Genomic DNA, 119,656 nt, shown 5'->3' with positions numbered 1-119,656 from the left:
CGCACAGAATATTCAATTTGTTTTAACAGTTGGAAGTTTTAGGGCTTTATGTTGAAATCATTTTCTAAAAGCGTGATAAAAGGTAGCGACACGATACAGCGCTTCTTACTTCCTTCTCAACACCAGACATACTTATACCTCGTACTATGATAAGTTGAAAAGTTTCAGCCCTATCTGCAAAATTCATAATCCAAAACTGTCCAAATCATAAAATATTGATCATAAATTTATTATGTGCAACTTGTAAAACTTCAACATGGCTTTTCAGGGCCACTGTCTTCGAGCTTCAGTGCTTTACACATCCTGAAAAAGAAATCCAAGAGGTTCACTCTAAAACACAGATCTGCTGCTGTAAGGAATCTTCGTAAGATCGAACTGAGGCAGTTCCAGCTGGTGGGCTATCTTCAGTATCTCCAGCATTCGATCGCTTTTTGTTTTACAAACAAGACACAGCAGCTGTCACTTTTCCTCTCGCAATTTCTAGTCAAGACTTTGACCAGTTCTTTGCTATAATGTTGATGTTGTGGCTTCCAATGTGCTGTCGGTTATATCGTGGTTGTTTCACAGCACATGAGGATCATTCATAGAATCGTAACGGTATCGGAACTATAACTAGTTCATACTTTTTCTTCAGAATACTCTCGAGTGTAAGAAATAAAACTTATTTACGGTTAAGATGTAGTTTCAATAACATAACAAATAATTACTGAATTTAGACGGCAAACGAAACGGTAAAGAACGCGTGGCTATCCCACTTCTGATCTTAAAGGACAGATCAGAAGGGGTAGACAAACATTAAAAACACATAATTCAAAGACATACAACCGTGCAAGTTTTATTGCTTACAAACGTTACTTTTATAAATGATTTAACGATATCAAAACGAAGTTATTAAAAATACAGCATTGAAGATAATTTGGAAATCATGTCAATTCTGAAGGTCTGTCATCGCAGTCGACGTCTTAACTTCTTCTTCTTGCCAGCCTGCTCGGTGCAGGATGGGCGCAAGGAGGATTGACATCTAAAATATTATATTCCTTTCAAACCTCTATCTACCTAAAAAATCGTCAGTAGAAAGACCATGAAAAAAGGGGTACCTACTGTGGTACCCTAAGATGGAGACTGGCTTGGATTATACCGCAGGTTTTCATTCTTTCTTCAAGAAATATATCACCCAAAGTTCAAATCGTGTTCCTAATTGTATAGGTCTGTAACTACTTGACTACTTCTGCCACTGGCCATTATTCATAAGTTTAAGCTACTTCGGTCGGCTGCGGCTGTTGTCGAAAAAGAGCAACTAGCTGTGCAGGAATTCATTTTCGCACACAAGGGTATGCGTAGACACAGATACACTATTTGTAATTTATCCAATGGGACTTCAAGGCTCCGGCCATTCTTTTGAAATAGCTTTATAAGTTTATAAAGCTATTTTGACCTGCCACGGGAATCAAACCTGAGACCACTTTCATAGAATTCGCAACTGATACACCCCCCTGGACGGATAAACCCCCCCAAAAAAAAAAGTGTTACACACTTTTTTGGGGGGGGGGGGGTTTATCCTCATGGACTTCCTCCGCCTGGGGAGAGGCGGGAGAGGCGGAGGGGTGTGCCGGACTCTTACCGGCTGAAACCCCCCTGGGTCAGTGGGTCGTCTTAGGGGCGGAGTGTGTCCTCCTTACAGGTGGGCGCGGGGCGCGGGAATCCAGATTCTTCCGCAGCCCCACACTAGTGCTGGCCCTCGCACGGGCTCTCTTGCACGGGGTAGTGAGGTGTTCGACTACCCCTTGACGACTTGTAACACTAGACCAACTTAATTCGGGTAGATTCCCAAAGTTCATTTCGAGGAAGAAGTCCCGCGGAAAATTGTGGAACTACTTATATATTTTTGTACGTATTTACTGAGCTATCGCATAGACACTATATAGCGCTGCGTCTTCGGTACTTCTTTCGTGAAATGGACTTTATCACAATGTCTCAGCAGCCCCGGTACACGGAAATCGAATAGATAAGTACCATACAATTACTCTCGTACCTATCCAAAAGGTTTGCGTCTGGTGGGTTCGGATATTAGGTACGGTGGGTTTTTGGAACACAAAATCCATAGATTAGTTGAAAAGGTTTAGTGCAATTGCAGCATCATTACATCATGATATTTATTTTACACCTACGTGTACTTAGATAGTCTAATAAACAAAAAAGTCAACACTGTTATGATAAACCGACAAAATTATCAGTCATCTTTAGCGGGGTACACGACGCGATACATGATTCGTGTATTCAGGCTTAAAGGCGTTATCGAGGGTCTTTTTAAATCGGTTGGGTTATAAGGGTAATAACATCGAGTCCAAGGCTAGCCGCTTTAGTATTATTTTCTCTGTTAACAGCGAATCACGGTGTGAGATAGGTAAGTGATAATAACAAATAAATAATGTTTCAATAAGTCTTCAAAAATTAGGAGTTTTATTATTGAATAATTAAGATTTAAATGTAGATTCCATATTGTTTAGCGATTAGATTTTCATTTATTAAAATGAAAATATCTATGCACTACTCCATAAACAATGTAGAGGGATATTGAAAGCCGGTTTCAGACTCCACCTGGGAGTGAGTTTGTGGAAAATCCACGTTTCAGTGTTAAATCTATTTAGCGTTATGTTTAAATTATTTATTTGTCAATTTTAAAAAGTTTTTAAACTGTTTACTACAAAACCTCATGTAGGACCTACATGGCTTTCACTGGGACATAGTTGGGTACCTAGTTAATTATAGCAGGAGCTTTGGCCATTTCAAAATAAAAATATTTATAACAATGGGTTCCCCGCAAGACACCTGAAATGGACTGTGCTAGTCAAACATTTATAATTTGTTAAGGAATGATGTTAAGGAATTTTAAAAAAATCACCATTGGTGTAATGGTGATTTTTGAACTGCTTTGTAAGTAATAAATAATAAGAATTTGGTCATGAAATCAACCATAATGACTTGCTCTGAATGTATCACTTATCAGCCTGCACTCAGCTAAAAATAAAGTGATAATTTAACCAACAGTAACAAAGATAAAAGTGCTATGTCATGCTTCTCTCTGTGGGTTTAATTAAAACTACGTTGTTTTTCCTTTCGCAGAACAATCCAGAATGTCCTTAGACTTGTATTACGCCCCTGGGTCGGCACCGTGCCGAGTGGTCCTGCTCGTAGCAGCAGCCCTCGACGTCCACTTTAATCCCCATATCTTAAACTTAAGAAATGGCGAACACCTCACACCAGAATTTTTGAAGGTAAGAGCTTTATTGAAACAAAAGGGGATGACAAAAGATGTACATGCCAGATGACAGGGGTCTGATCAAAAATGAAGTTGATACTGAAATACTTTGTTTTATCTATGTAATAAATAGGTCTACTATTTTATCACTATCATAAGCATAGAAATAAAATAAGAAAAATATGTATTCAAAATTATCATGATTTGATATTGCTTTGAAGGGTAGTAACTGTATAGGTACGCATGTCTGGAATCGCCATCGTACTTCGAACAAGCTTGGTGACACTAACGTCAACGCTCGTAAAATGCGACGTTAAGATGACGACGTGATTGTGGGTACTTCTTGGCAACAAACACGAAGTTAACACTACGCAGACGTGGCGTTAAAGTCGCGTTAAGGGGACGTTAGTGCTGGTCACGCAACGTAATTGGCAGTATTAGTTGAAAATAAAACAAGTTCTTACTATATTTCTTGACTTTCAGCTGAATCCCCAACACACAGTGCCCACACTAGTCGACGGCGACTTCTCTCTATGGGAGTCAAGAGCCATCGGCAAATACTTGGTGAACAAATATGGTGGAGAGAACAACGACTTGTATCCTAGTGATCCTAAAGCCAGGGCGATCGTCGACCAGAGACTAGACTTCGACTTGGGAACGCTTTACCCAAGATTTGGAAACTACATCGTAAGTAGCTAAAGACATCCATGTACATGCAAGTTTGCCCTCGACGAAGAATCGTAAAGGAAAAAACATTTTAAAGTAAAGTCAGTAAAGAAAGAGTGATATTGAAATTAGTAAAAAGACAGAAACTTAACAAAAAAAAACACCTTTTTCCCTAAAAACTAGGTCACTAATATTTCGAAAAAAAAGTTTTTGGGAAACTGCTCAGTCATGGACTGCTATCTTTGTTTTGTCTCCAGTATCCTCAAATCTTCGGTGGAGCGAAAGCCGATGAGGCTCTACTGAAGAAGCTGGAAGAAGCTCTGCAGTTCCTCAACACATTCCTCGAAGGTCAGAAGTACGCTGCGGGTGACAAACTGACCTTGGCAGACCTCAGTCTCGTGGCGACTGTGTCCACTATAGACGCAGTTGACATTAGCTTGAAGGAATATCCCAATGTTGAAAAGTAAGTTGGTAATGTTGTACAGAAAACAAAATAAGCATACAACGCGTCCTATGTATGTAACAAGACTTTGAGCCTTATACATAGGTCCAGTTATCCACGTTAGATAGATCACTTGTAATAGCAACAGGTATCTAACAACAGCTCAACCTACAAATGCTCTCGGTTTTAACTAATTCATATTTTCAAACAGGTGGTTCGAGCTGGTGAAAGCGACTGCCCCAGGATACCAGGAAGCAAATGAAGCTGGCCTTAAAGCATTCAGAGCTATGGTAGCGCAGTTAAAAGCTAAAACTGAATTGTAAGTGTAGCAGCATACCTAATGCAATATTGTATTTAGAGGTACAGAAGAGAGCATTTACTCGCAGTATAATACTCGCATTTTTGTAAGAAATTGTGGTAAAAATAAAAATATTTATATTTGAAACAAGTACTTTTGTTGGTCCCTTATAATCCTTATTATTTTTAACTTAATCATAATTAAAAGCGGTGTAACGTGATAAATGAACATGTCTTACTGTGAATCAGTAGACTAGTACCTTGCAGTAGACTCCCTCATTCGTTTGTACAAAACTTCCAAACACACACTTTAAAATGATTATATAGTTTTCTGACGAAAATCACAGTTGTTTGTTTGGACGCTATAGGTAATCCTAGGATTCTTATGAATGTCCGATTTGAAAAAATATTCAGTGTCAGACAGCACATTTGTCATGGAAGGCTACTGTTCTTACTTTACTTTAACTTAAAGACCAGTAGGTAAGTATTTAACTAACGTCCTATATACAGGTGATCGTACAATGTTCCACGTTATATTATAGGTAGGTACTTTAGCAAGTCGTGTTCAGGCGCCGAGCAGTCTCGTCACATCTTGCGTTATGAGCATAACATATGTGCCTTAACAATGAGCAAACTTTGACTTAAAAGTCTGAAATTCACCCAACTAGCTCTAGGAACCGAGATAAATTTTTGTGGGCCCATCGCAGTCAAATACGTCGTAGAAAGGGGTACTGTTTTTGGGAGTAGTTTCCCAGGATACTGATATTATACCGCAGGTTTTCATTCTATTTTATATCACCCAAAGTTCAATTCGTGAGTTCTTAAGTATGGGTTGACTGCTGCCACTGGCCATTTATCATATCATAAAGTGTTTTTAAATAAATACTTAACTTTCAGCTGCTGCGGCCGTGATAATGATGTACGATTGCAATATGATTGTAGAGAAAACTACCGTATAGACCATATGACAGACCAATCGCAAACGATTGGTCTTATATTAGTAGCAGATTGCCAGCTAAGGTTTAAACTTTAAACTGCTATTGCTATAGGTACCATTTTTATTTAATTTTGACATTATTAGCAGAATCGGGCCCCTGATACGAATATCGAACCTGAAACCACGTGCATAGAATTCGCGACTTGTTAGAATTGGTAGACCAACTTAACTCGGGTAGTCACATTAATCCTATCACAATGTATCAGCTGTACCCTGTTCACGGAAATGGAATAGGTACCCAATTACTCTCGCACTTATCCAAAAAGTGTGAGTCTGGTGCTTGGAACACAAAACCCATAGATTAGGTAAAAAGGTAGGTGCAATTGCAGCATAATGATGATGTAATGACATCATAATATTTTAAACCTACGTGTACCTAGATATAATAAACAAAAAAGTCAACACTATTATGATAAACCGACAAAATTATCTTTAGCAGGGGCCCGATTCTCCTAATTTTACTTAAGCGACATACGATTCACGTTCGACTCAATTCGACTGAGATCCGATCCCGACTCGATTACGATTGAAGCGTATGTGGCATTCCGCTATTTTTTCTTTGGAATAAACGTTTTTATCCTTTTCTGTCATTCTATAATGAATCATTTTGTCTGCAAATGATTTACGATTGCAAAATGATTGTACAGCAAACAGGCCCGCCGCTAGCTGTTTGTTCGCCCGCGTGCAAAACCGATTATGCCGCCCTACGACTACATATTATACTGGGTTTTGTCAAAAAATATATAAGGGGTGGGGTCCAGGGGGACCGGACCCCCCCCGCCCATTCATATCCATTTTACTTGTCCAACAGAAAAAAATATGTACATGCACCGCTCTGATTGCAAAAAACGCACTTCCTTTTGGATACATAAATATTGCAATAGGTACATAACATATTACACATAACTTTTTATTTACTTGAAATGCTCTAAGTCTTAGAGTAACCTAAGAAGTCCTGGGTTAGCCCATAAGCAGACTAAGCAATTGCTTAGGGCATCAATACAGTGCAATAATTACCCAAGTGGCCCCTATGTATTGAAAGATTGTGATTAATGGGTAGGTACCAACATAATGTATATCAAAGTGCTTAGAACAGATTATGGGTAACTTAAACTAACGAAATTAAATATCTATAGCAATGTTTAATTTCAGTAAAATATGTTATTAATGGTTTTTGGTGGGTTTCCCGTTGAAAAAGTCGACGCATGAGACACATTTCATATGTAAGGAAGCGCGAGCGAAGCGAGCGCGAAATTTTTTTAGTCTAAGGACACAAAACAAATAAAAACCACTGTAAATTAACAAAGCAAAGTCAAAAAGTAAGATATGCACAGAAATGAAGTGCTAATGTACATGAAGCCGCGAGCGAAGCGAGCGCGATTTTTTCCTTAGAGTTTTCATGAAGTAAACATATCATAAAAAGCCAAAGTGAACAAAAAGCTATAACGGACGTGCGCGAAAAATGATTTTTCGGAATAGAATGCCTCAACAATTAAACAAAGATAAATTGCGATCAGTGCCGGTTTTAACTCTACCAGCGCCCTGGGCGAGATTTCTACGGCGCCCTTCAACTGCAATTCAAACCCATACGAAAAACAGAGGTGTGTGTAGTTACCGATTGCGCGAGCGAAGCGAGCGCGAATATTTTTTTTTTATAGTTAACAAGTCGAAGCAAAAATTACGGAACGGAGCAGGTATATGCGTTTAGGGTGAGAGATGTGCGTTTGTGTGTTTGTGTGTGCGTTTGTGCAAAGTAATGTTCCCACATATCTTCTAAACTAATGATCTGATTTTAATGCGGTTTTCAATAAAGGGTTTGTGTTCGATGTGTTCATGTTCTTAGACAGGTGTCATGGCTGTAACTCACTAGGGGGCGCCACAATATTAGTCCAAACAGCAAAGTAATGTTCCCACCTACCTTCTAAGTTAATGATCCGATTTTGATGCGGTTTTCAATAACGGCTTTGTGTTCGATGAGTTCATGTTCTTAGATAGGTGTCATGGCTATTACTCACTAGGGGGCGCCACAATATTAGTGCCAAACAATGTTGCAATATAATCAAAACGTCCGATTACAATTCTGTTTTCATCAGCAATGTGTACGTGCTTAATGCATGTTCCCAAATAATAAAAATTACGCCTGTAATTCACTAGAGGGCGCTAAAATATCGGTGCAAAATAATATTGCAATAACATGTTATATAGACTATAATTCGTATATGCTCTCTAAAAAGTCTGAAATAAAATTAACAAAATTAAAAATTTTGAAAAAACCCCCGACGGTAAAAATCTTATTGAAAAATAATAAAATAACTCAAAACCCCCGACTTAACCCAATTATATTGGAATAACCGTCGGGGGCTGCCTTTTCTGTATGAAATTTCAACAATTAATTGAGTGTATTTTATGTCATCGTTAAACATCTACAATTCTTCAATAATTGTATTCACGACACTAGAAATTCTTTAGCTGGTTTAATGGCAGCCCCCGACGGATATTCCTATATAATTGGGTTAAGTCGGGGGTTTTGAGTTATTTTATTATTTTTCAATAAGATTTTTACCGTCGGGGGTTTTTTCAAAATTTTTAATTTTTCTTACTTACTGATCCTACAGTTGGCTAACTAGCTTTCTTGATCTTAGTGCACGCATGTGTTTTGTTCAGTTTTTTATTTACAATAGTAGCCAACTTTGCGCAAGCAAAAAGCTTTTCGATAATATCTGTGCCAACAAAATGAGTAAGGAGTCACATGGCATTGGAACTGCAATTGAGTGATAAGCATTCTTGGGTTTTGTCTCCCAAAAATAAAATTGCACTTCATAAAAATATAATCGTCTCATAAGTAGTGTTTTTCTTATGCAAGCCATTATCCCTATTAAGCTCTTGAGGATTCGACCTAACTGGCTTGGCCATTTTGAGAATGTACTAAGTGCCTAAAAATAAAAATATTCGATATCTAACATTCCCATATTCCATACTACTTTCAAGATGGATCCTTTATAATGTTTCTCCATAGTTGGTAAATGCGTGTATAGTGGATATACATGTCAAGTCAACGTCCGTCAGTTTGGGGCGACGCGACACCGGTCATAGTCTATATTTAGACCAGTCCGCCTCAATAACAATGTCAACTATTTTGGGGTCATTTCACTCGATACGGCAGTAAGGTCAAATGATAAACTTTATTATGATTGTCTCTGGATAATGGAATATTATTTGACTGTATTTGTGTTAAAACAGCTTCCGCTTCTGTTTCTCTCGTTTCCTGAGAGAACTACATCCCAAATCTGGATGAAAAATAGCCTATATGTTATTTTGATGTATAAGTTATTACTGCCAAGTTTCATCAAAAACTGTTCCGTCGTTTTTGCGCATGAATAAGAAACAAACACATTCACAAACTTTTGCTTTTATAATATTAGTGTGTTGTGATGAAATGTTCCAATTACTGACAAAAACACAAATGTTCTTTTGTTCCTGTCTGTGGCACAAACACTTGTAAACTCTGTATTAGGAATTTTAGGAAACCTCAATAGGAATGGAATCTTTTATAGATGGTGTAATTAATCGTTATCAGAATTGTTCATACCTATTTATTGTTGCCAAATAATATAATCTTCACCTAAATGATAAACGTAGAGATCAAAGAAATGATAATATGATAAACAAAACTTATTTTAAATTACTAGAGCTATACTCAAGTGACAGAAATAACTACACAAATTAATCTGATGGTATCTATGTTTGAATGTTTTTAAATTAACAAAGACGTAAATCACTGTTCCATGCAACTGGATAAGCCTTTGATATACGGGCTGTTTAACACTTAAATGATTTTTCCAATCGGACCTGTTTCTGAAATAAGTGTGGTCTGACATGTCTGACTGAGGTTGACGACATGTCAGCATTATCTATCTATAGTATAGATCTAAATTTCTTCAAATTGGGGGAGTTTGTTCCACCACTTCTTCTTCTCAGCAAAAACACATGGGAAGTGGTGAAGGGCAAGCGTTTTGGGGACTGTCTTTTGTAGATTTGACGTTCAAAAAGTGCTGATTTTCAGCCTACTTTGAATAAATGACTTTTGATTTTGACTTATCCAAATGCTTGTTTTCCTTGCAGAAATCTACAGGATCGTATCTCAGAAGCAGATGCGCGACCCGCCGGAGGGCGACGTGATCCGGCCCGACGCCGAGCCCACCGACGTGCGGCCCTCGCACACCGACAACGTGCGCAAGCAGTGCTGCCAGTAGGCCGTACACACCGAGCGTAAGTTTACATAATTGAATTTTTGATCATGTTGAGAACATTCAAACTTCATCAAATCATCATAGCCAGTTAGAAGGCTTTTTAGGGCAAGTAGCCTTCGGCACACTCATGGAACGCTAAAACAGTTCTACCGTCATCTCCCGAGCCTTTATCCAACTGTGTTGGGGTCGGCTTCCAGTCTAACCGGATTCAGCTGAGTGCCAGTGATTTACAAGAAGCGACTGCCTATCTGACCTCTTCAACCCAGTTACCCGGGCAACCCGATACCCCTTGGTTAGACTGGTGTCAGACTTACTTACTTCTGACTACCCGTAATGACTGCCGAGGATGTTCGATGGCAGCTAGCAAAGATGTTCGCCAAAACAGTTCAATTGCTAGAAGCTATTAATCTATCAACAATTAAAATCTGGTTTATTTGATGTGTCAGCTTATTTTTATAAGTGGTAACTAAACACAAAAATCTTTTATCTTTTCAGAAAGTCCAGTTTACGTCGGAGCCGGAAAGAGAGATGCGGCTGGAGATATAAATGCAATCATTACGAATCATTCCCAGACAATGGTGTTTACCAACATAATAACTAGGTTGCCAGACCCAAAATATACTGTCTAACACTAAAGATGAAATCTTATAACCACGAAGTTTGCCATAAGTTGTCTATGGCACGATATGTATTTGTTATCTGGCAACACTAACACAAAAACGGTTAAGAGTGGCTCATGTAGATAGCTTTGTGTAATTATTGATATTTAGTGTCCGAACGAATAAAGTAAAAAATATATAATAATTATCGTAACGTGAAGAGACGATTCAATATAACACAACTTAGTAAAGGAACTATGCTTCGGTTATAGAAAGCACCCGAGTTTATTAATTTTGGCGCTAGACACACTATACCTGTGTAATTTATACCTGAATTTATCTTTTTTTATTTAGGGGTAAACCATATTTTCGTTAGTAGATAATTCATGTTATATGCTATTATTTATTTAGTCAAATAAATAATGAAGAAAAGTTACTAAAAGCCGTTATAATTTATATATTTTTTCCATAGTATTAGGCTTAAATTCCTTATAAAATGAGCAATAATCGGGCTGGTAAACGGAATTCGCGTAAAGTTCACTGTTTAATAGCACACAAATCATAGCTTCATAATTAAAGTATGTCTAATTGTTTTGTAATACACTATAGCTGGTAGTTTTTACTAAGTAACGAGATAGCTTTTTTAAAAGGGATACCTTTTTTCTTTTACGAATACGTGCCTTCTATGGAAACGGCGTGACATGTACATTTTATTGAAGCTTTTATTGTTTATTTTTGCGTCATGTTGAAGTTAATGTTTCGGACGAGGCCGGACGGTCTCCGGCGCTAGTCTGTAAGCTCGCTTGATGTTCGTCTCGTTGGGATATATATTGTTAACTGCCCTCTATTCGCTACGAGAACACGGCATGTGTTCGGGCCCCGTGCCATCACTATTGACGGTCGGCGAATGTCCTAACATCGGCACTAAGGCCTCTGGCCGGTTTATTTCTCAAGAGAGGATGCGGTCTTTGTTGTATCTAAGAAATATGTTATTGTATTATGGTCTTCAATATGCATGATTATTTTTTTAGTGCCTACCTGTAATTACTTTATTAAAGACAAAGATAATAAAATATAATGTAAATTTCTTGGTGTTTCTTTTTTATCTAAATTTTTTATGTATTATATTATTATATTCCTTTCAAACCTCTATCTACCTAAAAAATCGTCAGTAGAAAGACCACGAAAAAAGGGGTACCTACTGTGGTACCCTAAGATGGAGACTGGCTTGGATTATACCGCAGGTTTTCATTCTTTCTTCAAGAAATATATCACCCAAAGTTCAAATCGTGTTCCTAATTGTATAGGTCTGTAACTACTTGACTACTTCTGCCACTGGCCATTATTCATAAGTTTAAGCTACTTCGGTCGGCTGCGGCTGTTGTCGAAAAAGAGCAACTAGCTGTGCAGGAATTCATTTTCGCACACAAGGGTATGCGTAGACACAGATACACTATTTGTAATTTATCCAATGGGACTTCAAGGCTCCGGCCATTCTTTTGAAATAGCTTTATAAGTTTATAAAGCTATTTTGACCTGCCACGGGAATCAAACCTGAGACCACGTGCATAGAATTCGCAACTGATACACCCCCCCGGACGGATAAACCCCCCCAAAAAAAAAAAGTGTTACACACTTTTTTTTGGGGGGTTTATCCTCATGGACTTCCTCCGCCTGGGGAGAGGCGGGAGAGGCGGAGGGGTGTGCCGGACTCTTACCGGCTGAAACCCCCCTGGGTCAGTGGGTCGTCTTAGGGGCGGAGTGTGTCCTCCTTACAGGTGGGCGCGGGGCGCGGGAATCCAGATTCTTCCGCAGCCCCACACTAGTGCTGGCCCTCGCACGGGCCTCGTCTCTTGCACGGGGTAGTGAGGTGTTCGACTACCCCTTGACGACTTGTAACACTAGACCAACTTAATTCGGGTAGATTCCCAAAGTTCATTTTGAGGAAGAAGTCCCGCGGAAAATTGTGGAACTACTTATATATTTTTGTACGTATTTACTGAGCTATCGCATAGACCACTAGCGCTGCGTCTTCGGTACTTCTTTCGTGAAATGGACTTTATCACAATGTCTCAGCAGCCCCGGTACACGGAAATCGAATAGATAAGTACCATACATTTACTCTCGTACCTATCCAAAAGGTTTGCGTCTGGTGGGTTCGGATATTAGGTACGGTGGGTTTTTGGAACACAAAATCCATAGATTAGTTGAAAAGGTTTAGTGCAATTGCAGCATCATTACATCATGATATTTATTTTACACCTACGTGTACTTAGATAGTCTAATAAACAAAAAAGTCAACACTGTTATGATAAACCGACAAAATTATCAGTCATCTTTAGCGGGGTACACGACGCGATACATGATTCGTGTATTCAGGCTTAAAGGCGTTATCGAGGGTCTTTTTAAATCGGTTGGGTTATAAGGGTAATAACATCGAGTCCAAGGCTAGCCGCTTTAGTATTATTTTCTCTGTTAACAGCGAATCACGGTGTGAGATAGGTAAGTGATAATAACATTATAATGTTTCAATAAAAGTCTTCAAAAAATATTGAATAATTTAGATTTAAATGTAGATTCCATATTGTTTAGCGATAAGATTTTCATTTATTAAAATAAAAATATCTATGTACCTACCTCCATAAACAATGTAGAGAGATACTGAAAGCCGGTTTCAGACTCCACGGGAGTGAGTTTGTGGAAAATCCACCTATCAGTGTTAAATCTATTTAGCGTTATGTTTAAATTATTTATTTGTCAATTTTAAAAAGGTTTTAAAGTGTTTTCTCCAAAACATCGATCATGTACCTACATGATCGATATTTTTATTGGCTTTCACTGGGACATAGTTGGGTAGTTAATTATAGCAGGAGCTTTGGCCATTTCAAAATAAAAATATTTATAACAATGGGTTCCCCGCAAGACACCTGAAATGGAAACATAGGTGTTAACACTGTGCTAGTCAAGCATTTATAATTTGTTAACTAATATTGTTAAGGAATTTAAAAAAATCACCAACACAACAACTGCTCTGTAAATAATTAGAATTTGCTCATGACATCAATCAGAATGACTTGCTCTGAATGTGTCACTTATCAGCCTGCACTCAGCTAAAAATAAAGTGATAATTTAACCAACAGTAACGAAGATAAAAGTGCTATGTCATGCTTCTCTCTGCGGGTTTAATTAAAACTACGTTGTTTTTCCTTTCGCAGAACAATCCAGAATGTCCTTAGACTTGTATTACGCTCCTGGGTCGGCACCGTGCCGAGTGGTCCTGCTCGTAGCAGCAGCCCTCGACGTCCACTTTAATCCCCATATCTTAAACTTAAGAAATGGCGAACACCTCACACCAGAATTTTTGAAGGTATAGTTCGGCCATTCAGAGAATGCGTTCCTGACACGTCGCGATTGAACTGACGACGTAACTTTGCAATGGCGTTGCAGTTACGATATATAAAAATATTTTTGCTGGTTGTTTACCGTTTTAACAATTGAGGAGCATTAAAACAACATTATTATATCAATAATCAATGAATGTAGTTACGTCGTCAGTTCAATCGCGACGTGTCAGGAACGCATTCTCTGAATGGCCGAACTATAAGAGCTTTATTGAAACAAAAGGGGATGACAAAAGATGTACATGCCAGATGACAGGGGTCTGATCAAAAATGAAGTTGATACTGAAATACTTTGTTTTATCTATGTAATAAATAGGTCTACTATTTTATCACTATCATAAGCATAGAAATAAAATAAGAAAAATATGTATTCAAAATTATCATGATTTGATATTGCTTTGAAGGGTAGTAACTGTATAGGTACGCATGTCTGGAATCGCCATCGTACTTCGAACAAGCTTGGTGACACTAACGTCAACGCTCGTAAAATGCGACGTTAAGATGACGACGTGATTGTGGGTACTTCTTGGCAACAAACACGAAGTTAACACTACGCAGACGTGGCGTTAAAGTCGCGTTAAGGGGACGTTAGTGCTGGTCACGCAACGTAATTGGCAGTATTAGTTGAAAATAAAACAAGTTCTTACTATATTTCTTGACTTTCAGCTGAATCCCCAACACACAGTGCCCACACTAGTCGACGGCGACTTCTCTCTATGGGAGTCAAGAGCCATCGGCAAATACTTGGTGAACAAATATGGTGGAGAGAACAACGACTTGTATCCTAGTGATCCTAAAGCCAGGGCGATCGTCGACCAGAGACTAGACTTCGACTTGGGAACGCTTTACCCAAGATTTGGAAACTACATCGTAAGTAGCTAAAGACATCCATGTACATGCAAGTTTGCCCTCGACGAAGAATCGTAAAGGAAAAAACATTTTAAAGTAAAGTCAGTAAAGAAAGAGTGATATTGAAATTAGTAAAAAGATAGAAAGTTAACAAAAAAAAACACCTTTTTCCCTAAAAACTAGGTCACTAATATTTCGAAAAAAAGTTTTTGGGAAACTGCTCAGTCATGGACTGCTATCTTTGTTTTGTCTCCAGTATCCTCAAATCTTCGGTGGAGCGAAAGCCGATGAAGCTCTACTGAAGAAGCTGGAAGAAGCTCTGCAGTTCCTCAACACATTCCTCGAAGGTCAGAAGTACGCTGCGGGTGACAAACTGACCTTGGCAGACCTCAGTCTCGTGGCGACTGTGTCCACTATAGACGCAGTTGACATTAGCTTGAAGGAATATCCCAATGTTGAAAAGTAAGTTGGTAATGTTGTACAGAAAACAAAATAAGCATACAACGCGTCCTATGTATGTAACAGGACTTTGAGCCTTATACATAGGTCCAGTTATCCACGTTAGATAGATCACTTGTAATAGCAACAGGTATCTAACAACAGCTCAACCTACAAATACTCGCGGTTTTAACTAATTCATATTTTCAAACAGGTGGTTCGAGCTGGTGAAAGCGACTGCCCCAGGATACCAGGAAGCAAATGAAGCTGGCCTTAAAGCATTCAGAGCTATGGTAGCGCAGTTAAAAGCTAAAACTGAATTGTAAGGGTAGCCTGTGTAGCAGCATAATACAATCTTGTATTTAGAGGTATGAAAGTAAAACAGGAGCCGCATTTACTAGCAGTAGTCAGTTATAAAACTCGATTTTTTGTATGAAACTGTAGTAGAATAAAAATACATATTTATACCTACTTAAAGCAAATAATTTTATTTGTAGTTACCTTATATCCTTATCCTTAAATTTTTAAACTAAATCATAATGTAAAGCAGTGTAACATGATAAATGAACATGTCATACCAGCTGTGAATCAGGAAGGGAGTGCCCTAGCTAGCGCATCTATATCTAAGCCCTAGCATATCTAGGGTCTAGATATTTCGTTCTCCGTGGGCTGCCGCATCCGTTTTTACAAAAAATAGAATCGACTTCCAAAAACACTAAAAAGCCAAAAACTAATTTTAGGTGTTTCGGACTAGAAGTCGGTGTCTAATGGATGTACCCAAGTTTATTTCGCCACCGACTTGTAGGCCGAATGCCGATGCACATAAAATAAGCTGGTTTTTAAATTGGCTTTTTAGTGTTTTTGGAAGTTGGTTCTATTTTTTTGTAAAAAGTTTTTTATTATTGGCTTTTCAGTGATATGCATAGTTGTCACTATTAGCATTAGTGCAAAGGTCTCGTCAATACGAATAACATGAGCCCAAACACGAGGTAGTTTATATATTCAGTTGTCGAGTTCGCTCGACTTTCTCTGGTCTCCACCATCAGGTCAGCTCCAAACCTTCACTGCTGATTAGTGCTATCAAGCATACACATGAGTGTCAAGCACCCTGTCTGTCTACAACTTTCGAAACTTGCCCTCAATTTCTGAGGGTTTCGATCATCAGATCCTGATCTGATGACTATGGGACCGCCTCGAAAGTATGTGTTATACGGATAGTGTTATCAAACAAAAAAAGAATCATCAAAATCGATTAATAATATCGTTATCGTAAATCGATTAATAATCGCAAACAAACATACCTAAAACAAAGAAATACGGTCGAATTGAGAACCTTTTTGAAGTCTGTTCTTCCTTCTACTTCCAAAAGACGTTTAAAACTTTAAAATGTTTAGTTTCCTTACACCAATCACAGTTGGACTGAATATGCTGAAGAGTTTGTATATTTGGCGCGAACCACTGGTCCTGGGGCGTTTTGAATGGTTTTGAAAAAATCTTTCAGTGTCAGACAGCACATTTCTCATGGAAGGCTATGGCTTTATCCGGGTGCGCAGACTGGTTTCCACGTGACATGTGTACTTACTGGTATATAATAGACACAGTCATCCAGTCGAGTTCAACTTGCATGCTTTCAAGTTTTGGTAATTTTAAAGGCTTCAAGCAGTTTGCCATATTTATGGTAGAACCTGTTATCGAAATTAAACAATCTGTTTTTATATTAACTTTTATTCGTGCCTTATAACCTATTCTTAAATAAATCAGAATGTAAAACGGTGTAACTTGAGAAAACAATTTGTGAAAGTGACAGCATTTTATACTGTGTATCATGAAACGACTCCATTCGATTATCCAAAAGAAAATTGAAAAAATCCGATCATAGATAGACGAACCAGAGAGTAGGAAAAGCCAGTATAAAAATATTTCTTTAAATCTGGTTAAACGAAGTCTCAATAATAACTTGGTTGACGTAAAGAGTGATGTTTATTGAGCTTCGTTGGTTTATTGTCATCTGTATAAACGAATGGAGCTGGTTTGAGGATGCTTGAGTTACTTCTTCATCATACTGTTGACGAGCCCCTTGAAGGCGTCCAAACCCTTCTCGTTAGCCTCTTGGTAGCCGGGCGCCGATGTCTTCACTGTTTCATACCATCTGCAAAAGAATAGTAGGTAATGTTAGTAACATTCCGGCTAGGTTAAAAATTGTTAAAGGTCTTTTTATGGTATGTTGGCGTACAGATCAATCTGGCAAGTAATTATTTATTTCCAAATGAATGGTTAGTTTAGTTAAACCTAACTTCATATAAGTACAAGCCCTTTTTCACTTTGTTCCACGTTACGCCACGTAGGTTATAAGTAGGTAGGTACTTCAGCAAGTCGTGGTCAGGCGCCGAGCAGTCTCGTCACGGCATCTTGCGTTATGTGTGTGTGCCTTAACAATGAGGAAACCTTGACATAAAAGTCACGACAGAAATTCACCCAGCTAACTCTGGCAACTGAGATAAATTTTTGTGCCTACTCGCAGAAGTCTCCCACAATATACCTACAATACAATAGTTACGCTAATTAGAGGATTTAGAGGTAGAATGATAATGATGACAGAGTTCGACAGTTACATTAATGTTTTCCTCAATATCCTGCTGACGCACTTCCATAAAAGGCATGGGATTTACCCAACACCTAACTAACATCATTTTTGATTTTGCCTTTGTAAATTTTTAGATTGTTGATGTAGTTGTATAAATAGGAGTTTGCATATATGTAGGTATGTATCTTAATGTAATACAACCAAATAAAGGTTAATTAGTAACTTAAGTGTATTACCTCTTAACATTAGGGTACTTCTTGAAGTCAATATCCGAGGCTTCGAAGCTTGACACACTGGCGATAAGGCTTAGGTCAGCGAGTGTCAGGTTGGGGCCGGCGCAGAACTTCTGCCCTTCCAGGAATGTGTTGAGGAGCTGAAGAGCATCTTCGATCTTGGCTAGCTTGTCCTTGTCAGCGGGCGCACCACCGAATACTTGTGGGTACTGGAAATAGAGGATAGTTAGGACATGACGAGGTGTACTTAGCTTGAATAAGATGTCAATCTCCGTATTGTTTGATATTCAGTCGGGTAAGTGCAACTACTCATTGTAATTCAAACATCGGTTTGTCACAGACAACTAACAGCATGATGACTTTATTGCTGTGCCCATCAGGGTCCATAATTGTGACAATCATTTTATATTCTCCGCCTAATGTACATTATGGAATGCAATATACATACGATATGATATGACGTAAGACGCTATAGTGCATTTTTTACAAAATCTTAAAAACATAGGTATATAAGTCTTGGCATCTCCACAGATAAATACTCAAACAGTAAGCATTATAAAGACCCACATTTTTGCATATAAGGGAAAAATAAGCAAAGTAGAAATACTCACGAAGTAATCAGCAAATCTCTGGTACAGAGTGCCAATATCGAAATACAGGCGCTGGTCTACTAGGGCCCTCGCTTTAGGCTCCTCGGGGTACAGGCCGCTGCCCTTGGCATATTTGTTCACCAAGTATGTGATGATAGCTCGGGACTCCCAGATTGAGAACCCGTCGTCAACTAGTGTGGGGACTGTGTGTTGGGGGTTTAGCTGAGGAGAGAACAATTAGTTAGGGATGTTACTCATTTTTGATACTCATTTAAGTTAAAGGCGAATCAAATTTTAGATTGACCAATCTTGTATACAGAATATCTCTCGGGTTTATTCATGTCCATACTAACGAATTATTTAAATAAATTATACCTCCACTCCCACGATTTTGTAAAAACTCGAATTCATATTTTTGATTTGATACCTAAAATTCTAGACATCGCCGCTTTTTATGTTTCTCTAATCTCTCAAAATTCCAACATAATGATCTTAAAATTAACTTCGTCTTTTAGGTTTTGCCTAGTCTTTTTTTCAGAAAACAGGTTTTTACCAAATTTATAACGTCCGAAACCGAGCTTACCTGTTCCAAAGTCATTTGAAACAATCTTTGTACCACGTAATAACACGTTCGGAAACCGGTTTATGTTTCCATTAACTGAGGAAGGTAGCCAACGATCCGCGAGTTATTTAATATACCTGCTTTATAATATAACTGATGGAATGTCTTATAGAAGGGACATGCATGTAGGTACTAATTAATCTTCCAAGGTTATGCTAAGCCTACTTATGATTGTGGAATCAGCCATGAAGTTGAATAGGTCTATAATTATATAGGTACTTGAAAGAGTCTCCGTTTTTTCCGTAGTCAAGAGGGTGTGGTGTGCACTATTAAAAAAAGTTTATTTCCCATGTGAAATCATTCAGCTGCTAGGACTAGATACCTGCCTATTAGCTAATGCGATAGACCTATATCTACACCAAAATACAGAGCGAAAAACATTTGCAAAGTACCTAACAAAATTAAATTGTTGTATCTTACTTCATTATAACAACGATAAAATCTAAGATATCTTCATTAGATACACAGACACCCTGCCTGTCTATGCAATGACTGATAATACTCAAAACAAATATTGACTCAAAACTTACTAACAACACCGTGCATTGGAAACGCTCATTGTCCTCAAAAAGATTCAATGAACCTAAATTCCTACTGCAAAATTACATCACTGTCTATGCGACCTTCAAATGAGTACCTTTAAGGTATTATAAACCTAAGGCTTTAAGTTATAGAGTTGAATATACGTTGTTAGTGGAGATTTAGATTTGTACCGCGATAGGAAACGCTGGCCGCCTGCCATGGGTTCCTAGCATTCTGTTCTAGATTAGGAAATATTCAATGAGTGTTTGAAATCGAGTACGTAGTTAGTGGGAGCATTTAACTCTGTGGGTAAGATTCTCTCAGCCATTTAGGTACTAGGCTAAGTTCATCAGAAGTATCAAAAATATCGTCATTAGCAACAAATGTATGAAAAAGTATCCTTTTGGACTTGTAAGCAGTTTAGCTTTAAATGTGTTTTAGATTGAGTATCTACCTAATTGTCAATTAACTTGTCTGTGTAGCAACAGAAACAGGAAATATTCTTTGTTATTCAAAGCTTTTGCCTTTGCCAATTAAGAATTTGCTTACCTACATTAGTTTTCCTCAATCCTGACCACATACTATGTTATAAATACATTTTAGTACCTAAATAAACAATAGGTAGTAATTAACGTTCCTGGTCAGGTTAAGGATTATGGATGTGTTTTTTTAAATCAAAATCCTGATAATTTTGTTACTACTTAAACGCAATCTTCCTTTCTATAGGTTCGTCCGTGGTGATAATAATGATGGGGAGCTCATCAAAAACTCTTCCTTCTGTATGTGGAGCAAAATAATATTTAAGGCATTTCTGGACTACTTAAATTGATGTTCCTACTGAAAATTTTTGTGTGTTATATCCACAACAATTTCGGGATACCACAGCGCAGCCAAACTATGCGCTAATGATATTCTAGCCAGCATCAGACACCAGTTGTCTGGCATAATGCTGAACTGGACCTATTTGGCAACATCCACTGTTTATGAACTTCTCATTCCCTATTCCTTTTTGCCTTGTGTTTTTCTTTGTTGAAGATTGTAAAGTACTCACCTTAATGTACTCTGGCTTGAGGTGTTCCCCATGGTGCAGGTCTACGAGCTTAAGGTTTAGGTTCAGGTTGAGGGCCTTGGCTGTAAGGAGCACGGCGCGGCAAGGGGCGGAGCCCGGCACGTAGTACAGATCGATGGGCATATCGCTGCAAAGAACAAAAACTGTATATAAAAACATTATCCTTCGGTAGGAGGGTAAAAAACAGCTGCTGAGAGTATGAGATCCGGTACTGTGTTTGATAAATAGAACTTATGATCTGATCGTTAATAAAATAATATTCAACGTAGGTGAGTAGATATGATTTATAATTTTCAAATTCCGATTGTTGAATTTGAGCAGGGTCAATCGTCCTATTTCACGGAGCCAACGTAAGTATTAATTAGTCAGGTAAGAACTTCATTTAGGTTGAAGATTTAATTGTGTGTTTAGTGAATCCAAATCAACAAGTGCAATTAAAATGCTATAAAAGCAGGCAAATTGAAGATAATAATTTATTAACATTGTAAATAATACTGCATTTATCTCGAGTGGTTAAATGTGTTGTAAGCCGATAATGGTTTAAGTTAAAACAATTTTATTATTTAACACAATATATCGAACGATATAGCTTAAGTATGATGCATACCTCCCGTAACTAAGATAACAGGTACATAATATTTATTTATGGATTTGCCACATTGCCCGATGATTCCACAAAAAAAAAACGTAATGATGACTATAAAAACGTACCTATGTTTACGTAATAAAGATGACTGTAATAGTGACTCGATATAAATCGTAATAATGACTCGGTAAAACGGAGGTTCCATCGTACGTAACCGACATATTGTGTCCATGACCGTGGGTCTAGAACATGGTAAGATTTCTGGTTTTATCCGGTACTCCATAATTATGCCATGTCTTGCAAATCCCAGCGAAGTTGTCTCATACGTTTAGTCGGTTCATAGTCCTAACTCTCTGAATATTCAAAAGTATTCTAAGTACTGTTACAATTTATAATAACAGGTAAAATAAAAGGAAAATGCCGCGATGGAAGGCGCAGGAAATCATGGTTGCGGAACATCTAAATATACAACCAGCGTTGGAAACCTACATATTATTTAGTTGCACAAGACAAGGTCTACCTACCTAAATTAGCCGAGTTTCCTGCTAACATCCAGTCGGAAGTGGAAAAGTAATTATCAAGAAAACATGTAGAAGATAAAGACCAGAGAATGAAGCCCAGAGAAGACCAGAGACCAGACCTAGGAGCTAGCTGATCGTTTAATAACAAATACGGAATACAATAAGCCGTTTGAAAACCTTAATATCCTTGGGAAAAACCCACGTTTATTTGTACATAACGATAATTATTATGTCATACTCTAAGAGTGATAAATCTGTATTCATATTAGGTTAACACATGCACGATAATAATGTATTTACTGTAAGTATTAGAGGAATCTAAAAAGCTGCAAATAAATAAGGACGACAATTTCAACAGAAGCAAAGTTAAGCTATAACGGTGACTGAATATAGAGAAAATAATTTGTGGTAATTGGACTTTGAATCTGGACTTTGCAGTCTGAAATCGCTAATCCTTCAGCAAGGGTGGTCATTAACGCTCATACCTTCTCTGATTGAGAAAAGGACCGTACTCCGCAGTGGGACGATAAAATGGCTGACGATGTTGATGATTTAGATTCACCGCCGAACAGAAAAGCGATGCCCAACGGTTGAATGTTAAGAAAGTATAGCAGAACCATAGGAAAAGGTAACTAAAGCCTTAAAAATGAAGGTAAACGGTGAATGGTAAGCCAAGGAGGGCGGAAACTAATCGAACAATTCTCTAACTGTATAGAATGTTGTGACAAAAGGTAAGGTCAGGTTAATTGAACGGGTATGACGGTTGGACAGCATAAAAACCTTTGAGGTCACACGGACAATTAGTGAAATGACTAAGTCAAATATTTTGTAGGGTTTTTTCTACGCTTCCTTCTTTTCTTGTAGCACATGAGTCAACAACGAAATAAGTGCGGTTCTAAATATTTCTTTGGCCTACTTTTTTTAACTTGAAATGAAAATTCTAATTCGTGTGTGAAAGAACAGATTTTGATGCAACTTTTTGTATTTTGTTTAGTACGTTCCCTCAGGATGCGGCTGAAACTGCGGTCAGAAGCTAGTAAGTTTAAGTAAGTAGCTAGGTATTTTGATTTTACCCCGATGCGTGGACTGCTATCCCGGACATGTTTGTTTTTTCAATTGAATTGAAATTACTCTATGATAATAATAGTTTACGCAGTTATAAATTGTTTGACAAGAACTAGTTTCAAAGTCAAAGTTGATTGAAATTGAATGCCGAATGTTACTCTATGGTATGAACAGCCTTTTGTTACCCAAAAAGGTTTTCATACGGCCATGATATAATAAACCGTCATAAAGTTATTTCGTTACTCACAGTAGATTGAACCCATTATGAAAAATTAATAACTGAAACTATAATTGTTACGTGTCACAATTTACAATTAACACGAAAGCTATTGTGTAAGGCAATTTATGGAAATTAAATATTTTTATGCAGATATATTTCGACCTGGCAAAAGAAATTAACTTTTCACATACATTTTACTCGTATGATTAGCTACTTACTTCATAATAAGACCATGAAGTTTACTACACCACGATACGACATTCTCCAAGGACACAAATGATGATGAAAATATGATCTCTGGAATTTACTCTGAGCTGAAATTCACCAAAATTTGTTGAAGCGTTTTTCTATAAAAGCGAAGCGTCCAAAGTTCCGATTTGTCATCAAAATGAATAGGTATACTCATGTGATATCATTTTCCTTCCTTTTCAGCGATGAATCGATTGTCAACAAAAGATAACGATTTTTGATGACAAACATGAATATGCAATTTTCTAATCAGAAAAACTTTACTGTTTCCACCCACGCTTACCTACTTTGGTTGACATTGGACTCGACTTCCCTTCTTGCGTGACTCGATATGCAGTGAGAGCTGAACTAAACTTTCACATAGGTAGAATCAATTAATATTATGTTCTAATTACAGAACTTGTCCTTGTAAATAGTTAAATTGACCTCATCATTACCTATATCGCGGTAAACGGTCAGGTGTTTTTGACCTAGTTCGAGCATTTCCCTAAGGAAGCGAGTGGAACTTTTATAACTAATATATATACATAAGAGGAAACATATTTTCTCTTGTGTATATTTGCTTGGACCCTAAAGCCGTCGAAATTCCTGAAACGATTTCAAAAATTCGTCACTGTTGGAAGGCTACGCTCTTCCGGAGTGACATAGGTAGTTTATATTTTATCTGGGATCAGGCAGTAGTTCCTATGGAACGCGAGTATAACAGCGGGAAAACAGTTAGTCAGCAATAAAATAAGGTATCTTCATGATAAGGCACTGTTTATGATTACAAAGTTAATCCACCAAGATTTAAATACAAGACAACAGTTGATTAAATAAACATTAGTAAATAAACGGATCTAATCAACGATGACTATGTAATACCATTAATCGTTTGTAGGTACCTATTGCATCATTAGATAAAGGCATCATGTAGATATTTGTACAGTCAATATAGCAAGAAAAAACCAGTCTGTAAACACTTCGACAGGTTTTTGTATGTACATTATGTGAAGTAATAAATATTAACTTTTTTGCGGACGTTATCTAACAAGTGTAGGAAAATATTTGCTCAAATAAAATGCTAAGTACTTAAATAAGGTGTTTTAGCTATCTTTTCTATCATAAGCTGTGGTAACAAAGGCTCATTTTAAGTCACTGCAGAATGTTTTCTTTCTCAAGTCAGATAAAATAACCACATATTACATTTTAACGTGGGAAGTGATTCAGTTAACCGTTTCTTGACGGTCGTATCGACCAATTGAACTAGTTTTTTATGTAAAGCCTTTCACTGATACACTTTTGTTTCAAGCAATGACCAATTTCACATTTGCGTGTAGGAAGGCCTACACGAAACAAGCTTAATACAATAATTACGAAATTAAATTTCGTAGCTCTGTGGAAATTAGAAATGGTATTGCGTGGCAGGTGGCTAAATGAATTTCATTACACGCTTTTTTTATAGAACAAGTTCAACCCGTTTATGTTTTGCTCTAGGAACTATCAGAGTTTTTAATTTTCTACAAAAAAGCAAACTTCATAAGAAACTACGAAAGATTTTTAAAGAAAGATAACGAATTAATGAATCATTCTAGAAGTCAGTTGTAGAAAAAATAAACACAACTAAGACAAATAACGTAACGTAAGTCCCGGCTTCTAAAACGATATGTTTATAAGCGCTGACAAAAAAATAATATTTCTACTTTTAATTTTCTAGAAGTTTACTGATATTTCCAGAAACATCTTATTCATTTCATAAACTTATACATATTTAACGAAATTAACTCTTCAATCACTGTTAAGAATATAATTGCTTTAATCATTCTAACAATCATCACGACTAGTTGATTGCTACACGAAACCAAATCTGGCAAAGTATAGAAAAAAACCGTTTTTTGGGTAAATCCTTCACAGCACGTACAAAAAAGACAAAAAAAAACTTACGTTTTTTAACTGTTTAAATTTGGAACACAACGCGATGCGTGTAGTCACTGCCGGCTGGGGGGAGCGATTAACTGCGAGAGTAGGGAGGTCAAGTGTTTTATAGTTGCGTCGAATGCATGACGCATGTCGAGGACAAAACAGCCTGATCTCCCCCCAACCAATGGGCAGCCGTAAACTTCTTACTAAAGTTGTGTTATCATTGTCCTACGTAGTCTAGAACGCCCGAAGTTTCCTGAAAACACGAAAGGTAATGTCACGCTTAGTTGTATTCCTTCGATATGTGTCACGATCATTTAAGACCCCCCTGTTGATGTCTTGCCTTCATCAGCCCGAATTGTTATTCCGAGTCAGTAACCTGTTTCAGCTTTCTTGGAATACAAAAAAATCCTTTTGTTTTGTTGGATTATGGCAAATTTTTTGAGCTAAACTTGAGTGGGACTTGCCAGGATTCTACTGATTAAGAGAACGTTGAAAACAACCTAAACAATATTAATAGCTGAACTTTCAAAAAGTCTTTTTAATAATTTGGATCTGATAGCCATGCAAAAGAAAAAGAAAGGGATGGTGAAGTATTCATGAGCTTTTGAGGGGGGTGAGGGAGAATTCCGAATCTAAAAGGGTCACCCCTCAATTAAAGTAATTAATTAAGCAGTCAAGTTGTTGACCTGTGGTCTATTTTGGATTAATTGGCCCTAAAGGAAAACAAATATGGTGACTTACCTTTTACACATACAACACAAAACATAGACCAATATTAAAACTAAATGATAAGAACTTGCAAAACTCAATCCCGATGAAGGACTATTCAAGGAACTATATCATAAATAAAATAATTATTATTGAGAAAGAAGGTCATCTGATGCACTTTGTGGCATGGGAATAATGGTATCCAAATCCGAAAGTAGCAAAATTGTCTCATATAACTTTTTCAGCAATATGATTGAACGATGACTGCTAAGAATACGAATGTGATATAAGCTCGGAAACAACAACACTATTATTTCCTATCCTATATTTAATTTTACATGGCTACCTAGGTTTTCAATAAGCAGCTAGATAAACTTTGGTTGCCTAGGAACTTGAAAACCAGTCGTGTACCTAATCAATTTCTATATAGGTATACCCAGCAAGGTTTACCTAATCGAATCACAGCCCTGGCTAACAATCAGTTCCTATACCCAATAAATTCCAAAAAAATTGTGTAATGTTTATTTTTACTGTCTATTCACGCGTTTAGTGACAGGTAGGTACACCACGTCGATTTTCGCGATAGCCGGCACACGGTGTCCAAAACTAATATGTCATTGTTTTGTTGGTGTTTTATTAAATATTGTGTAATAATGCGTGATTTATCATATTTTAATTTTATGTGTTGTCATTCTATTTTACCCAGTAACAAGCTTTAGGATCCATCGATTCCGCGAGTGATAAATACTGCAATGAAGTCATACGTTCGGTAGTATATTTCCTTATAGTTCGGCCATTCAGAGAATGCGTTCCTGACACGTCGCGATTGAACTGACGACGTAATAACATTCATTGATTATTGATATAATAATGTTGTTTTAATGCTCCTCAATTGTTAAAACGGTAAACAACCAGCAAAAATATTTTTATCGTAACTGCAACGCCATTGCAAAGTTACGTCGTCAGTTCAATCGCGACGTGTCAGGAACGCATTCTCTGAATGGCCGAACTATAGATAAGACGTTTGAAGAAAATAGCGGTTCAAAAAAAAAATTATATCTTCTGGAAAAAAGTGTGAACTTTTTGTATTTTTTATACATACCGGAATAAAGTTTAATTAACATAGAGCTCATTAATTAAGAAAATCATCAAAACATTGAAAACAAAAAACTAATTACGTACGTAGGTATACAAGCACAAATAAATAAGTCAAGTGAAAAATATTTTTTCTTTCACGTGATTTCTTGTGTATCATGATACTTAATCAAAAAAGCTGAAACAAATTAAAAAAAATCTACCGAAACGCGGATCTTCCATGGAGGATAATTTTGCATATACATATTTGCCACCTTCTCCAAAGTAAAAGTTGAATAGTAATTTTTTTGTTTTTCTCTAATTAAGTCTCGAAGGTGTTTTAAAATCGGATCAATGATTTGTTATTTCTGGCTTTTATATGTACGAATAATTTATAGCTAATGCGGAATATTTTAAAATTATTTATCTCAATCTCAACCATCTCATAAATTGTAAGAAAAAATAAACCACTTTTTCATAAAACGTGCTGGAATCTAGTTGCAAGGACAACCTTCCCGTTAGGCCAATGCCTTCAGGATCTCAGGTGTCGAGTGACCTCAGCTGCAAGGATGAAAATGCCTGTCCGGCTGGTGGCGAATGCGGCGACCGTAACGGGAACAATACCTCTACGGGAATTCAAAATAAGGCCGTTTAAAAAAGGTGTCAAGTGTTTATTTTAATTGTATCTTTACAAATATTTTAATGTGAAAGTACCTTCGTCTGTTTGTACGTAACCCTTTTTATTAAATAAATTAACAACTTACATTGAAATTTTGTATGGAGCTAGATTACCCGCAATTAAGCTTGGTCACTTATGAATTCTGATGCCTAACTTTGGTCTTGGGCTATAATAGTAATAGAAAATTCATAAATCAATTGGACTACAAATAGGAAGAAATTAACACAGCCAGCAGCGGTAAAAGTTTACCTACCTACCTATTATTTTATTTATAGGAAAAGGAATCGAATTCACAGGCCCTTATGTTATTAATGACACATCTGTTTTTTCACATGCGATAGGTACCTACGATATAGGTACAGCACAAATAGTATGGAGGATGGAAAAATTGGAACAATGAATATCATTTACTCAGATCATTTACATTAGAATGATGACTCGAGCAGTCTCTGTTGACTTTGACCATTAATATTGGGAAAATCCACGTTGGTAATGCTACAGCTGTTAACGAAAGTTAATGGGAAACATAGAAGGATTAGTCAGTCATAGTAACCTTGCTCTTTATGACGTAGAGCCTCTTATTCAGAGTTTTGGAATATAAAGATTTCTATGATTTTAGATTAGACTCTTTATAATTACTCATTAAATTATCATTCATTACGTATATAAGTCTAGAGAGCTTGATTAAGGGTTTCTTTTATAGTTCAATTTATAATTTGTTTTACTTCCTCAAGGTAAAACTGCCGAATCAATAGATATATTTCGATAAATAGGACTTAAGAGAGATAGTTTCTGGCACAGTTTACTATGTGTTGGTTTCGGGATGTCTTTTAGTTTATTTTTATGGTGTACTGTTGTATATTCGAAGGAATTTTTATGTGGGATCAGTTTATGTGGCAGCGACATACCTATTCGTATTTCGCTGTAAGTAGGATATCGGATTTCTAGTCCGAACATGTACCTATTCACTCACTAGATGTTTCATCTACCTATATCAAAACGTATAAGTAGGAAAGATTGTATCTCTATGTTTGTTTGTTTCGCATTCTCTGCCATGAACATGGGCTATGTTTTAGTTACCGGCACGGATATTGAGCTCTCGGCGGAAGAGTGGGGATCGCTTTGCGCACTGTACACATAAGGCAATAAACCAATAAATCGCTTCTGCGCAGGTGAAGGTCAGGGCTCAGTATCCGTGCCGATAACTATACGTGAAGAAATTTCCCTGGGACGCGGGTGAAACCGCGTGGGACAAGTACCGATTTGTAAAATAGTTTACCTTTCTACCACCGTTTCTTTTTGAAAAACGCGCTGCTGCGAAAGTTGAAGGAAGTTGCCAACGTTGTAAAAAGACGAGGCTAAAAAAACCAGCTGGCAAGTATTTTCAGCTGTCAGTTGTCATAAACGATGTCAATGTCTCTACAGTGTCAGGTGTCGGTTGTCACTTTGTCACAAAAGTCACAAAACTACATTAGTGTCAAATAAGTTGAATGATTTGGGTTCTAACTTTCATAGTTTCTATAAAAAAATAACATTTCAGTTGTTGATAATGTAAAAAATTTTACGTTATATTGTGGTTTATGTGTGCTGCTACATCTTTTCCGGTTCACAATGGCAGACAGCAGTGATTCCGAGGAGTTCTACGATGCTGAAGAGTTCACACCCATTAAAGGTTCAAAGTAAGTGGTGAAAAACTGTAACAATTACTATGATTTACTATAGTTTGATCTTATAAGAGCCTTTAACTATACGCTAGATGGAGCAGAAATTATAAAAGTATATGGTATAGGTGTGTTTACAAAAAGGCGGCGGTGGTTGTCTATTTTGAAATATGATTGTATGATTCGAACAGATGTTTCAATATTCTATTGATATGCGTCCTTGGCGGTCGCGACTGCTAAAGCAAGCAAAAAACCGTCATCCATCGGTGCGAGACTCGGTCGTTAGACTAGAGCAATAAGTTAATAGACCACATCATGATTAGCCAATAAGTTGATGGTTTACATATTAATTATGATTTTGTTCCACTTGTGGATGCATTGACAATGTTTTCACATACATATTTATGTTAGCAGACTGAACAAGTGTGTATGTTGTTAGAATATAATCAAAACATTCATTCTTTTTATTGCATTGTTAGATAATATATTTTTAAATTGGATCAAATTCTCAGAGTTTATAGTGGTGTGTATCTTTGTCACTGCAGCTGGTATTAAGAATATTACTGAAGGGCAAATAGTAAAGCTACAGACATAATATAACCAGTGCTTTAAGTGGATGAACATTGCTTTCAGAAGATCTTCACTATGTAAGAATATCAGTGTGTCGGAGAGTGGGGATGCCCCTGACAAGGACAAGCCGTCGGTGGCTAAGACTGAGTCGGCACCCTCTGTGTCCACAGCAGGAACTTCCAGTACACAAGCCACAGAAGCTGCAGCCGTAGAGGATGACAGAACTACCGTGAAAAGTGTGAGTAATATTTTTTTATACTGTTGAGTGCTATGTATAATTTTATATTTAGATTCTTGAAGCTTAAAATAATTCAGGCGTTCATATTAAGGTTACACTTTAAATCTGGAAATACTGAATTTGATGAAAGTAAGCAAAATCCTGTTTGAAAATTGAAAGTTACCTTTGTCTGGATTAATGGAGTTTCCTCAACATAATGACAAAATCTTGAGACTTTGGGAAATGATATAGAAGATATAAATAAAATATAAGATGTAAGTAGGTCTTCGTATTTTATAGGTGGTCCAAGGTAGAAGAAGGTTCCAAGAGTTGAGACGCTGCATGCAAACAGAAGAGGAAGATGAAGGAGTCATCGATGCCACTGGATCCGTTGACCAGCAGACATTCACTTCTGAACACCCATTCAAGTAAGTAAGGAAATATTCAGATACATTCTAATAGCTTTTTACAGCTTTTTTATATATATTAAAAGTGAAACCCGCTTTCCGTTGTCACGACTTAACATGAAAACGGCTTGACCGATTTGGCTGAAAATTAGAGGGGAGGTAACTTAGACCCGGGAGAAGGTTTTAGGGTTTTCGTTTTTGTCACCATGAGGCTACGGGATGCGGCTTATAACATAGGTAGTATTACTAAACCATCAGGTCTCAAGTAATAATACATTTGCAGGATAATCGCTCACGACACAATGAGTCTGCAGAGTATGACGTCACTCGGCAGGATCGGCAGGATACTCAGCGGCGCCTCGGAGTCTCACTGTAAGTCATTTATCGAGCTAGTAGGGATTAAATACGCACCCAGTGCTTTATATTTGTTTGTTTGTTGAACAGCGAATATCCGTGATACCGCGGCGGTACCATCGGTGTCGTCGAGGGAGCCCTCCACTATATCCGATGAACAACTCGCGGCCGATGCCAGAACTCAGAACGGTGAGTAGAATGTTATATAAAAGAGATACACACATTCAATGAATATCGATATAATATTTTTACGATTTAATATATTTTTTAAATCTGTTTCTTTACTAATTGAACTGACTTTTATCCAGTGCTAGCGATGGCTGAGCCGGACGTGATCGCCAGCACGAAAGCGAATAGTTTGAAGCACAGTCGCGGGGGCGGCGCCATCGTCGCCGTCAGCGGGTCCTGCGCCCCGCCCGCCGGGCCCCAAGCGCCGCCGCGACGACGCAAGCGCAGTACGTACCGACACATACAGCCTGCAGCACAGCCGCCGGGCCCCAAGCGCCGCCGCGACGACGCAAGCGCAGTACGTACCGACACATACAGCCTGCAGCACAGCCGCCGGGCCCCAAGCGCCGCCGCGACGACGCAAGCGCAGTACGTACCGACACATACAGCCTGCAGCACAGCCGCCGGGCCCCAAGCGCCGCCGCGACGACGCAAGCGCAGTACGTACCGACACATACAGCCTGCAGCACAGCCGCCGGGCCCCAAGCGCCGCCGCGACGACGCAAGCGCAGTACGTACCGACACATACAGCCTGCAGCACAGCCGCCGGGCCCCAAGCGCCGCCGCGACGACGCAAGCGCAGTACGTACCGACACATACAGCCTGCAGCACAGCCGCCGGGCCCCAAGCGCCGCCGCGACGACGCAAGCGCAGTACGTACCGACACATACAGCCTGCAGCACAGCCGCCGGGCCCCAAGCGCCGCCGCGACGACGCAAGCGCAGTACGTACCGACACATACAGCCTGCAGCACAGCCGCCGGGCCCCAAGCGCCGCCGCGACGACGCAAGCGCAGTACGTACCGACACATACAGCCTGCAGCACAGCCGCCGGGCCCCAAGCGCCGCCGCGACGACGCAAGCGCAGTACGTACCGACACATACAGCCTGCAGCACAGCCGCCGGGCCCCAAGCGCCGCCGCGACGACGCAAGCGCAGTACGTACCGACACATACAGCCTGCAGCACAGCCGCCGGGCCCCAAGCGCCGCCGCGACGACGCAAGCGCAGTACGTACCGACACATACAGCCTGCAGCACAGCCGCCGGGCCCCAAGCGCCGCCGCGACGACGCAAGCGCAGTACGTACCGACACATACAGCCTGCAGCACAGCCGCCTAGTAGCGGCATAAGGGAGGGGCGGATACCTCGTCTCGGGGATGCCATCTCGGTCGGCACATATCTACACGACGAGGATGTCTCCGGTTTCTCAATGTTAAACCTAGAAAAAAGCACCATTAATGATTTCTATTCGATTTTTAAGTACTTTAATTTACAACTATAGTCCGTGATTATATTTTGTCGTTCTTTTTGGGGGCGCTCAATAGGCAGTCCGCCCTGAGTGCCACCCGATGCTACCCCGCTACTGCGGGATTATTCGGTCTTCGTACACAAAAGGCTTAGGTATATAATCTGACACTATCACGCTGCACCCACATAGATATCCCCCCATCTGATGATTTCCCCCCAAAAAAAAGGTAAATAAGTTCTTTCAATACAATTTTCCTGGTTTTAATTTAGTTATATGATGTGAACAGACAAGCTGCACGGTTCGCAGTCGCTGTCGACGACGGACGGCGACAACCTCAGCGTGTGCACGACGGACACGGACGAGTATCGATACATCGCGCGGCGACCAGACAAACCGCAGCTCGATTCTTTGATCGTTGAGGTGAGAAATTATCACGTAGTTATTTTATAATATAATCCCTACATTCTCTACTATCCCTACTAATATTATAAATGCGAAAGTAACTCTGTCTGTCTGTCTGTTACGCTTTCACGTATAAACCACTGAACTGATTTTAATAAAATTTGGTACAGAGATAGAGTCGACCTTGAGAAAGACGTCTACGTCGACGTCGTCTTTCTACACATAGGATAGTTTACTGTTATGAAATGATCTAGTTGATGGTATATGGGTTATTATTTAAATATAATAAATAAAATGTATAGTCTGAAATACACTAAAAAAAAACGCTAAAATTATTACAACTACATACAGCTGCCAATTTCAATGACACTACTATCCTATGAAGATGGTAAAATTACCTTAGATTCGCATGTTTAAATATGTAGGAATTTTGCTAAAATGATCTAACCTGAATTATAAAGCTGATGAGCTTGTTTATTCGATTTTTTCTAAAATCCCTTCTATATGTTGGGTAAAACTTTACTTTATTTATATGTTTAGCCGCCACCGCCAAGTGCAGTAAACCAGTCTATGGCACTACCGAGCCCGGCGAGCACCATAGAGTCTTTGACCAGAGAGTTTCAAGACTCGCTCGAACTGTCACATTCTAAATACGGTATGTTTAACATGATGTTACAGTTTTTAATTAACTATTTATAAATTAGTTAATTTTAGCTGCATATAATGATGGCCCATATCTATGGTCCCTTCTAGAATATCTTTTTGTTTTTTTTAGCGACATTAAAAATCATCAAATGACCCCTCCCGCTGTGGGTTAGCAGGAGGGAGTGTCAGACTCTTACTGACTAAAAACCGTCGTGTTCCGTCGTGGGCCTTTTATGTGCCAGGGCCGCGGTATCTCTTTCGAACAACCCGCAGCCCCGGCAGGCCTTGGCCCTGCTGGGCCCCGCTGGGGTCTGTCGTCTAAGCAGACAGAGGGACGATGAGCCACCCGAACTCACCGCCCACAGACCCACGCCTACGGTGGCCGGGAGTCATCTCGCGACACCCGGCGCCCATGGTGTCTACCTGGTCCAGCGCGGCGGCCGGGATGAGAGGTGCGAACTCTCTGGCGTTCCGCCTCCTCCTTCTCGAGCATGACTGCTTCGCAGAAGGAGGCGACGGCAACCCATTCCCTCTCGCCCCGGACCATGGCCTGGATCAGGGCCGGACGCGAGAGGTCGCCGCCGCCCAAAGCCTCGACGAGGACCCGGCGGTGCCCCTCCCATGCGGGGCACACCTGGACCGTGTGGTCCACCGTGTCCTCGGAGCTGTCCGCACAATGGTGACACCCGGGCGCCTCCTCACGACCGATGCGGTGCAGGTACCTCCCGAAACAACCGTGTCCGGTGAGGACCTGCGTCATGCGGTACGTGAGGGCACCATGTCTCCTCCCGAGCCACTCCTCAAAGAGGGGACTTACCGCTACGATGGTGGCGTGCCCTTTTCTAGAATATCTTGTGTTGTATTTATAGGTCACTGATGATGATAAACATGCTGATATTCTTTAATTTATCCCATCTTTTCGATTGTATTTTTAAATCGTAGATAACTTCCAATCTATCATATACCTATTTTAGATGATGTAGCAAGAAGAATTTAATGTATGTTTTCAGAATGTCTGTTAATAAATTATTTAATCAGAATGTAATCACGACATTAATAGCTAACATGTAGCAAAAAAATACATTCATATAAATGTGGAAATAAATAATTAAAATAATATGTTGTTTATGACAGCGAGTGACAGAGGTTCCTTGAGCTTGCACGAGTCGCGAACCAGCGAGCGATCCGCCGATCTCTCGATACACGCCGCCACTGAATACAAATATAAAGGTAAGTCCACAAGATTCAACTAAGTTAACATAAAAAAAAAATCTTTTACATCGTTTTGAATGTTGTGCACGTCTGTAATTGTCGTAAACACTAGCTATATCTCTCTGTTTCGTGTCTGAACGTAATCTATGCTAATGTTATAAAGCTGAAGAGTTTGTTTTTTACTTCAAAAACCTAAGGAACTATTGGCCGAATTAAAAAAAACACACTTTTCATCCCGGTATGCAAAGTAATTTCCAAGAGAGCAATCGTTAGAATAAGCTAGTATATTTGTCTATTGATAATTTGACTTGAAATCTGACGGAAAGAGGGTTCCTCACATAATTATAGCCAGCTGCACGTTGGGGCAAATAAAATTATAACTTTTGATATCTGGCAGATAGCATTAAGACGCCACCGTGATTTTGATAGCCGTTTGCCATGCCAAATTATAGGACTACCCGCTTACCAATGGATCTGAAATTTTGATATAGGTAAATTGATATCTTTATCTAGATTCTGCCAGAACGAAAACACGATACTGATAATTTTACTCGATCATAATTAATTCCGAAAACACGTCTAAAAAAGTACTATTTTTGAAATTACAAGGAAGTTACACTATCTTTATGTTTCAAAATTACTCTAATATATTCTTAACATCAATATTAACGTTCTGTCAAAGTCATTTTTCCATAACTATTACCAAACATTTTTAATTAAAGTTTTAAGATATTGGATTTTTTGAGCGGCAGCGATCATGATAGACGCTACGCAATTCTGAACCTTATGTCCGTGCTCTAGCGATTGATACACAATGTGTACGGAGACGAGCCAGTCCGGCGATAGCCCTCGTCGAGGTCGGACCTGCGCATGTTGTCGCTCCGGCCGTAGGTATAATAATTTGTGACGATAACTCAGATTTGCGCGCGGCCCTATGTGTGCGTCGGCTTGTAAATATACAACTTTCGCTCGTGTGACAGTGACGTCGTCCGAGCATATGAACGTGTTCTTATCGCTTTTTGTTATGGGTACAGTCGTTTACAAAAATGTCTAGTTGTTCACGAAGAAAATGTTTAAGGAGTCAGGTAGCGATTCAAAAAATGAAACAACATCCAAAGCTTTTTATTATTACCTACATCTTACAGTTTTTCATTATTTTCTCATAAGTTTTTTCAAATTGACATTGACAGTATCTAAGAAATAAATGAGGTGAAATATCTAAGATGAATTAAATACTCCTTACATATTTTCTAGCTCGGGGTACGAGGACAATAAATAAAAGTGTGGACTTGATTTTTCAAGTAGCGATTCAGAATCATTATAAATAAATAAATATTTTTATTGGGTATTAAACAAATCAAAAACTAACTTAATAATTTCAATAGATATTTACACAGATAAATAAACATTAAATTACGTAATAACTGTTTTTCCTTAAACAGCCGTAACCCCTAAATAACTGTATTTGTACCCGACTGTACCTCTTGTCACGCACACAAAGTCACTGTATATGTACAAGGGTTACCCACACATAACCGCGCGCAAGACTGAGTTGAACTTACTATAAGCACTCTGAGAACAAAAAATCTATGGAGACCGTGTTATACTATAAATTCTTTTTTTTTTTACATTATATTATTATTTATATTTCAGTTTTAATAAATATGTTTAAAAATGAATTACTTAGCTTCATTACTTCTTTGATACCTTACAGCTTCACTACATACATTTATAGCATACATAACACACAAGATCTGCGACGCTTTTATTCCTTAACCACTTAATTTTTACTAGCTGTTTAACGCGATTTTAGCCGCATTCCCGGGGAACTTCTTCCTGTGCCCGGATAAAATATGGCCTACATTCACTGGGGATAGTGTAAATCTCTAATTGTGAAAGCAAATCAAATCAGTTAAGCAGTTTCAGAGCTTATACAATCCACAGAAACAAACAATCAAATCTTCCCTCTTTATAACATTAGTATAAATTATGTAACACTGGTCAAACGCTTTCATTTGATACCCATATTGAGAGAGCTATAAAAAAACAATGCAATTCAGCATTTTCTGGCGGTGGCTATCTTGGACTTTAAATAATATTATACATGATTCTACATACTAATCAAGCCCTTTCATTTGATATCCATACTGAAGGAATTGTAAAAAAAATATGTTATTCGCCATTTTGTGGCGGCGGCCATCTTGGGCCGATATTCACCAAATAAAGCTAGGAACACTCCCGATTAATTTCATTTCAAACAAAAAAACCTAAATAAGTACATATCGATTTATCCGTTCTGGATATACAAACACACATACACGACACACCACACATACATACACACAACCATACGCGTCCAAATTATCATATTACTCTTCATAAAAAGTTTTCATTACAAATAATTTTTGTAAGTACAACAAAAAAAAAATCCGATCAAAAAATAAAAAACTTAGGTAAGTTGCGGCTCCCTATCTTCCCTGTTCGGTTCTCCTGACCCCGCGCTGACCTCGGCGTGTGCGATTGGCGCGAAGTTCAAATTTTACACATTGAGTGAAGAGTATAGCTTGCGCGACGCGATAGACGCGGAAGTGTAGTGGGCGGAGCTATCTAAAATCAAAAAATCCGCGGTGCGGTCTTAACTATCCCGCAGTTTTCCCACAGTTTCACCAGCGGCAGTTTCACCAGCGTTCCGTAAGTGCTAGGTACCATGATATGGTATGATATCATACTCATAAAGAGAAGTTTATCAATTGTGTTTTTTTCTTCAAATCAGTTCAGCAGTTTCAGAACCTTTAGGGTATAAACAAAAAAAAGTTTCCGTTTTATTACAGTTTCTGGGCACAGGCCTCCTCTCACACGGAGAAGGATTGAGCATTAATCACCACGCTTGCTCAATGCGGGTTGGTGATTTCAGACTATATAGTCCAGGTTTCCTCAAGATGTTTTGTCTTAACCTTTTTATCAGCCATTGGTGTCTAAGATATACTTAGAAAGTACATACAAACTTAGAAAAGTTGCATTGGTACTTGCTTGACCTGGATTCGAACTCGCGCCCTCAGAGAGGTTGGTTCTTTTGACCACTAGGCCACCACGACTATTATTATGTTTAGTGAAAGTGGGCGTTAAAATGAATAATGTAGAATACGTTGTGTGTTGGCAGAGGAGTGCGTGTGCCGCGGCGACGAGCGCAGCGTGCGCACGCACAGCGAGGGCCGCGCCGCGCCCGCCCAGCACCGCGCCGCCGCCGCACGGTACGTCTACCTATATATATATACCACTTATTTATTATTGTTTTCACAGTTCACTGAAAAAAAAACCGTTTGCTTTAACAAACATCTTGTTTCCTACTTTTAAGATTTTTTAATTATTATTTTTATTTTCTACTATTTTTTCGTATTCCTGACAGCAAAGCCTTTCATTTGATACCCACATCATGGATGGATTTCAAATAGCCAGTCCGCCATTTTGGAGGGGCCGCCATATTGGATTTGAAATGACGTTTTTAGCTAGTCATGTATTGTCACCAGAACTCAGAGCGTGTGCAAAATTTCACCCTAATCGGAGACGGGGAAGTGGGTCAAATTAAGGTTTATTTAGCATTCGTGTATTATTTGACATAATTCCATAATAATTGTGTAACTTCACTATCATTACATAATATAAAACAAAGTTGCTTTTTCTGTCCCTATGTCCCTTTGTACGCTAAAATCTTCAAAACTACACAACCGATTTCCATGCGGTTTTTTCAATAGATAGAGTGATTGAAGAGGAAGGTTTATATGTATAATAACATACATTAAATAGTGGGGAAATACTGTTATCCCGTGCAAAGCCGGGGCGGGTCGCTAGTTCTAAATAAACGGTAAACAGCAAAATAAAAATTTAGTATAGATGATATACACATGAATTGAATATTATAATGGTTACTCGGTACGTAGGCGCAGTAACTCGGAGTCGCTGGGCGGGCGGCGGCGGTCGCTGGGCGACGAGGCGGCGGCGCCGCTGCGGACGCGGACACGCTCGGGGCAGCAGCTCTCCGACATCGAGATCCTCGAGCAGGTCACCGTGCTCAACCTCGACACCGGTAACTAATGCACTATCAACCAAACAAACATATATATAGATATATTTTTTTTATTAGCCTGTGTTGTCCCACTGCTGGGCAAAGGCCTCCCATCTTTCCCTATCGGTCGCTATTTGTGGCCAGTCCTTGTGGAAGTTGTCTAGGTCCTCTCTCCACCGTCATATTTACGACGAGTACAGGGAATTACTGGAATGGAACATCAGAATATTTTGAATAAACAAAAATACAAAAAGCATACTCATCATCCTCCGAGACTTTTTCCCAACTATGTTGGGATCGGCTTCCAGTCTAACTGCAAAGACTAACTGCTGGTGTGCTTTTCAAGGAGCGACTGCCTATCTGACCTCCTCAACCCAGTTACCCGGGCAGCCCAGTATCCCTTTGGTTAGACTGGTATCAGATTTTCTGGCTTCTGACCGGGTTACTTCAATAACAGCCGGGACAGGCTACAGTTTAAAGTGCCCATCGAAACAGTAAATCACATTTAGGACTCGTACAGGAAAATATGTCACACACTAACAAATTCACCACCTTAAAACCACTGTAAGTCCTTAAACGTCGTTCAGTACACACCGATGACATAGAGTTTATGTTTAACATACAGGTGAGCGCGTGCCGCTGAGCGTGGCGGAGCACAAGCTGCCGCAGTGCATCAACCCGCTCAGTCTGCACATCATGCGCCTCACCTCCGAGTACATCGGCCGCGCCAACGACGACAATACCAGGTAACTTACACTACACATCACCAAACATGATATACCGTACCATTACACCGTCAGCTCACCTTCATTCACAACATATTACACTCCATATGTCAATATGCAATCTCTCTCTGCTCCCGAAGCAATATTAACATGAGACTCGAAGCAAGAATAGCGCATGGCCCGGTAGCAAGTAATAAGGCCCTTTGGGACCTAAAATGTTGTTGACACCATCTTATATCCTGAATGCGAAAAAGAAAAGACAAGCCATACATATCCTGCAATTGATCTCTCTCCGGTCGTCTCGGTTTGCCCTTCCATCGAACTATGAGAGTGAGAGAATAGAGCGTGCACCTATGTCTGCGCATAATAATATGCTTGTTTGTATCCTACGTGTCCTGCATAGCTGTTTTAGGACATTATATTTTCGAATGCACACCTTGAAAATCTTACCATCCATATTCGTGTTTGTGTACTGCCAAGTGTTATTTACATTAGGTACCATAATAAACGCTAAAGACAGCTTCATACGTTTTCATGCTACACCGTAGATTTATCATAATGCCGTCATATCACCATGCAATAATTATAATGTGTTATTTCAATTCATGGAAATGTGTAGTTTTAAGAAGAAAATATATAACTAGTTTTCATCAAAAATATATTTCTACGCAACAAAATGGAAATCAGAAATGTAATTTTCAGACTTGACGGCAAAAGCAAGCTGTCATGGCGTCGGCGTCTGTCCACTCTTAATCTGACGTGGATGTCAGAACACTCGTCTAATCTCAGTCTAGCGACTAGGTTGATTATTTCATTATTGTACAAGTTTTTTGGGACTGCTTAAAGTTGCTCGCTTGCGTCTAGGGTTGCCAGGCTAAATAAATATAATTGTTACTTAGTTAGATCATGGTATTCATAATTCGTTCGTTATTTAGCTAATTAAATGTAAAGTATAGTATAAATTGTAATTGTTTTATATTTGACTGAGGAAAGAGTAATATTTAGACATCTTATAGTTTGACTTATTCAACGGCCAACTTCGTGTCTGGTACAAGTATAACAGTGAAATTAAAAGTGATAAAAATCTTGTAGTACATGATTGAGTTCAAAAACCTTTTAATTAATGTCTGGCAATCTTAATTGAGTTTTATAGCTTGTACAATCATATTTTTTGCGCTTGAAGACTGTGTGAGTGGAGTGACCAATAATTACAAATTAATTTTGAAAAGATAATTACTTTTCCATATGGCAGTATGATCGAGTTATATATGAAAATGTATTTATCGTTTGGATATTTAAAAATTTACTGATCTTATTACTAAACTAAAATATAAAAACATTTTTTTTTTCACTTGAAACCGATTCAAGAATCGTTAAAATACTTTTACCGAGTCAAGCTCAAGATTTAACAAATTGTAATAAGCTTGTATTTATTTAACTACATATGTAGTTGTATATATGTAGTACTTTTACTGATGTATGCCTTGTGTCAGCTTCCAACTAAAAATTCGGTGTTGCCATACGTAGCTAAACTCATACCAGTATTGCCATTGTGACAGTGTGAAATAATACTTTTAACAAATCTGTTATATATTTTTTGTTTGTTTGTTTTTACCCCAAAGGCATCGGAACTACTGAATCGAATATATATATTTTATCCTGGTAAGGGAACAAGTTTCCCAAAGTACACGAGTGAAACCGCAGAAAAACAGCTACTTTTGTGAGGAAATAACAAAGCGAGCAATGTGACAGCGATCGCCGTTATGATACACTCACAATCACTAGATTTGAGCCCACTAAAGTCTTGCTAAAGAAATATAACACAAACATGCTTCATGTTGTTTTTTCAACCAAGTTTAACACACATAAAACTAGTCTACCATTGTTGTTATATATCGTAACATAAGCGGTTATTGAGTAATAACTCATTAAAACTAAAAAAATTGTATTGTATAATATTTCTATGGGCTTTGATGCCTGAAATAAAAATAAACAGTTTTTTAATTCAGCGGATGCTACTATATTTTTTTTATTTTCATTCTATTCACATATGTATTTGATATTATAATGTTTAGTTTAATTGTATTTTCTTGCTCAAAAATCGCATAACGTTACGACAGATGACCGGTTCTCCTAAGAATCAATTTCGTTTACTTCCGGACTGTAGTATTTCTACTCATAGAACAAACGTCAAAAAGCTACCGTCCGTGAGTAAAACAAATTCTTCCTTTTTCATAGGAATCGTGCTTTAGACTCCGTTTCACTGGTTACCGATAAAGTGTCAGTTAGTTAGCTGATAGTTAATGCCATCTGCCAGATAAAGGCTTCTTATAATTTCTGCCACAAATTGCCACACGAGATCAGTGAATCCAAAAGCTATAGTTTATCTGTTAGACAAGTTCCCGATAACTTATCAGTAACTGGTGAAACTGGCTATTAATGTTCGTTCCATGCTATATGCTTAAGGTTTATGGTATAACAACTGTTATTCAGGGAGACTGATGAAGAGAGTGAGAGCGTCTGCGCGGGCGGCGCCGAGGACGAAGCTAAAGAGATGAAGAGAGAGTCCACTGACAGACAGACAACTGGTATTAAGAGGAAGACAGAAAAGTAAGTGTTTTAATACTGATAAAATACTTTTTATATAGTGCACATGGCAGAATTGTGGACCTCCTCCTTTTCTTGAAATGGGTTAGTAAATATTTAATTCAGAAACAACTTCTGAATCAATTTCTGTCATTGTTTTTCGTGGGTAATTTTGTAATCAACGAATATATGGAACAAATTGTCTATGACACGTTGCATTTAAAAAATGTTCTCTAAACCACTATTTTTCAATCGTTATCTATTCTTTTAAATAAAATACGACAAAAACACATGTTGTTTTATATAAAATGGAAGGAAAATACATATAAATGATCTCCAACTTTAGGATAACGCCGACACTGGTTAAAAGTCATTCGCAGGACAACATCAACAAGAAATTGACACACGATATGAACTTCAGGTGACAGTTTGCCGACTAACATAATCAACTAATAATACATAATAATTTATCTGTCCGTGTGTTCTGGACGACCTCTGGAACTGCTGAACCGATTCCAGAATTTACTATAGTTCGGCCATTCAGAGAATGCGTTCCTGACACGTCGCGATTGAACTGACGACGTAACTTTGCAATGGCGTTGCAGTTACGATAAAAATATTTTTGCTGGTTGTTTACCGTTTTAACAATTGAGGAGCATTAAAACAACATTATTATATCAATAATCAATGAATGTTATAATTTTGTGCCAAACTGAGTGTCAAATAACTTGGTAAACAATATTTTTCTAAATCTATACTGCGCTATTACAAGGTTATGTCAGCGGTTTATATTTTGTAGTGCTGTGCTAAAAATAACAGGCAAGTATCGTAATCTGTTCTTATACAGTTATAATATAAAATAATACGTTTTGATTTTCTTTTTAAGAATTGGAAAATAATGGACTATAAGACTTAATTATAACGTTTATGAAATATAAAAATAAAACTATGACCAAACCGCATTTTTATACTTAGATTAAAAATGGTAACCCCAAATGGCGTTATGGGCCGCCATTTTGTGACGCTAAAACAGTCGTCCGTTGTCGTTTCGTGCGCATAGACCACGTTTTTCAAGTGTTTTCGATCTGTTTTTATTTGATTACCCGGCTTTTGTTAGACCGAGATATCAGGATTGATTCTGTTATTGATAATAATATAATTATACATGTAGGCGAAGATGATGATGAAGACACCACCTCCTCAAGCAAATCGGAGTCTGATTAATATTCTGTTCGCACATTCAATTCAATGTACTTGTAACAAAGAATAAATAAAACAATTTTATTATATGAATATTACCTTTTTTTGGTTTCCACTTAAATAACTAAAATATAAAACAAATGATTCCGCCAATTTAAAACGAAAATAATCTTAAAATAATGCGGCGGTTCATTTTGAAGGAACGGTAACGAACTCAGTGTTATGTTGTGCCCATCACTAGTCGTGACTAACTGATAGGTGTCAGGAACGCATTCTCTGAACGGCCGAAGTATAATAGAAACATTACATGGTCTTGAGACAGTAATAACTTTTTTAGTCAGAAAATTAGACAAAAACAGTTTTTCAAAATATGCTTTGATATTTTGTTTGTATTGACAACTAAATTGGCTTGTACATAATAAATTGCGTTTTGAATGTGTTGTTACAAGGAGTGTCTTTTAACAAATGTTTTTTTTTTTAATTATTCGAATGTTTAATACACATTAAGTTAGCCCGAAGCATAGATGTTAATACTGTATTTAAATAATTAAAAAATAATGTGAAAAACACAATGTATAGTCGGCCCTACTCTTGCCTTGACACAATGACGAATTTACATTGGATCTTAAATTATAATAATAATAAATAATAAATGTCGGGACACCTTTTTACACACGGTCGGTTAGCCCCATGATAAGTTATTAATTAACTTGTGTTATGGGTGCTAACACAACTGATAAACTACATATAGCTACATATATACATATTTATTTATAAATACATATTTTAACACCCAGACCACGGCCAACAAGCATGCTCATCACATAAATGTCGACCGAACCGGGAATCGAACCCGGGACCTCAGGTCCGGCAGTCCGGCATGGTGACCATTGCGCCAGCAAGGTCGTCCATTATGCCACATAAGCTTTCAAAATGGTAAAAGAAAATCAAATGTGAAATGTAACAGAGCGTTACAAAAATACCTATAAAACCGATAGCGGTTATAAGCTACAAATAATCAATAAACGATATTAAAACGTAATTTTTGTTACACCCCGCATAAACTCTTTCCGACAATATCTGAATCAATGTAGTCTTTCGAAAGTCTTATTAATCGAAAGTCTTTCTGTTAGTCGAGTTCGAGTTAGTTACGCATATTTTAGACTCCATTTTTTTGAACCGTACAATAAGTCGTCGATGTAAAAAAATACCCTAATAATAATACCCTATGCAGGTTGAAGCGTTTCTTCGGCAGTACAGTTAAGAAGACGGTTGACGCTGCTAAATCGTTAGCTCAGGAGGTGTCCCACGCTCGCCACAAAGAGGATGTGGCTGACATTGCTGATGACGTCAGAGGAGAACATAATATTAAGCTTAAAGCATCCAACTCTCATAAGGGACCGTATGACTTTGATGGATGTGTTCGACATGTTCAAGTAAGTTGTAATTTTAAAATATTATTATTATCAGTCTTTATTGCACATACAAAGTTATGCACCACGGAGAAAAAAAAATGCGAGAAAAGCCTTAAGGCAGATCGGAGGTCTGGCGCCTTCAGTTCTTAGATTCCTTCCTTCCTTCAGCCGATCAGTTACTAGAACTAACGAGGCGTTCGGGTTCCTTGTCAAATCAATACGAATCTGTTAAGCCTTAGAAATTTATGTGTAATTTTATTTTGAAAATAATGGGCGGGTTCCAAAGAGGGGCTAGAGTAACATTTATCGTCCCCCGAACACCTGCATTTTGGCGACGCTACTTTCTTAGGAGATTTTGCGTTATGACATCTCTTCTAATCATTTTGTTCTCCATGGTTGTTATTTTGATTACTTACTTTACTTTAACAACCAGTCTTACCAAAGGCAATTTGGTAATCGGGTAACCGGGTTGAAGAGGTTCAGATAGGGCAGTTGCTCCTTGTAAAGCTTTCAAAACTCAGCTGCATCCGGTTAGACTGGTAGCTGACCCCAACATAATTGGGAAAAGACTCGGGAGATGATGATGAAAGTTACTTTGTTGGTTAATTACTGTTTGTATCCTGTGACCATAGGAGATGGGCTCAGCGCACTGCGGCGCGGTGTGGTGCTGCAAGTTCAGCGTGTGCGGGCGCCTGCTGGCCACCGCCGGCCAGGACAAGCTGCTGCGGGTCTGGGTCACTCGCGACGCGTACCATATGTTCCAGGTAACGTTCTACTAATAGTTAAAAACTAAAAAGCTAGTCAAGTATTGGCATCAGAACTGAGAGCGTGTGCAAAATTTCATCCTAATCGAAGACCGGGAAGGGGGCCAAATTAATATTCGAAGATTTTTTTACATAGGTACATAGTTACAGCGCATAGGCATAGTTAAGCGTGTATTTCACCTTTAGTGACAAAAGGGCATTAACATTTTTGAAAAGTGTCAAATCAAATCGTTTATTTTGCGGTCTCAATTAGATTTTATATTTATGTGCGAATCAACTGCTAGAACATTTAAGAATTCATTTAATTTTTCAAATTGATATTCTCATATCTGTTATTGCATTCCATTCAAGAAATTCTTCGCACCAATAATATAAAACTGTTTTTTTTTTTAATGAACTAGAACTAATTAACAGGTACGAGATCTAATTAATAGCCTAAGCAACCTCAACAATATCCGTCTTACCACAAAAACTTTTAAACGTCAGTTTAAAGGTAGAAACACATTATTGAAACGCCACGCCACACAACGTGTCGCCACCCCATGAGCACTGTGCACATTACCAACACGTGATGCCACGACACGCTCGCAATTTTTTAATTCAGTCTATGTGCGGCGGTGAACATGTATAGTCGTGTACTATGGATCTTCTAAATAACGAGTCAGATGAAGATTTCGAAGATGGATTGATGCAAATTTTGGGTACATATATGTTACTAAAACGACTCAAGAATAAGAAACAAACTAGACGTTACTGGGTGCATGAAATAAATGAAAAGAGAAGTACGTGTGGTGAATATCATGCTCTTTATCAAGATTTACTTAATGACAGCGAAAGATTTCATATGTATTTTCGGGTTACTAAAACACAATTTGAGGAAATACATGAATTTATTAAAAATGATATACAAAAGAAAAGGACAACATTTCGCGAAGCAATCAGTACAAAAGAAAGACTTGCTGTATGCCTCAGGTAAGTAACTACTAGATATTTAAAAAAAAAATAAGATCAGACTGTCTTTTAAAACTTTTCTTCATGGTCAAAACTATCATAACATTCTTTCAAATTAGTATTTTCATTTGGCAACTGTCCAGCTTCTACTTTTGACACATCATTTTGTGCTGATAGAGAATGGTCGTAATATCTATATTGAGTCACATTTGGATTCGACATTATTTGATTCGTATTTAAGTTATAGTATAATGTAGTCTTCTCTAAATCACGCGATGTTTGGTTAGGGATAATATTAACCGGTACATTTTCTTTTTCTGTTGTCCTAGTGTGTGTATATGGACTTTGATTTGGTTTTACAATAAATGGCTTATTAGAATTGTGAATTATATTATCACTAGTAATATTTATCGGTGTGTTCAGAATTCTTTCACGGTTATTAAGCATTTTCATTTCCGAATCATGTATTAGCTTATGTAATTGAAATTTTATTTCAGCTTGGTCTGTTTTAGGTAACTTCTTCAATTGTTTACTCATTGATAAAAAAAAATAGTCATTTTCATCCATGTCTGGTACTCCTCTTTTCTGTCTCATATCCTGCGTCGTTTTCATTACATCAACCATTTCTCGTAAAATTTGAGTATCACTATCATTTTTGTTTGTGCGTCTCGGGGTAAAATTTAGAGTAGTACAAGCTCTTGCAGCAGATGCCCTGGAAGAAGAGGACCCTGGAGTAGGTGAACGAATTATAGGAGGAGGTGAAAGTGCAGATTCTTCAGAAAATTGCAATTCAGAGTGTTGTGTTGAATCTTCATCATTTATATCAGCTAAGTTTGTAACAGTCTGTCTCCCTTATAAATGTGGTAACAGAAATTCCATCTGCTTCTCAAATTTCCAAGGTACTAAATTAGTTGCTGCTTGACCGCTCTTCTTGCGGCGTCTTTTCAATGCATTTGTGAAGCAGTTTCTTAATTTTGCCCATTTATTTTTTACATCTTCAACTGAAAGAAAAGAAAAATAATGAAATTTTTTGTTATAGGTTTTTAGCCACGAGCAATTCATTTAGATCGATGGGATTCAACTATCGAATGGGATTCAGTACCGTACGAAACATTGTGCAAGACGTTTGCAATGCAATTTGGAAGAAAATGGGTCCTATTTATATGCCCAAACCTACAACTGCAATTTGGCAAGAATCAGAAAATGGTTTTAGAAATTACTGGAATTTCCCAAATTGCTGTGGAGCAATAGATGGAAAACATGTGAATATTATTTGTCCTATAAATGGTGGTTCAAATTACTGGAATTATAAGGGAACTAATTCAATCGTGTTACTAGCTGTAGTAGATCCAAAGTATAGATTTTTAGTTGTGGACGTCGGATCCTATGGTAAAAACAGCGATGGTGGCATATTTGAAAAATCCATTTTAGGAGAATTAATAGAAAAAGGAAAATTAGAATTGCCAGCCGCTAACCCTTTAACTCCAAATTCAGAACCATTGCCACATGTGATTGTGGCAGATGAAGCTTTTCCCTTAAAACCATTTTTGATGCGACCCTACAATAAGAATGACGTTCGTAACAATGAACCCAATAAAATATTCAATTACAGACTCAGTCGTGCTCGACGAATAGTCGAGAATGCTTTTGGCATCTTAAGATCAAGATGGCGTGTATTTGCAGGTCCTATGTCAGTACAACCTGACATGGTCGACAAAATAATTTTAGCAACATGTTGCTTACACAATTATTTGGGCACGGATAATTTACCCTCGAACTGTGATCATCCAGAGACAAATGTGACAGAATCTACCGCCTTTGACAATTTAAATCCAATTCGTAGAAATTCCACACAATATGCTTTTACAGTGAGAAAAAAATTCAAAGAATATTTTAACAGTGAAGGCGCCGTTCCGTGGCAGCTTGATATTGTGAGGAGAGGTAGACAACATTAATAACATGGCTACTCTTCAAAAAAATCACAAAACTAAGTTCATACGAGATATATGTATATTTAGTTAACATAGGTGTTCGGGATACCCAGAACGTGAAACCTTTTTTAATGTAAAACACCAAAACCTATAAAGTAGGAACCTCTTTGTGTCTGTGTTTTGTTTTATCTTTTTTTAATTTTTCGTTGTCAAAAATAAGTCTTGCGGAATACAACTCTCTTATATAATTTTCACGAAGCATTTTTTATTCAATTTTATATACAGTCCTATCCAATAGGTATATATATTCAAGTAAAAAATAAGTATATTCTATTTTGTAATAAATAATATTCGTAATAAAACTTACCTGGTGTATCCATTTCCCCTGCAATTTCTTCCCAAGCATTATTTCGTACAGTATGGTCCCTGTACTGAGCTAAATTAGTATTATATAGAATAGGATATCGTTTCACTAATTCTATTAATTGTTCGTCCCTCATTTCCAAAAGATGCAAATAAAATCCGCGTGCAAAATCAAAGAAAGTTCTCGAACAAATGACGCGTGGCGTCGGGTCTGCACTAGAAACACACTGCGAGCGGTGCGTCGGGTGGCGTGTTTACCCCCACCATCGGCGACACGTTGATCTGGCAGTCAGGGATCGGGTGGCGTGTACGCGCATGTTGTTGCGTCGGGTGTTTATAATGTGATTCTAGGCATAGAAAATAGTACGAATTGATTCCACTCAACACGCATCACGTTTTGTCGGGTGGCGTGGCGTTTCAATAATGTGTTTCTACCTTAAGACTTGTCTAAAAAAATGACAGATTATGACGTTGATATATGGTTCATTTTGCAGCCACAATTTTTTAGACAAGTGTAAAACAGACGTTTAAGTTTTTGTAGTAAGGCCATATATATTTAGATTTAATCACTAAGCTCGATTCCTCACATTTGTCTCCCCAGGACATGCGCACGAAGTACAACTTGGAGCAGAAGTCGTCCCCGACGCCGTCGCAGGAGTCGCTGTCGTCCCTGCCGGCCGCCCCCCCCGCGCCCGCGCCGCCCGCCGCGCCCTTCTGCGCCACGCCCTTCTGCGTCTACTCCGGACACTCCTCCGACCTGCTCGACGTCTCCTGGTCCAAGAACTACTTCATCCTCTCCAGCTCCATGGACAAGACGGTCCGCCTGTGGCACATCTCGCGAGGGGAATGCCTGTGCACCTTCCAGCACATAGACTTTGTGACCGCCATTGTGTTCCATCCCAGAGACGATCGCTATTTCCTGTCCGGCAGTCTGGACGGAAAGCTGAGACTCTGGAATATTCCTGATAAGAAAGTATGTCTTTTTTGTTTTTGAAGTTTCTTGTTATTTGAATTTAAATAGGTTAAAAGGGTTTCAGCACAATTTTCAAGTATCTAGCCCATATATGTAAATCAATACAATACTATATTCACATAACTAAAATAAAACGACTAATAACAAAACTAATTGCTACTATATTATGTAGATGCACAAAATTGAATGACTGAAACTAAGGCTTAATTAGTATTTCAATTTCTTGTTATAACATATTGGTAATTATATTTAGAGTTCATATTGTTTCTGTGTATTAATCAAGATTTATATTACTCAGGTCGCAGTATGGAACGAAGTAGACGGCAAAACGAAGCTGATAACAGCCGCGAATTTCTGCCAAAACGGCAAATTCGCCGTAGTAGGCACATACGACGGTCGTTGCATATTCTACACAACCGACCAGCTCAAATACCACACACAGATCGACGTACGATCGACGAGAGGGAAAAACTCCACGGGCCGAAAGATATCTGGTATCGAACCGATGCCGAACGACGACAAAATCCTCGTCACTTCAAACGACAGCAGGATTCGACTATACGACCTTCGAGACTTAAACCTTTCTTGTAAATACAAAGGTTATGTGAACGTCTCAAGTCAAATTAAAGCATCATTTTCTCACGACGGGAAGTACATAGTTAGCGGGTCGGAAAACCAGTGCATCTACATTTGGAAGACTTACCACGATTACTCCAAGTTTACCTCAGTGAGGAGGGATAGGAACGACTTTTGGGAAGGGATAAAGGCGCATAATGCTTTGGTCACTTGTGCCGTGTTTGCTCCCAACCCGGACCATATGATCCGCATGATATGCGAGCGGGAGGAAGAAGCTAAACTTGCGAATAACGATGCTGATGACAAAGATGAAGTGGTAAGTTATACTCGTGTATACCGGTATTATAAATGTGTCTGCAGGGACTACATGTTTGAATTGAAAAATATATTTAGGTACTTGCGTGAGAGGCGTTGTACGCTTCGCGGCTGCAACTCTTGAAACCTGGATGTTTTTCTATTAATATTAGTAATGCCTTCATTCAAGTTCAGCTAGTTTTCCTCAAATCAGTTAATGACGCTTTTCCCTATTGATTTAATGTTGAGTTTATAATTTGACATCTCGTCATACAGACTTAAGTTAAATAATTACTAAGTGTGACTTATAGAAAGAACTTCCTTCTTATTTACACAATACTTATGTATTAACTAGCTGTTGCCCGCAACTTCGTCTGCGTGGGCAATATAGAATAGTCAAAATACTACTTATCCCGTAGGTGCATTCTTTCACGTGACAGTATAATTAGGATTAGCACTTAGCAGTCGCATAGATTCATTGATCAAGGTTGTGTTGTGGATGTGACCATTTATCTAAACCAGTGGTTCTTAACCTTTTTGTCATGAGGGACCACTTTACCAAAAGTTTGGCTTGCCGCGGACCACCCCATTGGTTTGTCTAAATTAAGGGGTTATTTGATAAAGAATACAAGCACACTTTATAATTAGCACTCATTTCTTTATTATTTAGCAAAAAACTAAAAGCTACAGATTTTAATTTAATGAGATTTTTGTGACTACATTCTCTTTACTAACTTCTGAATTCTTGGTTCAGTACTAATAAATGCGCGAGCGAAGTGAGCGCGATTTTTCTTTTCGGACTCGTACGGACGTAAAATGTGTCCCAAACGTACTTAACTTTTTGTTTGTTGACAAATGTAAAAACGATACGGGCATACAGTTGCCGAATACGCGAGCGAAGCGAGCGGGAAATTTTAATTATTTTTTAAGACTCAAAACCAAAATTACGTACAATGTAGCCCAAACGTCCTTAACTTTTTGTTTGTTGACAAGTACAAAAACGAGGGCATATAGTTTCTGAATACGCGAGCGAAGCGAGCGGGAAATTTTAATTATTTGCTAAGACTCAGATCCAAAATTACGTACAATGTAGCCCAAACGTACTTTAACTTCTTGTTTGTTGACAAATGTAAAAACGAGGGCATATCGTTTCTAAATACGCGAGCTAAGCGAGCGGGAAATTTTTATTATTTTTTAAAACTCAGAACCATAATTACGTAAAAAGGCTACATTTCAAACCTTATTTTTTTTCTGTTGGTCAAGCAAGATGGATAGCAACGTCGCGAAGCAAAGCTTCGCGGACCACTTGGAATGCCTCCAGGGACCACCAGTGGTCCGCGGACCACCGGTTAAGAACCACTGATCTAAACAAAAGAAGTAAAGTTTGTGACGTTGTGAATATCTCTGGATCTAGTCAGCCAACTTGGAAAATTATTACGTATGGTGCGTAAGTAATTTTCACAGGAAACAGCTATAATCTATGTCTATATGCTTTGAGTCTGACAAAGCTGTCATTTGTACATTTTCTGCAGCTGCTGTGACTAATCAGAAGCCAGAAAGTCTGTCAGTCTTACCATGGATATCGTCTTGTGTAGTTGACTGGATTGAAGATGGGTAGATAGGTAGTCGCTCCAAGCAAAATATTGGTACTCAAACAGATTCGGTGACTGGAAGCCAACACCAACATAGTTGGGGAATAGCTGGATGGATGATAAAATGAGTCATCATCATCAGCAGGCTCATAGGGTAGGATAGTTTCACTTACTCACTATGGTAAGGCTGACCCCACATTAGGCGTGCGCGATCCTCGGGCGTGTGAGTAGCGCGGGCGTCGCGAGCGCGCTGCGTGAACGTCGCGTTTTGCTGCCCTGCGGCATGTGTGAAGAGTGCAAGCGACGCGCTCGCGGCGAGCACGCGGCGCTCGAGTTGCGTTCTTACCCCTTCGCCTGCTATCCCCGCCGCCCGCTAAACGCCTTAGCAGTTAAACGTCAAGGAGAGCGTCGCGTGCGCGCCGCGAGCGCGCTGCAAATGCCGCAGGGCAGCAAAACGCGACGCTCACGCAACGCGCTCGCGACGCACGCGCGGCGCCCGCGCTACTGACACGCCCGAGGATCGCGCACGCCTAATGTGGGGGAGACCTAAGCCGGGACTCCACCGAAACGTTTGCATTAGTTCACGAATAGGCAAAATGTACGTATCTGTGAGAGTCCACTTCATGTGTTCGTACTTGCAACCTGCAGTTTTGCCAAGATTTTCAGAATGTTCGCTCGCAATTTGTTATTTCTTGGTGGAGCCAGCAAATCAAAAGAAACATAAGTGTTGTATACTGTGCGTCACTACCGCACACCGGGAAAATTTCGCTCTTGCGGAGGACGTTTATATTTTGTGTCACACGTAAACAGGACGACAGTAAGTATCCACCGAAACACTTTCAAGGATCTGATGAACGAACAAATCAGACCTGACTTGGTCACCTGGGGCCAATCAGAGCTCTATGAAGCGATCATGCGCTTTGGCTCCTACTGTTATTGTGGTTTCTAAAAATTTAATCACCTCATTCAACGATGAATGTAATTCTGATGGTACTATTAAGAACACTTGTTTAGCGCAGAAGCTGACGTTAGCAGGTCAAGTCTTTTGACTTCTCGAATAGGATACCATTGTTTTTTGTGCAATGCACACCTGCAATGCATTCTGGATTAGGATAGGATATAGGTGGATAGGATTTGCAACAGAGAACAATTCTGTCTTTGTGATTAAATGACATCAAACGTAGTTTTATATAAAAGGTGTTTTTTAGACTTGGCTCGGGTCTTACTGAGACTGTTCGTAATCGTGAACCGTGTATTTGCGATCAGAAGTTGAAAGTAAACATGTCTCTGGTATGCGGCGCGTAATTTGTACGTTTTCAGACGCATAAAGCATTTTACGTGTGTATGGTATTAAATCGAGAAAGCTCCCATTTCTTATCTGCACTTTGTATCTGGGCTTGTTTTTAAAGCTACAGAATCCTACATTACCTACCTCACGCTTAGCAGCGCTTGCGAGAGATAGATCCTCATTTCTTCTAGGATTAAGTTTACATATTTTGCATCAGAAAAAATAATTAAGGTCTACTTAATACTACTCACTCAAAGTAATTTGTTTTAAGGCCACCACATTAGTGGAAGATAAGCTAAACTATGTTTATGAAAAAATCCTGATATGAACTCCATCTGTAACTTTAAATGATAATTAATTGTTCCACTAAAGTCATAATTTTTGACATAATGTTCAAAAAATAATTTAGATGGCACCGTTTTAAATTTGGCCGAGAACTATTAATTTTCCGTTCATCAAGGTAATAATTATTGTTGGATTTTGATGTGGCACGGCAAACTGACAAACACTATTGAAATGTCTATCGAAAAATTACACTTCGTGTTAAAATATGGTGAATTACGGAAAAAACACAACTCCATCTGTTGAAATAATAATCCTCTATAAAGAATGTATGGTAATATTGTCATTTACCACCTCGCTCCTTTGACAAATTGATGATGTATTTTATTTACCACAGATGGAGCTACTTTAACCTTGGCTAAACAAAATTTTCATTTTTTTTTTCTTCCGAAGTTACTTATAAAGGTGTGATTTTCTGTGTAAAGATTAATAATAGGCCGATCAACTAATATAAGTACAACATTCAAATGTACAGTTTTGACAAATAGATTGCGTGTCGTAATATTTTACATCTTGAATTCACAAAATTAATCATATCTTTTGATAGAGTGAATCGATTTCGATGAAACAAAAACTAAGTAATACCCCAAGTTACGTAAAGTTTTTGTATATAAGCATTGTCTGCATTTAATTCGTAGATTTTACGTGAATCGCGAACAAAAAAACAGATAAACAGACAAACAGACAAAAATGATGGAAATGGGTTCTGTTAGTTATCCTTTAACATGCTGGCTATTTTTTTTTGTCAATTTCTTCAATGTACAAAAATTACTTTTCTACAGATTTATTATATGTATAGATATAATTACTTTTGTATTACAGAAAGGTGCAGAAGGCGGCATGGTGGCATCTTCTCAAACTGGTCACGTGCTTGTCAGCGCCGACTTCAACGGTTGCATCAAAGTGTTCGTACACAAAGCCAAGCCCAAGCACAGCTCGCTTCCCGCCTCCGCTCTCGCCTGAGCTGCCACCGAGCCCGACGTGGCACCGGCACTTTACAGACGTATATCGCCAGCTATTCGTCAAATACTTCCAGTAATTGTTATTTTCGTGTGCTTTTTACTAAAGAAAGTTGGTGCCAGAATTTCAGCATGTTGACTGATAAGGTTAATTTGCCTAATTTTGTGGTCTTGTTTGCTGAAACCCTTTTGGTTACCCAACATTTTAGGCTCCCCCAAATGTGATCTAGATAGCCAGTTATCATAAAAAGATTAAAAATATATATCACTCGGCAAATTGCTTACGGAACCCGTATCGATAATTCCGCGAGTCCAACTCGCACTTGACCGATTTTGTATTATATGAAAAAATCACAATAGTCGTATCGACTATCGGTCAAACTTATCTATTTATGGAATTGATAGACAATATAGTGTATTAAAAAATCATTTATTAGACAATTATCATGAAATGTAAGGCTTAGCTAAAATCGTACCCACGTCGTGACGGTAGTTTATCTGTACCACAAAGATATAACAAAGAGGAAACCTAAGGACCCCAAAAATACTGAACATACATGTATTTGAAAAATTAATTCAATTGGAAAGCTACACTCGTCTACATGTATTAGACAGACATATGTGAGAATAGAGTATACAATGGAAGCCTCGTCGATCATTATAGCGTCCCTCTCTATTTATCTTTCTATATCTCTAGCGTAAACATTTTATTTGAACGTTGAAAGAGCATACTTCAAAATTCACAGGTACTTCGAGTGTTTCGTGAAACGATTTCCTCAAAATCGACTAAAAAGTTCAATTCTGTTGGTAACAGTTTAGCTAGATATTAGGAATTAAAGCCAAATTATCATTACGAAATTTCTAGAAGTAAAGACAACGCTAGCAAACTTCATGAAATCAAACGAAAGATATTAAATATCATTATATAAAAAAAAAAATAAGAATTTTAAATGCAACTTGTATTTTTTTAATTATCACAAAATGAGCATTGTTTCGAAATATAAATTACCTACTGAACGGAGGAAGTATGTAAATGCATGAAAAATATCTTTAGTTCGATAAATATTTGTGCAATTTATTTAATACTTTATGTTTTAGTCAATATGGGTATATAATGGGTCGCTCGGTATTAAAAATGTCTTTAGTTTATTAAGTGACGTATATTTTTGTGCAGGCTCCCAATATTACACATCATTGTAAAACTGTAACAGTAACTAGCAGCATGATAACTACTGAAATAACGCAGCTTGCTCACCATATTGTATTCAACGTCATTAGTCATCCAAATGTCACCACCAGTTCGATTAGAGTTAACGTGATATTAAATTTAGTGATTATAAGTTACTAAGACTCATCACAATCTTACGGCCGTTCTTATAATCTATCTGTCTGTTCTATCGCTCACTAGAGATAGGTATTTGTTATAACTTGTATGGGTGGGATAATGTTATAATTTTATCTCTAGTTAGCAAATTATTTGACCTAATTTGAATATAATTGTAGCGACTATAAATAATGAAATACTTTGATTTGAGAAAAAAGCATAGAAGGTTATCTACTGACTAACAATAATCGTGTATATTATAAAGTCGTATATAGAGGCTTAAAATCATGAGTTTCAACAACTCTTATTTATTAGACTATAATTTATAACAAAAAGCAAAACTCCTGCAATAGATTTTTTATCCGTCACATCTTATTGAAAAATATATAAAGAAACTTGATTGTAAATTGATTCTTATCGTTATTCGATTAGGTTCAGTATGCAATAATGTGTATAAAACGTCAAACGTGTGCTTTTAATTTTATTTGTAAATTGTAAGATTAAGTAACTCCTCTTAAGTTCGTATCTATGACATAAACTGACTTCACTAAGCAGCTAAAATTCGAGTCAAATGTAGAACCGTTGCAATATTGTAGTGTAGAGGAAACAAAACCTCTTAAGGTATTGGTAAGCCATTAATTTTACTCTGCATGATTGGATATCTTGACTGCTCTGTTTTTGTGAAGTAGATCCAATGTGCATGAACAACATTTGACAGTCTATTTTATTATTGTATTATCTCGCAGTGGAGACTTTTATCATTGTTTTCCTATCCTGATTTCTGGCCTACCTTATATCTCAGTTGCTTATCTGATCCTTCATTTATCACTAATAGATACTTACGCAAACCCAAGTTATATATCTCTTTATATTTAAATATACTCATAACAAATATGTAATGTATTGTATATTTTAGGCTGTGTTTTCTTTTATTTTAAAAGAATAAACAAAATTATTATCGTTTAGCTCTTGCCTTATGTGAATGAAGTTTTTTTATGTAATAAGTGTACATTTAGTGTTTGTATAAAGATCATGATGCCATCATAATTAAATTGGAATATATTTTTAAATCGCATTTACCTTCATAAATAAATAATCGTTACATAAGTTTGGTTTTATTTAAGTATCAAAATACTTGACTGAAAATAACCTTTTGGGCTTATAATCCCCCTTATACAGGGTTACTTGTAATTCGACATATCCGGAAGGAGCTGATAGAAGGGCCCAAGGAGCTAAACGAAAGGCCCAAGGGCACTGATAGATCGGTATCCAGATATACAAAGAATTACAAGTAACTCCGAATAATAAAGTGAAATTTTCAGATGTGTGTATGGAAAATAAAACAATTATTTAAAAAAGTATAATTTATTTTATCAACATTTAAAATATGGAGTGCCATCGGGAATGTTGTAACATCATAACAATATTGGTTATAAAATTATGATACCGTAAAATGAGGCTACTTTGCTCCATGAAGGTAAATATGCTCCAAATTTAAAAAAAGATTATTTCGATTAAATCTCTTAATATACGGAGATGTTTAAAAATTTTTGAACGCGTCCGATATATGTTTTATAAGATTGGCAACACTGAATAAGCACTTCCGGTTTTTGACATTTCTTTTCTTCGTTAGCAGCCATTAACAACAGACGAGCGATTCTTAAAAAAAAAATAGTCTGCAAAATCCACCTTCATCGACGAATATACTCAGATATTTGAGGTAAGGAGAGTTTAATGTAAGTAGGTATGTAATTAGCTAACAATTTCAACTAATATTTAGAAAATATGTGCATTAATTTGGATTTCTAACCTCTTTTACTTTCTTGTGCCTACTTTGCGCCATGTTTGGGGATATTTTGCTCCTGGAGCAAAGTTACAATTGAAATTGCGTTTGAATACTTGCTAATAGTAACTGTCACATAGCTCATACTAAATTCAAATAGTTTTTTTTTTTTTATAGGAAAATGCCTCGGAATTATGTAAGGAAAATGCCTAAAAGAAATTATAAAAATTATTCACAAGAGGCTCTTCGAGATTGTCTAGCAGCAATAGAAAATAAAGAATTAACGCAAAGGAAGGCTAGTGAAATATATAGGATTCCACGAAGGACTATTATAAACCAAATTAGGCTCTTACGACGCAACGAAACACCAAGGCCGCCTGGAGCACCTACAACATTCACGGAGGAAGAAGAAAAAATTTTCGTATCGTGCATACAAAAATTGAGCGAGCATGGTTTTCCTCTTACAAGTTTCGATTTGCGTATTGTAATACAATCTTATCTGGACAAGATTGGGAGAAGAGTTCCCAAGTTTAAAAACAACTGCCCAGGCTTGGAATGGGTGTCGAGTTTTTTGAAAAGAAATGCTGAATTGTCACAGCGCCTCGCTGCTAATATAAAGCGCAGTAGAGCTGGCACTGATCGGGAAACTCTTTCAGATTATATTCAAAATTTAGCAGAGGTGTTAAAAGATGTTCCACCAGAAAATATTTGGAATTACGATGAGACGAATTTATGTGATGACCCTGGGCAAAAAAAGATTTTGACGAGAAGAGGCACCAAATACCCCGAAATTATAAGAGATACATCCAAAAGTTCTACATCGATCATGTTTGCTGGAAGTGCTGAAGGAGAATTACTTCCGCCATACGTCGTCTATAAATCTAAGCAGCTATGGAATACTTGGACAGAAAATGGGCCGAAAAATACTCGCTACAATTGTAGTCCTTCCGGATGGTTCGACATGAACATATTCAATGACTGGTTTTTCGCACTTGTACTGCCAAAGCTCAAAAAACAGGAAGGCCCTAAAGTCCTCATAGGCGACAATCTATCGTCACATATTTCGGTAGATGTTCTTAAAGCTTGCAAAGAAAATAACATACGGTTCGTGTGTCTTCCTCCGAACAGCACCCACTTGACGCAACCACTCGATGTCGCCTTCTTTCATCCAATGAAAGTTGCATGGCGGAAAATTCTAACGACATGGAAGCAGTGCGAACAAGGCATACGGGAAAAAACTGTTCAAAAGAGCAGTTTTCCAGTCTTACTTAAAAAACTTCTTGCGGATTTAGAAGAAAATAGAAAAGAAAACTTAAAATCCGGTTTCAGGAAATGTGGGATTTATCCGACCAATGCAAATGCCTTATTAGAGAGATTGCCTAAACCTGTTGATAAGACTGCGGCAGAAAATTCTTTTTTGGAAACACTTCAAGCCAAGAGAGTGGAATGGACTGGAGGCGTTAACCCGAAAAGACGACGAACGAAACTCAACATAGTTCCGGGAAGAAGTGTCACGGAGCTGATAGACAGTTCACTGGCGGACAAAGAAAACGAGGAGCCATGTCTTGAAATGGAAGCCCAGGCCTCGACTTCAGAACCTCGTCGTACAAGAATTCATAGCGACAGTACATATGCCGAGAGTGAAATATCTCTTCATGACTCTTCAAACGATGAAACAATGAATGATATGCTGGAGACAATGTCAGAAGAAGAGACAACCGTAGACAATGCCAGGGAAAGTTCTAAAACAAAAAAATTTAAACCACTCATAAAGGCCGAAGGAGAATATGTAGCTTTCACATACGAAGGGGAAGTCTTCCCAGGCATCATCACGAAAATCAATGATAAAGGACCGTACATATCCTCAATGAAAAGGTCTCTCAAATATTGGAAATGGCCAAAACCAAAGGATGAGATCCAATACACTTGGAATGAAGTTCTTGGATGTATATCTGCACCGAAGAAAATTGGTCGACGTGAATTTTATACTGTTCCTGATCTCGATCAAATTTGGGGGACCTAAGATCTCAATAATTATTAAAAATATGATTGTTCATCCTCATAAGTTTTTTTAGAAGGTATTTTTAGTTCTTTTTTTTCACGTTTCTAATGTCTAGCGTTAGAAATTCTTATTTTTATGTTATTTCTAAAAGTTTACATGTTTCTAGAGATTTATGTAGCCTTTGGTGGTTTTGATAGTTTATTAGACTTAAGAGAAAATGATTCTAAGACTGATTTATCTGAAAGTACAAATAAAAAATGTTCCTTATGTTGTTTATTTTGAGTTTTATTTCATTCAAACTACATCAGTATGACGAGAAAGACTCAAAAGTTGATGCATCGCTATTTATTTTTGGAGCAATTTAACAGCTGAGGCTGTTAACTTTGTCCCTGTTTCTTAAATGTGCCTGTTTTAGTACAAGTTAAATGTAGGAGCAATGTTTCCGAAAGGGTGGGTAACATTGCTCCACTTTTAAATAAAAAAAAATAAAATAAATAAATTAAATAATTATGTTTGTCATTTTAAATATTGGATCCAGAAGGATCAATGAGTCATGTAAAATTTTCTGAAAAGCCGTATCAAAGAGGTATTTTGCGTGAGTAACACATATTAAATTTTGGAGCAAAAACCGGAGCAAAGTAACCTCATTTTACGGTACCTATATCTTACTTTAAAGTGTTAATTAGAAACAAATTTATTCTTTACATATTTTTATAATAAACATACATATTAAGTATCTTAGAAAACTACATACAAAAACTTATGAGCATTCTGAAAACTTAGGTATATATTGAGAAAGTGTATGTCGGTGGGAACTGACAACATAATCTGGCAACACCAGCAATTTATAGGCGGATATAAAGGAGGACAATATTTTATGAACACAAACATTATTAATTAGTATGTCATGGACATGTGGAAACTAGACAAAATGAAGTTATATGTCGAATATACGACGGTATATAAATTTTATTGAAAAACATATATATCTCAGCAATAGTTATTTGAATACATATTTACTGAATTAGGTTTATAAATAGATACATAGTCCCTGTGAATATTTTTGTACTACAATAAAATCACGCACCTTCTGTACAATTCATTCTTTCAGTTTAGGCCATTAACTTATCTGTGAAAAACCCCGCTTTATGACTTTATTAATTTGATTCCCCGTAATTTATATAAATGTGGACCAACAAACATAACATAGTTCTATTTGTTTAACGAACTCAACTAAACCTATGAACTCGGCTTTAAGTACTTCTAAAAATATTTTTTAAGACATATGGATCGGATTTCATTAACTCATATTTATAATTCTATTTAAAGAATATATTTCTTAATGTACAAACCTTCAATAAAAGCTGCAATTAACACCCAAATATATATTTCTCTACTTCAGAGGGGAAAAGATATTTCACGAATGCTGATGTACGATTAGCAAGAAAACCATTAACCAAATCAAAATTACAAAATAGTTAAACACTAACACCTCGGCAATCCGTCACTAAGGAGTGACTTGAGTAATCATTAAATGTCTCTGAGTGCGGGGGTAAGGGAAACTTTAATGTAGTTAACTTTATTTTAACATTGGGCAACTCACCCAAAATAACTGTCGCAACAACAGAACAAAATAACATGGAATGGAACATCAAAATCTTTTGAACAAAACTATAAATACAAAATACATAGTCAAAGTTACAAAATAGATACCTAAACAATGAAATCTCAAATACAAAAGCTTTGTTTAGCGTTTTGTACTTTCGAATTTTTGGGTTCCACAATGTGTAGCTCATCATCCCTCGAGTCTTTTCCCAACTAAGTTGGGGTGGGCTTCCAGTCTAACCTGATGTACCCGAGTACCAGTGTTTTACAAGGAGCGACTGCCCTATCTGACCTCCTCAATCCAGTTACCCGGATAACCCAATACCAATTGGTAAGACTGATTATCAGACGTGCTGGCTTCTGACTACCCGTACGACTGCCAAAGATGTTCAATTATAGCCTGGACCTACAGTTTGACTCTAAATTGGTAGCACAATGTGTAATTATAAATTGGTTAATTGTAATTTTGATACAGATCATGTATTTTTGTTGGTGATCGTACAGCAGATGTCGTGATATTGCTGGCAGTCCGCAGCTTGTACTCGCTATGCCTTCCATGGCGGCTTGTTGCGTCGCTTGTCGCGCTTGTCGTGGTCGGGCGGGTCGGGCGGGTCGGTCGGTCGGTCGCTGGTGGGCTCCTCGCTGAGCTCGCGATGCAAGTCCGTTGCCAGACCCTCGCCGCTACCGTCCAAATTAGGCTGCTTCGTTAAAAGCTGGAATAAACGACTCAATAGTTACGAAAAATTTGACTTCAAAAATATACCTAAAACCGCATCAAAATCGGTCCAATCTAAAGGGAGATAATCGCGCACAAACATACATATAGGTAAAACTGGGAACCTCCTTTTTAAAGACGGTTAAAAATGCATAATAGCTTCTACCAGCGGTTTCATCTATTTTCTGATAGAATTTATTATTTATTGCTATTCTCATATATTTATTATTTTGATATAGGTACAAGCTATTTAACTTTGTTTTGTCAATACAGCGTGTTTGAGATAAACATACAAACAAAAAAATAATCATTCCAAATAATTTTTATACAACTCTAAAACTTAAAAGTTCTCTTCGAAAAACATCGACCAAAAAAAAGTAAAAAAAAAAAATTCAATTACCAGTTTAACGTACTGTTGTAGCTCAGTGTCCGTCAGACCGTCGAAACTGAACTTGTCGTCCGAGCGTCCGTCAGGCCGCACGTCCGTCCGTCCGTCAGACCGGACCAGGCCTCGGTCCGGCAACGTTAACGGAGGCACCTTGCCGTAATCCGGTACCGGTGATGACACTATTAAAAAAAAAGCTAATTTAAAAAAAAACTTTTAGAAGGTTTTTTTTTGCTTTTAGGTGTAGATATAGGTATTAGTGGAAACTTCTCATCAATACGAATATAATAAGCTCAAACACGAGGTAGTTAATAGATGCCGTTGCGGAGTTCCCTCAACTCTCTCTCGTCTCCATCATCAGGTCAGCTTTAAACCCTCACTGTTTTACACCCAAAAGTTGAGTTTTTACCCGATGTGCATGACTACAGAATTGTGCAAATCAGTCCTTGAGTAAGCAGTCAAGATAATCAATAGCATTTTAGTATGCAACCGTTGTCCCCCTTTTCCTTTCGGCACTCAATTCAATGTAAAAACATTTTGTGTATTGAGTGAACATTTGTGAATGTTTTATAATATCGGGACAGCTTTTTCACACACGGTCGGTTAGCCCCATGGTAAGTTATTAATTAGCTTGTGTTGTGTGCTAACACAACTGATAAACTACATATATTTAAATATTTTTGTATTCTAGGTTAATACATAATATATTTTGAAAGAAGAAAGAAAGAAAGAAAATCCATTTAATTCAAACACACAAATGACGCAAGAAACAAATAAATAAATAAGGGACAAAACAAACAATGAACATAAAAAGAAAAAACGCTGCAATTGCGTCACTCGTGCGTGAAAGGGACAGCGCTCAGCATAAATGCTGTCTCGCGCACGCAGGCACGAGACAACAGCGCTGGTTTACAGCGCTTTTTTGTGTTTAAGTGTCGTGGTATATTGTCGAAATATCGTGGCAGTGTGTTGTGCGTCAGACTGTGTGTGTATAGTTACAGGAGTGCGCGCCGGAGCTGGTGAGCAGGCGCAGCGCCTGCCTCCACTGCGCCTGCATGACGCCGTGCAGCTGCGCCGCCAGGGCTCCGCGCCGACGCCGGAACGACTCCAGCTTGCTCTGCACACAACGCACTCTATCAATACTAATGATGAATGTCCTCCTAGCCCAGTCTTTCCCAAAGTGGGCGATAACGCCCCCTTGTGGGCGCTGCAGGTCTCATGGGGGGCGGTAAGAGACCCAGAAAGAAAATGGGGGCGTTTTGTAGAGGCCTGGAGGGTGATTTGTAATTTGATTTAGTTAGAGGCCTCTTAGACAACGACTGAATGAGCTCTCGACTCTCAACAACAACTTGTGAACATCAACTGATATGAATTAAAAGATTGCTCAAACTCGGTCCTATATTTCTCTCCGCGTATTTGTTCTGTCCTATTTTATTGAATATAGAAAAAATTAAAATCATGTCAATGTCAATCGGTCGCTCCGTTTCGTAATTAAAGTAGACACAAACAAACAAATTAAAAGGCAACAGACACACTTTCGAAGAAGTTATAGTGGTTTTTAAATAGGTGAAAAACCGGCCAAGTGCGAGTCGGACTCGCGCACGAAGGGTTCCATACCAGAGCAAAAATTAGCAAAAAATCATGTTTGTTGTATGGGAGCCCCCGAAAATATTTATTTTATTCTAGTTTTCAGTAGGTATTTGTTGTTATAGCGGCAACAGAAATACAACATCTGTGAAAATTTCAACTCTCTAACTATCACGGTTCATGAGACAGACGGACTGATGGACAGAGGAGCGAAAATAATATGGTCCCGTTTTGCCCTTTGGGTACGGAACCCTAAAAAAAGGGGGGCGCTAAAAAAATATTTATTTTCAAAGTGGGCAGTAGACAAAATAAGTTTGGGAACCACTGTCCTAGCCGATTATCGACTACGGCGGCTGTTCTCATGTGAGGAGATTAGCCAACTGCGCAGGACATATTATAGTACAACAGACCTGAGATGGTCAGTGGCGGATCTACCGTAGTGGCCTATACCCTTTATTTGCTTGTGACATTAACATTACACTTATTTCCTCTTTTTATGATTTATTTTATGTACTCTCCCTATTAACTCCCTTATGTATTACTCCTATGTACTCTCCCTAAAAGATATTCCCTTATGGACTACCCATTTCTTCCTGTCCTGTCCGTAATAATACATAATCAGCACAAAACGCACACATGCCGCGCAACGCGATAGCACTGCGCTCGCGCCCGCTATGAACTCGCCGTGACCGCCGTTGTGCGAGAATAAATACCTATTTGTGGTGTCCAACATTCAAAGTTTTTTAGATAATTTTGGGAAAAAATATAACATGGTGTAAAAACTATTGGAATCGATTCAGTTACTGATTCTGAACAAACTATATTCAGGTTTCGCACAAACAAAAAATAACGTTGTATACTCCCCCTATGTACTTACTTCATACGCTCCCTTCAAATGTACTACATTTTTACGATGTCAAACATAATACATATTACAATGCTTTTGTATTATATTGAAAATTACGTTTTTTTGTTTGATTTTATATATAATCGTTAGCAGTTCATTTAAATGTACATATTATATTGTATGTGAGTTACCTCGAGCAAGCCGATCTTCTCGCTGGCTTGTGCGAGCTGCAGCCTGTAGAGTTTGATCTCTTCTCGCTGTTTCTCTTCCAAAACGTTCACTTCTAGTTTGTGCCTGAAACCATACTTTGCTCTATAATATAGATGGCTACAAAGCCTCGCAGATCGATCGATCATAAGGTTAAGCAATGCTTGGCGTGGTCGGTCAATGGATGGGTGACCATATTTTCATAACCGAGTTAGACTGGAAGGCGACTCCAAAATAGTTGGGAAAAGTCTAGGCAGATGAGTAAGAAGCTGATGAAAAACTCACTGTTCTTCAATCCTGGAGATCTGCTTATTGTAAGTATCAATGAGGATGTTCTCCTTGGCTTTCGCTTCAGCCTCCATGTCGCGCTCTGCGGCGTCGAGCTGATGCTGGAACTCCTGCAGCTTGCCCAGCACGGCATCTTCCAGCTGCTTCTGATAGTGGCACTTCAACTCCGACTTCTGCAGCTCTAAGTGTTTACGAACTGTCTTCAATTCCACTTCCAAGTTGTCCTGGTTTAACATATTTTAAAGTGAATATATTAATGAAATAATTCTGGTAACTAATCGGTTGTAAAAGCGAAAGTTTACATAACTCACAGCACACGAAATCTCAGAAACTACACATACAGTGCTCTTTTGGCGGCCAGAATTAGGTCTTACAATGTTACGCTGCCTCACTATCTATATAAGAACAACAGAATTAAAAGTATAGCTTACACATCGTTTCATGAGGTCAGCGGCGTGGTTCTGTTGATCTCCCAACTGCCTTTCTAGAAGGTTGTTCCTTGCTCTTTCCTCATTCACTTTGTCTTTAAGCAAGTCTCGCTCCTGTTCAATGAGTAACATCGCATCCTGCATAGACTGACTCTTACAGTTCAATTCACTAATTTTGGCATTGGTCTCGTTATGTCTTGATTTTTCCTGAAAAGATATTTTATTTTACTCTTGTGATGAGGTCAAGAGTTCTAAAAAATAACACAGCTAAACCAATAATAACAATTTTACTGAGTAGAGATAGAGGGAAGACTGTCAATTTGACTTTTTACGAATAGAATATTTTTAGAACAGGGTGACGTAGTTGAGGCGTAGGTATTAGCCACATGCGCAAAAGCTGTAGCATATTTTTTCTGATTGAATTTAAATAGTTCTCTCAAAAAATGGAAAAAACATTCAGTCAATAAATAAGTACACAAACCTTTTCGAGAGCATCTTCCAAATTTTTAACACAATCCGTAGACTGTTTGTTTAATCTCATAACTGTTTCACAGTTTTCCTTCAGAATTTCAATTTCTTTATCTTTTTTGGCGATAAGATCATCCTTTTCAGCGGTGACGTTACGCGATGTCTCTTCAAGTTGTTTTTTGTCTGCGGTCAGTTGTTTGCACTTCTCTTGATAATCATGCGCAAGATCTAAAGTTTTATACAGCTCCGCTTCAAAGTGGCTGGTTTTCTGAAAGATTTTAATATAACATTTTTTAGTTGTGGAATTTATTTTCTTAAGAAAAATGAAAAACAAAAGAAACCGTTGACATGGCCCTAGATGTCTGCAGATTCGAGGACTGCAAACATTTTGCTTATGGTTTTTTTATTTATACATTTCAGGTTTTAGGTCTAAAAAAATAAGGATCTTTTCTTTTTCATCAGGCTTTAAGGACAGGTTTTCTAGAGACATCGACTTTAAAATAACTAGCTTAAATATTCTACATCACGAAACTGCAAACATTTGAAATACCTTTTGAGCATCATCAGCTACCATCCTAAAGTTCTCCACTTCTCTGACCATCTTCTCGAGAGCTCCACGATGCCTCTCCTCCGCTTTGTCCAAGTTGCCTGTCAGCTTCAGCCAGGCCTCTCTTAGTTTACCGATAGCTGCATCCTTGGCTCGGTCCACTTTTACAGCTACTGCTAACTTCTGTTGTTGTTCTAAAATCTTTTTTTGCAGTTGTTGTATCATTGACTCACAGTGCTGAGGAAAAGGGCCTATTATTAGTCATAGTCATAGATGAATAATAGAATGACCATTTGCTAAGGTAGCTTCAACAGAGATCAAAATTATATCACAATTACAAACTTTATTTACTTTCCAATTTTTAGGGAGTTAATTTCTTAAATAACTGAACAGACTATGGTTTTTATAGAAATTAGACTACGTTAGTTATACATGATCTTTGGGTTGTCTTACCTCTCTCTTAAGCCTTTCTTCTTCCAGCTTAACACTGTCAACTCTTTCGCCTCTCTCTCCCCTTTCCCCCCACAGCTCGCTTAAGCTCAACAAATCTGTATCGATGGACTCCAAGTATTTATTCTGCATGGAGCTGAGCTTTGCCCCATCCTTATTGTCAGGGCAAAAAGGTCTCATTTGTGGCATTTTGAACTCTTCTTTCTTAGGCGACAGGTAGCTGTCTGTCATGGATCCCTGAGTATTCCTGCTGTAGCTCTGAGACTTGTACTGCTCGAGCACTTTTGATGCTCTATCATATATTTTATTTGAGGAAGGCCTGAAGGAATCCAAGTAACTTGATTGTGCTCTTTTAGGTGTTGATGTTGGCTGCACATCCTTGTCAGAAAAGTTCAGCTTCCTCATACTGGCAGTTCTAGTCTCCTGTTTGGATGTTTCTGAAGACACCTTGGATGTGCTGTCAACTTGGCTGGTGCCGGGTTCTTCATTGTTGCCCTTGTAGCTAAGTGAACAGTAAGGCTTATCTGTTTTTGTTGATGGTGAGTTGTTTTTCACTAAGTAAATATATTTATCAAGAACATTACTAGACACAACTCTGCCACTAGGCAGCTTCACCTCCTCCAGATTACTGTTTGAGTCTAGTTTCTGCGCTATGTAATCTCCTGTTGCCTTTATTACATTTTCCGGACTAACTGCTGACTCATGGTCTTTGTATTTTGTGTTGGGGCTCTCATAGTTTTCAACTTTTGTAAGAAATTCATCTATTTCATGAAGAAGCAATTTATCATTCTTCTTACTTGGGGTTGATACTATACTGCTTATTTCACCATCCATACTTTGTAAGTCATTAATAATGTCTGAGGGTTTAATGTGAAAATGCTCGAATTCATTTAATTTCAAAGGTGGAATCGTCTTGTCTCGTGTGCTGGCTGAGTCTAAGCTGGTCAGAGACAAATCACGGTTTCTCAGCTTCTTTGAAGCTTTCCTTCTACGTCGGCGGGGAAATGTGAAACTTTTGCGGTCCAAACTTCGACTGTCAATGCTGTCAGAGGTATCCCACGTTTTGGGCCTTCTTATAGTACCGAGACTGGAAGCATCACTATTTAACTCTAAACTTTCTAACCTCGATTCCAATGTATGCACTTGGTTTACCAATTTTCCGAGTACTTGCGCAGTGCAAGATGTGGGTTTATGAACGACAGTTCTAGAAGATTCTAACAAGGAATCCTCGGAGCCAGAGCTTTGCACCAAGAAGAAGTTAGGTGGTATCAGCAGGAGAACATCGGTGTCGTCCGTCTCACTCATCACAGCAAACAAAACATTTCACCTTAGAACCATCAGGAGCCATTATATAATTTGCACGACCAATAACCTATTCAACCGTTTAGAGCCAAATGTAAGGCGGCAAGCAAAAATAAAACCGTTTGTTTTGTTTGCATTCGCGATTCGCCGTTCGATTCGCGTCTCTGATTAGTTGACATAATAATATTATGTCATTACGCCATTGTCAGATTCATAGAGATAATAAATCTCTATGCCCATGCAACATACTTGCCAATAAAAAAAATAACAAAAAGATGTTCAAATAATAACCGTAACCTCACCAATTTAACGTGCCCTCGCCCATCCGAAATACTGAGGAACTCACCCAGCCACGAATCGATCGCGCTAAGTGTTGTTTTATCTTATGATCGATCAACCCGTGTGGTGTGACCCATGAGTTCATCAATAATTCATGATCTTAAATAAAAGTAATTTTTGGCGGAAATATAGTGGCCTTGTCGGAAACGATATTTTCGAACCGTTTGGGGTTAAAACAATCGGGTGCAAACGAGGTAATGCTGCCAGCCTCCTACTCCCAGTCGACAGCGCTGGGGAAGAATTTTTTTATGCTTTTTCTTTCAGTTTAAATATTTATCTAGATAGGTAATCCATCATAAAATTCATCAAATCTTTATTTACATTTTGATACAAACCATTGCATTGTTACACAGGGGAAAGTGGGTAAGAAAATACTTGTTGATGTAATCAAAATGATATTGAAAAAAATAATTCTTTAAACTTTTTATTTTATAGGTTGTAGTTGTATTTTTTTTAACACATAACAGCTATAACTTAAAAACTAAATTATAATTTATTTTATTGCATTATTTTATTTAAGCATTTGAATTGACCATTAATGAATAATAACTTGCACATTGTTTATTTTGATGTTAATAATATGAACATTTTATGAAATCTTGGTGTTTCCAGTATAAGTATTTAATAAAGTTTTCTAGTAATCAGTACATTTGATTAAGATATTTAATAATTCCTACAACACCAGCTATAATCATTTACAATATTATATTTAAATTAAAATAATAATAAATAGAAAAGTTTATTATGATGCTCTAACATGTATGGGAGTTTGTTTCACAAAAGCATCTAGTTTATTTTTAAATAGTTCACTTGTGATAGGTTCCCCAATGCCGCAAAGAGGATTCCTTACAGCATACTTGACGTAGATTTCACCATATATCTTTTTCAGTAGCTCTCTGACTCCTTGTGCTTGATTATCTGTGTTCATAACAAATTTTAAGCCGGATGGAGTTTCAAGACAGTGCAGCGTATACTTTGAGGTTTTATAATTCATGAATCCTTCTTTTGGATCCAGTGGAGATATTTTGGCAACAAATGATTTTATTGAGAACAGCATCCCATACATCAATTTGCCCTCCTGAAAATTAATTAAATAAAATCTTAACTGATGTGAAGTGTAACAATAATAATTTGTAGGTACTATGGTAAATATTATCAGGATGAAAGTTAGGATAGGAATAGGCAAATTACTTTGGATTTCTGACTTTCAAGGAGTTATAATATTCAATGAATTGCTTGAAAAATGCGACATACCTCCTCTCTAGACATTCCCGATTGTTTTGTCCTATTCCATTCTCCGTAATATAACAGCGTGCCATATCGGTCAAAAATATACAAATTGTAGATAGTCATTGTCCTGGATCGATGAACTATGTTGCGAGGTAGTTAAAATTAATTTTTATGTAAACAAAAACAGTTAAATAGATTTATTTTACAGATTTTTACAATATAAACAATGAGAGCTACGAGCCTTCAAATAACATTGACTGACGTCAAATTGACATCGACACGACGGACACGACACACAAAAAGCCGTGGTAGAGGTGGACTAGTTTTATTTAGTCGATTTTATTTCATAGTCAAATTAGAGTTGGAAAATGATGTCCTTGTAGGATTAAAAAAAAAGATACATAAGAAAGAACGTGAGCGAGAACCATGGTGCAACAATCGTGACAAATTGTCTAGAATATATTTAGACTCCTAAAATTACTTAGAAATTGTGTATTTAAGTGTAAATAAAACACAAAACATAACATCTAACCAGTGCGTAAATTAATATATGTGATAAGTGTGATTTTAGACCCGATTTGTAGGTTATCTTTCTTACCTAACATTTTCATTCCAGGACCGATAAATCAATAAACACAAGTCATGGATGAATACACGAGAGAACCGTGCCCCTGGCGTATCCTTGATGATTCTGGCGGTGCGTTTATCATGGGGGCCATAGGTGGTGGCATATTCCATTCTATAAAGGGTTTCAGGAATGCCCCAGTGGGGTTCAGTAGAAAAATGGTACGTATTTGTTTTTAATGAATGATTAGCCATTCGAGTCAATTTTAGTATGGAAGTGTATATGGTCTGGAGCTTTTTCTGTTTAAAAATATGATTGTAGGTACCATAAGCTCTATTTCTGTTAGTTTTTAATGTGCCTAGTAAATTGCATCATAGATGTTATAAGACTGTAGTTCATCACATCATATTCATTCTCTTGGGCTTATTATGTAGTTCTTTTTCTTTCGTCTTAATGACATGTCATATAGTGCATCTACACATTATCAGCCCAATAAGCAATATTATGTAGTAAAACTGATGCACGTTGTCTGTCTAACTGGTCTTAACAAGATTCTGATGTTTTCAGCTTGGAAGTTTGGCTGCCTTGAAAGAACGATCCCCTGTTGTAGGTGGTAACTTTGCTGTATGGGGAGGCATGTTCTCAACCATCGATTGCTCATTAGTGTATTTGAGACAGAAGGAGGACCCTTGGAATTCTATTATGAGTGGAGCACTCACAGGCGGAATACTTGCAGCTAGAAATGGTGATTATTTTATATCATAATTAAACTATATGCTCAAGTAGCAAGGGGAAACATTAGCCACAGTAATTGATGCTTGGAACATAATCATCATATTATCAATTAATTAGGTTAAGTAAAAACTCTTTTGTATAATTTCAGGTGTTCCTGCAATGGCTGGTAGTGCTTTGGTTGGTGGTATTCTACTGGCATTAATAGAAGGCATAGGTATAATGTTCTCGAGGATCACTGCTGAACAGTTTAAACCACAGCAGCCCATATTTGAGGACCCTTCAGTTTTAGGTAACCAAGGTCAAGCACAGAGTCAATCGTTCCAGTAGTTTAGGTGTTAAGTATATTATCGTTGCGATTGTGCAGCCTGGTTTGGTCTTTATTCTGGAAATTCAAGCACAGAAACAACACTGGACTTAGAATATACCTACACTGTCTGCTGGTTTTTTTTTCGATGGTACAAATTACTTTTAGTGATTATTTCAATAATCCGTTATCTTCAAACTGAAGCTGGCTGTACAATCGAAATTGTAAACAAATCTCTTGCCATCATGGCATTGTATCATTAACCAGACTTTAGAATCACTTTTAGTTATTTTTATGAGTGAATTATTTGCATCTGTGATATTTTCAGTCCTGTACTGATTGTTTATAATTTCACTCAAAAAGATTTTGTTTTGTACCCGTTTGTTATTAGATTTCAATAACAATATTTTGTTCATGCAGAGCACAATGCAACCCTAATTTATCATTATTAATTTGGTATTTCACAGAATATTACCTGCTTAAGTCGCCCCTACTTAATTATTTGTTCCCATAAAGTTAGGTGGCTGCAGCACCAGTTTGTTACTGGCTGATTGTGAAGATTATTTGCGCCATCTTCAAATTAGCTGTAAAAATTGTTTTATATGTGCAGGTAATTTTCCTTGAAATGTTTTCTGAACATAGAATTTATTTAAATAATAAAGACTTTTTATAGATATTGTTGTTTTATTTAGTTAGATTACTAAATTAAAACATTGAACATATTTACATTTTAGGTATAACACATTATTTATAATAATTTTGGGACATGAAGGATTGACACTTACAATAAGTTGGGACATTACATCATTGAAACTACTTTCTACTGAGATATAGCTTTCTCATCTATTTGTTTATTCACAAAATAGTAAAATATGATCAATTATTTTATGATGCAAAATAGAGAAGTATATTTCTTCATTAATTTAACTCGTAGCATCATGGTTCATTATTTGAGATTCAAGTTTGCATATTGGAATTATGAAAGTTTTAAGAACTTTCAATTTAATACCACAATAAATCAATTCATTATTGGTTATGTCCTTAAAATCAATAAGAAAATTATTCTCAACAGAATTTCGAAGTGCTCACTCATCAATTAACAAGACAAGAAGACTGATAATACTGTAAAAATATTGTCATTATTGATAACTGTACAATATTATCCGTGTATTACATAGAGACAATAATTACTAAACAGTTTTGATTACACATTTTCAATTAATCTTAAAGCTGAGCTCAGACAAGCAATATCCCTGATAGTGCTTGTGATAAACTGTTTGTGACAACATCCCAGAATCTTTACATTTGTACTCTAAGGCTAGCCGCTGATTGCAACTTTTCGTCACCGTGACTTTTTGTCATTTAGTCAAGTGCAATGAAAACTATACTGAGTGCGCTCATTATGGTGACGTGACAATACGGTGACAAATAGTTGCAGCAGCAGACAATGCCGGAGTGACGTGACTGTCACTCGCCCTGTACATTACAATGGGAGTCCACTCACTGGTGACTTTTTGTCACTCAGCCGGCACCCAAGAACAGATTCAGTGAGCGCATCGTGGGTGACAGCAGGTGACAGTGACAAAAAGTCACGGTGACAAAAAGTTACAATCAGCGGCGGGCCTAAGAGCCCCCGCAGACCACAGACTTTTTATCGGCCGATAGTTTGGTCGGGCTCTTAATCAGTACGCAGATGTAAGCAAGTGCGCACACTATGACGATTTGGTATCGGCCGATAAAAAAGTTTGATGGGCTTCCCGATTCCATTCAAACTAAACTGTCGGCAAACTATCGGCCGACCGTATAATCAGTATTGGCTCCCTACCACACGCGCACACATGACGATTTTTTAGTCGGCCGACAAGCCGATAGTTCAGTTCGCTTCGAGATTTAACAGTGAATGGTCGATCGCGCGTGTTTTGTAGCTAAGCTATATAGTTATGCTCATTCGATAAAAGGCGAATTTTTTTTCGGATAATCGAGTAATTTGGAATGCATAGTGTAAAATTTTCCGTTTCATAATTTATCACTAAAGATAGAATGCACCCATTACTCTCGGGCTCTCTTTTTAATTTTCCTTCTCCGGTGTATGAGAGCAATAATAACATTTCTATGCAATGTTTTATTAATTTTCATTGTGCGGTGCGACCACTCTTTTCACCAGTTGGTTAGAAACTAGCAAATAGTCGGCAGACTGTTGGATAGTTTGCGCACTCATCACCGACTAAACTGTTTAGTTGGCTCGGTGTGCGTACTAGCAGGCCAACCCGACTAAACTATCGGCCGATAAAAAATCTGTGGTCTGCGGGGGCTCTAAGGATGCCTTGTCTGTGCCAACTTAATAACTTATACATAGACCTTATTTAACCACAAGGTCTCATTATTCTAAAATGAAGACAAGTCAACTTCCAAATACAATGGTGTACAAAAATAGTTCATTATTTTAAAGCATTATATTGGGGCAATTGATGTTAATTTTGATTTGGAATAGTTTTATGGTTGTAAATTAGCGGGTCTGTTTTGGGCAGCATTATCACCCATTTTCCTGATTTCTTTGATAACGTGGGCTAATACTTCAGGATCGACGCCTAGCTCACACAGTCGTATGCAGATTGACAGAGTGTCTGCATCCAGACCTGTGCAGAGCAGTTGTGATATCTGATACATCATTTGAAAAGCTTCACGCGCTTGCCCCACTTGGGCATTCTTTTCTGAAGTCATTCTGATTTCCTGCAACAGTTTACGAATGTGTTGTTACTAAATAAATATGTAGTATCTATTATGTTACTACAACAACAAACAATCAACAAGTTTTACCGTTTGTACGATTACTGGAAAGATATAAGCGTAACTCTCAACACCTCTTTTTACACGTAGAAAAGTTATTTTCAGTTACAACAATTTCGTAAAGTAAAATAATAGCGATAAACACTTTCCTACTATGAACATCGATCCGTTGTTTTTCACTTTTAGCAATTTTATTTGCATTACATTAATTACTGTCAGTTTAGTCAGTTGCTTGTCACTGTCAAAATGTCAAATTAATTTGTGTTTTTTTTACAAACGTTTCGTTATTCTTGCCGATAAGATAAAGCACAGGATTTTACTAATCGATTAGGATTCATGGTAATTCGATGTCATAGAACTTCATTTTTTATATATATTCTTCTTCTTCATTCTATATATATAGTACATTTTTAAATATTAAATAACCAAATAAGAAACATTTAAAAATATTAAAAATAGATGGGCAGCGATAGCGGGCACAGGGTCCAAGGCACCACCGGTGATGATTTGGGTCCCAGAGACAGAACTTCATTTACTAATAGTATTATTATGTACGATTTAAAGGAAATTTAGGAAACGGTCATGAGAAACGATACAGCTTGAACTTCAATTCAGCGAAATTACTCGCTATTGCAGCTTCTAAACTAAATCTAAAAGAAGTTTATAGAAATGTCGTAAAAACTCTTTTCGAAATTTCACATCTGATTGAATTTCCCCGGTATATCATTATATGCGCCTGGTGTTACATCATTGAACTCTGGTTATTCTAGAAGTACCCTATTACTGGAAAGGTGGAGTTTTATACTTAAAAATCTATAAATATTTACATTTGTATAGTTGTGGACTAATTTAGTTAAAACTCGCGCGGAAAAGTTATACGGATTTCGCGACGACGGACGCTCTGTATTTTCTATTTTTATATCAGTGCGTCTGCACTCCCAAAAATAGACCTTCAAGTTTTGAACATAGTGTGTTAATTTTGTCGGCATATGTACGCGATCCTTTGCTTGTGTTTAGTCATTTCAAATAAAGTTTAATCAAAATCACACATCATGGTAAGTAAAACTCTTTAGTGTATCCTAATTATTGACGATGATTGTCAGTTGTATATTTGTATTCGTTTTTGTCTGAACTGCATCTTGAATGTGTTATTTTGATACAGATTTGATCTTTGAAGGCAAAATATCTAATTAGCGTAACCATTGCTAGTTGAATGCGTTGCTAGGGTTCTATAATGAGATCTATATGGACTAGGGTACGTGGTTACGAAGAAACAGCAAAGGTAATTCGGGTCATACACCGCGATGCGAAAAAGCATAAACATAGGTAGGTCTTTCATTTTGCTGTATGTATATATTCGTAATGTAAAAATGAATGGAAGTTTATTAAAGTTAATTCAGATTATAAACCAAATCAGGCTACTGAGTATACCTACTAAGATAAAAGCTTGCGTTTTTTATAACCTATACAGGCATTGGTGTGATGGAGTTCTGGGCTTTAAGTAGGTAGGTAGGATTACTATCGGAACTGATAACTCAGACTCCACAAATGCTAGTGTTACCAGAATTTGCAGCAGGCAGCTATTTTTTATCTGTTGTTAAAAGTAGGGTGCCTGCCTCCTTCCAAGTTCTATAACGATTCTGACTTCTGAGTGATCGTTTGTTGAGCGTCGATTTTCCACTAAGACATAATTTCATGCTCTAGTATGACCTCCTCCGCGCACCTTGATTAAAATGATATTCCAGTTTTCAATAGCTTTGAAATAGTGAAAGACTTCTTAAAATAGGTCCATTAGTTCCTGAGATTAGCGCGTTCAAGCAAACAAAAACTCTTAAACTTTATGATTAATATATTTTATTTATAGTGGCTGCAGATTCATCGTCCTAACTTAATGTTTATTTAAAGAGATTTACTTATGAATTGCATAAGCCAAGCAGGGCACGTTTTAAATAAAATTAGTTATCCCATCGTAATGAGTGTACATTTTTCGCTCAATTTTACCCCTGATAATATATTTCAGTCACGGCATTTTGCTTAAGTGAGTTTATTTCTAGTATCGATTGGCGTTCGTGAGTCTAAAGATTAAAAAAACGGATAAGGTATATATGTCGGAGATGGTCAATAGTACGGACCCTAAACGAGACGCAAGCGCGCCATCTGGTGGCGTTTCCGGTGAAACAACATTTTGGCGCGCTTGGCAGAGTCGTGGTGGTCAGCGTGGCGTCGACGGAGCTCAGTCTTCTTTGAGTCGTCGTGTTGCACACATCTCGATAGTGCCCTACGTCACGTCTAGTGTACCTAGTGTTGTAGTACCGTTGAAGATCCATATTGTAAAGTGTGTAAAGTGTCTTTTGAAATTAAAGTGTAAAGGTTCTTCTAACCTAACAGACAGACATGTGTTGCTGGGGAGTTTGTTTCGCCACTTCTTCTCCCCAGCCAAAACACATAGGAAGTGGCGAAGGGCGGGCGTTTTGGGGGCTGTCTTTTGTTCTGACTAATTTGAATAAACGTTTTTGAGTTTCGAGTTCTTTTGAGTTATCTCTTTGTACGATTACCCTAACTGATGTCGGACAATAGTGCCATCCTGATATTTTGCCCCTCATTCCGACATATAAATATTTTATTAATTTTGTGTCGAGTCATCATAATTTTTCCCTTTTGTAAACTCTGTTTTTGAAATCATTTAGCACGACTCGATTCAGCTTCTTAATATGGATAACGCACCTTCGGATTTTTTTGCGCAGTTGCACTTGCCTCATAAATTAGATCCTAATTTACGAGTGCGCCTTACGGTTTTTCGTAAATCTATCTTATATTCATTAGGATTACTTAATATTGAAATTACCTACATGCAAACTTATTCCAAACTTAATATTAGGTATAAATGCGAAAGTAACTCTGTCTTTCTGTCTGTCTGTCGTTTCTTCACGCCTAAACATTCTCATGCGAAGCTCACTAAGAGTATGTAGGTACCTACCTACCTATTATAAGCTATGCCAAGCAAGGATTTTTTATCTAAGGAGATGTAGGGTCTTAAATTGAAAGTTCTATTTGTAAATTAGATAGCGACTAAACTCATGGCGTCCAAATGGCACTGGTATGACAGAAAAAACCGTTTGTTTTGTTTTCAGGCAGATCCAGTTCAGAGTCAATTGCTAGAGGCTGGAGAGACTGGGGGTGGGGAAGGTTCAGCGCAACCTACACAAATTCCAGTTAGTACAGAAAGCAATATAATCATTAATTACCTACTGATTTTGTGTCCATTTAGTAGAAATTACCGCAATTTCTGATAGCTCGTAGTGTTAGTGGCTATTTAGTTTATCTTAATAAAAACTGAATAATTAATCAGATGCTTATATATACTTTTCTTAATTTAAAACATCAAGTATCGACCGACATTTAAACCAGGGGCCCGATTCTCCTAATTTTACTTAAGCGTCATACGATTCAAGTTCGACTCGATTCGACTGATATCCAATCCCGACTCGATTACGATTGAAGCGTATGTGGCATTCCGCTATTTTTTCTTTGAAATAAACTTTTTTATCCTTTTCTGTCATTCAATAATGAATAATTTTGTCTGCAAATGTTTTACGATTGCAAAATGATTGTACAGCAAACTACCGTATAGACCAAAATTACCAAAATAGCAGACCAATCGCACACCAATCAAATGTCAATCGAATACGATTGGTCTTTTATTAGTAGCAGAATGCCCGATATGGTTAAAACTGCTATTACGATCATATTGCGATTCGATTTCTATTCGATTTTGACATTATTAATTTAGGAGAATCGGGCCCCAGAAGAGATGTCCTAGAGCTGTGGTTACCCATTAGAGGTACGGTGAGATACGCCCAGCAATCCCTTAACATAAATAATACATCCTTTATGAAAACGCTAAGAACCTGCATGAAATTTATAAAAAAAGTTGAAAAATTTAAGTTGTGGTTGGGGGGGGGGGGGGGGACTGATCGTTTTATTGAACACTTGCTTATAGGTAGTTAGTGGGAGTAAGTCCCAACTGCGTCAACATCATTGTCTTTTACTGAAAGTTCTTGCAAAAAGGGGCACGCAAGTTTAGAAGTTTTTTTTTTAAATAATATAATATGGAACGTAGAAAAACGAATTGGAAAACATTGTTCTAGACTTCTAGAGTATAGATACCACAACACGTTATTATAATATTGATTGCAAAAATTACGAAACCTAATCCGTCCGTTAAACATTATAAGGCGGAATCAATGTGGTTGAAATCTGAAGTTCCTTAATAACAAATATACCTTGGAGACATTTAAACCTGACAAAGGATTAGAAAAGTTTCAACTGTAGTAGGTGCCTATGCCAAAACTTACTAGATGATACACATGTTTATCAGGTTGAAGCGAGCTCAGTCGACATGAAGGCCGAAGCAACGACGGAGATAAAACCAGATGGTTCAGAAAACAAACCTGTCGAAAAACTAGAAGACAATAAGCTTGGAAATAACGAGGTGAACCAGAATAATGTCAAAGAAAACGTGAGTCATAAGAAGTCTTTAAATGGTTTCATTATTTCTGTTAGTGCTGAGTGTAGGTAAATTTTTAATCCATGGCATTTTGTGGCCGCAGGGCGACTGGCAACAAAGGGAACAAGCACTGCTGAAAAAGATTGAGGAACTGGAGAAAGTCAAAACTGAGAGGACGGAAGATGGATTTAAACTGGAACTTAAGGTAATGAAAATATTTATTGTACCTTCGACCCTGGGAGCGTAATTCACGTAAGTACTTACCACCACGTACCTACTGATATACCGTGGGATAATTTGCTGATATTGGGAGACCATCTCATACAGCATAAGACCGTCAGCATTATTGATTTGAATAAGACGATTTTTGTATAGTCCTGTCCACCTGTATCGTTCGTGTTAACCAAATTTTATCATCATTTACCTGCTTTCATTTAATAATTATTAGCTTTGTAATTATCCAGGTCCGTGAAGAAGAAATCGATCTTCTCAAAGCGAGGGTCCATAATTTGGAGACTGAACTGCAAGCGGCTTTGTCAAAACCCTCCGGCAAGAATCACGAGATGATTGAAAATATTAAACAACAGCATGAAGAGGTTTGTACATTTCAACAATTACGGTGTAATCCTGGTCTTTTTCTGTCAGACCTTCTTAGATAGTAGCAGGGTGAGTCTTAACATTTGGACTGAATTGCAGCACGAAACAATTTACTCTAGAATATAAATAGCCAATTAATAATTCCAACTATGTTAGGCTTGGTTTCCAGTGTAACCGAATCTGAGTATTCGTGTATTAAATGGAGTAACTGTGGGAACAGAATTCTATGACTCTCTCAAGCCTGTTAACTGGACATCCCATTAACTAGGTCATACTTGGTTGTCAACCTTTCTAGTTTCTGACTACCTGTAACGACTGTCAAAGATAAAAGAACTACTTATTTTACCTAAAAATTGAATTGTTTCAGTTGCTCAGCAAAGCGCGTGGCATGATTTTCGATAAGACTAAGATGGTGAAGAATCAAGAGCTCCAGATAGAAGCTTTGACTACGCAAGTACAATCTCTCAAGGATATCAACGTGATCACTAAGGACCTTCTAGAAATAAGGAACTCGGAAGTTAAAGCTATGGAAGTGAGTTCTGATGAAATCATTATTTTTAGGGTTCTGTACCCAAAGGGTAAAACGACCTATTGTTTTCGCTCCTCTGTCCGTCCATCTGTCACTAAACTGTATCTCATGAACCGTGATAGTTAAAGAGCTGAAATTTTCACAGAACCATTCGTGCGACTCGCACTTGGCCGGTTTTTTGTGGTTGTTTTTTTGCTTACATTGAAATTTGCTTAAAAATATTCTTACTGTATTCATGACTCTGCCAGCACGCTCTGACGCCCTTTTGAGACAACTTAATGTACACATGGACAATCCCCGGTTCTGTGCTAAACTATTGCTAATTATGGAGTAAAACTACTTGGGCTATTGTGAAGGCATCCTCGTGGACTAGGAATGGGGGAACTACGGGTAATAAATTAAAGTAAAAATGGTAGGTCACTTACCGGGCTCCCGGGCACTAATCGCGAAAATTGGAAAAAGGGGGGTAACGGGGACTGATGTGTGATTGTTATATTATAATATTCTATTAAAGTTCTTGGAATGTGTATCTATAACCATCAGTTTCCAGTTTTCTAGAGAAGAAGAATTTAGTGATCTAATTTTACGGACTATTGGAATAACAAAGCTAAGCGCACATTATTATCCAAACCGAACGCCCCGAACGACACAAATTTTGGAATTCTTTACCGAGTCTGATTCAGCAGGGCTGATAGTGTTCCTGTTCATACTTACTTTTATATTGACTTCTGTTTCATTTTGTTGAAGAGAAAGCTGTCCTAACTACCTTTTTGCCAAATAATGTTCCAGGACCGTCTAATGGCAATGGAAGCTAGATTTAAGGCTGAAAAAGACAGATACGGCTTAGTGTTGCAACGAGCTCAGACCAGCACTACTCTTAACGATGACTTGAAGAAGGAATACGAAACACAACTCGCTATATTCAAGGTATGGAATATGAAATAATTTTGTTTCTATACAGTACTGACTTATGTATCATCCCGTAATGCGCAGAAGGCCAGTGATTTGTTCACACATATTAACAGCAAAACTCGAAGCGGCAAAGTTATGTGACAACTGCGCTATTCTATGATATTTCGATTTTTATAAGAAAAAAAAAAATGTATTCGATAAGTTGCATACATACATTCACAGCCTATTTTTTTTCTTTACCCGCTAGGCCACGACGGCAAAAATATTTCATTTAACTCAATTTTTCAAACGCCAGATAATTGTTCTCTGAAGAATACCTGTGAAAGAAGAATGTTTGACGTTTTGACACCTTTTGTATAGAAAAAGTGTCAAACTGCTTTAAGTATTATTTCCTCGGATAGAAGCTAACTGATGATTGAAATTATTATATTAACCCCACATTATTTCGACAGGAATTGAGACAGAAATATGAACAGAGGGTGCAGGCTTTGGTTGCTGAAAATGCAAAGCTTAAAGAGCTGGCCGCTCAGAAAGCTGGTACATCTGGTTAAGACAGGCTCTCGAACTTATCCACTTATCATCAAGAAGACGGAACAAGTCGATTAGAATGTAAATTTTTCTAGTTTTTCCTTTTGAATCTTTTTAATACAGACTTCAGCGTTTAGTTAAAGGCTCCTGTTGTCCTGGTGACATTGAATGGCATGACTAATTATTGCCGTTCACAATATTTTATCTGCTGGTTTGCTTACATTATATTTACATAAGTCCCATACAAGTTATGACAAAACAACGGACACATAGAATTTTGAGAACAGCTATTCCAGGCTGTAACCTACCAATAGCTTATAAAGCAGGAAGCATTTCTTTCTTTTCTTCTGTCAGACCTTAGTTTTATTGATTACAAAGGTCAGCTGCTAATGTTGACCCGTGGCTAATCCGTCACTGATGTCATTAGATACTTATGTTTGCAATACATCAACAATTTGTTTCATGGTCATCCATGGCATATAGAGTGTAAAGACTGTTTCTTCAGCGTCAGTTTTGTTTTTGACCATTTTATTTTTGTAAGATGAATAGTTTATTGTATCATTTTATTTAAATAATACTAATACTAAATAAAAGATAATTTTTAATAAAAGTGTTTTTATAAAAAGATGTTAGCTAGTTTTATTTAATTTTTTCATAACTTTGTGCTGTTCTACTTAAACCCTCTATCCTTATTATTATACCCTCGAAGGGTCCTGCACGGAACATTTTTGCTCAAAAGGACCCACCTTTGACTTATCCGTCGGGGGCTGCCATTAAACCAGCTAAAGGATTTCTATAGTGTCGTGAATACAATGAGGGTTTTCTCTAATTTTTCTGCCACAGGGTGGCGCCACGTATGCGTCTGGTCCAAACAGCTGTCAAATAGTATGGAATTGTAGGGTCCGAACTAATTGTTTATTGAAATTCTGTTATATTGGAAGTGTTATTGATTTTATTATGGACTACGGTTGGAATAAGTTTTCCGAACGAAAAATTGAGCTTAGAAAGAGGGGTGCAAAAGTCACTGGTACTAAGGAAAAGCTCGTTGAACGGCAGATAACGCAACGTACTAGAATTTGTTTACACAATATGATTTCGTTTTTTTATCTACTCAACTGTAATTGTAAAACACTAATGCAGTGCTTTAATTATACAATAAAAATCACTAAAATCGTTCACGGTTCATATTAAAGATAAGCACTTTGACAAGTACCTGGACCTGACGCCTCGGTGCTGCCACCTCGTGGACGCCATTTTAGAAAACCCTCATTATTGAAGAATTGTAGATGTTTAACAATGACATAAAATACACTCATGTGTATGATTCATAGTTGAAATTTCATATAGAAAAGGCAGCCCCTGACTTGGCCCCTGACGGTTATTCCTCGGTTATGTATTATGGTAAGTCTGGGGTATGGTATAACTGGTTAAGTCGGGGGTTTTGAGTTATTTTATTATTTTTCAATAAGATTTTTACCGACGTGGGATTTTTTTTCAAAATGTTTGCTTGCTTGCAATGTTTAATTTTATTTCAGACTTTTTAAAGAGCATACGAATTATAGTCTATATAATATGTAGGTAAGATCTCGCAAAGATACGTTTTAGTTTTAATAATATTGCAATATAATCGTTTCACACTAATACAGCAGCGCCCCCTAGTGAGTTAATATCGTAAGACTTATCTTAAACCATGCACCAATCAACTATGAACCCATCGCTGAAAACCGCATTGAAATCGAACAATTCGTTATAATATTATTGCAATATTATTTTGCACTCTCTAGTGAGTTACAGACGTAATTTTTATTATTTGGGAACATGCATTAAGCACATACACATTGCTGATGAAAACAGAATTGTAATCGGACGTTTTGATTAAATTGCAACATTGTTTTGCACTAATATTGTGGCGCCCCCTAGTGAGTTACAGCCATGACATATATCTAAGAACATGAACTCATCGAACACAAATAGGTTATTGAAAACCGCATCAAAATCAGATCATTAGTTTAGAAGATATGTGGGAACATTACTCTGCACAAATGCACATCTCTCACCCTAAATGCATATACCTACTCCGTTCCGTCGTGGGTAAAAATAGTGTCCCACCGTCATCGGGAACATGGGCTGCTGGTCGAGACCCCTCAAAGAGAAAGGATTATTAAATAAAACAACGTGTCCAATCAAATAATATTTTTATTCAAAATTATTGAGATACAATTATATGTTAAAAAGAAAGTTTTCATTACACACCTAAATGTATTACCGGCGACAGCCAGTTTCTTCATCAAAAGTAAAAGCCAGAGTAATTTCACAAGTAACGGTTAAATTCGTTTTTTCAATGCTAAAGTAACAGCAAAATTAATAGAAAAAACTAATTTAACCGTTACTTTTACTTTATGACATTACTTTTGATGAAGAAACTGGCTGTTAGAAATCAAAACCCTGTTGTTAAGGGTAACTGTGACATTTTAATTATTAATAAACACGAGAGGTGGTAAAATATTATACGGCTACACGTTAAAATCGTTTTATACTTAGAAAAATATGACTATGCAGTCCTTAAAATAAAGCAAAGGAATTTATTGTAATCAAAGAACGTTACTTATTACTGGTTGCAATATCCGGACGAATCATCTCGACAAGAAAAGTCTGAATCATAATCTTCACAATTTATTTCATTTGAGGCCGCTAAAATCCACCTGGACCGGTCATCATTCTCACTAGCATCAGCTTTCTGTCCCAAAACAGGCTTGTTTAGTGAGGAATCCACATCGGCTGGTAATTCCAATCGCTTGCCACGCTCGTAACTATGAATAGTGAAAGCAACTTGCCTATTCATCATTAGTGGCACTAAGTTAAATTTAACATTTTGGTCCTTGGAATCTTCTGAACCATGTGCTTTCTCTTCCACGCCATCTCCGGCTCCAGGACACAATTTTAAAAACATTTTGCTATCAACGTTGTACAGTTTGAATATCAGATTAACATTATTATCATTCCATTCGGGAATTAGCCTCCATCCCATTTTCTTTGTTGATTTGTATTGGTTGCCACAAAGCGCCAATTTCGAGCTAGGTTCTAGGAGCAATTCTTGATTCTGTAGTTTATTGACAATGACCATGCAGTCTCCGTTGAATATCTCTTGGAACACTTGAGGAAAATGTTTTAAGACAACATCTCTGAAATTATTATTCCACAGTTTGTACGCGTACACAATGACACTCGCAATTTTATTCTCAATGAGTTTATTAACAACATCTCGTATAGCGTTGCTGGCGTACGGGTTATTCAAACAAGCAGTTAGTATGACAGCAGCTTCGATATCATCCTTTACGATATTTCTATAAAGCTCTCTTTTGATTTCGTTCCCGCTCAAATAAGCTTTGTATGACGTATTACAGTAGCTTAATGCAAGGTTATCTGGTATAATCCAGATGGGACAGTAGAATAACTGTTTTGCAATCTTCAGCTCTTCTGTAATTATTTCACTATCCTCGTGAGTATAATCATAAATGATAACTTTTCCTTCACGGCCATTTACAATCCGAGCTATGTCTTGTGCAATAGCTTTAGATATCACATCTTTAGCGAGTCCAACTGTAACAGTTCTAACAGAATTATCTTTAATATATTTGCGGGTTCCCTCATAGACATCGTCAGGAGAAATCGGTATTCTGTTAGGTATCTTTCTGCCTTTATCTTGGCCACTTGAAACTAAATAGTATTGATAATGAACATTGTAGCAATTATTAAATCCTACGGTCATCTCCCCTTTTCCTTCGCCAAAGTAATTAACGTGTTCTATGAGATCTTCAGTACAAAATGGTATCTTGACCACCTTATAATCTCTATCGTAAGGCATTTCCGAATATGGATATAATTTGTCTACATTGCTTTCGTAGTTTGGGGATAGCGCACTTTTCCACTTGTTTAAATCGGTCATGGTACAGGCAAGATTCTTTAGATGTCTGTAAAATAAAACTCTAGTTTAGTTTGTTTAGCAAGTAAGGAATGACTAAGGTTTCCAGCTTTTGACATTGAGTGACTGTCAATGTGGCTTCTAGTGTAAAGTAAATCTGTCTGTCGCACTTTTAAGTTTTACAAAAAAAAACTATTTTAATGAAAGGATAATGGACAAAATTGTTAATGTAATGTAGGGTATTATATGTACTACTCCTATGTACTTCCTTATGTAGTCCCCATTTAAACACCCTTGTATTACTCACTATGTTAATGCACTCCACTATATACTCCATCATATCATTCCACTATTAAAATTTCACTTTGTTGTGTATTAATGATTAATGATGTGGATACTTAAGGATCTATTTATATAACAAGTCAAGTACCCCACAATGTGAATTATTATTCACTCTCGTGTAAGGACCCCTGGTGCTTATGTATATAATTAACAGCATTAAAATCTGTTTTATCAAACATATTTGTCTTTCACTTTACAATATTAGGTCAGAGGGTATGAGTCTAGTAACAATCTCAAAACAAAGCCAAAATGCTTGACTGAATCAAAACCCCAGCACTAACCGATGTCAAATACGTTACACACACTAAATGACAATTTTTAATCAAGTACAAATTTATGTAATACTAGCTGTTTTTTTGCAGTTTCAGCTGCATCCCGGGGAAACATGCTCGTATCCGGATTTTTACATACAGTTATCGGCACGGATATTGAGCGCTGACCTTCACCTGTGCAGAAGCGATTTACCTACTGCCTTATGCGTACGGGTGCGCAAAGCGATCCCCACTCTTCCGCCGAGAGCTCAATATCCGTGCCGGTAACTATACATAGACATCTTGGGGAATTTCTTGTCATACCCAGATAAAATATAGCCCATTCCCAACAGTGAGTGAAAGAATTTTTCAAATTGATTCAGAAGTTTTGGAGCCTTCTGGGTACAAACAAACCTACAAAAAAACACCCTCTTTATAATATTAATATAAATGAGGGATGGGAGTGGAAAAATAGACCAAGCATGTTACCATAAGAATGAAATTTAAGTAAAGTAGGTAGTCTAAATTCTAACATTGCTTACCTTTAACAGCTATTCGGAGCGGCCTGTTCAAATTCAAACTGTCAACTACACTTCTTATATTGTAAGTACCTGAAAATATTGTTTGGAAGTTATAGAAAATACTATTTAATTTAATCACCCTAATGTCCAAACTTGAATGTTGTGGTGGCCTACTGGGCAAAGAACAAACCTCTCAAGTATGAGTGAGTGGGTTCGTTTCCAGGTGACGCAAGCACCAATGCAAATTCCAACTTTGCATGTACTTTCTAAGTATATCTTGGACACCACTTGGAAAAAAGTTGACAAAACTACTCCTGGATAAATGTTAATACTCAATTAAGGATTTCTAAATGACAAAGCTTTTATGTTAATTTATTGTGTAATGGTATTTCATATTGTTTAAATTTTGCAATACCTATTTTTTTAGTAATAGAATTTATAGTCATAATTATGTGATTGAACTTATAGTAATTCCTGATATAATCTTGTTGACATTTGTATTGGAATTAATTTGTTTGATTTGTTGAAATATGTATAGTTCAATTTTCTGACACTTAAGTATTTGTTGTAATCAGCATTCTTTGTTTAATTCATTGGCATTGTGCCTAATTTGGAAAATTTTGTTTTAGCTTTTTTGTATTGATAGAGCATTTTGTATGTATTGAATACCAATTACTATACCTCTATAAATAATTTTGCATGCCATAAGGCAAAATTTATCAGGACTGTTAGTAAAATATTATTACCATCATATCTGTATACCTACCTACCTACATTATTGGCAAAACAAGAATTCTTATTCTTATTATTCTTACCAATGACTGTGTTTCTGAGGGCACATTAAACTGTAGGTTCCGGCTGTCATTGAACATCCTTGGCAGTCATTACGGGTATTCAGATAAAGTTGCCTGGGTAACTGGGTTGAGAAGGTCACATAGGTAGTTGCTCCTTATAAAACATTGGTACTCAGCTGCATCTGGTTAGAATCAAAGCCAAAGTAGGGAAAAGACTTGGGAGATGATGCTGACTTACTGGTCTACAATTTTTTTTTGTTTTGGAACATTGTTTGTTTGTGCAAATTTTGTTCTACCAAGTTGCTAAAATCTAAATTAAATAAAAAATCAAAGGCTGACAAAAAAGATGTTGAAATGACAGCTGGGTCAATTTAAAGTGCCTTTCTAAACACGAAAATATTTGTCACGACAAGACAGCCCAACCATTAGACCTATTTGAAAAATTCTTTCACTCACTGTTGGGAATGGGCTATATTTTATCCAGGTATGAGAAGAAATTCGGTCAGTGGGTCGTCTTGACGCAGGTGAAATCGAGTGGAACAGCTCTTTATAATTTCTTGACAAACCGTAACAGCACTCAAATTATAAGTACCTAGCACTCAGTAACAAATAATTTATTATTCATATTGAACTAATAAGTAATAGATTAATTAAATCTTGCAAGAGAAAGTGACCACGCCCAGATTCATATTGTACGTAGGGGTGATATTACTTCGTTAAATAAAACAATAAAAACTACTTATAAAGTACCAACGTTGCGCGTTCTAAGCTGTAAATAAACGTGATCAAACTTGTGAATATGTAAGTAGGTACCTCGGTTTCACAGGCTCCAGGCGCAAACTTGTGACTTCTCTTGACACTTCTAATCGAGAAATGAACTCAGGCAATGCACTTATTTTGTTTTATTTCGTCGCTTAAAAACAACCAACCAAAGAGTAAAGTAAATATAGCAACCAACAGTGGCCAGCACGTTTCGGAAATTCGGATTTGGGAATTCCACCATTGTAGCAGTCTGAGTTGCCTGATCATTAATTTCCAGAGACAATTTTTTTTTGTTATTTCTTGAAAAATATCATTGGTCATATATGGTCATACATACAAATTGAGATAGGAATAATATATATATTCACATACTAATATATTCTAATAATAGTCAAGATTACCCATAGACATAATATTAGTGAACAGGACTGCGCACATAAACCCAAAAAACGAGCCGAGTGAAACAGTTAGTACGGAGGCTGTCTGTCCCTTTCTAATATGGTGACTATGAGATTAAGCTATGTGAGACAAATCCGAATTTGCTAAGATTATTAAACACAGATCGGTATTGAAGTTTTAACTTACGCAGTTTGTGACCTTGAGATACTTATAAAGGCTTTTAACCCCTCTGCTCGACAAGGTTTTGACATATGACTTTACCGTTGATTCGGCGGGATATTTTGAATCGCGACATGGAACTCAAAAATTTGTACTAACTTTCAACACATAAATTCTAAGTCCGTAATGCCTGATTAGAAGTATTTTAACTATAACTTTAGAGCTCACTTATTTGACAACAACGTGCGAAGGTCAAATGGGGTCAGTTAATTCAGAAATAGATAATAATTACGGTGTTTCTAAGTCTATCGAAAAGTTAGGCATTTCAAATTTGGTGAAAACTTACCAATAAATAATCGCATCACTTTCTCAAACACAACACAAACGTCATATTTATAACATTTTCAATCCGTTGCAATACATTTCGTGCACTTATTTATGATTCATAACTTAAAAAATCAGCACATAAAATACACAATAAAAATGAACAATTTACAAGATCAAAGTCAAGTAGAGTTTGGAACAGAGTACATTTTTTTTTTTCAATCAGCGGTGTGCATTCGATACCTAAATCGGATGTTTATTATAAATAATCGAATACCAATTTTATATATATTTTTTAATAGAAACTTATTTCAATTTTATTTCTTAATTTTAAATTATAGGTTCAATTTGTTTTTGTTGTGAAGAAAAAATATTAAAGTTTTATGAAAGTTTTTAGCATAGGTAAAATTTTTATACTGGGTGTCCCATAAGTCCTTTGAATTTTAAATTTCGAATAAAATTCAGATGGCGCGCCGGAATGGCGCGCGGGGTGCGGGGATAGCATCAACGGTCTTTCAGGAAAGTTTTATCGGAGCAGACCGTGGTTTTTGTGTGCGTGAGTCACAACAATGATTCGGCCACCATTGCGCGGCGTAAAGGACATTGGGCGAGATGTTTGAATGTTGGTCTACTCCCCCTCTAGTAATGAGTCATACATCATTTGAAAGGTCTTTTTAAGCGTTACATTTTGTACTTACATACTACTTACCAATTCTTAGTACTTTAGATGTTAGAACATGTTTAAGGTTTTTTATCGATAGTTAGTTTCAAGTCCTTAGATTCCTTCTCTAGTAATTAATTATATATCACTGGAAAGGCCTTTTTAAATCGAACATTTCGTACTTAAATACCTCTAACAAATTTTCAGTACCTAAGAAGCTACAGTAGATTTTAGACATAGTTATTATTTCACTAAACATGGTCCAACTCCCTAAATACTAACAAATGACAATCGCCGCCGTACAAGAAAATACTTTATATAACATAAGCTTTCTATTGATGTATTACTTAATGCTAGAGGAGAGGTAGATCAAAACGCTCATTGTCCTTTGGTGGCCAAAAAAAATTGCTTCATTCCTCTAGGCATCGACTTAATATTTTTGATCCTAATGATCCCGCAGGACTTCTGAGGATCTGAGGCGGATGACGGGGAGTAGCGACCCCGCGCTTCTTTATAGCTTGTCGGTCAAAAATAATCTTTCTTGTTCTACTAGTCAATGCAATTTATTTGATACCCGTATTGACAGATTTGTGAAAAGAAAAATAAGTCAGCGGCGGCCATCTTTCTTCCATCTTGGACCAGCTTTCGATGAACAGCGAGTAGCAGTTCCGACTACCTATTTGCCCTTTCAAACAATAAAATCGTCATAAAATTTTGCGATAACTACACCTAACTACAGCTCTCGTCAAATAGCTTTGCCGCTCAGTTAAAAAGTCGGAAGTAACGAACCGCCATTAAGTTTGGCAGGACTACAGGAATTCTGTACATAAAACACCCGAAAAAATAAATAAGTCTTCAAAATTTGCGGTCTTCAGAAATCCTAAAAACCGAAAAAAAAAATATTCCGGCTACAACGTATTTTCTACCACTGATTTTCTAGCATTTTTTCAAAATAAATAAAGTCATTTTACTTTTCCTAATTTATTTTCAGATTATAGTATACAAAAGTGCAATTTAGTAATATTATAATATCAAATAATATAAAATTATTAAATCGATTCTTTATTTTAACGAATCGGATCATTCGATGCAAAACTTCTATCACCGTCGCCATCTTGTCTATGCGTCTTCAAATTTAAAAAAACAACAAATGTAAACAAACATGGCGAGTTCGATCAGAATTCCCGGTAATTACGATTGGATTTTCAAAAGGTATATTACTAAAGGGATGCTAAATATGAAAGGTTTGAATGCGTCAAAATAGTTTAAATTTATTTAGTTATTTTATTTAGTACTCACAAATACGGTTTGATTGGAAAGAAAATAAATATGAGCGTAAATAATTAGGAAAGTGTATGACTCATTCGCAGACCCCGATTGGGGTCTAAACCGAGCTTACGGTGACATTGATGTTCAGACCCCAATCGGGGTCCGCTACGGATTTGACGGTTAATAATTAGCGGGAATTAGCAGTATAAAAGCAGGAAGATTCGAAGTGAAGACTGTTTTTTTTTGTATTTCTACTTCATATATAGACTGCTGAGCCATTTATGTCGCCTTTCTTAATTTTTTGGGAAGCTATAACAATAGTACAACAGTTTTAAAATCCATCACCCATATTTTGACTCATTACAAGAATTCATGGGCACCCTAGTTGTTTGGTTTACGAAAATGTTATGATTAGCTAACCTGTGGAACGATATATTGCAACCACCATAGGATTCACTTTTACAAGTATAAACGCAACACTTTTACACCATTTAAATAGTTTAAATTGATTTAATACAAAAAATATAAACAAAATTTTAAATGCTGATTACGCGCCAAGAATGTTCAGGGTTACCGCTAGAAAATAAAAAAAAAGCAAAATAAAAATTTATGTTGTTTATGTTTTAAGAATAAATACTAATAAATTTATGCGATTTTTATTAATTTGTTGACTTACAATTGTTAAAATAAGATAAAAATATATATGATTCAATTGTTTTTTTGGGAAGACAAAACTGTTGATCACAACATTTTTTTATGCTGGCAAGGTGTTAGAAAGAGACAAACGGCCTCCGTTCTAACTATCCCTCTCGGCTCGGATTTGCCTCTGTGTATTATGCAACAAATTTAGTACCTTATTGCGTTGGAATAGAGTTCATTTTCGTAAATATATATATTTTGAGCGTGCGCAATCTTGTTTATTATATTACATCTATGGTAGCCTCACACCCTTATTTTAACAAAATGGCGGATCTTTACCAGCTGATTTTTCATTCCCGGTTTTTTGACAGCAAAACTTTTTAATTTTATATTTTACGGGTGCCATTGTTTCCATTGCACAACGGTTTGATGACAAATATTTTTTAAGCTACCAACATTCGGATAGTGTTGAGAAATTAGTATGTTTTTTATGTCATTATCCGTTCATCCGTAAAAAAAGTTTAATCACTTAAATAAAACTACTTTTACGGATTTTATCGCATTATATTAATATTATTTAATCCCGACGTTTCGGATCCTTTACAGCATCCATGGTCACGGGCAGACTAAGGTGTTGGTCGTCTTGATATATTAGTTACAAACAGCTACCCTACATTTTGTTGATTATTATTGACAATCCGATTCACGCAAAACGAGCTCACTGTATCCATAGGTCGAGCAGTTGTAGGCTTATCAAGTTTCTTAAAATGTGGAACACATGAGTCAGTTGAATCTATATTTACAATTGATCGGATGCACCGCTTTTGCGCTTTAAAAGCCAGGTCTTTGTTAGTTGAATTACCCCAGAAAATAAGCCCATATCTTAAAATGGAAGAAACATAGCCATGATACGCACTAAGAACAGCAGATCTATCTGCTATTTTACTCAGTTTGTAGAGGGCATATGACTGCTGATTCAAGCGCTTGCAAACATGGTCTATGTGATTTTTCCAGTTAAGTCTTCTGTCAATATGTAGCCCCAAAAACTTAATTTCATCAATTTCTTCAATATTTGTATCTTTGAATGTTATGTTTAAATTTGCCGATGCTAAAACTTTGCCTAAATTTCATTATTTTTGTTTTTGACAGATTTATATTTAAATTATTAACTGATAGCCATTCAGTTGCTGTAGTTAAGAATGTATCAATCTCCACATTAATACTAGAGTGCATATTGTTGCCACTAAAAAGAACTGTGCTGTCGTCAGCAAAAAGCGTCATTTGATGTTGCGTTATGGATGGTAAATCATTAACATATACATTAAAGAGTAATGGTCCCAAGACACTACCTTGTGGTACCCCAAAACGGACATTAGAGAACTGAGATTCATATATTTTTTCTTCTTTCGATATTGAGCATACTCTATTTATTTGAGTAGCTTGGTGTCTATCAGTTAAATAGGATTTTACAAGATTATTTACATTACCCCTAATACCATAATGATTTAATTTTTGGAGCAAAATATCGTGGCGAACGTGGTCGAAAGCTTTTGACATGTCTAAGTACATGGCTACAGCTGGTTTGCTTTCATCCAGATTGGTTATTACTGTATGAATAAAGTTATAAATAGCATTATTTACTGATTTATTTTTACGAAAGCCATATTGTTCACTGGCAAGAAGGTTATTACTTTCAAGAAAAGAGTATAAAGATGTGTATATAACTTTTTCATAAATTTTTGAGAAGATAGGTATTAATGCTATGGGTCTGTAACAATTAAGATCTTCAACATCACCCTTCTTGAACATAGGTTTTATAATGGTATATTTAAGTTTATCTGGAAAAACTCCGTGTTCTATACTCAGGTTAATAGTATAGTTTAAAACAAAAGAAATTATATGGGATACATCTTTCAAAATTCTAACTGCAACCTCATCGTAGCCAGTGGCTACGATGAGGTTGCAGTTAGAATTTTGCTGCTTACATTTTTCAAAGAATTAATTATTTTAAAGATATCATTAGGAGTAACAGGTCTCATAAATATAGAGTTGGGTTGACTCTTACCCCTTAAATGTGGTATTGTGTTTGTAATGTGTTCACAGTTAGCTACATTTAAAAAGAAATTATTGAATAATTGAACTATTTCATCCGGCTTTGAGATTGTTTCACCATTTTCATTTTTAATTTGACTAACATTTTCCTTGAGTATATTACACTTGTTTTTGTTTATAACTTGCCATGTGGCTTTACTTTTGTTGATAGAAGATTTAATATAATGGCTATTTTGTGATTTTTGAGTAAGATTGAGAATAGATTTATATCTTTTTGAGTAAGATTTAAAAGCACTTTTGTTTTTGTTAGTTGGGGATTTTCTATATTTCCATAAGAGTTCTCTTCTACGCTTGCTGCACAAACTTATACCCTTTGAAACCCATTTTGGCCTTTTGTCTACCATAACTTTAACTCTAATATACGGAAAGCATAAATTGTAAAACAACATAAAAGTATCATGGAACTGAGAGAAAGCACTATTAGGGTCATTTGTTTCATAGACTTCACTAAAACTTAAGTTGCTAAGACACTTTACAAATGTATCTCTGTTTTCATTTGAGTAGTCTCGCCGTTGGACGTACCAAAACTTAATGGAGCAACTCTTTTTTACTGGGCATTTAAGAATTTGGGCCATATGATCTGATAGAGCAAATTCAAACAACTCCCCTTTACAGCCTTTGACATTGTGAGCTATATTATCTAAGCATGTGCCACTAATCAATCGTGTTGGAGTGTCAAACTGAAGTCGTAGATTGTATGATGCGAGTGAGTGAATAAGTTCGGCTGTTATTTTATTAGTCTTGAGAATATCAATGTTCAAGTCTCCTGCAATTATAATTTTCTTATCTTTAGCTCTATATTTATCAAGAATTTGGTGTAAAATCCGAAAGAAAATATCAAAGTCTTTAGAAGTGTTTTTTGGAACTCTGTATAGGCATATAATAATTATTTTATGTTGCAATAATTCAATTGCTGAACATTCAAGTACGTTAGACACCGAAAGTGATACGACATCATGAAGTACTTTATATGAATGAATATTTTTGACCAAAATGCAAGAACCTCCACTTCTGTTATTCCTACAAAATGTTGAAGCTAGTTTATATGATGGTACATAAAGCCGTGGGATGTCATCTTTGATCATATTGTGCTCAGTAATACATAGCACGTCTACAGTTTTAGAAGTTAAAGCGTTCAAACAGACTGTTAACATATCTGATTTACCTATCAAACCTGCAATATTCTGATGTAATACATATATATAATTATAGACGAAATAAATTATTACTATTTATAGAACCAGTATTAATATCATAAATTCTATGAGCCCCGGAACTTTCTTGTGGATTGTTTTCGTTATTAAATATTTCATAGTCCACAATTGAATCACTTATATTTTTATCTTATTTTAATAATTGTAAGTCAACAAATTAATAACAATCGCATTAATTTATTCGTATTAATTCTTAAAACATAAACAATATAAATTTTTATTTAGCTTTTTTTATTTTCTAATGGTAACCCTGAACATTCTTGGCGCGTAATCAGCATATAAAATGTTGTTTAAATTTTTTTGTATTAAATCAATTTAAACTATTAAAATGGTGAAAAAGTGTTGCTTCTATACTTGTGAAAGTGAATCCTATGGTGGTTGCAATATATCGTTCCACAGGTAAGCTAATAATAACATTTTCGGAAATCAAACAACTAGGGTGCCCATGAATTCTTGTAATGAGTCAAAATATAGGTGATGGATTTTAAAACTGTTGTACTATTGTTATAGCTTCCCAAAAATGTAGAAAGGCGATATAAATGGCTCAGCAGTCTACATGTGAAGCAAAAATACAAAAAAAAACAGTCTGCACTTCGAATCTTCCTGTTTTTATTACTACGAATTCCCGCTAATTATTAAAAGCCTATATTAGTATTTTAAGGTCACAAACTGCGTAAGTTAAAACTTCAATACCAATCTGTTTCATAATCTTAGCAAACTCCGATTGGTCTCACATAGCTTAATCTCATAGTTACCCTATTAGAAAGGGACAGACGGCCTCCGTACTAACTGTTTCACTCGGCTCGTTTTTTGGTTAAAGGTGCGCAGTCCTGTTTACTATATTATGTCTATGGAGGCTACTTTATTTGACAACTCATTTAGGATATTGCTAAGCAAGTGAATTAGTTAAGCAACGTTTTTAAGTAAGATTTTTTCTTATGCACCCCTTAAGTATTATTTATTATTTAATTCACGTTTATAAGTAAGGCTGTAAATAGGCATGAGAATGCACTTGCAGAGTGATTCATGTTTGTTATTGGATGAAATGAATGGATATCGATGTTTATGAGAAATATGGCTTATATGCATAATTCCTTCGCGACGTGGGTGACATATAAATTGATAAACAACGAGCCGTTTTCCCGCGGTAATACCCGCTTTCCGTGGGAACTACTGCCCGTACCGGGATAAAATATACCCTATGTTACTCGCAGATAATGTAGCTTTCTAATGGTATAAGAATGTTTAAAATATTCCTGATGTTGCGCTGATATTTCCTGTAGTGCTTTTACAGCAGCGAAATAAACACACCGTCATATTAATTTTTCTAAAAAGTAAGAACATACCATGACAAACTGAAACTCTGTTTTCATTGATGTTTTATCTACTACCAGTTTTATGTCACATCTGTTTCTCTGCATGATTTTCTTAATCTATAATTATTTATAAGATGGTGGGAAAAAAATAAATGTAAAAACTTTTTACAAAAAAATAAAACCTTAAGGTTTTACCTGAAGGTAAAAAAATAAAACCTTAAGGTTTTATTTTTCTTTTTTACTTTTTACAAAAAAATAAAACCTTAAGGTTTTATTTAAAAAAAAATTTTATTAAAAAAATAAAACTTTAAGGTTTTATTTTTTTAATAAAATTTTTAAATAAAAGGTTTTTTAAATAAAACCTTAAGGTTTTATTTTTTTGTAAAAAGTAAAACACGTTTTTTGTAAGGTAAAGTTTTTTATTTTTAGCTTTTCAGTGACAAGCATAGTTGTCACTATCCGCATGTCATATCCGCAGTGGAAAGTTCTCATCAATACGAACAATATAAGCCCAAGCACGAGGTAGTTTACATATTCAATTGTCGAGTTCCCTCGACCTTCGCTGGTCTCCATCATCAGGTCAGCTTCAAACCTTCACTGTTGCAAAGGTCTCGTCAATACGAACAAAATAAGCCCAAACACGAGGTAGTTTTTTACACATTCATTGTTCAAGTTCCCTCGACCTTCTCTGGTCTTCATCATCAGGTCAGCTCCAAGCCTTCACCATTGCATATTGTTATCAGACATGCGCCTTAGTGTCAAGTTTTTACCCTACGTATGCCTACGATTTTCGAAAGTTGCCCTCGATTTCTCAGGGTTTCCATCATCAGATCCTGACCTGGTGACTATGGGACCACCTGGGAGGTAAACCCTATAAAACAAAAAAAAAATTTTGCAAATCGGTCGAGGCGTCTCTGAGTAATCGGTGAACATACATAAAAAATAAAAAAAAAAGATCCCGACGAATTGAGAACCTCCTCATTTTTGGGAAGTCGGTTAAAAAAGCTTTGTAATTGCGTTTTTACCTTTAAGACTTTATTATTTCAATAGCGAAATAGTCAACGAATATGCCTAAGTATTGTACCGTGAAGTGTGGTGCTAGGAAACACCAAAATCAAGCTGGATTTTGGTGATTTACACAGGTAAAGAACCTATTTTTGCTACTGAGGTTTAAAATCGACATCAAAACAATAAAAAATCATAATTTCATCCCACTTCATCGAGGAAATTACTAAATGCAAAAAAGAAAACAAAATGGCGCGCACATATGAGTGTCAAATTAAAAAGAAGTACCTATTAAAGTGCAATTTATTTGAAAACTCAGTTTATAAAAATGAAACGAGGTTAAAAATCAATGTAAAAACAATAATAAAAATTACTCAATTAATTGAATAATTATTTTAAGCAGTGTTTTATTTGTTTAATATGTATTTGTTTGAAAAGTCTTATCAAGATTGTCACAAATGGAGTATTGCACACGATGTTCTAAATTCAAATCCCTTTGCCGCTCTAGAGGATAAAAACGGCTTTTGCGCTCAGATATCAAATTGTAAAACTACTCTTTCCGAGATGGTGGGATGAAAACTTTTTTTTTTTAATCTAATCCTGCTGTCGTTTGTTAGTTAACATGCATCGATATAATATGGTGATAAATTATTTAAATAGAAACAGGTTATAAACTTATCTATGGAATACTTATTTTCTTGTGGTGGTCCCCCAACTGAAATTATTCAGCTTTTTTCTGTCTTGTTACTTAAAATATAACCCTTTTCCCATGATTCACATAATTATCATGCAATAACCCTTCTGAAACATAGCATTTAATGAAATATTTCGTTTAATACAAAAAATGCGAAACTTAATGTAGATGGCGGCTTAGTCGATTGTGTCCACCCTTTTTTGCGTTTCCTGTTTCTAATGAGGGATTTTCCTTTAATTAAAAAGAAAATATTTTCTTAGCTGGTGACTAGATGGCGCTGACCTAGGTACGTCAATGCAATGAGTCGTTTTTGTTATCAACAATTAAAAAAATAGAAAATAGGGAATAAAAATGGAATAAAAGCCGAAAAGACGTCAGTCAGATCAGAACTATCCGAATGTCCCGAGAGATTTTGAAAACAATTTGTCCAGAAATACGAATTTCTTGGGTCTTGGCTCAAAGGGCTCGGTGCGATGATTTTTTTTAACTTGACAAAGGCTCACTTGCGTAGTGGGTAAAACGCCATCTGACTGTTTTTGGGAACTTTTTTTTTATTCTCAAAAAGAATACCTCCCATAGTTGCCTTCAGTAGATAGTAGGTAAGTATTGTATGGCAGGTAACGCGCCTTCTTGTAAGTTAAGCAACTTATGTGATTGTGATGATCGTTAGTTCTAGTGCTTAATGATCAGTTACTTATGTAGGTACTACGTTAGGGTTCCTTGTCAAATCTAAACCAATCCCGTAACGTAGTACATATGTAGGAAAGTAGTAAAATGCGAGATTTTTTTGTTCTAATACTCTAATTCAAAGGTTCTAATTCTGCCTACAGTTACAAGTTTCAGTAGGTTCTGCCTACAGTTAAAACGTTCAGCGCGTTTAACAGACAAACTTCATTCCAATGGTTCTCAAAGTTTGTCAGAATGTTTTCGTTGATGCAACCTTTAACAAATTCACCTGTTAGACGAGATCGTGGATGGTATCTAGGTACTGCGCATGCCTATGTTTGGAAATGTCATGGCAGACAGCCAGTCCCGCGCGAGAAGTCACGCGGCCACGGCGTCCCGGTCCCTTCGCACCCAACACGCGTCTATACGATCACGATAGCTATCGTTCCTTACAGAAACTGTAGACAATCGCTGGATTTCTTAACTCTATTCGACTGTAAAAAACGGGTAAACTTAATTCTTTGCCTGATTGGGGTTACAATTGAACAAGTATTTTTTATTAATACTTCATAATAAATAGTGACTTTCAATTATAAATATCGCTTTGCCTCGTTGGTGGAAGTAGTTTTTGAGTGGACATTGAAGTAACCTAGTAACCTCGTAAAGATGTGGTGGATTCTTCGTCGGGCCCGGCTCACCGGCGCTTCGCTGTTCAGCCAGGCGACGGGGACTAACAACAATAACAATGTCAAAACAGGTACGTACGTACCTACAGCACGTGCATACTAAAAATCAATAGACTCGTTTATTTCACAAAACTTTGTACAAGAAGTTTCACAATTGTCTAACTACTGTGTGTTGGCTAACTAGGCAAGATAAGATTTTCTAGAGAAATACAGAAACATCTTCATCTTCAATAGCTCAGTCTATAGGTACTTTACAATTAGTAAATACTAGTTTTTGTAGATATTTTTTTAGTAATGTTTTATTTCTTGTATATTAACTATCTCTTTTCCGCGGTTTCCCCAACCTTTTGACTACGCCGTCGTTATTTTTGATTTGTTCTGTTTGTCAATGTTAAAGAAAACTGCAGAAACCAGCCATTTTTTTTAATGTCTTAACATAGATAAGTTTGAAAGCTCGAGTATGTATGTTTTATATTCCTAGCTAAAAGTTGTGTGGACTTTTTGCAAGTGTTATAAAGGTTTTTAGGGGGCGGAGCTTTAATTATTTATAGTTTGCTTAGCTTATATGTTTGTTTTTAGCTATCTTCATCCTCTTGCCCCTGTCGCAATTAGCCGGAGGATTGTCTTCAGTCTTCTTCTTCCATACTTTTCTGTCTGACCCCATTTCAGGAGTAACACTTTATTAATACATTTGTTATAATTTTATAAGATTTGCGAGTGGTTTCAAACTATGTAGTGGATTTTCCACTCAATTATCAATGAATAAAAACCAATTAAAATATTCTATATAAGTTTTTTATCGATTTATAAAATAGTCCTTATTGAAAATCCGAAAACGACATACCCGCCTGTATATTTTCACAGTTAGGTACTTATCTGGAACTTTGTTTTTTTGTTCGATTAAAACGACAGGGAACGTAACGGACTGCACTAATTGGTAGGTTTATAAAAAATAAAGTTTTTAGGAGGTAATCTCTGGAGCAATGATAGATCAGAAGACATCAGCGAGTATCACATGCTATATTTTAATTCAGATATTGGCAGTGATTGCCTTGGGACACGGGTGAAACCGCGAGACACAGCTAGTCTTGATGGCAGCCATTTTTGATAGATGTAAGCCCCTCGATGTGAAAGCTGTTGAACTGGAGAGCGGTTCGTTGCTGAATGATACACTTTGCGAGCGCTGACAACGCAATTTTGTAAAGGTTAGGAACGTTCAGATATTAGACATGAAATTAAAAATGCCTGGTGTTCAAAAATCTTAATCTATACTAATATTATAAAGCTATAATTTTGTTTGCCTGAACGGGCTTACTTAATCTCAGGAACTGCTGAATCGAATTGTAGAGTTTTTTCAGTGGCCATAGGCTTTTTAACCAGGTAGTTTCCAGTTGGAAGCTAGTTGAATGTTAAATCTTGTAGATTAAGTTTGGATTCTTTATTATTTCACAGTGCCTCGTTTGGGCTGGTAGCAGCATAACGCGATTTCTGTGCACGAGGTTCGATACCCGGGTCGGACCGATCTTTGAGTCGTAAAAGAAGTGCAGGTTTTTTAGAGTACTGAATCGATTTAAATGTAAACTATTAGTCTAGAGCAGCCACACTCAACCTTTTTCGACAATACAGTCTTGATGCGCTGGCCGCAAAAAAATTTGGTGACCAATAAATCTAAGGCTAAGTGCGAGAAAGACTCGCGTATGAGGACTCGAGTATACATAGAAAAAATAGCAGGAAGAGTTTAAGGACTAATCATGGAACAAAGGCGAGTTGGCATTCTGTTGTCACCCATTGATTCTTGGTACCCGGGGCTGATGCAGGTGGGCCAACTACAAAGCCGCAAGTTGGGTATCCGGGGGGCCGCAAGTTGAGTATCGCTGCTCTAAAGTCTGAGAAAGAATATAGGCATTTTATTATCCAAATGTAGGAATTAGTGGAATCAAGAGGAATTTCATATAGTTTGTTTTCTTCTGTTTAACTAATCGACTGATTGGCCCAAATTCTAATTCAGTAAAAAGTTATTGAGGGTCTGTTCGGGAATATCATATTATACGTACCCATGCTTGTGAAGCAGTTTAGTCTAAGTGGTTGGTATAACTTGTGTAATTTCAATATGGAACCGAGTTAGGAGTTTGGCTGGAGTTTTTGAGTGTTTCTCTCTAAACAACTTGTTGGTTTGTTCGTGAGTTATTGAAATATTACCATAATATAAATTGATGGTTAATAATAAATTAGGAAACATAGAGACTTGTCCGTAGCTTTATTTTTAAGATAAAATCAATTAAGGTAGGCACATACGAAAAATTCATAAGAAATAGCAAAAATCCGTGTTTGGAGGGCACAATAAATTGATGGAACCCGGTTGCTTTATCCCGTTGTTACGGGTAGTATGAAGCCAGAAAGTCTGAGAACCAGTCTTACTAAGGGGTATCGAATTGCCCGGGTAACTGGGTTGAGCAGATCAGATCGGCCGTCACTCCATGTATAACACTGGTACTCAGCTGCATACTGTTAGGCTGGAAGTCGTCCCCAACATAGTTGGGAAAGGTAGGTGATGAGATAGAGATTGCAATTTTTTTTTGCCTTGCACTGACCGCGCTGCGTCAATAGATTTAAAAGCCATTTCAGAGGAACGAAAAACATGATTCGTAAAGATTTCCATGATTCACTGTTAAGACCTACCTTTTAGTAAAACGTTGAAAGAGGTTCTTTAACATCCACTTAATGTCTTCATAGGAAAGTGTAGTCAAGCCCAGGCTTTTGATCTCTTGGAAATAACTGCTTACATTAATTTATTTTGACCCAGGTAATTTAATCTGAAAAATAATATCTGAGCAGATATATGATTGTAACTGGACAGATTAAACGACCCCCGACTAAGAGTAACACGCAATTTTTAAGATTTTAGGCTTATTTTTGTTAGAAGCGACTCTCAGAATTTCGGCTTTCAGATTGTTTTTCATACTTTTGACTTTCGTGGTATCGATCCTCATAGATTTAAGTGATACTATAAGGTAACTCAATTTCCTATTGGAGCCCTTAAAAATATCTTGACAGTCTCAATGTAGGTATTTATTTTATTTACGGCACAGTTTTCGATATTATTTACAAAGAAATAGTAAAAAATTGGCACGTTTCATTGAACAATTTTATAATCCGATTCATTTTCGAACCTTTAGAATGTCGAATGTTTTGCATCGCAATACCTTTTTACGCTTTAAGCAGATTATTATCGTTGAATATAAATGGGAGAGACGGACCGAATTTATCAGTAGAGTGAACGCAACTGGTGCCTCATTGATAAAGCAATGAAATACTTCATCGAAACTGTTTGATATTTAAAACGTTAATATTAATTATCGACTAAACCGATATAGAGGAAACTCCTTATAGAGATAAGTAGGCTACCTTCTATCCGAGTGAGCTGGGTTGGGGAGTCAGATAGGCAGTCGCTCCTTGTAAAACACAGCCGCATCCAGTTAGGCTGGAAGCCGACCCCAACATAGTTGGGAAAAGGCTCGAGAGATGATGATGACTTTCTATCCAAAAGCTTGAACTAGTTGCATAAGGAGAAGAGCGAACCACGAAAAACAGCAAGTAGTATATAGTAACTCAATATTGATAAATTTTAGCTATTTTAAGGTACCTATTGCATGTACTTTCTTAGCAGATCAAAGAATAAGAAGGTACGTAATATGCAAAGTTTGCAAAAGAACAAAGTTGGAATATTTCATCCAGATCAAATCAGATAAAGGTCTCTGCACACAGCGGGCGCGGCGCGGCGGGACGGGACGGCGACGCCGCGACACTGAGCAGTTGTAATGTACTAGATATTACGGACGACGCCACACAGAGCCGTCCCGCTAGACACGACGCGACGCGACGATCTAGTACATTGTGTCGCGTTGCCGTCCCGTCCCGCCGCGCCGCACTTTAATTCTTTGTGTCTATTGTAAAACATAAGCAGAAAATTAGTCCTGCTTGTGATACATGCGTTAATTGACGCTGTACCCCATTTTCCATACACTCTATAGTTCCAACTACTCGATAGTACCTGTACCTAGTACATTTCCCCTGAGAAGAAACCTTTCGCTTTCCGAACACATCTTCATAAAACGAGGTGAATTTTGATGTTTGTTACGTACCCTCGGTTCCGAGGTCAAATCCACGGAATGGTTAGTAGGTGTCGATATCAAAAGGTCAGGTTAGGTGAAGCACTGCCCTGTGGGACTCGTAAACGCTCTCACTTTCGGAATGACATCCAATCCCTTAACATTTTTCGTTTTAGATACTTTTTGAGCAACGTCACCTTGTACATAGACCGCATATGATTCTAAACAATGTCTTACATACGACTGCAACAATGAGTGTTGATAGAGTTCATTGTCCGTCACCAAGTTTGTTGCGATTTCGCAACTGCCTACGACCTATTACATAAAATATGTTAGTAGCCTATATTATCTATGGAGAATGTGGCATTCTAAAGACCAAAGAAGTTTTGAAATAGGTCGAGTAGTTTCTAAGTTTATTCTTTACATTCATGCACATCAGCATAATTAAAATAATAGCTTAAACGTAATTTTTAAATAAAACTCCAGTAAACCACAATACAAAAGTTACCCATTAGCAACTCACAAACCTGATGAATAAAATATACCTAAAGAAAAAACTTGAGGGCTGTCATAAGATATTCAAAAGAAAAATTGCGGCTAACGACTACAAAACTTCTTATTTATAATGTTTTCGGAAATTGTGAAACCCTGAGTCGGCTTCAGTGTTTTTTTAGAGTTGGCACAATTTCCGTTCTTCAGAACCGCTAATACGCCACTCGGGGTTTTGTAAAAGTTATCTCATTACGAGTTCACTACGGTACACATTTAGTACGAGCGCGCAGAATGTGGCTAAGTAATGAATGCTGAGGGGCTCGTGGCTAAGTAACAGCTGCACGGGACATCATAAGGTGAAACCACGTCTGGCGTAGTGGTCCGTGGATGGTTGACAATCTATGAGCTAACGAGTTCCTCCGCGTTTTGGAGGCTCGCTACAGAGGGTTCTCGATCCAGTTTTTGCATGTTATTACGGGTAGTCACAAGCCAGGAAGTCTAAAGGATTGAGGTCGTCCGTGTAATTGGGTTGATGAGGTTATATAGACAATTGCTTACTCTGGCACACTGGCACTCATCTCCGTACGGTTACAATAGAAGTCGACCCCAGTATAGTTGGGAAGAGGCTAGGCAGATGATACAAATGTAGGTGTAGTCTATAAAATCAATGGAGGATGATGAGTAGCGAAGAAGTTTAAATCCGGGGCGCGGGTGGTGAGCTAGATGATAATATTCCATCAAATTGTATTTGTGCAAGAGTTATTTTCTGTTACATTGAAGTAGCGTAATCTACAAACTGACTCCATCTGTCGGCTTGTGTAATGTTTCTAGAATTCTTCGTATTATTATATAAAACGAACAAAAGGTTGTTCACCCAAAACCGTTAAATAATTACTTAGAACGAAAACTTCAAAGGACTCAACTTTGCTTTAAACCATTGTGACGAATTCAGAATAGATTTTAGAATAAAACTGTAATATGAAAGTTGTCGAACTTTTGATTTAGACACGAAATTTTGATAGAATTGCTTTTCTCTTACAGCCTACTCTCCTATTCATAGAAAGGCTGACAGGCTTCTGCTCATTTTATTATTTTGCAATAAAATTGCAACTACTTTATTCATTTAATTGTGAAAAAATCATCCCAAAAAATGTATTTTGTACTTAATTCGTTTCGTTTTGTTAGAAGATTTTATATTCAAATGAGATCTAACTAAAATACATATATATCAATCCTATTGCTTAAAGCTGGCAATGGCTGTGGTCTTATTTAAAGAAAATGTCAAGCTGCAGAGTTTGTTTGCTTGAACACGCAAATCTCAAGCTAATTGGCCCAATAAAAAAATATATTTTAGTGTAAAATATGTGATCGAGGAAGGCTGTCAAGTAGTTCCGACAGGGGGCGGGTGACACTGTTGGTCAAGTTAGAAGTATAATAATTACAAATCTGCCTATAAAGTTTGTCATCTTGATTAAAAACTTTTCTCATAACTACTGCTAGTAGTTGGGTAGGAAATTAAAGTTTAATCTATCACAATATCTTGCTGGGAAACAACATTGTACCTATATAAAGGAAAGTTTAGAGGAACTTTGTCCGCTTTTTCAGGTCGTGCGCAAGTTTAAGCGTCTATGGTGTATCAAAATGTAGTTCAGTAGTTCAACTCGAGACAGAACTTTTAAAGAATTGTTTTTTTTTTTTCATTTAACAAAACATTAGTAGTATCATAATGCCATACGAGTATGTTTATAGGAAGTTTGTGTGAACCAAACACATATGTACCTACATATGTTTGTGTGGTGGAATTTTACAACTCAATTTTTTTCGACTACGCTCAAATGCCTCCCTGTTTTACAAATTGTTTTGTCACAAGATGCAAGCAGCAGGTACGATAGCGTCTGTTTCATTTTAACGTGCAAAACTTGTTTGTACGGTTGTCTCAATCCAGTAAAATTTGCAGAATCAGGTCCTGGACAGCGTCTCGCGCGGTGTTCCGACCTGCACAAAAAGTTTGGCGCGTATAAAAACTACTGCTACTGTCTCATTATATTGTCACAAGTGGGGGAAAACGGCTCGGAAGATGAAGTGAGACTTCTGTTTGTTCTCCACAGGGTAAATGCAAAGTTGTAATTGTGATAAATATCGGCGAGCGACCGACATCTAACGAGATTAAACTGAATTATATTGTCTAGCCAGCGTTATTCGATTACTGACTTAGGTCGCCTTTGTTTGGTACCTATGCAAATGAATCTTCTTATATAGTGACAGGATTTGTACCGATGTCTCAAATTATAACGTATCATTACTGTTATTAGCTTACACTTACATCTACTATTATTATTACATCTAGTAAACTACTCCATATAGTATTTTTGGCTTTCATCACAATGTGTTCAGCACACAAACACTGGTACTCGGCTGCATGCAGTTAGACTGGAAGCCGACTCCAATGATCACAATCAATGCAGGTTTACCGTGACAGCGAAGACAAAACTCTAAATTTTTATAAGACCATTTTATGTTTTGTGATTAGAAAAATAAGTTGATTGGGATATAAAGACTAGAAGGGTGAGATTCAATAAGTAGTGTAAATTGTACCCACCCTTACTTCATGAATCATAGAGGGAGGCGACTATTAGGTAAGAGAGTAAAGACGTGTGAAGCTTGTCTGTTGATGAACACCTGAAGAAATGGTGACCATGACCAGTCCTGAGAGATGAAGACAAAGGACAACAAGAAGTTTCAACCAAACTCACTTATTACTTATTAGCCTATGTTTGTTTACAGAGTCTTACTTTTCGCGCCCAATTTAATTTCGTCCGTTTTAACATGTGTGCAGGTATGACTAAGCAGTGACATATATACTCTTTAGACTAATAATAATAAAGATAATTTGTTTCATAACAGCTACACGGACGCTTCTTCGGGGCTCTTCATGGCCCCGATGTAGACTTCAATGCGTCCGTATCTTGACTACGCTTCGGTGACTTGTTTGGAGAAACCGAAGGGTTTGTATGTGCAATTATGGACGAAGTTATCCTTACGAATAACTACCGGAGATATATCGTGAAAGACGGGACGGTTGACATATGTCGGTCGGGCATGTCACCATCCGGGTGAGTCTATCAGACATATTATATCTGGTTGTTCTCGTTTGGCTAATGGTGAATATTTGCACAGACATAACCAAGTGGCCAAGATTATCCACCAACAGCTTGCTCTGCAATACAACCTTGTAGACCTTGAGGTACCGTACTACAAGTATGCGCCCGACCCAGTTCTCGAAAAGGACCATATCACGTTGTACTGGGATCGATCTATCATCACTGATAGGACTATTGTAGCCAATAAGCCTGATATAGTGGTGATAGATCGATTAAAATAACAGAAAGCAGAGAAAGAGAAACAAATAAAGTATCTCGACTTAGCGCACGAGGTTGTCGCCATGTGGAGTGTCGACACGGCTGTTATTTATTTATTTATTTATTTATTTATTTATTTATTTATTTATTTATTTATTTATTTATTTATTTATTTATTTATTTATTTATTTATTTATTTATTTATTTATTTATTTATTTATTTATTTATTTATTTATTTATTTATTTATTTATTTATTTATTTATTTACTAGGAGGAGAATCAACAGCTGTAACAAAGGGATAACAATTCTATATGATATAGTAAGCCAATTATTATTGTGCCGATTGTCGTTACGGCCAATGGTTTAATAGCCGATTTGAAAAGTGCTTACACTCCTGGAAAGCTACACTCTTCCCGAGTAACACAGGCTATATTTTATCTCTGTAAGGGATGAAGTTCACACGAAACTCGGGTAAAACCGCGGGGAAACAGCTAGTTTATTTTATAAGGAAGGGTAAACAGCTTAGTTCAAGGGTTAGACCCTGTAACACCTTCCATTATTTATGCACATACTTGTGGGTACCTGTAACACGATAAGTCACTCGACCAGTCAGTCAGGGTCAGTCGACCGCCAGAATACCGGAACTGTAAATGGATTTCAAAAGAAAAGGATTCCTCGAGGTATCCTATAGCTATTTTGGGCGTTCTAAACTTGCAAGGTTTTTGTGCCAGATTAAATTCCTTAGGTCAATACCAGTATGCTTGATAGAAGGAAATTGGCCTCAGAATTTTATTTCATTAAGAGTTGGCCCGATGGTTGTTACGTAATGTTGCGTTAAAATGGCTATTGTACAAAAATATTCTATTCATATTAGGTCACAGTGAATTATTTAAACATAGAAGTCCATATCTGTATAAAGTCCTAGTTAAAAATATTACTGCAATACAGGCCTGAAACCTATCTTCCGTAATCGGCCCGATGGTACCTGATAACCATAGATAATGATAATACTATGGATGGCATAATACGACGGGAAAATTGTCCCATGAAATATTAGCGTGGGATATGAGAATTTTTGTGCCCTAGTAAAATATTATTACCTGCGTTATAATTTTAGTATGCCATCAATTCATATTCATTGCATTAGGAACTTACCTACCTATTTGAGGAAAAGACGTTTTGCTTTAAGTAAGTGTAGGGTTATTTGCTAGCCAATTTGAACGTTTTTGAATTTGAACTTTGCGTAATACAAGGTGTTGATTTGCATTTGTGCCATACTTCAGGAGGAGGACATAAAATACGTAAATAATCGATTGGAATTACAGTAGACGGGAAATAGCTAATATGCACTGCTTTTTTTGTCATTGCAATGTCGTAGTATTTCAGAAGTAATCCAATTTTATGAATGAAATTTATGAATAATCGTTGTGTATGCTTTGTGTTTGCGTTTGTGTGAGGGCACAGCACGGTTTTAAGATCAGTAACACACGCGCCAAGTTTAAATACGGCCAGATGACATTAACGGAATTCCGAAAAAAAATAAATTAAAAAAAATTACGTACCATTTTTTTTGTTGATTTGGGTCGAGAATCATTAGCATAATTACGTCCTTGACTATGGCACGGATGCAAATCAACAGCTTGTAGATATATGGATGATCTAACACTGAAGTATTCTTTCAAATCGGATCAGTAGTTCCCAAGGTAACCACGTTCAAAAACAAACAAACTCTTCAGTTCTGGAGGGGGACGCAGGTGGAACCGTTGCTGAAAGCTAGTGTTTAAATAACATTACTAGATTTAGAAATAGGTTAAGTCCTACCAGAGTCTGATAGATTCCTGTCACGTAACAAATAAAAATAAAACTAGAAGTGTATGAAATAGTTTGTCGAATTCAATTGAATTAGTGACTCCGTCGGCTGTTCCCAGGCGTACTCCGATCTTTTGTGACGTATTTATTTTCTCCTCTATTCTTGTAGACATTGTATGTTGGGGAAAAAGTAAAATTGCAGAACCAACTGATTATCTGCAGTTGCAACACTAATTTGACTCGTGCATTCAAAACCACAACTAAAATTTTAATTTAAAGCTTTTAAATAGGCCTTATAAATCGCGGAAAACATGAATGCGTGGGTGACATTAGTACCTAAGATTATCATAACACCGAAAAAAGGTACACGAAGTCTCCGTTTATTCGGATTAAATCATTAGACATGTTTCAGCGTGCCCCATTTAAACATGTCCGTAAGGATGCGTAGGGTATTCAGTGCCCAGCAATAATGCGACCCTCGTCTACATTCAGACAACAAGGGTTAGCCACGCCAGGCCATCTGCCAACCTAATTTAACTAGAGTAGGGAAGGGACATATTCCACGAACGCCGAAACTCGGATACCGAAACCGGAATGTGTGAATTTGAATCGAAATTAAAGACTGAAAATTATGCAGCCTAATGATGTTAAAGTGATTGATTGTATTTTTTTAGGCAATCTTTTTTAAAGTAAAACGTCGTTGTGATAAATGATAGTTGTTGGTTTAGAGAAAGACAATTTACTATTAATGTAGACTATATCCAAAAATCTATAACTAAATATTTTAACAGCAAGAAAAACTATCCCTTAAATGTAGTTTATTCTCAGGCCGAAACCAGGTAAAGGTTTCGGTTTGCGACCAACACTAGGCAGATTCGATTTAGAAATACTTTGGTAAATGAAATGTTCTTCTTTCAACACCTTTGTTAACGTATGAGTTATAAACGTGGGTCGGGTATAAAGCATCTCTATCCATAAGTTAGTATGTAATTAGCGTTTGAGTCGAAATCTCTTAATTATAAATTACAGATTAGTACAAAAGCTTGGGAATTTAAACCTGGTTTTGATAGATATGAGTAAATATGCAGGCTTAATATTTTCACGTGATCTTACATGACAGAATTTCGTCAGCCTGCATTAAATTTTTGGTAAGTTAAAAGTGTCTGATGAAGTATCCAAAATACAGATTTTTCAAGCGCAGATAACTTAATGTAACATATATATCAAATGGCCATTGAACTTATAAAAAACCTACCTATAGTAGCCTACGATATAGTATGTAGACAAGCTATTCTTTGGAAAAGGAATAATTTCAATTACATTACATACGGAACGATCCCGTCACATGCCATTCTGCGCAACTGTTGACATACAATCGCAAAACAACTGTTTGAGACCGCTAACCCTGATTTATATGACCAGTAACTGAGTACTAACTACAGTTCAGAGGTGGATATTGCCATCGATCGTCTAAACTTCAAGCCAGATGTACTTACTGCTAAGAAAAAGGAGACGAATCTGATTGGAAACGCTTTTAGAAGACCACAACATAAGTACACCTTCATACACGCAAGTAAGACTTATTGTTTTCCCCTATATGTATGTACTAATCCACATATTCTGTATTTAACATATGATATTACGATTTAATACGCGTGATGACAGGGTTAAAACATAGTTATTCTAATTAGTCGCTATTTTTCAAACAGGGTTATGAACCCCTATAAAAAACAAAACATAGGTACACATGTAAACTCTTATGCACAGCTCCTAGGATTATTTTTTTCGACAGCAGAAACAAACGTGACCCTTCCATTCCCTCAACTTTTCACAGCCATAAAATTACTGTTTATCCCTTACATTGTTTCCAGGACCTCGTATTATTGTTTATTTTCCATGTCAGTGATTGGCCATGGTCCCTCCCCATGGGTTTCTCTCAAACAAATGATTTTAGCCCCAAATTGCGTATCGATCCGCCGACGTTTTGTAACGAAGGGTCGTGTATCGTCTACTACGTTTATTTTCCTATTAATTACGGTGTTCCTCCATTCATTTGTGATGGTTAGGGGTGATCATAGACGTGACGATTATACTAATACATTTGTACTAACTTTGTACACCATAAGCTACAAAAACTGCTGGACCGATTTGACAAATTGTTTCAGTGTTAGATAGCCTATTTATCTAGGAAGCCGTTAGTCTATGTTTTAAACGGGAGTGAAAGTTGAGTACCTAGTCACCCCAGAAACAGAGTGGAAACTCTGAAGGAAGCTTGTCTTCGTATAAAGAGTTTACGTATAACTGACAATCAAAGAAAGAACAAAGAAGTGAGAAAATTTGTCACTGTTTTTTGTAGACATCACCAGATAATCGTTATATGAAAAACACATATGTATATCATAGGCATCAGTATCATGAAGAAAAACGCTAAAACAGCAAGAAAACGATAGATGACTTGTATTGAACCTTATCTAATTACCTATCTATTTAACTACTGCTACTATTATAATTGTTTATTACACACTCCCTTATTCATAATGTCCATCAGTAAAAACGGTTTGAAAAGGCAAAGCCTAGTTGGGTTAACCCTATCAGAGTATTCACTTAGAAATCTGAATAGGGGATTCTTTATGCAAAGTGGGATCTAAATCTCTCGGAGACATCGGTCAGGAAACGCGGGTACAACACTACCCTCAGTCTCACGCCGACGTGGGTAGGATATGACTCAATTATATATTTACTAGCTGTTTCCCGTGATACCACCCGCGTTGCAAGGGAACTAGTTTTCGTACCTTGATAAAAAGTAGCCAATAGGCTATTTTTTAATTTAAATGAGCTACTAAAATAATATTTTATATATATTTGTACCTATAATAATCCCTAAGAACCCACTGCTATTTTGAAGTACACAAGACTTATAGATAAGCACCCAGTAGTAAGACTTCATTAAAAGTTTCTATTGGTTCCCGACACAACACCATTTATTGAGTTCCATCTGTTTACAAAAGGGATAAGCGTTCCAAAATAAGATAAACTAAACTAAAAAACTTTAGTACAAAACTTCTTCGACAGTCGATACGTTCTGATGTAGGATTGTTTTGGGTCACGACGCACAAATGCTTCAGTTGATGGAGCTTGATAATTCAAAGATATACTTGAGATAAGTTCTCTTATCCATTTTATGAATGGTTTCAGACTTTTTGACGAAGTAGGCAAAGTTTTTGAGGAACAATTGATTAGTTTGATGATTTAATCTGAGGCAGAAATTATCCGCTGGTTGATACGGGGCGTTTATTAATAATTTTGTAAAATCTCTTTCATTTTTTTCTTTTCCGACTTAGCCAAAAGGCTTTATTTAATATCTGAGCTTATTAACTGTTTCCCATATAACCTACTTGCCGTACCCGGGTAAAATACAGCCCATGCTAAAGAAATAGCGTAGTTTATTCCCAACAGTGAATGATTGTTTAAAAAAAAAATGGTCAGTAGTTTCCTAACCTTCAGGTTTCAAACCAACAAAATCCTCTTGTATGAGTATAGACATAGATAACAACATTGTTCTTGCGCACATTCTGTTAATTTTGTGCTCCGTAATCGGACACATAGTGAACAGATTCCTTTATAAAACTGTTATCACGTAATTGGAGGGTCCTGCGGGTCGTTTTATCCGCCACGAGTCTATTACGAAATTAATTTGGTTTCTCACTGGGTTCCAGTGCGGAACAATACACTCCGATGACTTTCGAATTTAAGGACTTTGATTTAAGTTTTAATTCTATTTTGTTTTGTGTAAGTGGACTCCTATGAGGGTCAGCTGATAAATTGACCACGTCAGAGGCCATCTTCAGGTGAATTGGAGAAAACTCTTAGGGCGCTTTCAACTTATGCGTTTCTTGGCGGCCTGCTAGGGACAGCTGCGGCACCGCAGCAGGTCGTCAAGAAACGCATAAGTTGAAAGCGCCCTTTACTAGTGTTTTTTACGCGATTAAACCTGTAGCAGCGATACAAAGAAGTTACATTGCTATCCTGTGATCGTTTGTCACAGCCTTTTTATCGTCCCACTGCTGGGCACAGGCCTTCTCGCACACGGAGAAGGATTGAGCATTAATCACCACGCTTGCTCAATGCGGGTTAGTGATTTCAGACTTTCTAGTCTAGTTAGTTAGTAGATAGTAGTAGTAGTCGAGGTAACTTCCCACACCCGGACAAAAATAACTAGACTGTCTGTAAGTCTGAAAGCTGATTTACACATTTGTAATATCTTTAAAGATATGCGTTTTTTTATAGGTAAAGAAAGTACCTTCCACATTGGCTGACATTTTTCACATCAATGATGGAGATTTAAAATAATATTGTGTTTAATCCATTCGCAACGAAGCCTTAATCGGAATTATTCAGAACATTAAATTATTCCGAAACTCAAACAGAATTAAATCAAATCCGTGAAGTTTGATCCTGTTATTTGGAGCCATTGATATTCTCAAGTTTTATTACACAGGCTTTTGTGTGATTTCACTCAAATATTATAGAAACCGTTATTAGAATTTTCAATAATTAAATGCGAAAATAACTTAGTGTTTGCTTTTTATTTGGCTAGTAGAAAATCTTCGATAACTGTTGTGTACTTTTAGATAGAAGTTGAAATTGTTTGTACTTAATGTGATTAATTGCTGAAATTATTAATTGTTATGTTATACTTTAAGCCTTTAAAGGCGTCTGCAATAGTTGAAATATTGGTTACTGCACCGTGTGTAGCATTTTTTGTTCAGTGCAATAAAATATTATGCCAAGTTTGACTTTCGTACATGTTTGATTTTTTGGAAAACTATAAAAAAGGCGATTAAAAGAAAAAACTTAGCAAATATGATGAACGGATGTTCAAAGTCGAGCTAAACCATGATCTCTATATTATATTATGTAGGTACGGATTATTTTATGATAAAAAAGTAATACATTTATTCACATAGCTTGTTAGAAGTTGAGCTTATATAAACTCCAAAGCCTCTCTAACAAGCGTCAATTTAAACTCAAAATTATTTCATTGAATTATACACAAAATTAGAGAAACCGTTTGAGAATAAACTCAAAAGTTCTTTAATGGTTTGCAGATGAATAAAATTCATAATGCAACTTTTTATATTTCTGATAACGGAGGTATAAAAATAGGTATTGCTTAACAGTATTTAAATTAGTTTTCAAATAAGTGAGTTTGATTTCTCTTTTGGCACTAATTGATTGATTTTAAACAATGTCTGATGTCTTCAAAGTCATTTATCAGCGCAATAGAGCGATACGAAAATTCGTAGTAGAATAGTCCAATGAAACGTAGTAATTAAGAGATAGATGATAGGAGGTCAGCCATTGGTTCGTGCTCGGTGAGTCGTGGCGGGACTGGGAACTGGGAGGTGCACCTACAGAGTAAACCGTTCGACGCGAACTTTGCTAATTAAGTACGTTGCTGTACTGACGGTATTGGTCTTGGTGTCGGGTTTTCTGGATTAAGTATAGTAGTTTCAAGAGATTAGAGGATAGATTGAAAAACTATGAAGGTGGAACATGTACCTACAGAGCAAGGTGCAGACGAATTCTAAATTATTTATTCTTAAAGAGTTTATAAGATGAAAAAACATAACAAATTAAAAAATAAATGTGCTCATTGAATCTCATTATTATTATTTCCAATCTATCTAGAAAAAAAAAACACAGAGAAAATTAAATTTTGTTCATGACATTTTATTTCCTATTTTTTATTCAATGTAGCATCACATGATTATCAAAACGTGAGCGGGACGTGGGACCAGCAGCACCGATTCATATGTCACCCTTGCGCCATATTTCATGTTCACATTAAAGAGCAAAACAAACTTACCATAACGACGACCCACGACCGTGTAAAGCACATTTGTGAGAAATGGATTTACCTTAAGAACCTTTTCGTTTCATCCCTTCTTTTCTTTGCTAAAATCGCGGTCGGTAAGCACAATTTATTTACACCGATTCATTTATATGCTAATGTTGACAGTAAAATATTATGGAGATTAATTTTTGTGTGAAATGAAGTCGAGATGTAGAGATTGTAATTTGTGAAGCTTAGCTATTTGTGAAATTAATCTGAGATTTGAATTGGGCAGTCGGCTCGTTGATTTCGCTGAGTAGTTACTTTTTTAAAGTGTAAGTATTTTCTGAGGATACTTAAATGTTTCATAACGAAGAAGCATCATTTGTCCGACTACATTGGCAATGTTCTTTTTCTAATCAGTGTCTTTGTGATTACTAACTGAATATTCATTTAAGATTTAAAATTGATACGTTAATTGCTTTCTAACGATACAAAAAGATGAAAAGATACGCACAAAAGATAAAGGCTCATCAAACAAGTCCCTCAAGCTTATTAGACTGTTAGCGAAACATATTTTATTTCTACGAACCGACATCAAAGGTGGACATTTAATATAGGACGCTTTGACGGACGGACGATCGGAATAATAAACACCATGGTACAGGTACTTGTGGTACAAGTCGTACATGTAGGTAAAGGTAAGTCCTTTACCTGCATGTACCACTTGCACTAATTTGATCAGTACTTGCGCTGTAATTGACAAATTGTTCCCTTCAATACATCACAACAGAAACATATTGCATTGTAAAGTAGAAGGTAAATTGCAGTATTTCATTTTTAAATGTGTGGTATATAACATGTGAAATTGTCTAAAATAACACAATGCTAACTACAATCATCGAGAAAACGTAAAACATAAAAGTGAATCGTAAAACTCACTTATCTCTGACTCAATTTAATCTACACTCAAAACGAAGTCATTAAACAGACCGTAAATAAACTTTTAAAAGTCAGAACAATCATTTATTAAAATCTGAAAAATGAACGTTGTTCTGAAGTTCTGATAAATTCTCTCGTTCAAAGCAAAAGTTGTCTTTTACAGGTGACAAAGGTATCCGCAATGACGGGTACAATCGCACACAGGAGTGAAAAGAAAAAGTTAGGACTTTCAAAAGGTCAGCGAATGTTTTAAGTTCTTATTATAATGGTACTTTGTTAGATTTATTAAAGAACAATTGGCATTGAAAAATCTTTTTATGTTTTTGTTTTATCTCAAGAGGTATAATATTAGTGAGAATATTCTCATCGAGAGCTACATGCGTACTGTATGTATCCATTCGGCCGATTTGAAAAATTCTTTCAGTGTTGAAGAATTTTCTAGACAGGCTGTCACGAATAACCCACCACGATTTAATTTGCAACTTTTGATGGGGGGGGGGGGGTGCGCGAAACAGTTTCCTATAGTTTAAGTAGATTTTTATAATTTTACTTCAGTGATTACCTATTCAGAAATGTTCTTGCATCACTTGTAGTAATACTACATAACATGTGCGCTAGTCATACCTAGTAGTTGTTCGCTATCTTCCCTCTATTAAAGTTAATAGTTGAAGAACTTCGCTCTCGAGGGTTTAGTAACAACGCTTCGAGTCGGTATTGTGTTGCGTACGGGGAAAATAACAATGTTTCCTTTTAATTATATTAAGTTTCCATGCTCCGGAAAATGATTTTAATTAGTGAGTCTTTTTTTGTACATGTAACTCGGGACGACGACGCGACGGGACGAATAAACGACGACGAGAACAGTAGGTAATTGAATAAATGACTGGGATTACTTTACATTAAAAAAAATTGAAATGTGGACAACCGAATATAGAGGTATAAGTTACCGAATTCAAAATTACAATTTCTGTCCATTAAATTATGCGTTCTTTAACTTTAATTCTAATACCTACGTAGTACAGTTTCTACGCATAATTTCATTCTATTTACACAGATATCCTTCAGGATGAATTTCAGCACTCTACTACTGCTTCTCAAAATAAAAATAAAGTTCTTTTCACTCGAGGGACGAGGGATTGTCCCTCACTCGATCCCTGGCACGTAAATCAGCGAGTTCTTTATCGATGGCCGGGCTGTGAGCAGATTGCTACGTAACCCAGTCGAGGGCAGGCCGGGGTGACACTGTAAACTTGTAGCGTATTCGTATTTATATTCCGATTATAATTTTAGTAGGTCTGGTACTTATTTATTTAACCTAGGTATTGTATTTTATTGGCTGATTATGGTTTTCGTTAGATTGTTTTTATTTTCATGGTGAAAGAAAACAGTGTCAATTTGGTCAAAATACTCAGAAATCAAAATAGTCTTTGATATAAATGCTGAAAAAAATATAGACAAAGTCATAATCTATTCATCTGGTAAGGAAAGGACTTGAAGGAAGGAATGGAAGGTACGGTGCCCACACATACAAAAATAACAAACTAAAAAAATGTAAAACATTAAAAATAAAACAGTATAGTCATTGTTATGATACCGGAGAGCAGTGTGGCCATACCTCATGACTCCTAAAGGAAGGTAGATCTCACGTCGCACTAAATAGTGTGTGCTATGCCTATCTAGCGTACATACCTAGCTGGCAAGACGTGTTTCAAATGCCTCCAGATTTTTTCTATTTGAGTACATTTTGCTGTAAGTTGTTCATTGTTGTTAATATTTTAAGGGACATTTTTTCATACCTGGGTGAAGTTTCACTTGAATTTAGTTCATACTTCAGTGTAATTTTTGAATTATTTTTCATCGGTTTCCACTAACTTGTCTGCTAATACAAAAAAATTATGCCTACACTCTTAATTTTAGTAAAAATCGAAATGTCTCTACCTTTTAAGTAAACAAATAAATATCACTAAATTAGATTAGGTTCGTCGCTGTCCATGCTAACAGCCTGAATTAGGGCGGTTCTTCAATAAATAACTTAAATGGCCAATATCGGTAATGTGGCTTCTTGAATATTTATGAAAATTGAAACACACGCGCCCTCTCACGGGACTTGCGGGAACTACAACCCTTTGTCCCGGAATTGCCCGTCACTAGTAGGACCTGTTGAAAATTCAACAGGGCGTGAAACTGAAAGAGGTCCCTTGGATAAATTGGAACCCTTTTGTAGGCTGTTTTTTGGGTGACAATATTAACACTTTTTTACTTTTTTAACAACGAAACAATCATTTCAGAAGCTATAATTTTGAGTATTGTAAGAGAAAGCACTATAACCTTATTGAGTGGTTAAGGTTACTAAACAAGACAATAATAAAATATATTTTAGATCAAAATTATAAATACAATTTAATGAATACAACTGATTTTAATTATACAATACACCAAGGTATATTTTTCTCTAAATTTAAACACACCTTATCTAAGAACAAACTTCTCAAATAACACGCAAACGATTTTAAACGCAATTACACCCTGTATTCTCTTCAACATTTGACAGAGCTCAAGTCCGGATAAGATTTCCCGGCTCCGGTATTACAGGGCCATAAACGAACGAACGCTTCAGGATAACGAGTGTTCCGGAGTTGGTTTCAAGCTCGGAATAAGGAAAGATGAGCGGAGATGCCGTAATGCAGGTAGGTCAGGCGCCTTCTTCTTTGTCAAATTCGTACAGTGGGCATGACCAAAATGATCAGTTGCGAGTGAAATAACCGGACGTTTGGGTGCTTTGAGACATCTGTCAACGTTTTTAGTCGGGCCAAAGAAGGCGAATTAGGACGACAACAGTAATGTTCGCGTCCCCCCCCACACCCACATTTTCGCGTGCTACTTTCTCAGGAGATTTTGCGTTATGGCACCTCCGCTAGTCATCTTGTTCTCCATGGTTTTAAGTAAGGCTGCGGGTTGTTTTACGTAGGAAAAGCTAAGAGGTACCTAGTTGAGAATATTCGGTCGCCGAATTATTTGAATAAAGGCTTTTATTTCAATTAGGTGTTATTTTGTAGATTGCTGCGGTGTGGTTGGAGCTAAAATTGTAACTCGCTTTATGTAGGTATGCCACACAATATTACACACAATTGAAATATTGGGCAAGTTCCCAGTCGACAGCGGTGGAGAAGAATTTTTGACGTTTTTCGTAGCTAATAGTAGATACCTCTTTTTAAACATATTTTTATATTTAAAAAATTAGGTTACATACAATTTTGTGTTGTCTCCGTAGTAAAAAGTAATTATTGAAATATACTTTTAATTTATCTTTTCTGTATTCAAGCAGTGGTATAACGGTGAAAAATGGTTAAGTTATTTGTTTGGGTTTGTAGTACTGTAAATAAGCTGTCGAAAATTAACCATGTTTATGAGAAAGAAAAAAAACACATTTCCTAAAACCACCAAAAATAAAAACAAATCGGTCAAGTGGAATTTCAAAACTACACACACAAATACGTGTCAGCGAAAATTTCCTTTGAAAAGACATGAAAAAGAAATAAGAGCAAACCATTCACAAACACGTGAGCCAAAGAATTTCCAGTTTAATAAGGTGAAGGCGTTTCAGACGTAAT

The 119,656-nt window shown here is 36.9% G+C and overlaps 10 protein-coding genes, 1 long non-coding RNA gene and 1 pseudogene across 16 annotated transcripts; 7 read left to right on the top strand and 5 right to left on the bottom strand.

The window, feature by feature from the left end:
- Positions 1-2,252: 2,252 nt before the first annotated feature.
- Positions 2,253-4,812, top strand: LOC124634233 (glutathione S-transferase 1-like). The gene is made up of 5 exons (XM_047169690.1): positions 2,253-2,404; positions 3,124-3,275; positions 3,743-3,946; positions 4,183-4,388; positions 4,579-4,812. Exons 2-5 carry the CDS (start codon positions 3,135-3,137, stop codon positions 4,688-4,690), a joined length of 663 nt encoding a protein of 220 aa, XP_047025646.1. The 5' UTR covers positions 2,253-2,404; positions 3,124-3,134; the 3' UTR covers positions 4,691-4,812.
- Positions 4,813-7,382: 2,570 nt separating this feature from the next.
- LOC124634234 lies at positions 7,383-11,597 on the top strand. The gene is made up of 2 exons (XR_006984835.1): positions 7,383-9,930; positions 10,407-11,597. It is a non-coding gene; the product is annotated as an uncharacterized LOC124634234 (long non-coding RNA).
- A 1,260-nt stretch (positions 11,598-12,857) lies between these two features.
- LOC124634232 (glutathione S-transferase 1-like) lies at positions 12,858-15,675 on the top strand. The gene is made up of 5 exons (XM_047169688.1): positions 12,858-13,012; positions 13,726-13,877; positions 14,578-14,781; positions 15,017-15,222; positions 15,413-15,675. The coding sequence occupies exons 2-5, from the start codon at positions 13,737-13,739 to the stop codon at positions 15,522-15,524; spliced, it is 663 nt and encodes a 220-aa protein (XP_047025644.1). The 5' UTR covers positions 12,858-13,012; positions 13,726-13,736; the 3' UTR covers positions 15,525-15,675.
- A 1,232-nt stretch (positions 15,676-16,907) lies between these two features.
- On the bottom strand, positions 16,908-25,519 carry LOC124634335 (glutathione S-transferase 1-like). The gene is made up of 5 exons (XM_047169878.1): positions 25,383-25,519; positions 20,801-20,945; positions 18,627-18,827; positions 18,019-18,224; positions 16,908-17,347 (listed from the first exon to the last, which is right to left on the bottom strand). Exons 2-5 carry the CDS (start codon positions 20,939-20,941, stop codon positions 17,245-17,247), a joined length of 651 nt encoding a protein of 216 aa, XP_047025834.1. The 5' UTR covers positions 20,942-20,945; positions 25,383-25,519; the 3' UTR covers positions 16,908-17,244.
- Positions 25,520-29,288: 3,769 nt separating this feature from the next.
- LOC124634205 (WD repeat-containing protein 44) lies at positions 29,289-57,220 on the top strand. Of its 3 annotated transcripts, XM_047169636.1 has the most exons (20): positions 29,289-29,501; positions 30,117-30,291; positions 30,571-30,698; positions 30,961-31,049; positions 31,122-31,220; positions 31,340-31,486; positions 32,795-32,928; positions 33,451-33,565; positions 34,690-34,785; positions 37,928-38,018; positions 38,706-38,851; positions 39,456-39,576; positions 40,258-40,356; positions 42,049-42,165; positions 42,488-42,562; positions 44,576-44,777; positions 45,389-45,520; positions 49,367-49,738; positions 50,037-50,630; positions 54,653-57,220. In XM_047169636.1, the coding sequence occupies exons 1-20, from the start codon at positions 29,434-29,436 to the stop codon at positions 54,791-54,793; spliced, it is 3,141 nt and encodes a 1,046-aa protein (XP_047025592.1). In that variant the 5' UTR covers positions 29,289-29,433; the 3' UTR covers positions 54,794-57,220. The 3 variants fall into 3 exon arrangements, with proteins under 3 accessions (XP_047025592.1, XP_047025593.1, XP_047025594.1); XM_047169637.1 differs by lacking the exon at positions 40,258-40,356; XM_047169638.1 differs by lacking the exons at positions 40,258-40,356; positions 42,488-42,562 and having other exon boundaries at positions 29,290-29,501.
- On the bottom strand, positions 46,392-49,036 carry LOC124634211 (annotated as a pseudogene).
- A 242-nt stretch (positions 57,221-57,462) lies between the features above and the next one.
- Positions 57,463-69,104, bottom strand: LOC124634206 (trichohyalin). The gene is made up of 9 exons (XM_047169639.1): positions 67,429-69,104; positions 66,979-67,212; positions 66,442-66,696; positions 65,964-66,167; positions 65,530-65,756; positions 65,229-65,331; positions 63,603-63,720; positions 62,619-62,785; positions 57,463-62,216 (listed from the first exon to the last, which is right to left on the bottom strand). Exons 1-9 carry the CDS (start codon positions 68,728-68,730, stop codon positions 62,049-62,051), a joined length of 2,778 nt encoding a protein of 925 aa, XP_047025595.1. The 5' UTR covers positions 68,731-69,104; the 3' UTR covers positions 57,463-62,048.
- LOC124634664 (MFS-type transporter clz9-like) lies at positions 58,102-59,919 on the top strand. The gene has a single exon (XM_047170326.1). It carries the CDS (start codon positions 58,102-58,104, stop codon positions 59,917-59,919), a length of 1,818 nt encoding a protein of 605 aa, XP_047026282.1.
- Positions 69,105-69,789: 685 nt separating the features above from the next.
- On the bottom strand, positions 69,790-70,560 carry LOC124634210 (trafficking protein particle complex subunit 1). The gene is made up of 2 exons (XM_047169647.1): positions 70,321-70,560; positions 69,790-70,144 (listed from the first exon to the last, which is right to left on the bottom strand). The coding sequence occupies exons 1-2, from the start codon at positions 70,417-70,419 to the stop codon at positions 69,809-69,811; spliced, it is 435 nt and encodes a 144-aa protein (XP_047025603.1). The 5' UTR covers positions 70,420-70,560; the 3' UTR covers positions 69,790-69,808.
- A 19-nt stretch (positions 70,561-70,579) lies between these two features.
- On the top strand, positions 70,580-72,574 carry LOC124634209 (mitochondrial import inner membrane translocase subunit Tim17-B). The gene is made up of 4 exons (XM_047169646.1): positions 70,580-70,830; positions 70,913-71,082; positions 71,429-71,606; positions 71,745-72,574. Exons 2-4 carry the CDS (start codon positions 70,939-70,941, stop codon positions 71,921-71,923), a joined length of 501 nt encoding a protein of 166 aa, XP_047025602.1. The 5' UTR covers positions 70,580-70,830; positions 70,913-70,938; the 3' UTR covers positions 71,924-72,574.
- Positions 72,575-75,587: 3,013 nt separating this feature from the next.
- On the top strand, positions 75,588-82,387 carry LOC124634208 (epidermal growth factor receptor substrate 15 homolog). Of its 2 annotated transcripts, XM_047169645.1 has the most exons (8): positions 75,588-75,742; positions 77,819-77,899; positions 79,066-79,206; positions 79,298-79,399; positions 79,659-79,790; positions 80,159-80,323; positions 81,110-81,247; positions 81,685-82,387. In XM_047169645.1, the coding sequence occupies exons 1-8, from the start codon at positions 75,740-75,742 to the stop codon at positions 81,781-81,783; spliced, it is 861 nt and encodes a 286-aa protein (XP_047025601.1). In that variant the 5' UTR covers positions 75,588-75,739; the 3' UTR covers positions 81,784-82,387. The 2 variants fall into 2 exon arrangements, with proteins under 2 accessions (XP_047025601.1, XP_047025600.1); XM_047169644.1 differs by lacking the exon at positions 75,588-75,742 and having other exon boundaries at positions 77,683-77,899.
- Positions 82,388-83,938: 1,551 nt separating this feature from the next.
- Positions 83,939-88,579, bottom strand: LOC124634207 (low molecular mass lipoprotein 4-like). 3 transcript variants are annotated; one of them, XM_047169641.1, is made up of 3 exons: positions 88,404-88,579; positions 86,818-86,886; positions 83,939-85,731 (listed from the first exon to the last, which is right to left on the bottom strand). In XM_047169641.1, the coding sequence occupies exon 3, from the start codon at positions 85,704-85,706 to the stop codon at positions 84,369-84,371; it is 1,338 nt and encodes a 445-aa protein (XP_047025597.1). In that variant the 5' UTR covers positions 85,707-85,731; positions 86,818-86,886; positions 88,404-88,579; the 3' UTR covers positions 83,939-84,368. The 3 variants fall into 3 exon arrangements, with proteins under 3 accessions (XP_047025597.1, XP_047025598.1, XP_047025599.1); XM_047169642.1 differs by having other exon boundaries at positions 88,382-88,572; XM_047169643.1 differs by lacking the exon at positions 86,818-86,886 and having other exon boundaries at positions 88,404-88,572.
- Positions 88,580-119,656: the final 31,077 nt, after the last annotated feature.

This window comes from Helicoverpa zea, chromosome 11 (assembly GCF_022581195.2).
Source record: "Helicoverpa zea isolate HzStark_Cry1AcR chromosome 11, ilHelZeax1.1, whole genome shotgun sequence".
Classification (NCBI taxonomy): Eukaryota; Metazoa; Arthropoda; class Insecta; order Lepidoptera; family Noctuidae; genus Helicoverpa; species Helicoverpa zea.
The sequence above is the reverse complement of the archived record's forward strand: the minus strand, read 5'-3'. Positions and strand labels throughout refer to the sequence as shown.

Coding starts and splice junctions, on each gene's coding strand:
- LOC124634233 (XM_047169690.1), top strand. CDS start 3,135: ATGTCCTTAGACTTGTATTACGCCCCTGGGTCGGCACCGTGCCGAGTG. Junction 3,947..4,182: donor CAAGATTTGGAAACTACATC/GTAAGTAGCTAA, acceptor TTTTGTCTCCAG/TATCCTCAAATCTTCGGTGG. Junction 4,389..4,578: donor GAATATCCCAATGTTGAAAA/GTAAGTTGGTAA, acceptor ATTTTCAAACAG/GTGGTTCGAGCTGGTGAAAG.
- LOC124634232 (XM_047169688.1), top strand. CDS start 13,737: ATGTCCTTAGACTTGTATTACGCTCCTGGGTCGGCACCGTGCCGAGTG. Junction 14,782..15,016: donor CAAGATTTGGAAACTACATC/GTAAGTAGCTAA, acceptor TTTTGTCTCCAG/TATCCTCAAATCTTCGGTGG. Junction 15,223..15,412: donor GAATATCCCAATGTTGAAAA/GTAAGTTGGTAA, acceptor ATTTTCAAACAG/GTGGTTCGAGCTGGTGAAAG.
- LOC124634335 (XM_047169878.1), bottom strand. CDS start 20,941: ATGCCCATCGATCTGTACTACGTGCCGGGCTCCGCCCCTTGCCGCGCC. Junction 18,828..20,800: donor TCAAGCCAGAGTACATTAAG/GTGAGTACTTTA, acceptor TTCTCTCCTCAG/CTAAACCCCCAACACACAGT. Junction 18,225..18,626: donor AGAGATTTGCTGATTACTTC/GTGAGTATTTCT, acceptor CTCTATTTCCAG/TACCCACAAGTATTCGGTGG.
- LOC124634205 (XM_047169636.1), top strand. CDS start 29,434: ATGGCAGACAGCAGTGATTCCGAGGAGTTCTACGATGCTGAAGAGTTC. Junction 29,502..30,116: donor ACACCCATTAAAGGTTCAAA/GTAAGTGGTGAA, acceptor CATTGCTTTCAG/AAGATCTTCACTATGTAAGA. Junction 31,050..31,121: donor CGGCGCCTCGGAGTCTCACT/GTAAGTCATTTA, acceptor TTTGTTGAACAG/CGAATATCCGTGATACCGCG.
- LOC124634664 (XM_047170326.1), top strand. CDS start 58,102: ATGCCTAAAAGAAATTATAAAAATTATTCACAAGAGGCTCTTCGAGAT.
- LOC124634206 (XM_047169639.1), bottom strand. CDS start 68,730: ATGAGTGAGACGGACGACACCGATGTTCTCCTGCTGATACCACCTAAC. Junction 65,332..65,529: donor ATCTCCAGGATTGAAGAACA/GTGAGTTTTTCA, acceptor GTATGGTTTCAG/GCACAAACTAGAAGTGAACG. Junction 63,721..65,228: donor AGAAGATCGGCTTGCTCGAG/GTAACTCACATA, acceptor CGTTGTGTGCAG/AGCAAGCTGGAGTCGTTCCG.
- LOC124634210 (XM_047169647.1), bottom strand. CDS start 70,419: ATGACTATCTACAATTTGTATATTTTTGACCGATATGGCACGCTGTTA. Junction 70,145..70,320: donor CGGGAATGTCTAGAGAGGAG/GTATGTCGCATT, acceptor ATTAATTTTCAG/GAGGGCAAATTGATGTATGG.
- LOC124634209 (XM_047169646.1), top strand. CDS start 70,939: ATGGATGAATACACGAGAGAACCGTGCCCCTGGCGTATCCTTGATGAT. Junction 71,083..71,428: donor TGGGGTTCAGTAGAAAAATG/GTACGTATTTGT, acceptor TGATGTTTTCAG/CTTGGAAGTTTGGCTGCCTT. Junction 71,607..71,744: donor AATACTTGCAGCTAGAAATG/GTGATTATTTTA, acceptor GTATAATTTCAG/GTGTTCCTGCAATGGCTGGT.
- LOC124634208 (XM_047169644.1), top strand. CDS start 77,765: ATGGCGTCCAAATGGCACTGGTATGACAGAAAAAACCGTTTGTTTTGT. Junction 77,900..79,065: donor CGCAACCTACACAAATTCCA/GTTAGTACAGAA, acceptor CATGTTTATCAG/GTTGAAGCGAGCTCAGTCGA. Junction 79,400..79,658: donor GATTTAAACTGGAACTTAAG/GTAATGAAAATA, acceptor GTAATTATCCAG/GTCCGTGAAGAAGAAATCGA.
- LOC124634207 (XM_047169641.1), bottom strand. CDS start 85,706: ATGACCGATTTAAACAAGTGGAAAAGTGCGCTATCCCCAAACTACGAA.